Genomic DNA, 144,179 nt, shown 5'->3' on the forward strand with positions numbered 1-144,179 from the left:
AGTCCACGATCAGCTCCTTGGTCTTGTGGATGTTGAAGGAGAGGTTGTTACTCCGGCAACACATTGTCATGTCACTGACCTCCTACCTGTAGGCTGAGTCATCGTCACCGGTGATCAGGCCTACCACCGTCACGTTGTCAGCGAACTTGATAATGGTGCTGGAGATGTGCGTGGCCACAAAGTCATGGGTGAACAGGGAGTACAGGAAAGAACTAAGCACAGACCCCTGTTGGGCCCCTGTGTTAAAAGTCAGCATATGGGAGGTGATGTTGCCTACCCTCACCACCAGGGTTCAGTCGCCAGGAAGTCCTGTTGCAGAGGGAGTTGTTCAGAGTCCTAAGCTTGGTGACAAGCTTGGAGGGGAAAATGGTGTTGAACGCTGAGCTGTAGTCTTCGAACAACATTCTCACATAGGTATACCTATTATCTAGGTGGGTGAGGTCAGTGTGGAGAGCAATTGAGATTGCGTCATCTATGATTCTGTTTGGGTGGTATGCAAATTGGAGTGGGTCTAGGGTGAACCCTCACCATGGGTACAACGTCGCCGATGCCTTTTCTAATGAAGCCAGTGACGGAGGTGGTAAGCTCGTCGACGTTATCGGCAGAGTCTCAAAACATATTCCACTCAGCGCTAGCAAAGCAGTTCTGAAGCATACCCTCTGATTCTGGTGACCATTTCTCAACAGAGTGAATCACGGTAACTTCCTGTTTCAGCTTCTGCTTGTAAACAGGAAGCAAGAGTACGGAGTCATGATCTGACTTGCTGAATGGTGGATGAGGGAGGGCCTTGTATGCTTGCTTGTGGGTAGAATAGCAGTGGTCTAGGACTTTATCGCCCCCTAGTGGCATTGGAGACGTGTTGATTGAATTTGGGCATCACGTGTCTTAGTGACGGCAAAATAAAATAGCCGGCAACCAGAAAGGCGGACTCTGGGTGTAGGGTTTCCTGTTTGTACATTCGCCAGTAGAATGGAGGGAAGAGCTGGCCGGTTTTCCCTTCGCCTTATTAATCTCACCAGGATCCCCCCTCTTTTGCCTCTGTAACGCCGGCGTTTCCTCTTGGGTAGCCCGAAGATTGGGTTGGAATTACAGAGAGAGCCCAGGGCAGTTGAGTCGAAGTAGAAGCCGGAATTGGGGTAAGTAATTGCCGATCTGATGTTCAAGAGTTCTAGTCGGTTGTAAGAAATAATAGCAGACACATTACGTGAAAATAGACAACAATAAACAAAAAAAGAATGACAAAATAGTTGGGTCGGAGATTGCAAAACGGCGGCCATCCAGTACGGTGTCATCATAGATCATCTAATAAGGGAGTCAGAGAGTACATCATATTTTGGGTTATAGACCCTCCACTAATTCTCTGTGTTGCACAGACAAAGTGAATTTTCACTATTCTACTATACATCTCATATTCAGAAAATAGAGAGAACCACAAAGCACTGAAAGCATAGAAGTGAAATCTGATGCATGATGGAATTAAAAGGAAAAAGACAAATGCACATGCACACACACACAGTCTCACACACACATGCATGTGGAGTAAGAATTGTGAGATGACCATAAAGTTAGAGAGTTATAGCTAGATGACAAGAATGAAAACCTCCCCTGTCACATGACGGAGGTGATGCTCACTGTACAGCACAAACTCATATCACGATGGACAGAGAAAAGGAACAGAAAACTCTCTAGTCAGCCTGATGGCCGGGCGTCCATATTGAGTATTTCTTCCTGATGGACACAGCACATTAACTACCTCATTATCTCTTTCCCACCATATGGACTTGGGCTGGGGTGGGTCACCACCGCAATACCCTGGTCTGCTCTGCCTAATTATAACAACTATGCCATTTCCATCACTAGGGCCAGTTACACAAAATGGTGTCACGGCCTTCCGGAGATTGGTGTCACCGTGCCCACACTATGAGAGCTGGGGAGAGGTGCCCGGTGGCACTTGGTTGGCCCCTTGGAGCTCACAGAGCAATTACCCTGGGTGAGGGGAGAGGAAACGGAGCTGAGGGCAGAGGAGGGAGACAGCTAAACCAGGCTAGCCAGAGATTAGGGGATCTCTGCGTTAATGTCGGTGACTTTTAGAGATTAATCCCCTTGTCCTCCTCTAGAAAGTCAGAACTAAAGTGATGTTGCTGTGAACCGCACTGGTCTGCATGAGTAAGGCGACCTAGATAGACTAACTTCAGAGAAACAGCAGGCCATCAGAGATGAGAGTGCATATGAGTAGGCTGTAGATGTTTTCTGTAGTTTCATATGAGAGAATGTAGTAAAAACTAAACTTGCTTTGCAATAGCACAACAGAGAACCCGACAGATTATGCAACACCATGGTCATTCATATACAGTAGGCCTACACTCAAGCAAATAGTCTGAATTCTAGTTGGATACAAACTCTTTTATCCATTGATCTTCCATATGCAGCAGCAAATGCATTGGCTAGAGTTCCCCTTATCCTCTAAAGTAATATTTTTCCTCCTTTTTCCTCCAGCCCTCTCAGTGCTCAGCACTTGATGTTCTTTAGCAGAGTCCTTGAGTCTTAAATTAGGCCCTACGGGTGCCCACCGATCGATAGCCTCGCTGCAGGTGCGTGCCAACGGGAAGAAACTGCAGTTTTGCTCTGCTCTAAATAAAACAAACCAGGCTGAGAGCGGAAAGTGCTGGAGACTCCTTTGCCATCAAGTGCTCTGCACGTTAAACCACTCCTAGTACATTATGGAAGCATAATATTGACCAAGACATGTTGTAAAGCAAAACTGTGTTCAAGCTGTGCTACATCTCAGAGACCGCAAGACTGCAGTCCAAAAAACAACTGCAAATTGATCTGGGGGTAAACTAAACGAAACTGGGGGTTTCTTCAATTTCTTTATAAATAGATTGAAAGCAAATATTTACTGAATAAAGCCCTACTATAATGGTTATTGGTTACTGGCTGTTATACAAACCATGCTGGAACAACATCAGGGTCTCTAAGATAAAACCTGGGGCATTATGGGAACCGACAGGTTTGGAGCAAGGTTAGAGCCTGACAAGCAAAAAGGTTGTAGCTGACAAAAACGGATTGAGCTTATTGTTCCTCCATTGGGTCATTTTGATTAGGCCAGAGACACCTGGCAGCACTACGTTTTACACATCTTTGTGCATCTATTAAGTGCCAAAAGTTTAGCTTGAATTCAGTCTCTGTCTGTAGTCCTACAGGCCTCATCCCATGAGTCGAAAAGGTCTTGGCAATAGTTTTAGTCACACTGTACTTTTAAATCTAATTCTAAAGGCCTACTTCTAAAACGTGAGATTACAGTGAGATATTGTTATATTTGTATTGCTCCTGCTCAGTCTGTGCCACCAGATGTGTCACTATGTTGTACTCACCCAAAATTCAGGAAGAGTTTGTGGCTAGGTCTACTTGATGTAGCCTCAGTGATGCAACTGTTCAGGGTCCAAAAAGGTTACACTTTTTTTGCACTGAAATATGCAAAACATGCACTCTAGGGCAAATGCAGGTTTTACCTAATTAAACAGCAAATAATATGATCTACATGATCAGTCTCTCTGTGTAAAATAAAAAAGTGGTTAATGTGAATCCAACTCACAGCTAAAAAAATTTAAGTAAGCAATCCAATGTTATTTGTTGCCTTGACTTTACTGCAAATGACACTCAAGTCTTGAGAAAAAACTTTTGCAATTTGCAAAAACAATTTGCAAAAACAATTACAGTTAGCCATGACAGCCTTTTTAATGGAACGCGTGTGACCACATACATCTCAATATTGCACTTGGGAAAAATCATCTTAAAGTAGAAATAGAAATCTATTATAGTGGCCACTAAAGTAGACATCGATCAAATGCACAAGGCTACGATGCACAAGGCTACGATTCTGGTGTGAGTTATCTGGCCCAAATGTATTACCGTAATTTCCGGACTTTACGCACCCACTGAATTAAAAAAAATATATTATTTTGAACATAAATAAGTCGCACATGTCTATAAGCCGCAGGTGCCTACCAGTACATTGAAACAAATTAACTTTACACAGGCTTTAATGAAACACGGCTTGTAACAAAAATAAATAGGCTTTAACGAAACACAGCTTGTAACAAAAAATTTAAAATTAGCAGTAAGCTTTAGTTATCTTTTTGCACTGAGTCAATTCCTCACGCTGCTGTTTCCAACATCTTATCATCGACTCATTAAGACCAAGCTCCCGTGCAGCAGCTCTATTTCCTTTTCCAACAGCCAGATCAATCGACTTCAACTTGAATGCTGCATCATATGCATTTCTCCGTGTCTTTGCCATGATGAGGGTGACAAAATGACTACCGTAATTAGAATGATGGGAAGTTTGAGAGCACTCGATTTAATCTCATTAGTCTAATGAAAGCTTCATGCCGCAAAAAAACTGAGCATGCCACCAAAAAAAAATGTAAAGCGGGAAAATCCATATATTAGCCGCATCATTGTTTAAGCCGCGAGGATCAAAGCTGGGAGAAAAGTTGCGGCTTATAGTCCGGAATTTACGGTACTTGATGCTCGGGCCGATTGTGGCTACTATCTGGCTGATGGTTACACGGGCTGCTTTATATAATTAACATTTCATTATTTATTAATTTTTCCATATTTTCTCATTGTTTCTGTGATCAAAAAATGTAATTAACATTTAAATTAAATCCTTTAAGAGTCCTGTTTAAGTAATATTGTCACGTCCTGACCAGCAGAGGGAGGTATTGTATCAGTTTTGGTCAGGATGTGGCAGGTTTTTTGTATGTTAAGGGTTTGTGTTGGGGATTGGACTCCCAATTGAAAGCAGGTGTGTTGAGTTGCCTTTGATTGGGAGTCCTATATAGAAGGGTGTGTTTTTCTTTGGGATTGTGGGTAGTTGTCCTTGCACTACGTTGTATGTGCCTGCAAGACTGTTGCTGTCGTCTTTATTGTTTTTGTCCAGTGGATACTTTACTCCTTTTTTTAAATTAAAAAACATGAGTATCCACATACCTGCTGCACCTTGGTCCATTCTTGAAGACAGCTGTTACAGAACTACCCACAACCAAAGGACCAAGCAGCGGAAGAGGAGGAAGCCACAGGAGAACAGGGTGGATGAATGGACATGGTAGGACGTCCTGGACCTCAAGGGAATCTACACTTGGGAAGAGATCCTGGCCGGAAGGGATCGCCTCCCATGGGAACAGGTGGAGGCACTCAGGAGAGTGGAGGCAGCTGGACAGAGGAACCAATGCGAACGTTATGCTGGAACACGGCTGGCGAGGAAGCCGGAGAGGCACCCCCAATAAATATTTTTTGGGGGGCACACGGGTAGTTTGGCCAGGCCAAGGAAGAGCCGTAAGCCAGCTACCCGTGATTACAGGGAGGGGCATATGAGGTGGAGGGCGCCATGTTCCGCTGAGGTACGCACCATCTCGCCTATACGGACGCACAGGCCAGTCCGCCCTGTCCCAGCGCCCCGCATGTGCCAGGGTGAGGGGAGCATCGAGCCAGAAGGGGTGATGCCAACCCTGCGCTCAAGACCGCCAGTGCGCCTCGACGGTCCGGTGTTTCCCGCTATACGCACTAGCATGGAGGTGCGTGTCTCCAGGCTGGCACGTCCAGTACCAGCCCCACGCATCAGGCGTCTAGTGTGTCAGCCCAGCCTCACCAGTCAAGAGTCGCTAAAGCTGCCCGCCAGTCAAGAGTCACCAGAGCTACAAGCCAGTCAAGAGTCACCAGAGCTGCCCGCCAGTCAAGAGTCGCCAGAGCCGCCCACCAGTCAGGAGCCGCCAGAGTGGCCCGACTGCCCGGAGCCGCCAGAGTGGCCCGACTGCAAGGAGCCGCCAGAGTGGCCCGACTGCCCGGAGCCGCCAGAGTGGCCCGACTGCCCGGAGCCGCCAGAGTGGCCCGACTGCCCGGAACTGCCAGAGTGGCCCGACTGCCCGGCCCAGCCCGAGTGTCCCGACTGTCCTCCGGCCCGAGTGGCCCGCCTGTCCTCCGGCCCAGCCCGAGTGGCCCGCCTGTCCTCCGGGCCAGCCCGAGTGGCCCGCCTGTCCTCCGGGCCAGCCCGAGTGGCCTGCCTGTCCTCCGGTCCAGCCAGAGTGGTCCGTCTGCCAGGGTCAGCCCGAGTGGCCCGTCTGCCCGGCGCAGCTATCGGCGCCACCGAAGTGGGCGACGCCGAAGGTGGAGCGAGGTCCACGTCCTGCACCTGAGCCACCTCCTGGAGAGGTGGGTTGGGGAGGGAGGGTGTAGCACAGTGCCGTCATTGAAGGCAGCCACCCTCCCTTCCCTCCCTTATTGTTTAGGGGGATATTTTTGTTTGTTTGGGGGTTTGTCTTTTCTTTTAGGTGCATTCCGGGGTTTGCACCGTGAGGGGGGGGGTACTGTCACGTCCTGACCAGCAGAGGGAGGTATTGTATCAGTTTTGGTTAGGATGTGGCAGGTTTTTTGTATGTTAAGGGTTTGTGTTGGGGATTGGACTCCCAATTGAAGGCAGGTGTGTTGAGTTGCCTTTGATTGGGAGTCCTATATAGAAGGGTGTGTTTTTCTTTGGGATTGTGGGTAGTTGTCCTTGCACTGCGTTGTATGTGCCTGCAAGACTGTTGCTGTCGTCTTTATTGTTTTTGTCCAGTGGATACTTTACTCCTTTTTTGAAATTAAAAAACATGAGTATCCACATACCTGATGCGCCTTGGTCCATTCTTGAAGACAGCTGTGACAAATATATTAGTATTTTGATACTTTGTGCAAGGCAATTGATAAAAAACTTTGTGGATTTGGCCACCCGAATGGCACAGCGGTCTAAGACATTGCAGTGCAAACTGCGTTGCTACAGATGCTGGTTCGATAAGGAGACCCATGAATCGACGAACAATTGGCCCAGCGTCATCCAAGTTAGGGGAGGGTGTGGCCGGCCGGGATGTCCTTGTCCAATTGCGCTGTAGCCTGAGGCGGGCCAGGCGCATGCTCGCTGACATGATCACCAGGTGTACGATGTTTCCTCTGACACGTTGCTGCTCTCAACCTTCACCTCTCCCGAGGCCGTACGGGAGTTGCAGTGATGGGACATGACAGTTGGATATGACAAAAATAGGGTCAAAATAGATAAATACAATTATTGAAAAAAATTGTGGATGGGTATAATTTGTATGTATAAATGTATAATAATCATATTTAAAATTACTAAATCGGGTCATTTTGTATACATTTATATAAATGTATAATAATCATATTTAAAATTACTAAATGGGGTCATTTTGTATACATTTATTTAAAATTGCATCGAGCCGCTTTCTGGGTGGATTCTGGTAAGATGCCGGCTGAATTCCGGTAGACGAAAATGGCAGTCATTCATTTTGATTTTGGGCCGAGCCCAACACCCGATTCCTGGCCAATTCAATCAGTTCCGGCCGATTCCTCGTTGCTTGGTTGGGTGACTGGAGTCTTAGACATTTTTTTGGGCTTTCCTCTGACACCGCCTAGTGTATAGGTCCTGGATGGCCGTACGCAGTTACCATACCAGGCGGTGATGCAACCTGTCAGGATGCTCTCGATGGGGCAGCTGTATAACTTTTTGAGGATCTGGGGACCCATGACAAATCTTTTCATTCACATGAGGAGTAAAAGTTGTTGTCGTGCCCTCTTCACGACTGTCTTGCTGTGTCTGACAATATATGCCTGTTGTAGCGCCACCATATGGTCAATCTGAATGTGCTTGCATATGTTGAATCTTGACAGGGTTTGGAACATGTGTACCAAGTTTGGTTACAATACAAATATCCATGTCTGATTTATATGCATTTATGTGCCTGATCAAGTCCACAGGAATGTTTATTGGTCAGTTTTTGACATAAAAAAATTGCGTTGAAAGACCTTGATCCATTTGGGGCGGCAGGTAGCCTAGTGTTGGGCCAGTAACCAAAATGTTGTTGGATCAAATCCCCGAGCTGACAAGGTAAAAATCTGTCATTCTGCCCCTGAAGAAGGCACTGTTCCCCGGTGGGCCGTCATTGTAAATAAGAATTTGTTCTTAACTGACTTGCCTGGTTAAATAAAGGTTAAATAAAAAAAATAAAAATAGATGTCATTTCAAGTTTCATACAGATCGGTGGAAAATCCATCATGGCAGACCTTCTGGGTCCTTGAGGCAAATTTGTTCCTTGTGAGAAGAGGGGCCTATGCAAAGAATATCAGGACTCTAGGTCAGGGATGGGCAACTGGCAGCCTGCGGGCCGCAAAGGCCTCGAATCAATGTCTCTCTGAAAATATAAATTGTCTTTGATCTATTGTCATGCTATGTCATAATAGTATTGTAATTTCTAATTCTATGGCCAGGCCACTGTCTGTCTTTCACACCAGTCTCTCTTATCTTGTGTCCCCTGTCCAGTATTCATGGATACAGCTCTCTGATGATAAACATATGATCTGTGCAATTCAGAATCCTTTGGATGTCCCTACTCCATTGAAGTTGACATTTAAAATGTTTAAGGCTAGGTAAGGGATTTGGATATGTGTAAGGTTAAGCTAAGGGTTATGGTTTAGGGTAGGAAGTACCAAGGATTCCAGATAGCACTGACCATACACATGTAGGAGCTATGGATGCAAGGACAGGCCATTTACAGTTTTAATCATGTTTTGAGGCTATAAAATGTTTGTTTTCAGTTAAACAGGCCTATGTTTGGTTCTGATGGGGAAGAACAGTTCAACTAAGCTCAACAAGCATTTATAACTTATTTTCTTCAATAATCAATGGGTATACAGTGCCTAGTGAAAGTCTACACACATTGAACAGTTAGAATATTTGAGATTGACTCATTTACTGTCCAACCACACCATCTCCGGATCAGGTTGCCAGCCTTCAGATTGACATTTTGAGCATTTGGCGCACGATGGTGGAAGGTGGAGACAGTTTAAGGGTGGAGAGACAGAGTCTGCTGGTAGGGAGACAAACAAGAAGACATGTATTGTAGAGCACATCCCTTTACATGAGGTTCAAGTGAGGAATGGGGTCAGCTGGAAACACTCATCATTCAGCCTATACAATGTTGTTTTACTTCATACATATAGTTATTATCAGTGGGAAGTTCAAATGTATTGTAAACCAAAATGGATGGATTGTAGTTGTTAAACAAATAATACATTATTATGAATGTTAACTGTTGTGTCACACATACGTTTCTGGCTGTGAACAGTCAAGTATTTGGCGCATGGTGGTGGAAGGTGGAGACAGTCCGTCGGAGAGGCTGAGGGTGGAGAGACCGTCCACTGGCATGAAGAAATGTATTATCGAGCACATCACTTTACATGAGGTTCAAGTGAGGAATGGGATCAGCTGGAAACACTAATTATTCAATCTGGAGAATGTTGAATTAAATTATACTTATAGTTTATTAAATATTTTAATAGATTTGCTTTTCCATGAAAGAAGACAGCAGCTGATTGACCAACTGACTGTATAGGGTCAACCATGAATAGTTTCGCAAAACTATTAATTTTTTTATGGTCAGCCACTAACAGTAGCTAGATCCAAATAATTCAGGTAGCTAACGTTACACAGAAGCACCATATATAAATCAATATTGTATGTGTTACTGAAATTCAGCTTTTAGTTGCCATTATACACATGAAACAAACCATTATCATAATCATTATTGAATCTTGGAGCGCTTGTAGTCAGGCGAGTCATTTCTGACTCACTGGACAAAGCTTGCTACCTAACGTTAGCTAGATAGTGTAGCTACGTGTGACTGTTAGCTAGCTAGCTATGTTAACCGTGTGCTGTCTTGCCTGTCTTATATAGACTACCAATGTTTAACAAACAAAAACGTGCTAGCTCAATTAGCTACCTAATATCACATAGGCAAGACCCTAAACGTATTGACTTAGCTAGCTACCTAGTCTCTAACAGTTAGCTAAGATAGCTAGCTAACATTGATGTTAGCTGATGTTACTGGAGAAACTTTAGCAACAACCATGATCAGTCCAGAAATTAAGCTAGCTACAATGTCACAAACTAATTAGCGACTGCAATGAAATACACTAATACAAATAAAATTACCTATTTTGAACTTTTTGGTATCTTATCCGGCTGGGCTCGACTGTTAACAAACTGATTGACTGTCATAACGACCCGTTGCAAAGTCAGGCGCCGAGGCCGGCTCGAGCTTCAATGCAGACTTCTCGAGCAGCAGAGGCAACCGCTGCTGTGTTTTTGGTTCCTTTAGAGGTAATGATAGCTCCCTATTAAGGTTAACAGTACTTCAGCAAGCATTGATGTTGGCAATTGACGATGCATGTATGCTGCTATTTGCTATGTTGAAAATTACAAGCACAGATTTATAAAAAGACAGGAAATAGTAGCCTATTGTTGACTTGGTGATCTGAGATCTCAAATCTTCAGCAAACATTTAGCATGCAACCTTGTGTTATGACAAAGAAACACTATGACAAAGTTACACAGTTGGTGATACAATTCATAACTTACCTGGTTTAAATAGCTGTTTTATTTTCTTCCGTCTTCTCAGAATGTGCAGGCAGCCCATAGCTACTGTCAAAATTTCCATGAAGGAAAATGTTCTCACAAATATGAGGTGTGCAAACATATTAAATGTGACATTAAGCACACACTTGTATCCAAAGCGACAGTATGCACGCATTCATTTTCCGTTCGTGGCCTGGGAGTCGAACCCACAATCATGACGTTTCGGGTGATTTTCTTTCCATTGACTGTCATGATCATTATTTCTTTTGGTGTTTTAAGATGCTATAGACTACATTTGTAATAGCTTAATAGGCTATTGCTATTATTCAACATTCATGGTAGCCTGCGTCACTCCTTCAGCCTAGGTAGCTCTGCGGTCGCCAAGCACGCTCCACTATTGATATCATTAGGCGTACGTATTTATAAAATACAATTATTGTACCTTCTAGGCTACAACAACACAGTGCAATGAGGAATTTATTATTTTTACTACAAAAACATTGTCTAGGCTGTAAACTGTAGTGATGTAGGTTCATTTGAATTACCGCTCAAACGTTCTTTGGGGTTTCATGCCGAAATAAAGCCCTGATTATAAAATCATTTATATAGCCTATTGGCGGTCAGTGCCATGACAGTGGCGGTCAGTGCCGTTTCAGATGGACAATTATACATTTTTTTGTGAGCATGGCCTTATTTCTATTACAGCATATTTGATTACTGTCATTCATATTCCATTCGCTGAGTTCCATGTTACATCAATAGGTTTAGGCTACTACATGATACTCTAATTTTACATATACCCATCATGAGGTTGCTACAACATAGCCTATGAATGAAAGTTAACAACGTAGGTGCACAGGTTTAGAGAAAATGACACATTAAATACCACCGTGCACAATCTTGCCTGCGTCTAGCTGATTTAGGGTGTGATCATTAGTCCAACAGTTGCAAACTAGAGTTTCTATTGGACAAATTCAGGTAGGTTTATCCCCATTTCGTTCTGTTTGCTTCCTTTTAAGAAACGTTTTTCAACTGAATCGTCAGAATGAATACACCCCTCATTACACGCAAACAGTTCACTTTCATAGCCACATACAAACAGCTCATTGCATTCCTTCTCGCATCTACACACTCTCCTCTCACCTTTTCCCTTCGCTTGTGAACTTCAGTGAACACATCAGCTGTCTGTGACCAGGCAAAAAAAATTCCAGGCCAATCCTTCATATCGTAACCGCTACACATACCCTACATCGTCTCCATATTAGCTAAAGTAATGTCATAGTCAACATAGCTAATAGAACTAACGCGTTAGTAAAGGCACTACAGAGGGTAGTGCGTACAGCCCAGTACATCACTGGGGCCAAGCTTCCTGCCATCCAGGACCTATATACCAGGCGGTGTCAGAGGAAGACCCAAACAATTGTCAAATACTCCAGTCACCCAAGTCATAGACTATTCTCTCTGCTACCACATGGCAAGTGGTACTGGAGTGCCAAGTCTAGGTCCAAAAGGCACCTTGACAGCTTCTACCCCCAAGCCATAAGACTGCTGAACAATTAATCAAAATGGCCACCAAGACTATTTGCATTGACCACCCCCTTTGTTTTTACACTGCTGCTACTCACTGTTTATTATCTTTGCATAGTCACTTCACCCCTACATACATGTACAAATTACCTCTACTAACCTGTACCCCTGCACATTGACTCCTCTACTAACCTGTACCGGTACTTCCTGTATATAGCCTCATTATTCTTACTTTATTGTATTTTTTACCTAAGTTTATTTTGTAAATATTTTCTTAACTCTATTTTCTTAAAACTGCATGGTTGTTGGTTGTCTTGAAAGTAAGCATTTCATGGTAAGGTTTATACCTGTTGTATTCGGCTCATGTGACAAATAACATTTGATTTGATTTAAACCGCTATAATCGTGCAGTACAGTCAATAAGCAGTTTAGCAGTTACACAGGCGGGCCCCGGTGACAATACATTTGTATAACCAAAAGCTTATCTTGTCTTGGAAGAGTTCCAGTGTTGGATTGTCATAGCCAGCTAGCTAACATAGTTCTCTGTTTGAGCCGGGTGTTTGAGTAGGCTAAACTAGCTAGCTACATTTGCTACCTAAGTAAGTGAAAGTATATATTTTTTACTTAGCTCTCTCTCTCTCTCCGCCCCTCTCTCTCTCTCTCTCACTTGCTACCTCCATTTTTGAATCAATTTGTTCAAAACTGTCCAACTATTGTATTTCTTTCTCTTTGAGTCAAATACTCCCCACATTTTATGCACTACAGTGCTAGCAAGCTGTAGCTTATGCTTTCATTACTAGATTTATTCTCTGATCATTTGATTGGGTGGACAACATGTCAGTTCATGCTGTAAGAGTTCTGATAGGTTGGAGGATGTCCTCTGGAAGTTGTCATAATTACTGTGCAAGTCTATGGAAGGGGGTGATAACCATGAGCCTCCTAGGTTTTATAAGTCAATGTATGCAGAGTATGACGGAAGCTAGCCCCACCTGTTTACAGTCCCACCTGTTTAGCTAAAAAAATATATATATATCAGTTTGCAAACAATGTAAAAAAGTATATATATTTGAGTTAGTAAAAGCCGCATACAAAATTGTTTTGCTCCAAAAATGCAGGTGTTTCAGCATAGCTCAGTGCTTTCTATGGTGGTGGGGCAGCCAGTGGAAAATACGGAGCGTAGGGGTAGATAATGTTCTCTAGTCTGCTATTCACTGGACAGGGTGTGTGGTCGAAGTCTGAGTTTAAGGGTCTCTTTTCCAAGCTTAAAAGGATAAACATTCACTCGTAACACACCATGGGCCAGAAAAGGTTGAATCCATTGGCCATGGTGTCAATGCAGCTTGGCTTCTGCCGCATTTAAAACAACTGGAACTTGGAACTGGGAAATCTCAGACTTAGGTGATTTCAAGACAACTGGGAACTCCAACCGGGAAAATATGTTTTGATCCGTCATCCAACTTGTAATTCCAAGTCAGGAACTTGGGCCTCTTTCTAGAGTTTCCAGTTGTCTTGAAAGCACCATAAATCCAGAGAAGTCCAGACTTTGATGACAAAGTTTGATGACAACTTTTGCCAACAAGAAGAATTTGCTCACCTTAATAATTTGGTCCCTTTCTCCCTCATAACTTGGTATTTGGTATTTTATTAGGATCCCCATTCGTTGTTGCAAAAGCAGCAGCTACTCTTCCTGGGGTCCACACAAAACATGAAACATAATACAGAATTACATAATACAGAACATCAATAGACAAGAACAGCTCAAGGGAAGAACTACATTTTTTTAAAGGCACACGTAGCCTACATATCAATGCATACACACAAACTATGTAGATCAAATAGGGGAGAGGCATTGTACCGCAAGGTGTTGCTTAATCTGTTTTTTGAAACCAGGTTTGCTGTTTATTTGAGCAATATGAGATGGAAGGAAGTTCCATGCAATAAGGGCTCTATATAATACTGTACGCTTTCTTGAATTTGTTCTGGATTTGGGGACTGTAAAAAGACCCCTGGTGGCATGTCTGCTGGGATAAGTGTGTGTGTAAATTGACTATTTAAACAATTTGGGATTGTCAACACGTTAATGTTTCTTATTAAAAGAAGTGATGCAGTCTGTCTCTCCTCAACTCTTAGCCAAGAGAGACTGGCATGCATAGTATTTATATCAGCCCTCTGATTACAATTATGAGCAAAACGTGCCGCTCTGTTCTGGGCCAGCTGCATCTTAACTAGGTCTTTCCTTGCAGCACTGGACCACACGACTAGACAATAATCAAGATTAGACAAACATAGAGCCTGCAGAACTTGCTTTAAGGAATGTGGTGTCAAAAAAGCAGAGCATCCCTTTATTACGGCCAGACCTCTCCCCATCTTTACAGCCATTGAATCTATATGTTTTGACCATGACAGTTTACAATCTAAGGTAACACCAAGTTATTTAGTCTCCTCAACTTGTTCAACAGCCACACCATTCATTACCAGATTCAGCTGAGGTCTAGAACTTAAGGAATGATTTGTACCAAATGTACAATGCTCTTAGTTTTAGAGATGTTCAGGACCAGTTTATTACTGGCCACCCATTCCAAAACAGACTGCAACTCTTTGTTAAGGGTTTCAGTGACTTCATTAGCTGTGGTTGCTGATGCATATATGGTTGATTCATCAGCATACATGGACACACATACTTTGTTTAATGCCAGTGGCAGGTCATTGCTAAAAATAGAAAATAGTAGAGAGCCTAAAGAGCAGCCCTGCGGTACACCACACTTTACATGTTTGACATTAGAGAAGCTTCCATTAACTTCTTATGGGCGGTAGCATCCCACCTGACAAACATCCAGTGAAATTGCAGAGCGCAAAATTCAAACTACAGAATTATCAATATTTAACTTTGATAAAATCACAAGTGTAATACATCAAAATAAAGCTTAACTTCTTGTTCATCCAGCCGCTGTGTCAGATTTCACAAAGGCTTTACGGCGAAAGCACACCATGCGATTATCTGAGGACAGCACCCCGCATACAAAACCATGAAAAACATATTTCAACCAGGCAGGTGCGACACATAAGTCAGAAATAGCGATATAAAAAATGCATTACCTTTGATGATCTTTTTATGTTGGCACTCCAAAAGGTCCCAGTTACATCACAAATTGTCCTTTTGTTCGATAATGTCCTACTTTATATCCATAAAAACTCAGTTTAGCTGGTGCGCTTCAGTCAATAATCCACCCAGTTTCCCTCCATCAAAATGCATACAAAATGAATCCCAAACATTACTAATAAACTTTTCCAAACAAGTCAAACAACGTTTATAATCAAACCTTAGGTACCCTAATACGTAAATAAACAATAAAATTTAAGACAGAGAATCGTTATTGTCTTTCCCGGAGAAAAATACCAAAGAACGTGCTCTCATTCACGCGCTTGGAAACACTACAGCCAAAATGGGAGCCACCTATAAAAACTACAATTTCTGGCTCATTTTTCCAAAAACCAGCATGAAACTCTTTCTAAAGACTGTTGACAACTAGTGGAAGCCCCAGGAACTACAATCTGAGAGGACTTCAGCTTATAATAAAAGTGACAGCCATTGAAAATAGTGGTAGGCTGAATTATTTATTTTTTGGATGGTTTGTCCTCGGGGTTTCACCTGCCATATCACTTCTGTTATACTCACAGACATATTTTAACAGTTTTAGAAACTTTAGAGTGTTTTCTATCCAAATCTACCATTATATGCATATCCTAGCTTCTGGGCCTGAGTAACAGGCATTTTACTTTGGGCATGCTTTTCATATGGACGTGAAAATACTGCCCCCTACCCAAGAGAGGTTAAAGAAAACTCTCTGAGTTCTATTACATAGATAGCTCTGAATCCTTAGCCTACTGTTCTGACTTGGTGGTGCACATGTAGCCTATATCCTGTTTTAGAGAAATGTAATAGTGCAAATCAATTTATAACATTTTTGACATGTGTTTTTCAGGATTTTTTTGTTGTTATTCTGTCTCTCACTGTTCAAATAAACCTAACATTAAAATTATAGACTGATCATTTCTTTGTCAAAGGGCAAACGTACAAAATCAGCAGGGGATCAAATACTTTTTTCCCTCACTGTGTATATATATATATATATATATATATATATATATTACATTTGCAAAAATGTCTAAAAACCTGTTTTTCTTTGTCATTACGGGGTATTGTGTGTAGATGAGGGAAAAAACTATTTAATACATTTTAGAATAAGGCTGTAAAGTAACAACATTTTGAAAAAGTCAAGGTGTCTGAATACTTCCCGATTTCACTGTGCATGCTAAAATCTCCACTGCCTACAGAGTGCTGTTGAGGCTACTGTAGACCTTCATTGCAAAACATTGTATTTTAATAAATTATTTGAATGTGTTTAGGTTAGTTTTATCTAAAAATTATAACGTATAGTTATTTCAAATTATAAATGTTTAACTATTTTGTTTTTATGAAATACACTGAAGAGGATGGTCCTCCCATACCGAATAAAAACCTTATGTAACCCTACTTCTGAAAAAAGTTTCAGGCCAGATATGCTGAAGTGGACTGGGCCCGAGTACCATTAGCTGGAACCCAAAGTAATATGATTCTCCGGACTTGGGAAGAGCTCGGGCCCTCATGAAGTCCCCCCGAGTCCAAGTCAATACCGAGTCCCCTAAGTCTCAAACGTAATAGGCCCGAACCCACCGTGTTGACTGGGAGGTCTCTTTCTTACAAATCACTCAAATTGATACAATTCCCTGGCCTAATCTAAATGACAGAGCGTTTCTGTTCTACACAGTTTTGCCAGAACGTTCTGTAATGTTGCACCCATATGGTTGAATCCACGGAAAGCACCCCAGGCCAGATGTTTGAGGATGACTGAAAGTAATATAAACCTGTCATATGGATCTTGCTGTTGCAGTCATTGGTGGGTGAATATCCAGAGCCATTGCTTCCTAGATTTCATTGGTTGATTTTTTGCCTATCACACAGCGGGAGGAACAAAGTTTAAGGAAATCAAACAGTTTTGATAGCAGCTGTCGAAGAACCAGATGGAGTAGATTTTTCTTGGGGGAGAGCAACCTAGCTAGCTTGCTAACTTTGGACACAACATTTGTTTATTGATCATATCTAGTACCGGTAGCTCTAAACCTAGCTAAATATATGGTCGAGAAAAAAAGCTTGCTTTCTGCCTCAACTAGTCGAGATGGTGTGTTAGCTTGTAGTAGCTCGGCTAATCTGCTGGCCAATTTCCATATTTTGCTGGCTTCCAGTTTTGTTTCAGGTCTATGGCCTCTCATCTCAGCTCATACTTTGCAGGCTAGTTGGGTAGCTATAGCTGCATCCATTGACATGTCAATACACTGTAACCATATTATTGCCACTATTAGTGGCCAACTAACTTGACTCTCTGTAATGTTAACTGCAAAATAGATTGCTTTTGCTAGCTATCTCCATGGACCCTCCCAGGAAGTGAGTATTGCCTGCACCCCTACCAGACAGTTTTACACAGAGTAGAAGCAATGGAGACTGGGCAGAATAATTGGTCAAGGAGGCTTTGGATTGTTATACCTAGGTAGGTAACCAGACTAGTATGTCAATCCATCAAGTTATCACTGATTCTCAACCCCCCCTCCCTCCCCAACACAGACAGACAGACACACCCCCACACACACACACACACACACATACACACACACCCACACACACACACACACACCTCCCTCTTTGAATGACAAGAGTGGTGACCCCAATTTATGGAGCAAAACGCATGACCAGCAATCACAGATTTGTGTTTTGGGTGTAAACACATCACCAACAGACCACAAAAACTGGGGTACATCTGATTGCTTCGAAATTACTGTCATGTTTATCACGGTTTATTTATCACTGTGTCCCTCTGTTTTTCTTCATCTCTCTCGCCCCTCTATTTTGCTCTCCCCTTTCTCTCTTACACCCTATCTCTCTCCCTCTTTTTCTCCATCTGTTACATTTTCTCTCTCTCCCTTCTTCCCTCTCTCCCTTCAGCTACGCAGGAAGTGGACACACCTGTTGGGGAGGACTCTAATTTTGTGATTAAAGTGTTGAATACAGGAATGGCTGATGGTGTTGTGTGAGTCAAGGCATTAACATCTATGTGTAGGCATTGTCATTTGATCAGAGATAACCGAGAGATGATGACAGTTTGACTTAACCACAATCATTTAATGTTAGGCTCTGTTGCTCTTTCACTTTGTATTTCTCTCTTGCTTGCTCTCCTCACTGGGTTTTCTTGGATATGGAAAGTGACAGTGAGGAACTGCTGGCTTTATATGCTTATAAAACAGCACATACAACAGCTTTCAGCATCTCTATTTTTGAAATATTGTCTGCCTAGGCTATTTCCATATTCCTCTTATTTGACCCTCTTATTTCATTGTGTCTGCAGGATTACCATGTGAATAGGCCTCTGTTTTCTGAGCTCAAGTTCTATCTGAGGGAAACTAAACCTGAGAACAGTGAGTATCAACAACTTCAATCATTCAACATAATGATGCAGTAGACATATGGTCAAGAATTCATAGCCTTTATCCCACATAGACTACATACTGTTTGGTTACAACAAAACCTGTTTAAGGCTACCTCTTATATGAGCAGCCAGGCCCAGTGCAGCAAGAGTGTACTTGGCTGATGAAGAGGCCATAGACATGAAGACTGCTGCCTGGTGTAATTAATAAGCCAAAGCAAACATGCACCTCAGTGGCAGTTAGCCCCGTCCCTGCTTGTTTGAGTTCTAATTCATAGAGAGGGACCCAATCACACATAATGATGCCTGCTCCTCCACTGGGCCCCTGACCACCTGCCAGTCTGGTGGAGAGCCAGTCAGGCCAGCCACCACTCCAAGACAGGCCTCATGTTCACTGTGTGTGTGCCTGCCTGTCTGTCTGTCTGTCTGTCTGTTTCTCTCTCTGTATGTCAGTGTGGGTTTTTGGCTATGATTAGAAGTGCATGCTTGTGTGTCTGGCTTAGACATACCTTTCCATATTTCCTCTGTCTGGTCATATGTGTTTTGCAAACAGTTCGGACAGAGTCAACCTGAATCCACAGGAATTAAATTCACATCACTTCCCAATTTGTTGTATAACTTTTAAGATCAAAGGCTCAAGCCCCCTAGGATTGTATTTTGGGCACTTGGCCGTATTTGCTCAGCACTAGCATCATAAAACAAAATAAAAAAGGTAAATAATGAATGCAACAAGTAATGAATAAAACAATAAGGCAAAGAGCAAATATGTACAGTGTTCTTTTTTTGAACTTTTTTTGTGTCCGGTATTCCTCTAGAAAAAAATAGGTGCTCACTTTGCACTGGTGAAAATACATTAAATATGTTGTAAATATTTCATGTATATGTAAGACCCAATACATGTTTGATTTTTGTCCCTCGTAATTCTGTCCTGCTGTTGTTTCAGTGCTGATGTGGAAGAGGAGCAAGAAGCTGGACTTCCTGGGGAGCCCTGCAAACTGGGGATCAGGACTAGCAGAACACAACAGACGCAGGTACTACTGACCATGGTCCTGATGATGATGATGATGATGGTACTTGGTTAATAATCCCTCACATTGGGGTTGGGAAGTGTGTTTGAGATTATTTTACCCCTTCTCCTTGACCTTTGCCCTGCCCAGGCGATGGACCGCCTGGGCAGTGACCTTCAGAAAGTGTGTGAGAGAAATGGTGACAAGCTAAAGAAACACACAGTGCTACAGCTAGGACGTGTCCTGGTGAGACTCGTACTCTACTATCCTCTCCATCATCCATTGCTGCATATCACAAGGATTTCACTTACTCCTTGTCCTCCTACAGCATGACAACGAGTATGTCCATGCAGACGTAAAGAAGGCCAACCTAATGCTTGGTCACACAGACCCAGACAAGGTTAGCACTAGCGCTGTCTAAGTACAGTAGGCATGTGTATTGAAGGCATTTCTTGTACTGTGTACAAAACATACATAGACAACCGTTTCAAGTTATTTTAATATGGAGCATTGTGTTAAGCTTCTACTTGTAAGTTATCTACACATACTGTCTGTTTATTATCTGTTGTACATGTGTACCTGGCCTGTCTAACAGGTACAGCCCAGACAGAGAGCACAAGGAGAACAAAGAAACAACGGAACCGTAGAGTACACCAGCATAGATGCTCAAAATGGAGTCGGTAAAGTGTCATTTCATTGTTATGAACATTCATAGTTTCAGGTGCCAAAAAAAGCTATTGTGTTATGAAAGGTTTCTGGGTAAACATACATGGATTTGTGGACAGTAGAGTTCTCTTGTATTGACTGTATGGCCAAGGATCTTTCACGGATGTATCTTGCTGTATACTAACTGCATTACTGTGTCTTTCAGTTGGCAAGGTACTTGTTTATCAATGCATAATGTAAAGTGAACCCCCCTTTGTCCCTTGCTTTAAAACCTCCCTCAGTAGTTATCGGAAACACATTAGCTGGAAAATTGCATACATGGTCCTTTTTATTGGACATTGATTCTCCCTGGCCCACATTCCCCCTACGCGGACTCCATTTAACAATTCCCTAATTAGCTAAAGTCATAACCTGCATTGTGTATTCATCCCCCATTAATTAAGGCTTTGATGTTTGGTTAGAGAGGGACTGGCCACTGATAACCTCTCTGCTTGCTCAGAGCAGAGGAAGGCGTTAAGGTTCGATACACTGAACGAGTGTGGCTAGACTCCCTAATCGCCGTGCCACTGTTTCTATCGATGTTGTCAATATGGACCAAAACAGACAAGATGTTCATGCAGCGATATTGATAAAGGCAAGCGTCCTTTTTAATATGCTTTAGAGAGAGAGAGAGAGAGAGAGAGAGGAGGGTGGGGGGTATGCTGAACTTGTGTTTTTCTGTTGGATGTTCTCTGAATGAAAAGGTGGATGTTGGGCCCATGTATTGTAATCATTGGTTCCCCTATATACATTTTGCAGATGCACACAGCCACAAAATAAAATACTACTCAGAAAATAAAAAATAAAAAAATGTATTTCTCTTTTTTTGGAAGAAAACATTTTGGGGATGGGAAAACATTTTCAGTGTAAACTTAAATGGCTAAAACCATATACTGTATAAATGATGTAGAAAATATACTGGATAGCAGAAGAAAATGGCATAAGCCATGACAAAATGTGCATCATTTAAGGACATTTTCCTTTAAACTGAAAATGTTTTCTTGGCCCCATGGCAAAATGTGTAGAATTGCAGGAAATTAGTTTTAATGTGGCAACATTTTGTCTCTCTAAAACCATGGCCACCGTCACCACTGCTGAAAAAAACACTGATTGAACTTCACAGTTCCAAACAAGCCCATATCTTGCAGGCAGAACTTACTTCAACATATTCTCAGTTGTTCGTCTATGGTTGTTCTCATTGTCTATTCGATGTAATAAGAGTTTAGATAGGAATGACGCTTAAATCACAGGACTGGTTCAAATACAGGTCTGTTCTTTTACATTGAAGTACACTTACTCACACCTAGCACAATTTGTTCTCATGTCACATACAGGCAGTTGCACATGGTCCTCATTCCAACCCTTCAGTCTAGCCTAAACAGTAAAAGCTGTTGTACAGGTGAATTATTCATTTGCTTCTATGGCCCAGGGGTCATGAATCTTCTACAAACCAAAGTAGGTAGAGAGTATAAGATGAAAATATGTGCTTATGCATTGATCTTCTTCTAACCACTATTTTTATATATCTAACGCTGTCTTTAGGTCTACAGTACATCACTATTGGAATTGGTCAATCAAGAGGCCATTTGGTAAAGTTTCCCATTTTTAACTACAGTTGATAAACAAACCGAAAACAATGTTAATCCAGGCGGATAAATTGTACATGATAGCTGCTCGTACTTGACCTCCATGTTGTAAGGCAGTTTCTGAGTTTCTTTGGGTCAAATGGCAATTGAGATGCATGCAGATTTTGACGAGGAGCAAGACTACTTTTTGCTCAACATCCTGTCCTCCCTTCTCACCTCTCATCAACCTCACCAGGTAGATGTTGATAGGTTGCCATGACGAGGGTGGAGATTGAACACAGAGTGATGCACCACTGAACTCTGAGCTAATTATCACCTATTGGAGCGGGATGCTTCAGAACACAGAAATTCTAACGGAGAGGGTTAAGAGTGTGACACCATGCTTTAGGAAATCTGAATAACAGTAGGAGATGACAACCCACTACATTGTCACCTAACTCCTCTATGACAAGCCTGGAGTGTGAAGGGCCCTGAGGTTCACCTTCTAAACTGTGTGTGTGTGTTTGCGCGTTCACATGCATGTGTGCATTTATTGTGTCTCTGCCAGGGTTTCCGTTAGCAGGCACTTGCCGGCCTTTGGCCCCCCAAAAATGTATTAAAAGCCGATTAAATAAAACTTGCCAACCAAAATGACCGGGAGAAAAAAATATCCATTGCAAAATAATGCCTTTTTTTCATTGATGGAAATGCCAGTTGATGTAAATGCATTTGACTGTCATTTGCATAATTTAGTGGAATTAAACTGGCCTGTGTGTATTTTCATTAGTCATCATGTGTCTTATTTATCCAACACAACTATCACACGCGCATAGCATTCAGAGCCTTTTTTGCGGGATTTCTCCTGCAGCTCCTCAGCTGGTTGCTGCTGGAATAAAACATGCTTTTATAAGCCCATTCGTTGCAAGAATTCTAAATGCCATCAAATGTTAACAACAGTTTTGGTGCACAATTAAAAATACCTACTATTTGTATTTCTCAACTGGTAATTGAAGCGAGCCTCCCATTCACCATCCAAGTGCAGGCAACAGGCTATCATCTCGTCACCCATCACTTCATAATCAGAGCTGGAGGCAGTATGCATTTTGAAAACATATTTAATTGTTTGAAACCTAAATATTTTATTTCATATTAGGAGACATGTCTTACCTTGCTTCAAAGTAGCCTATTGGCAAAATCCGACCATGGAAACGTGGAGGCAATTTTTTCATAAAGACTTCATAGGTGGCACTTGAGTTTCAAGTTTGAGGAAGTTTACAATTTATCATTTATCCTACCATTTCTACCAATCCTACCATTTTTACCGTTCACTGAACAGTTTCATTTCAATAATAACGTTTTCTTTTCTCAAAATCATTGTCATGTGGTTTATCATAAAAATGTGAATAAAAATGATAATCTAAATGTTAAAAGTCAACTAATGCGAGATCACCAGCCTCTGCCATATGGACACATTGATACACCGTGATACATTGGTGGCTAAGGAAATGAACGCATGTAACTCATAGCCTATAGGCCAATGCAGCAGTAGGCCTAAAACTTCCCATGCTCTTTCACACTGAGGATTTGTGATTATTGAGGGGGAGACTGTTGGAAAGATTTTTCAAATGCTCCCTCGACATTATCAGGACAGAGAAACCAGACACATGCTCATTGCTCACGTGGAGCACTCCCAACAAAATACAATGAAAACATTGGCAAATATCGTAAATGATGGTTATGAAATAAACCAAAACTTGTTTCTCACAAGTGTAGCAGGTTGTGAACTTTGCAAACAAAGTTTCCACTCCGATAATGAGAACGGTAAATTACTAATTAATACATGTTTTACATAATCCCTGTCATTTGGTTACATTAATTTAACGGTATATTTACTCTGGTGAAGTATGTAATGGGGAATCATAAAAATAATAATCAAAGGGCAAACAATTCACACAATTAAATACGCAAGAATTGGCAGGAGACAGCTGAGCCATTCTGGAGAGATTTGACTATATCTTCGCCACACTCCTTCCCTTCTTGTCTCAACATTTAAAATGATACTCAAGACACCTTATCTTCACACACATTTTAGATGCTTTTCACCGACAGCCGCAAATCAGTAATCAACTAGGTCTATTGCCATGTGTAACCGATGTGAAATGGCTAACTAGTTAGCGGGGTGCGTGCTAATAGCGTTTCAATCTGTGACGTCACTCGCTCTGAGACCTTGAAGTAGTTGTTCCCCTTGCTCTGCAAGGGCTGTGGCTTTTGTGGAGCGATGGGTAACAATGCTTCAAGGGTGGCTGTTGTCAATGTGTGCAGAGGGTCCCTGGTTCGAGCCCAAATAGGGGCGAGGAGAGGGACAGAAGCTATACTGTTACACATGCGCGCTGCCCAAATTGAAGGCTTCCCAAATAGGCATGAGCTTCTGATTTGAAAAGCATCCTTTTTTTTTTAAAGATGCTAATGATCCTCGATTCCTCAGTGGCTAAGTCATGCTTTAGCTGAAGTATTTTAAATTATTTTATTTATTTCTGTGTAGACAGGAGTAATTATATAATTATGGCAAATGTAATTTCATTTACTTCCCTATTTGACCCACTGCTATGATATTTCTCTCCTGTTCTGTTGGTTTTCATATCAACTTTATTTTGTTGTCCAGAAACCAAAGGCACAATCCTAGTCATATTAGCAACCCATCCTAGTTGTTGCGTCTTTAGATTCACCCTCTTTCTACATTTCTGACAGATATTTTCATGTCTGCCACATAAAGAACCGCTATCAGGTGCGCTATTTAGAATAGCGTTTTCCCACATGTAGTGTTTAGAATGGTGTTTTCCCACGTGTAGTGTTTAGAATGGTGTTTTCCCACATGTAGTGTTTAGAATGGTGTTTTCCCACGTGTAATGTTTAGAATGGTGTTTTCCCACGTGTAGTGTTTAGAATGGTGTTTTCCCACGTGTAGTGTTTAGAATGGTGTTTTCCCACGTGTAGTGTTTAGAATGGTGTTTTCCCACGTGTAGTGTTTATAATGGTGTTTTCCCACGTGTAGTGTTTAGAATGGTGTTTTCCCACGTGTAGTGTTTAGAATGGTGTTTTCCCACGTGTAGTGTTTAGAATGGCGTTTTCCCACGTGTAGTGTTTAGAATGGTGTTTTCCCACGTGTAGTGTTTAGAATGGCGTTTTCCCACGTGTAGTGTTTAGAATGGTGTTTTCCCACGTGTAGTGTTTAGAATGGTGTTTTCCCACGTGTAGTGTTTAGAATGGTGTTTTCCCACGTGTAGTGTTTAGAATGGTGTTTTCCCACGTGTAGTGTTTAGAATGGTATTTTCTTGCAAATTGCATTTTGGCAAATGTTTGAAAATGATGTTTTATTGGCTGCTTCATTACATGAGTTGCGTGTTCTGTTAAAACGCATTACCATAATCTTAATGTGATTTCTGTCATTCTGAGCATGGCGGGTGGACGCTTATGCACCCAATGAATTTTTGTCCGGTAAATTTCTGAAATGGCTGTAAATTAAAATCTTCCTGGCCACATTGTCCAGGCGCCACGTTTCCCTAACTGAAAAACCATGGTCTGTGCATCTATTGTGTGTGTGTGTATGTGTGAGAGAGCTGTGTGTATCCTGCCCCCTCTCTCGTTAGGGAAAGATGCATAAATACACTACCAAACAGCAAAGTGAATGGCATTGTGAACAGGGACAATATGTCCAAAGAACACACACAGGCAGGCTTAAAATTGTTATAATTGTTAATCTATTATGTGGTTGTTGGAGTTTGAGTGCTGGTGTCACTGGCTCTCAGTATCAATGAGGCTTTATATAATTGTTTACAACAATGGCTTGATTAGATGTGGCAGCAACAAATATACTGTAATGTTGACCTATGCACTTAAGTACTTAACATCTTGCACTCTTAAGATAATGTATTCAATAAATTATTTAAACAATCGGTTTAATCACAGAAATGAAGGCAACAGAGGCAGCAGCAGTGGCAACAAACAACCAACATCTAACTACAACCAACAACACCAACCAACTAACAACCAACACCTGCAATGTCCGTCTCAATGCTAGCCAGTAGTGCTGGCCTGCTGGGTGCTGCTGCCTGGCGGACACTCTTGTAGCACTGGCTGGGATCAATGCTATCCATGGATCTGGCTCAAGATTTCTCCCTCTGATGAAGCCAGTCGATAGGTAATTTCTCCAGAGATGCGAGGCCGTTACAGTATTGAGTTGCAAAAACTCCTCGGGCTCGACCCCTCACATGGACTCATTTCAGACATATTGATGAACTCAACACAGTTTTTCATAAAGACACTGGCTCAGTGCAGGGTTTGTCCACTTCTTCATTCAAACTAGATGGAAGGCATTGTTTACAATGAAGTCCAGAGATTAATGTCTAGTCTAGCCATCAGAATTTAGATGACTCCCCAGTGCACAGCACCCTGTCGACTTCTGTAACATGTGGTAGTGATTTTGGCTCAGACATCTCGGTGTATGTGTTTTACTGCCTGAGAGAGGGATCGAGTGTGTGAGTCTATTTTTAGGCAATGCAGCGGGCATCTGGATCATGTCAGAAGCCACAAGGATCCAGTTTCCTGGAACGGGCCAGAACGGGAGTAAACTGACCAAAAAAGTCAGCCCTCCTCCCCTCAGAAAGCCCTGTTTGTCTGCGGAGCATGCTGCCGAAGGCTTCCGCCGAAACGTGTCCGTACGTTCTGACCTCTGCGTCTAAGAAAAGACATTAAAATGTAAAGAATATTCCAGTGAGTGCAGGTTTTGTCTTTCTTTAAGTATATGGCTTTTGAACCCCGCACCCAAATACTTTTTGTTGCTACAAACATTTGAGCTGAGCACACCAATTTCCCTTTCTATGTCTTCAGAGCAGGACATAGATCAAGGAAAATGTAAAGACTAAAACCAGCTGCGAAAATAAACAAACCTCTGTCATCATCATACCCTCCCTTTTTCATATTGTGTTTTTTCCTCTGAACACATCCCGTCAATCAAAGCTGTTTTTATCCTCCTAGACCAGGTTCTGAACTTATACTACCTCTCTCCCCTCTCTTTTTGGCTCTCTCTCTCCCCCTCTCAGTAACTCCATCTAGACGTGGGAACCTGGAGGTGTTGGGCTTCTGTTTGCTCCACTGGCTGTGTTGGGAGGCCAAGACCAGGTACTAAGCAAACACTCTCCCCTCTCTCTGGTTCCTTCTCCTCCATCTCCCTATTAAACCATTGTTTCCCCTCTCTCCCTCTGTATTTCATGCCTGTTTTTCTCTCTCTTTCCAGACTCATGGGTAATCTACCTGGCTCGGTGCAGCAGCTGTCTGTGGGTGGAGCTTCCACAGGTGAGTGAGAAGGCCTACAGTGGCTTGCGAAAGTATTCACCCACCTTGGCATTTTTCCTATTTTGTTGCCTTACAACCTGGAATTAAAATATAAATTTTTTGTGGGTCTGTATCATTTGATTTACACAACATGCCTACCACTTTGAATATGCAAAATATTTTTTATTGTGGAAGAAACAAGAAATAAGACTAAAAAACAGAAAACTTGAGTGTGCATAACTATTCAACCCCCCCATGGTCAAAACTTTGTAGAGACACATTTTGCAGCAATTACAGCTGCAAGTCTCTTGGGGTATGTCTCTATAAGCTTGGCACATCTTGCCACTGGGATTTTTGCCCATTCTTCAAGGCAAAACTGCTTTAGCACCTTCAAGTGTGATGGGTTCCGCTGGTGTACAGCAATCTTTAAGTCATACCACAGAATCTCAATTGGATTTAGGTCTGGGCCATTCCAAGACATTTAAATGTTTCTCCATAAACCACTTGAGTGTTGCTTTAACAGTATGCTTAGGGTTATTGTCCTGCTGGAAGGTGAACCTCCGTCCCAGTCTCAAATCTCTGGAAGACTGAAACAGGTTTACCTCATTAATTTCCCTGTATTTAGCGCCATCCATCATTCCTTCAATTCTGACCAGTTTCCCAGTCCCTGCCGATGAAAAACATCCCCACAGGATGATGCTGCCACCACCATGCTTCACTGCGGGGATGGTATTCTCGAGGTGATGAGAGGTGTTGGGTTTGCACCAGACATAGCATTATCCTTGATGGCCAAAAAGCTACATTTCAGTCTCATTTGACCAGAGTACCTTCTTCCATGTGTTTGGGGAGTCTCCCACATGCCTTTTGGCGAACATCAGACGTGTTTGCTTATTGTTTTCTGGCCACTCTTCCATAAAGCCCAGCTCTGTGGAGTGTACGGCTTAAAGTGGTCCTATCTGTCATATTCCAATCTCTGATGTGGAGCATTGGAGCTCCTTCAGGGTTATCTTTGGTACTTTGTTTCCTCTCTGATTAATGCCCTCCTTGCCTGGTCTGTGAGTTTTGGTGGCCCTCTCTTGGCAGGTTTGTTGTGGTGCCATATTCTTTCAATTTTTTAATAATGGATTTAATGGTGCTCCGTGGGATGTTCAAAGTTTCGGATAATTTTTTATAACCCAACCCTGATCGGTACTTCTCCACAACTTTGTCCCTGACCTGTTTGGAGAGCTCCTTGGTCTTCATGGTACCGCTTGCTTGGTGGTGCCCCTTGCTTAGTGGTGTTGCAGACTCTAGGGCCTTTCAGAACAGGTGTATATATACTGAGATCATGTGACAGATCATGTGACACTTAGATTGCACACATGTAGACTTTATTTAACAAATTATGTGACTTCTGAAGGTAATTGGTTGCACCAGATCTTATTTAAGGGCTCCAAAGCAAAGGGGGTGAATACATATGCATGCACCACTTTTCAGTTTATATCTTTTTGAATATTTTTGAATATTTTTTTTTCTCATTTTACTTCACCAATTTGGACTATTTTGTGTATAACAAAATAGGAAAAACGCCAATGGAGATGAATACTTTTGCAAGGCACTGTACGTACCAGTCAGTCAGTATGTGTCCAGAGTCCAGTAGTCAGACACCTCTGGGTGAGTCAGACACCAGTCACACCACAGTTTCCCACTCTTGATCAGTTTTTCAAAACCCCATCCTAGAAATCGATTCCTACAACTCCAGGATCCATCCCAGAGAGAGTTCTTTGAGACTCGGGTGTTCTGGTGTCTGTTATCTCTGGTCCTGTAAAGAGAGGTCACGTCTCAATGAAGTGATGTCTCTGTGTGATGTGATATGTTGGTAACTGTCTGACTGAGCTGATTCTCTGCAACTCCTCCAGAGGCAGGGCCCAGCTGGCCGCCACAGATAAGGCTCAGGACATGCATCAACCCTATTATATGGTGTGATACACACTCACCACTGTGTGTGTACACTCTAGGTAGCAGGACATGTTACAGTAAGGGGTGAAAGTCATCAGATTGTTCCTGTGTACTGAAACACACATCACCTGGGGTGTGTCTGTGTGTTTGGTAGTTATAGCCAGTGTTTATCAAAAATCTATGATAAGAGACACTGAGTGGGACTGTGAAACATATTGTTAATTTTTTTCTTCCTCTCTCCTCTTCCCCGATCCCTCTCAGATGAGTTGACCAGGTTCTTGCTCCATGTCAAAGTTATGGGGTATAAGGAACGTCCGGATTACCAGAAGCTGAGAAAGCTGCTGTCCGAGGGGGGACAGAGAGCGAGCAGAGGCCAGAGAAGGCTGGACCGGTCTGGGCTACGAGGATAGGTGTCACAGGGTTTCTCCACCAGAGGGTCTGATGGCCCAGCCACGGGCAAGGTGAGAGAACCTGAGAGATTACCTAAACACTTGCATTGAAGTTGTTTATGTAGACCTAATCAATCAATCATTGACATGCATATCCAGATCTACACCCAAATGTAAGTGGTCTATGGCTTAAAGTTTGAAAATCAGGTCGCAAACATACCCGTATGAAGTAAAGTATGAGGACCTAACATATATATATATATATATATATATATATATACTGCTCAAAAAAATAAAGGGAACACTTAAACAACACAATGTAACTCCAAGTCAATCACACTTCTGTGAAATCAAACTGTCCACTTAGGAAGCAACACTGATTGACAATAGATTTCACATGCTGTTGTGCAAATGGTAGACAACAGGTGGAAATTATAGGCAATAAGCAAGACACCCCCAATAAAGGAGTGGTTCTGCAGGTGGAGACCACAAACCACTTCTCAGTTCCTATGCTTCCTGGCTGATGTTTTGGTCACTTTTGAATGCTGGCGGTGCTTTCACTCTAGTGGTAGCATGAGATGGAGTCAACAACCCACACAAGTGGCTCAGGTAGTGCAGCTCATCCAGGATGGCACATCAATGCGAGCTGTGGCAAGAAGGTTTGCTGTGTCTGTCAGCGTAGTGTCCAGAGCATGGAGGCGCTACCAGGAGACAGGCCAGTACATCAGGAGACGTGGAGGAGGCCGTAGGAGGGCAACAACCCAGCAGCAGGACCGCTACCTCCGCCTTTGTGCAAGGAGGAGCAGGAGGAGCACTGCCAGAGCCCTGCAAAATGACCTCCAGCAGGCCACAAATGTGCATGTGTCTGCTCCAACGGTCAGAAACAGACTCCATGAGGGTGGTATGAGGGCCCGACGTCCACAGGTGGGGGTTGTGCTTACTGCCCAACACCGTGCAGGACGTTTGGCATTTGCCAGAGAACACCAAGATTGGCAAATTCGCCACTGGCGCCCTGTGCTCTTCACAGATGAAAGCAGGTTCACACTGAGCACGTGACAGACGTGACAGAGTCTGGAGACGCCGTGGAGAACGTTCTGCTGCCTGCAACATCCTCCAGCATGGCCAGTTTGGCGGTGGGTCAGTCATGGTGTGGGGTGGCATTTCTTTGGGGGGCTGCACAGCCCTCCATGTGCTCGCCAGAGGTAGCCTGGCTGCCATTAGGTACCGAGATGAGATCCTCAGACCCCTTGTGAGACCATATGCTGGTGCGGTTGGCCCTGGGTTCCTCCTAATGCAAGACAATGCTAGACCTCATGTGGCTGGAGTGTGTCAGCAGTTCCTGCAAGAGGAAGGCATTGATGCTATGGACTGGCCCGCCCGTTCCCCAGACCTGAATCCAATTGAGCACATCTGGGACATCATGTCTCGCTCCATCCACCAACGCCACGTTGCACCACAGACTGTCCAGGAGTTGGCGGATGCTTTAGTCCAGGTCAGGGAGGAGATCCCTCAGGAGACCATCCACCACCTCATCAGGAGCATGCCCAGGCGTTGTACAGAGGTCATACAGGCACGTGGAGGCCACACACACTACTGAGCCTCATTTTGACTTGTTTTAAGGACATTACATCAAAGTTGGATCAGCCTGTAGTGTGGTTTTCCACTTTAATTTTGAGTGTGACTCCAAATCCAGACCTCCATGGGTTGATAATTTGGATTTCCATTGATTAATTTTGTGTGATTTTGTTGTCAGCACATTCAACTATGTAAAGATAAAAGTATTTAATAAGATTATTTCATTCATTCAGATCTAGGATGTGTTATTTTAGTGTTCCCTTTATTTTTTTGAGCAGTGTATATATATATATACGTACCCGTCAGTCAGTATGTGTCCAGAGTCAGAGTCCAGTCGTCAGACTGGACTATATATATACAGTTGAAGTCAATTGGAGGTGTACCTGTGGATGTATTTCAAGGCCTACCTTCAAACTCAGTGCCTCTTTGCTTGACATCATGGGAAAATCAAAAGAAATCAGCCAAGACCTCGGAAAAACAATTGTAGTCCTCCACAAGTCTGGTTCATCCTTGGGAGCAATTTACAAACGCCTGAAGGTACCACGCCCATCTGTACAAACAACAGTACGCAGGTATAAACACCATGGGACCACGCAGCCGTCATACGGCTCAGGAAGGAGACACGTTCTGTCTCATAGAGATGAACGTGCTTTGGTGCGAAGTGCAAATCAATCCCAGAACAAAAGCAAAGGACCTTGTGAAGATGCTGGAGGAAACAGGTACAAAAGTATCTATATCCACAGTAAAATGAGTCCTATATTTACATCACCTGAAAGGCTGCTCAGCAAGGAAGAAGCCACTGCTCCAAAACCGCCATAAAAAATCCAGATTACGGTTTGCAACTGCACATGTGGACAAAGATCATACTTTTTGGATAAATGTCCTCCGGTCTGTTGAAACATAAATAGAACTGTTTGGCCATAATGACCATCTTTATGTTTGGAGGAAAAAGGGGAAGGCTTGCAAGCCAAAGAACACCATCCCAACCGTGAAGCATGGGGGTGGCAGCATCATGTTGAGGGGGTGTTTTGCTGCAGGAGGGAATGGTGCACTTCACAAAATAGATGGCATCATGAGGGAAGAATATTATGTGAATATATTAAAGCAAAATCTCAAGACATCAGTCAGGAAGTCAAAGCTTGGTCGCAAATGGGTCTTCCAAATGGACAATACCCCAAGAATTCTTCCAAAGTTGTGGAAAAATGGCTTAAGGACAACAAAGTCCAGGTATTGGAGTGGCCATCACAAAGCCCTGACCTCAATCCCATAGAAAATTTGTGTGCAGAACTGAAAAAGCGTGTGAGAGCAAGTAGGCCTACAAACCTGACTCAGTTACACCAGCTCGTGTCAGGAGGAATGGGCCAAAATTAACCCAACTTATTGTGGGAAGCTTGTGGAGGGCTACCCGAAACATTTGACCCAAGTTAAACAATTTAAAGTCAATGTAACCAAATACTAACTGAGTGTATGTAAACATCTGACCCATTGGGAATGTGATGAAAAAAATAAAAGCTGAAATAAATCATTCTCTCTACTATTATTCTGACATGACACATTCTTAAAAGAAAGTGGTGATCCTAACTGACCTAAAACAGGGACTTTTTCCTCGGATTAAATGTCAGGAATTGTGAAAAACTGAGTTTAAATGTATTTGGCTAAGGTGTATGTAAACCTCTGACTTCAACTGTATATATATATATATATATATATATATATAAAAAAAAAAAATATATATATACACACACTGTATACTGTATATCTGATTACGTGTATCTAATATATCGTGAGAGGGTAGGTCAGGGGAGTGTAATGGAGACCAGATGGCCTGACTAACTTCATGGGATGTGTTGATTGTGTATACTGTGATTTATATCTGTCTGGGAGAGGAGTGAGGTGTCTGTGTGTGAGTCTGTCATGAGCCCCAGTGCAGTGTGGGAGATTTACACACTGATGACAGCCTCAGCCTCAGACCCCATCCAATTACAGGTCTATATTTACAACATGCACGCATACACACGTACATGCGCTGCAGAAATTATTTCAAATTAAATAGGTGCATTTCAATTGGACATCTAACTATACCAAATCTGTCAAATCTCTCTTGCTCTAGCTCTTTGCATAGCGGTGTAGAGAGGAAAATCACATTTTGTTCTCCAAATACCTGGTGGGGAATCTTGATCACAGTAAAGGAGGTCAACTTGCCTCTGACCCCAATGGTGGGACACCTTGTCCCCCTCAAGAGGGACTGGAGTGGAGAGGGTTGTGATTCTCTGGAATTTACCGGAATCACAATGGTGGCTAACTTGACCCACAGACGTCCAATTTGAGGCGATTGATGACACACACTTCACAGGGGCAGAGGATCAGCAGCCACAATTATACTCCTTTTCCCCCTCTCTCTTTCCTTCTCCTCTCCATGCTGAACTGCTGGGCAGTTTGATCCGTAGTCAAACAAAAGAGTACATTTCTGGAGGCTTGGAAAAAGAGAGCGTAAATGTCAGTCGAGGTAATAGTGTTCATGGAAAGGCTGCCTTAAGTGTATCCTACTCCTCGGCATCATAATTTCTCTTCATCATTCAAAGACTGAAATTAATAATTCAGTGAACATTGCTAGTCTTCAACACAGTAGGTGGCTTTCTTCAATCCAGACTCAGCCTACTCCTGGTCAAAAAGCATGTTTAATGGAGTATAAGAGCAAGTTTCAATGTAGCAAGTATGCACAGAAATAGAAATAGTAGCATGCTAGCCTCTTACTAAGTCCCTCACTCTCTTTTACGTTTTCCTAAAGAAAGCGAGCCGAGCTAGAGGCTTGTCCAAACCAAAGTCTGTATATGTGGAGGATGAGGAGGAGAGACCCAGACCTGTGCTGTCTCAATACATCAAAGGTCCACCCATATCCAAGCCCCAGCCAGGACAGGTGATGAGGCCAAGGCTGCTTGTACTGTAATATTGACAGGATTCACTACATTTGACTATAATGCTGTTACAAACTGGTTTTACAAGAATGGACAAAATGACCAGAACATTTACTGTGACTCCCAAGTGGTATTGAATACTGGAGTTGTATCAAAGAAAGGTTAAGTTCAAAGAAAAGTCAAACTCCAAAGAAAAATCACAAGAATATATTTGTATTGCCAAATAAAGAAAATGTATAATAATCACAACATTCAATCGCTGCTACAGGAGTTCAGGGCAATGGCAGAAACTGGAGCAAATGTTTGAATTATCCCCTAATAGAAAACATCAACACAAACCAAACGGCGCGTGAGGAAAATGGTTGTTGTCAATGGCGTAGCTGTGACCTCAACAAGACCACAAATCAACCATAGACCGTCCTACCCGAGAGAAAGTAGAACCCCTACAAAAAGCAAACTGGGTGAAACACATAATGACCATTGGGAAGACCACGGCAGGTGGCCTAGTGGGGCGTCAGGTAGCCTAGTGGTTAGAGCGTTGGGCCAGTGTCATGACATGATCCTTTCTGGGTGTAAATCGTGGCTTCCCCCTCTCTCTCACTCTCTCCTACACCCATGTTCTGTTATCTCAGGCCATCAATTCCAAAGTTATTATCGGTAACGAAAACAACTGTGACTGCGATGCAGGCAACAGACGGGAAATGTGAACACGTGTGTGCAGGATGGGAGATGAGCAAATGTTTGCAGACTTGAACTGAACAAGCAATTGGGAAGTGTTTGGGGAATTTTGTCCGGGTCAGAAATGTCTGAAAAACATATTGGTCCGCAAAAGTAAAAATGACTACTTTTATGTGAATGAATGAGGCGGAACACACCTCAATTCAAAATGTTCTTAGAAAAAAAAAATTGTTAGAAAATAATTTGAAATTGACAAGATGAAAACAGTCTATAAATAAAAACAGGCTGTGTGCCTTGGTTTGAGGGCAACTCGGATTAAATGTCCTGTTGTGTATTATTCAAAAAAGTGTTAAGAATCACATTCTGGAATGGAAAGAATGTTTTAACATCACGTGCATAAAAAAACTCACGCTAGGCGACCGTTAGAGATATTTGGAACTCATGCATGAAAGGGTTAACAAACGGGTGCGCTCAACTTGATAACATGCATGCAGTTTTGTTGAACATTACTCAAAGTAACAATGTTCTACTCAACATGCTGCAGACCAAAGACGATCAGTTACTGAACACAATGACTAAGTTGGATGACAGGTCAGCAGAACTCATTGAAGTCACTGACCAAATTAATGATGAGAGAACTCTATCTGCAAACCATGACAGATAAGTTTGAGACCGAAAGGAGCAAGTGTGACTCTCCCGTGTCCAACATCAGTACTCTAAGTGCTTAGGTGGACTCTGCTATGCAGCAGAATATCACCCTTAGATACAGTCTGGTGGAATTCCAGAACGATCACGTGCTACAGCATGACTACCCAACCAAGCAACCGGAGCCCGTCACTCAAAGGAGTGAAGACGATAGGTTTCAGACTTTGCCTCCCTCCTGTGTCCCTCAGTCTTCTCCTCTTGGCCATTCGGCACTGAGTAATATGGTGCCTCTTCGCCAACAAAGCCAAAGCTTGGCTTCTCCTCTTGGCCTTTCGGCCCCAATTTCCCCACAGGATGAAGCCAACCCTCTCCGCTCGCTTGGCGCAGAATACCTTCACACACTCATCAAGAATTTCCCCACCTTCGACCCCATTCCAGGTCAGCCAAACGATACTGAGATGTCCCTAGCTGACATAGAGGACGCATTGGATGGCTACCCGAACACTACAGGTTCTGACAGGGTTTACCTGTTGACGCGAACGTCGAATAGACACGTGACGAGGTTAATTCGTCTACAACAGAAACACATGCTAAATGACTACGCTAAACTTCCCATGCTTTGAAATTAGAATTCAGTGGTTCTGCGACTCGCAAACACGATAGCTCACTGGCTAACACTGTCAAACAAGCTCCGAATGAACACCCACAAGCTTATTGTCATAGGCTTCGTTCATCTTACTTTGGTCTACTCATTGAAACAGGAATGGAAGAGCTGTTATCATTCCAGCAAATGTTTCTGTCAAACATGTATCCCACCTTCATTACCTACTTGGGCCCTACAGCCTACGTTGGCTTGCCTATCTTACAACTCAGAGAGCTTGCAAGCACAGCTTTTGAGGTATCAAAAGCTCACAACGCTAAGAGCCCCGACCACTCGGTTTTGAAGTTTGACCAGGAGCACTCACTCCAGTTAGAGGGTGCATTATCAGGTATTGGAGTATTGAGAGATGACGCATCCCCTATGAGAACAGTGAGGAGCAGACAGGCCCCTAGACGGGGATAATCTTAGAACACATCTAAGATATTACTAAGGTGTACCACACTGGTCGTAGAAGAAGTCCAGTGGACTTCCACTTCAAACAAATGGCAAAAATAGTCATGCCTTGCCATGTGTAGGTTCAACTACAATACAACTAGTAAAATGCTCTATCATGTAGGATAATTCTTCAGAGTAAATTGGTAGGATAACTGGTCTCCTTGAGTACCAGTACCAATTCCAGCAACAGTCAGACCAGCTACAACCAGTAAGAAGGTTAGAGACCTAACAAATCAATTTGCCCTTGACAACAGCGACAGAGTAGTTAGGAGTCACTCAGAGTGCAACATGGGGAAGGGAATCTCCAGAGCACTCTTCCAATGGTTAACACACATGCCACTAATAAATAGAACCCTCCATGCAGGAGGAAAGTTATTAGAATTCATGAACATTGATCACACCACGTACGACTGGTCCAGCACTTAAAGAATACTTCCGTCGTGAGGTTAGCTCCTCCGTGAATAACATAGCTATGAAATAGACTTCTTCATACCAATCAACAATACAATAGTGGAAGACAAAGTGGCTCGTAGTAAAACCACTACAGACTCCCTCGACACCAATTATGACTGACCTCCAGATATTGACCTGGAAATTACCCGATTACGTCAGACTCATTCTGAACAAGTTGTAGTCTGCCAGGATACTTGGTTTTCTTCCCTTGACATGCGCACTTGTGTACAATGGAATATCCAATTAGGATTTATGCAAGGATCACTTAAGTGTTCAAGCAAAATACCAGCCTTAGTAAAGTTGAATATTTACTCTGAGACCTTTGACTCTACAGCTACAGCACTCACCAGTTTCTCCACAGAGGTCCATAGGTCATCCCTGTAGACTGTCCGAAGCTGGTGCCTTACAGCTGTTGACTAATCATGTAGTTATCAACTTAGGATAGTGCCCTAAGCAATACACCGTAAATTAGGAATGCCCTAGATATGACATTAGACAATGCCATGATAGGGTCATTTTGCCAGAAACTTGGGTGTATATAGAATACAGTCCGATTAGATAATTTTTTTGTGTGATAACTCTATTTGGTATATCTTTTGTTGATGCTTTCATTCCTTATCGGTTCAGTTCCTTTGACACTGATAGAGCCATTAACAAAATCCCCATACAACCATCACTTAGTGCCACAACGCAGCTCATTGGGGAATTAATGTAATTATATATTTCATGAGTGTGTGTGCGTTGTTAACATCTGCCTATGTTACTGCCCAGATCTTCTAGTCTGGACGACCAGACGACAGGTCCGGAACGGTGATCCCAATCCGGACATCCACTGCCCATCCTTGTGGTGGACTGCCCCATTGTCGGAGAGCCTACCCGGGTAAACCACCAGAGGGGGGGACCACAATGGCGATCACCAACCAGGACATCCCCTGGCCATTCTTGTGGTACTTTGAAGCTTCCAGGAAACCTATCAAGGTAAACCACCAGAGTGGAACCGCAACAGCGATCACCAACCGGACATCCACTCCCATCCTTGAGGTGGACTGCTCACCTTTCAGAGAGCCTACCATGGTCAACCACCAGAGGGGGGACCGCAACGATGATCCACAAACAGGAAATCACGTGGTCATTATTTTTATGTTGATTTGCAGGATAATCACAAGATCCAAAGCATCGGGGAGGACTGTCATGACTTGACCCATTCTGGGTGTAGATCGTGGCTCCCCCTCCCTCTCCCTCTCTCCTACACCCAGGTTCTGTTATCTCAGGCCATAAATTCCTGGCGGAGACTCTCTTCCCCTGGTCATGCAGAGAGAGAGACAACAGAGTGAACAAAGGAATTCACTTGACCGAACTCCTACAGTGAGGGAAAAAAGTATTTGATCCCCTGCTGATTTTGTACATTTGCCCACCGACAAAGAAATGATCAGTCTATCATTTTAATGGTAGGTTTATTTAAACAGTGAGAGACAGAATAACAACAAACAAATCCAGAAAAATGCATGTAAAAAATGTTATAAATTGATTTGCATTTTAATGAGGGAAATAAGTATTTCACCCCTCTGCAAAACATGACTTAGTACTTGGTGGCAAAACCCTTGTTGGCAATCACAGAGGTCAGACATTTCTTGTAGTTGGCCACCAGGTTTGCACACATCTCAGAAGGGATGTTGTCCCACTCCTCTTTGCAGATCTTCTCCAAGTCATTAAGGTTTCGAGGCTGACGTTTGGCAACTCGAACCTTCAGCTCCCACCACAGATTTTCTATGGGATTAAGGTCTGGAGACTGGCTAGGCCACTCCAGGACCTTAATGTGCTTCTTCTTGAGCCACTCCTTTGTTGCTGAGGGAAGGAGGTTCTCACCCAAGAACTGACGGTACATGGCCCCGTCCATCGTCCCTTTGATGCGGTGAAGTTGTCCTGTCCCCTTAGCAGAAAAACACCCCCAAAGCATAATGTTTCCACCTCCATGTTTGACGGTGGGGATGGTGTTTTGGGGTCATAGGCAGCATTCATCCTTCTCCAAACACGGCGAGTTGAGTTGATGCCAAAGAGCTCCATTTTGGTCTCATCTGACCACAACACTTTCACCCAGTTGTCCTCTGAATCATTCAGATGTTCATTGGCAAACTTCAGATGGGCATGTATATGTGCTTTCTTGAGCAGGGGGACCTTGCGGGCGCTGCAGGATTTCAGTCCTTCACGGCGTAGTTTGTTACCAATTGTTTTCTTGGTGACTATGGTCCCAGCTGCCTTGAGATCATTGACAAGATCCTCCCGTGTAGTTCTTGGCTGATTCCTCACCGTTCTCATGATCATTGCAACTCCACAAGGTGAGATCTTGCATGGAGCCCCAGGCCGAGGTAGATTGACAGTTCTTTTGTGTTTCTTCCATTTGCAAATAATCGCACCAACTGTTGTCACCTTCTCACCAAGCTGCTTGGCGATGGTCTTGTAGCCCATTCCAGCCTTGTGTAGGTCTGCAATCTTGTCCCTGATGTCCTTGGAGAGCTCTTTGGTCTTGGCCATGGTGGAGAGTTTGGAATCTGATTGATTGATTGCTTCTGTGGACAGGTGTCTTTTATACAGGTAACAAACTGAGATTAGGAGCACTCCCTTTAAGAGTGTGCTCCTAATCTCAGCTCGTTACCTGTATAAAAGACACCTGGGAGCCAGAAATCTTTCTGATTGAGAGGGGGTCAAATACTTATTTCCCTCATTAAAATGCAAAAGAATTTATAACATTTTTGACATGCGTTTTTCTAGATGTTTTTGTTCTATTCTGTCTCTCACTGTTCAAATAAACCTACCATCTTTGTCAGTGGGCAAATGTACAAAATCAGCAGGGGATCAAATACTTTTTTCACCTCACTGTAAATCACCAGAATTTGAGAATGGAACAATATTCCTATTTTGGAGAATGTTTAAATAGCCGGTGGAGAAGTAAGCTATGACCCGGTCCGTTTTGTTTCATGTTTCTGACCTCATGAAAGACAATACAGCCACATTACCCTAACTCTGTTTATACAGGTGCCTCATTTATGAGGTTTGCATATAATTCTTGTGTAAAATGAATGAGTAAAGATTAAACTATTTGTGAAATTATCCAACGTGATGTTAATCTTTTATTTGAGAGAATTGTATTCCCTGTAAAATTCACCTTTAATGATACTAAAAGACAAGACACCAGTAACCGAAACGTTGCTGGATCGAATCCCCCAGCTGACAAGGTTAAAATCTGTCGTTCTGCCCCTGAACAAGGCAGTTAACCCACTGTTCCTAGGCCATCATTGTAAATAAGAATTTGTTCTTAACTGACATGCCTAGTTAAATAAAGGTTAAATAAAAAGATAAAATAAAAATAAAACCCACAGTCGGGCACACTTGGGAAAAACATCTGTTCAATGAGGTTGATGGTTTGGAGAACTTCAACTACAACCGTAAGTGTAAGTAAGAGTCAGAAGCACGGTCCCCCGGACTCGAACCACTAGGAAAATCGCAAACACATATTTGTCTGTGGTGAGTGGGAGGAATGTGGCTACAAAGACCACGACCAAAGAGCAAAGCCTTATTCTAAACAGAAGCATGGCTGGGATGTCACACTATTGCAGTGCAATAGTTGTCTTCCCATTCCGGTCTCTGGCCTTTCTATTCACACTGACTGGCGGTCCTGATTGATGACTTGATACTCTCTGACTCTTTTTCTTTACGTTTCTTACCCATCATACCTATTTTATGCATGCATAATCACCAACTACTGCTATGGCAAGTAGGTAGGCAGCAGGTAGCCTTGCGGTTAGAGTAATAACCGAAAGGTTGCTGGTTCGAAAACCCGAGGGGTGCCATACTACTATGGATGACCCTGTAAAAAACACATTTCACTGCATCTCTTACATTTACATTTTAGTCATTTAGCAGACGCTCTTATCGAGAGCGACTTACAGTAGTGAATACATACATTTCATTTCATTTCATGCATTGTTTATTTTTGTACTGGCCCCCCGTGGGAATCGAACCCACCTATCCGGTGTATGTGAAAATATGTACAGTTGAAGTCGGAAGTTTAAATACACCTTAGCCAAATATATTTAAACTCAGTTATTCACAATTCCTGACAATTCCTGGCAATTCCTGACATTTAATCAGTCAGTTAGGATCACCATTTTATTTTAAGAATGTGAAATGTCAGAATAATAGTAGAGAGAATTATTTATTTCAGCTTTTATTTCTTTCATCACATTCCCAGTGGGTCAAAAGTTTACATACACTCAATTAGTATTTAGTAGCATTGCCTTTAAATTGTTTAACTTGGGTCAAACATTTCAGGTAGCCTTCCACAAGCTTCCCACAATAAGTTGGGTGAATTTTGGCCCATTACTTCTGACAGAGCTGGTGTAACTGAGTTCTGCACACAAATTTTCTATGGGATTGAGGTCAGGGCTTTGTGATGGCCACTCCAATACCTTGACTGTGTTGTCCTTAAGCCATTTTGCCACAAGTTTGAAAGTATGCTTGGGGTCATTGTCAATTTTGAAGACCCATTTGCGACCAAGCTTTCACTTCCTGACTGATGTCTTGAGATGTTGCTTCAATATGTCCACATAATTTTCCTTCCTCATGATGCCAACTATTTTGTGAAGTGCACCAGTCCCTCCTGCAGCAAAACACCCCCACAACATGATGCTGCCACCCCCGTGCTTCACGGTCGGGATGGTGTTCTTCTGCTTGCAAGCCTCCCCTTTTTCCTCCAAACATAATGATGGTCATTATGGCCAAACAGTTCTATTTTTGTTTCTTCAGTCCATAGGATATTTCTCCAAAAAGTACAATCTTTGTCCCCATGTGCAGTTGCAAACCGTAGTCTGTCTTTTTTATGGCGGTTTTGGAGCAGTGGCTTTTTCCTTGCTGAGCAGCCTTTCAGATTATGTCGATATAGGACTCGTTTTACTGTGGACATTGATACTTTGTACCTGTTTCCTACAGCACCTTCACAAGGTCCTTTGCTGTTGTTCTGGGATTGATTTGCACTTCGCACCAAAGTAAAAAACCCGTCTCCTTCCTGAGTGATATGACGGCTGTTTGGTACCAAGGTGTTAAAACCTCTTGAGACTCTCATCCCGTTAGCGGGATCATTTTCCAGCGAAAAACTTCTAGCGACATTAGCATAACGAAATTCAATATTTTTTTTTTTCAAATATAGGACAGTCTCATATCGTTTTATAGATACACCTCTCTTGAATCGACCCTCGTTGTCCGATTTCAAAAAGGTTTTACAGGAAAAGCACAATATTAGATTATGTTAGAGGAGTACATGGTAAAAGTAGCATCATATGAATTTTCCGACCAAGCACATGCATCACATATAACCAAAAAACAGCTAAATGCAGCACTAACCTTTTACAAACTTCATCAGATGACACACCTAGGACATCATGTTACACACAGCATGCAATCTTTTGTTCAATAAAGGTCATATTTCTATATAAAAACAGCATTTTACATCGGCACCTGACGTTGACTAACTATTTTCCCATAAAATGCGTCCCGGGAAACAGTGCTACAATTTTATAAATTACTATTCGAAAACGATTTTTTTTTTTATATTGTCAATCTAAGATTTATAGATGAATATCTCTTGAAAACACCCGTCATAACAGATTTTAAATTAACTTTACAGGGTAATCACACTTTGAGATAAAAGGGGATGCGATACTCAGAAAATGAGCTAGAAAGCCTAGCTCGTCGCCATCTTGGAACAATCGCACATCACATCTGATCTTGTATAATATTGCCAATAATCCCTCACCTTTAGTTGTCTTCATCAGAAAGCACTTCCAGGTATCCCAGGTCCACGACAAATGTATTTTCGGTCGAAAAAGTCCATCCTTTATGTTCCATTAGCTTGCTGTTGTTAGCGCGTCCTAAGGCTGTAACCAAATGTTGATCCGTGCGCGGCACTTGGCTAACGAAAAATGACTATTTTCCCTCCGTTAGGTTCGTTCAAACATGTCAAACGTTGTATAACATTAATCTTCAGGGCCTGTTTCAACAAGAGAGCCAATAAGATTCGAGTGGGACGATTTCATTGTGTTTCAAAACGTTTCCAAAGGTGGGGGCAGACACGGCCGCCGACGTCACAATGCTGATGGCCCTCCTACTGTGACCAATTGCCACATCGTCTCCTACACTGAGTTTCGACTGTAGAAGCCTCAAAACACTTTGTAAAGACTGGGGACATCTAGTGGATGCACTGGAAAGTGCTCAATTATCATTTTGTCACGTTGTGAATTACAGGGAAGGCTGTGAAGTCGAGTCCACAATTCAGAATCCCACTTCCTGGTTCAATCGGTCTCGGGGTTTTGACTGCCATACGAGTTCTGTTATACTCACAGACACCATTCAAACAGTTTCAGAAACTTTAGGGTGTTTTCTATCCATATAAAATAAGTATATGCATTTCCTAGCTTCTGAGTTTGATTAGTAGGCCGTTGAAAATGGGAACAATTTTTTTCCAAAATGCGCTGTGGCGCCCCCAGTGGTAGGATATACGCAAGAGGTTAATACTAATTTGAAGGTAGTCCTTGAAATACATCCACAGGTACACCTCTAATTGACTCAAATTATGTCAATTAGCCTATCAGAAGCTTCTAAAGCCATGGCATCATTTTCTGGAATTTTCTAAGCTGTTTAACGGCACAGTCAACTTAGTGTATGTAAACTTCTGACCCACTGAAATTGTGATGCAGTGAATTATAAGTGAAATAATCTGTCTGTAAACAATTGTTGGAAAAATGACTTGTGTCATGCACAAAGTAGATTGGCTGCAGTGATGGTCATTGCACACACCTGATCAGGAATGGCCAACTCTAGACGGTAGGAGTAACAGATCCCACACTCTACATTGAAACTCTACAAGACACACCACAGAGTCACTGATCAAGTCACAGAATTCACAGATATCCCCCACTCTCTCCTGTCTCTCCTTTTCTCTCTCTATCTATCACCCCTCTTCACTTCCTCTATCCCACTACACAACACTTTCTCTTTTCTACCAGTCTATCCACCTCCCCTACACTCTCTCTCTTTTTGCATACTGCTTTTTGTGTAATGAGAAACCCCTTTTTTCACTCCAAGTGATCCATTAAAAAGAGGATGGCAGGTAAAATGTCAACATCTGGTCAAGTAAACTTTTCACTCTTCTGAATGTTAATGATGCTGAGGCATTAATCACTGCGGCGACAGCGGATAAACACGGCGCCCTTTCAACCCATCCGCCGGCAAGTAAAAAAAGAAAAAGATAAATGGATAAATGTGTGATTAAAGCAATCTTGATAGTGGCAAGGATTCTGCCATCTTTGTTATTCAAATGATTTTTTTCTGCAAACAACCCAATTAAAGGGGATGCACACCCACCTCCAGCAAACATAAAAAAGAATAACAGACAGAAAAATATATATCTGTCCACCACACACATGATTGCTCGGTAGAGGTAATTGTGAGGGCTTGGTGTTTGAAACAGGGAAATACAACGTACAGATTTTTCGTGGGTGGCAGGTGACAGGAATTCTATCTTCAAAACATCACTGAGGTTCTGCAAGCCGCTGCAGTCCGGGCTCCTGAAAGACACGAGAAACAGCTCCTTCACACACTAATTAAAGACATGCAAATGAGGGAGAGACAGGGGGAAGAGGAGTTTACAATTATGACCAATATGTCCTGTATTTCTCTCCCTGCTCGGAAATGTTGAAGACTGAGGCTATCACGATTATATGGCATAGGAGACTTGGTTCATGTTCAGACTTTGTTCTTAGTTCAGATTTTTTGAGGGAGGCAGGTGACGGGAATTCTATCTCCAAAACATCACAGAGGTTCTGCAAGGCGCTGCAGTCCAGGCTCCTGAAAGACACGAGAAACAGCTCCTTCACACACTAATTAAAGCCATGCAAATGAGGGAGAGACAGGGGGAAGAGGAGTTTACAATTGTTGAATGTTGAAGACCAAGGCCATTATATGGAATAGGGTACTTCGTTCATGTGGAATGTTTCCAACACTATAAATCAGGAAATACCATCGTATGGGACATATAACATAAGATAATACCAATAAATAAATGTTTGATTACCTAACTTAACATAAATGCATGTTGGCATTGAGCTTGTTCCTCAAAGGTGTTACCACTGCAAGGGAAAATAATTCACACAATGAATTGGTGAATTACAAATGGACATAGAGAGATAAATCCCTCTCGATGGTTTAGAGATAAATCCTTCTGCTAGTATTGTGTAATACAGCCATTTTTTTGTGCATTTTAGAAAACATCACCCTAAATCTAATTTGTTTCTAGTGCTGTCAAGGGGTTTCCTGGATGCAGCACACAGGCTCTTATTGTCATGTGTCTGTGTGCAGCGGGTAGGACGGAGTCAGGCGGAGGACACAGAACTGAGTAAAAACGTACTTTACTCTAAATAAAACACAAACTAATTCCATACAGGGAATACAATCCAGCTCTACACAAAAGAGCGACCACTTAACAAAGAACAAACACGCACAAAACCATGTGGGAACCAGTGGTTCACTAATAAGGAATAAATTATAATGTAATGGAAACCAGGTGTGATCAATCAAGACAAAACAAATGGACAAAGAAAGTTTTCGGTGGCAGCTAGAAAGCCGGTGACGTTGACCGCCGAAAGCCGCCCAAACAAGGAGAGGCACCAACTTCGGCGGAAGTCGTGACACTTACAAACAGCTATTCATATTTGACCACAGAGAGCCAGGCAAAGAGGAAATATTCGAATAACTTCGACAAACGCTCTGCTCTTGTCTGTTCCACCCCATCAGCCTCATCTTTGTGTACAGCCTTCATTGCATTCTGTTTGTTATTCTTAAATGCAAAAAGCAATATTTCTGCGTAACCCCTTCAATTTGAGGGTCACTGCCTGCTTCAGTCTTGGCAACAGGAATGTGTGTGTTTTAATATATTTTAGTAGCATTGCTAGGCAACCAACAATGAGTTCTGTGTGGTACCATTTGGCCAAGCATGACCTTGGATTTAAAGAAACAATTGGCAACAATTGTTGGGACTTAAAACAAACTCGACCTTGTTTGGTCCTCGCAAAGTCTTACCAAATCATTATGTTATAAAATGTTTATTTTGAGTAGTCTACGTTCAACAGGACAAATAATGTGCCCCCCAAAATAATCCATCTTTCCTTTCGTCTCCCCCAAATATTTTTTTACATTTTTTATTTTCAAGTCTACAGAAAATACTCATGTCAAAGAGGAAGAAAAATTCCAACATAAAAAAACAGATGAAAAAAGGACAAAGGAAACACTAATATTCTGTGTAAGTCTCTAAGAGCATTGCACACCTGGATTGTACAATATTTGCACATTACTCTTTTTTAAATTCTTCAAGCTCGGTCAAGTTGGCTGTTGATCATTGCTAGACACCCATTTCCATGTCTTGCTATAGATTTTCAAGCCGATTTAAGTAAGATCTGTAACTAGGCCACTCAAGAAAATCAATGTCGTCTTGGTAAACAACTCTAGTGTATATTTGGCCTTGTGTTTTAGGTTATTGTAATGTTGAAAGGTGAATGTCTCCCAGTGTATGTTGGAAAGCAGACAACTAGGTTTTGCTCTGGGATTTTGCATGTGCTTAGCTCTATTCAGTTTATTTTTATCATAAACTCCCTAGTCTTTGCCCATGACAAGCATACCCACAACATGACGCAGCCGCCACCATGCTTAAATATGAAGAGTGGTACTCAGTGATGTTGTGTTGGATTTGCCCCAAACATAACACTTTTTATTCAGGACAAAGTTATGTTCTTGACACATTTTTTGCAGTTTTATTTTAGTGCCTTATTGCAAACAGAATGCATGTTTTGGAATAGTTGTATTCTGTACAGACAGTATTGAGTTACTATTGTGGAGTAACTACAATGTTGTTGATCCATCCTTCTTCTCATCCATTTTCTCCCTTCTCTGTAACTGTTTTAAAGTCACCATTTGGCTCATGGTGAAATCCCTGAGTGGTTCCCTTTTCTCCGGCAAAGGAGTTAGGAAGGACGCCAATATCTTTAGTAGTGACTAGGTGTATTGATACACCATCCAAAGTTAATTATTAACTTCACTATTCTCAAATGGATATTCAATGTCTGCTTTTTTCCCCCATCTACCTATAGGTGCCATTCTTTGCGAGGCATTGGAAAACCTCCCTGGTCTTGTTGAATCTGTGTTTGAAATTCAGTTATCGACTGAGGGACCTTCAAATAAAATCAAAGTTTATTTGTCACGTGCGCCGAATACAACAAATGTACACCTTACAGTGAAATGCTTACTTACAGGCTCTAACCAATAGTGCAAAAAGGGCAGTAGGTGAACAATAGGTAAGTAAAGAAATAAAAACAACAGTGAAAAGACAGTGAAAAATAACAGTAACGAGGCTATATACAGTAGCGAGGCAAAAATGTAGCGAGGCTACATACAGACACTGGTTAGTCAGGCTGATTGAGGTGGTATGTACATGTAGATATGTTTAAAGTGACTATGCATATATGATGGACAGAGAGTAGCAGTAGAGGGGTTGGTGGGTGGTGGGTGGCGGGTGGCGAGACACAATGCAAATAGCCCGGTTAGCCAATGTGCGGGAGCACTGGTTGGTCAGGCCAATTGAAGTAGTATGTACATGAATGTATAGTTAAAGTGACTATGCATATATGATAAACAGAGAGTAGCAGCAGCGTAAAAGAGGGGTTGGTGGGGACACACACAAAGCAAATAGTCCGGGTAGCCATTTGATTACCTGTTCAGGAGTCTTATGGCTTGGGGGTAAAAACTGTTGAGAAGCCTTTTTGTCCTAGACTTGGCACTCCGGTACCGCTTGCCATGCGGTAGTAGAGAGAACAGTCTATGACTGGGGTGGCAGGGGTCTTTGGCAATTTTTAGGTCCTTCCTCTGACCTCGCCTGGTGTAGAGGTCCTGGATGGCTGGCAGCTTAGCCCCAGTGATGTACTGGGCCGTACACACTACCCTCTGTAGTGCTTTGCGGTCGGAGGCCGAGGAATTGCCGTACCAGGCAGTGATGCAACCAGTCAGGATGCTGTCGATGTTGCAGCTGTAGAACCTTTTGAGGATCTCAGGACCCATAGTTTCCTAAGGGGGAATAGGTTTTGTCGTTCCCTCTTCACGACCGTCTTGTAGTGTTTGGACCATTCTAGTTTGTTGGTGATGTGGACACCAAGGAACTTGAAGCTATCAACCTGCTCCACTACAGCGCTGTTGATGAGAATGGGTGTGCTCAGTCTTTATTTTCCTGTAGTCCACAATCATCTCCTTAGTCTTGGTTCCGTTGAGGGATAGGTTGTTACTCTGGCACCACCCGGCCAGGTCTCTGACCTCCTCCCTATAGGCTGTCTCGTCGATGTCAGTGATCAGGCCTACCATTGTCGTCTGCAAACTTAATGATGGTGTTGGAGTCGTGCCTGGCCATGCAGTAGTGGGTGAACAGGGAGTACAGGAGGGGACTGAGCACACACCCCTGGGGGGCCCCAGTGTTGAGGATCAGCGTGACAAATGTGTTCCTACCTACCCTCACCACTTGGGGGCGGCACATCAGGAAGTCCAGGATCCAGTTGCAGAGGGAGGTGTTTAGTCCCAGGTTCCTTAGCTTAGTGATGAGCTTCGAGGGTACTATGGTGTTGAACGCTGAGTTGTAGTCAATGAATAGCATTCTCACATAAGTGTTCATTTTGTCCAGGTGGGAAAGGGCACAGGGACTATGGTGGTCTGCTTGACACATGTTGGTATTACAGACTCAATCAGGGACATGTTGAATATGTCAGTGAAGACACCTGCCAGTTGGTCAGCACATGTCCGGAGCCCATGTCCTGGTAATCCGTTTGGCCCCGCAGCCTTGTGTATGTTGACCTGTTTAAAGGTCTTTCTCACGTTGGCTACGGAGAGTGTGATCACACAGTCGTCCAGAACAGCTGATGCTCTCATGCATGCCTCAGTGTTGCTTGCCTCAAAGTGAACATAGAAGCGATTTAGCTCATCTGGTAGGCTCGTGTCACTGGGCAGCTCACAGCTGTGCTTCCCGTTGTAGTCTGTAATAGTTTGCAAGCCCTGCCACATAAGACGAGCGTTGGAGTCGGTGTAGTATGATTCAATCTTAGCCCTGTACTGATGCTTTGCCTGTTTGATGGTTCGTCGCAGAGCATAGCAGGATTTCTTGTAAGCGGCAGCTCTACCCTTTAGCTCAGTGCGAATGTTGCCTGTAATCCATGGCTTCTGGTTTGGGTATGTACGTACAGTCACTGTGGGGACGACGTCCTCGATGCGCTTATTGATAAAGCCACTGACTGATGTGGTGTACTCCTCAATGCCATCGGAAGAATCCCGGAACATGGTTTAGCATCTGCTTCATCTGACCACTTTTTTATAGGCCGAGTCACTGGTGCTTCCTGCTTTAATTTTTGCTTGTAAGCAGGAATCAGGAGGATAGAGTTGTGGTCGGATTTACCAAATGAAAAAAATTAATTAATTAAAAAACATAATTCCAGTCTGACGTTAATTGGGTATTGTGTGTAGGCCAGTGCCAAAATCATCTACATTTCATACATTTTAAATTCAGGCTGTAACACAACAAAATGTGGAAAAAGTCAAGGGGTGAGAATACTTTCTGAAGGCACTGTACATATTTCCTTTGTCTGTGATCACAGACATGACAGAATATGGTAGGTGGAAGCCAAGTTTCCTCAATACTCTGTGTTTGCTTATCAAATTGAGTCAGATCAGTTGATAGACTGAGCAACAGACGGGTTACAGTTATTCAACTGACAGTCCAGTACAACATCGGTGCCCAAAGACCAATAAAAAAATGCACAACTTGTCGTACTTTAACACGAATGGGGTATGGCAGCCAACGACCTTAGAGTTCCACTTCTTTCAGTAGAAAACAAGAAACTTTGGTTGCAGTGGGCTAAGGAACGAAAACACCAGAGAAATTGAAAAACTGCCTGGTCTGATGGCTGTTTCAGACTGATGGGAGGACTAGTGTATGGAGAAAAACACATGAGTACTTGGATCCATCATGCCGTGTGTCAACATTGCAGGCTGGTGGTGGTTGTGTGATGGTGTGCGGTGTGTTTTCATGGCAAACATTGTGCCCCTTGATAAAAGTGGAGCAGCGTTTGAATGCCACAGGATATCTGAACCATAGGAGTTTTGGCGAGAACAGGCTTGTGGTAATGACGAGCAGAATTAGTGGAAGGGTAACAAATACATCAAACACATGGTTTCCAGGTGTTTTATGCCATTCCATTTGCTCTGTTCTGGCCATTATTATTAGCCGTTCTCTCCTCAGCATCCTCCTGTGATCTGAACATCATTGCCAATCATGTGAATCCCTTCATGGCAGCAGTGTTTCCGTCTGCAAATTGAGGTTTTCAGCAGGATAATGCCACAAGGCTTGGATTTCCCAAGAATGGGTCCACGAACATGAAAGTGAATTCAGCTTACTGCAGTGGCCTGCCGAGTGACCAGATCTCAATCCAATTGAGCATCTGTGGGATAAGATGGAACGAGCTATTTGGAGTAGAGATTCACTACCAGCCAATTTGACACATCTCTGGGGAGCATTGGAGTCAACATGGGACAGAATCCCTGTGAAACGCTTTTGACAGCTTGTAGAGGTCATGCCCCGATGAATTTAGGATGTTTTGAAGGCTAAAGGGGGTTCAACTCAATATTCGGAAGTTGTTCATTGTTTTTGTCAACATTTCTCAAGCTCAGTAAATTTGGTTGGCAATCATTGATGGACAGAAATATTTAAACCTTGTCTCAGATTTTCAGCCAGTTTTAAGTCAGGACTGGGCCACTCAACACCTCTTTAAAAGCCATTCTGGTCTGTCTTTGGCTTTAAAATGTGTGTATTTGTCCCGGTAAAAAATACAATTCTATCCCAATGTTTGGTATTCAGGAGACTCCTTTCATATTTGTTTTGATCCTGACAAATTCTCCAGTCCCTGCCGGTGACAAGCATACCCAGAACATGATATTGACACCACAATACTTGACAAAACAGAGGGTTTCACTCTATACTGTGTTGTATTGGATTTTGCCCAAATCTTACATATTTTATTTTTTATTTAGGCCACAAAGATCAGGCTACCTCCTTTTCACTTTGTTATACTGGCTGGTGATGTGGAGTGAATGCAATGTTGTTAATCCATCCATTACAAGGCAATACTGACATAAACAAAGCATTATTCTTGTCATATAGATTCTGAGGTTAACTTACAAGGCAAAGCATGGACAAAGAGATGCTTACTAGGCCAGAAGCCTAGAAGCCTAGGCAATTAGAATTGATCATACAACCTTCCTCCGTGGACCTGATACAGGATAAGAGAGAAAACAAAGGCATTTAATTCCATTTATAACATCTGAAGGTGTAACCTTTCAACCATAAAACCAACCACCTTTGACCAATCATACCAAGTTTACAGTGTAACCTGACCACCAAGGCCCAATCTCCACAGGGTGTCACAGCATTTAAAAGTGTGTGTGGGAGATGAGACCAATGTAAATGTGATAGAATTCCTGAGAGGACAATAAAAATCCTTTGCATAATGGAGTAATTCAGAGTTTACCCTGTACAAGTTACCGCAGAGATAATACATCCATGTAGGTAGCATCAGATTTATCCTATGTGAACATGTTTCAGATAGATACCAAACATGGATACTATATCATTATTATATCACTCATTCAATAGTCAGTCCTCTGGACACTGTAACAGAGAGATACATTTTGGCCCCTCAGAGGGGGAAGGGCTGACTAGTTCTTGGGAATTGTCCATTCCCCGTGTTCCTGGACGAGCCTACACTAGAACACAGGTATTTTCTTAAATCTCATCTATAACCGCCCAAAACTCATCCAGAGACTCTAGAAGCAGCAGGAACTGAGTGTGAACGTTGCCCAGAGAACTCTGTGTGAGGAACAGAACACAACGGGTATGACAACCTAAACCAGATTTCAAATGTGTGGGTGGATACTTATCAATAAAGAAATGAATTGTCCTAATTGAGAATAATAATAATTAATTAATATAATTATGCCCGTACAAATTAGATAGTCATGATTTGCAGAAAGGTTTGCATCTATAGAAAGGTCTGGTCTTGGAGATAATTACTCTACATGTTGACTAATCATTTTCTCTGTATTAAATTTACCACAATTATAACTACAAACAACTAGCTGTCTCAACCATGTAAGTTGTATCTCATGGTTGGGAAAATCTTTTTGCCTAAATTTGTAAGGTGAAGATGACATATCAGAATATAGACTACCATGAGATAGTATCACATAGACAAACATGATTTAGAAAATGATTCTACTCTTTATTAAGTTTTTAATGAAGGCAGAGGCTCAACAAATCTAATTCCCTTGAACAAATTACTTGATTAGACTAGCTCTCTCCCCCACCACCACGACACACTAAAGAGGGAAACCCGACAGAAGTGAGAAGGAGAGAGAAAAAAGAAAGAGAGAGAAATGAACCAAAATTATGGGTCATTGTGCCAGCACAGTGCACACAATTTAGCATCGCACAGGTGCAGAGACTCCGCAATTACTGGCCAATTAATGCCACTGGCGTGATTATGGTTATGGCTCCATAGAAATACAGTGGACCCAGTAAAAGGGGGCTAGGTAACTGAATTCCTGCTGGATTTGAGTGGCAGGATGTAAGAGTGTCTGTGGAAAGCTTAGATTCGCTCAGTGCTCCTTGAGTGCCTTAATTAAGCCTCTTCATCTAGCACTGAGTAAAGACAGATCTATCCTCACTACATGCTAAACTACTGAGGAAACGGGAGTATAACTGTACCTACTAAAACACCGCTAATAAAAGCAATCATCTAGCAGGTTTTAAATGGAGTAATTCAGTACGAATGGATACCTAAAGCCTTTATAATGATGGCTTGTGTAGACATTGAGGGAACAGTGACGTATGTGCCTGGGTTTTCTTCTCCTGGCTGACGACAGGTATGATTCTAACCCTGTACTCTAATCCTTTATGACTGGTAGGTCCGTGTGTACACGCACGGACTCACACACACAGACTGCTGGCAAAGGTTGTTCATGCTGTGCCACACCTGCAGTGGTGGGTCTGGTGCCCATCGATGGTCCTGCCCACCCGTAGTCTGATACAGACAACAATCACCACACGCTGTTTTGAAAAGACACAAAACAGGTATGTAGTATGTACGTATTCACATGCATTGTCTGTCTCTTGTTCTCTCTATAATGTGCACACAAACTACAGTCTTTCTGTCCCTCATTCTTTCGCACAAACACGCAGTGTGGCACAACTTGGCCCTGCAACAGAGCAGGCAATAATTACTCATTTAAATGAACATGTCAGGACAGAAGACAGACAAGCCCTTCCCCCACAACACACACACACCAGATACTCTTTTCGCAGCACAGGAGTGATCCATCAGTTGCCCAGCAGGCAGACAGGCTCCATACGGCAGAGCTGTACTGAGCTGGTCGTCTCTGTATGGCTTGCCATGTATCAAACACACATCAATAAAATACACACACCCACACACACGTGTAGAGGCTCACATACAGCACACAGAACAAGAACAGCTGTCAGTGTCTAAGGCTCAATAGTACTGTCTGACTGAGAATGTGTGTGTGTGTTGTACCTGTGGTGTCCAGGTCATTGCCGGTGGAACAGTTAGCTCTGCGAAGCACTCTGGGGCCTCTACATAGTGTTGTGAATTGGAGGGAAACATGCCTTAACACCCCTCCCTGGGTACCTGTTAGCAATACTGTACAGTACACTCTAAATATAGCCTACTGGTATAGTTCTTTTTTGCTATTTTTCCTGTTGCTTTCTCATGACCATTTGTCAGAAGTTAAACCATGCCCTGTCCTTAAACATCTCTTTCTTAATTTCTCTCCATATCATCCTTTCCCAGCCTGCCTGCCCCCCCACCTCACCCCACCCCCCGACCCCACCCCACCCACATCTCTGCATGCCAACCCCTACCTTCTATCCTCTGACTGTGCCCCTGTGTAGGGTGACTTGGATAGGGGAGAGAGGCGGGCGAGGAAGCTGGGCCACAGGGGGAATTTTTACTCAGAGATGGGGGCTGGCTGGTGGGCACGCGGGTATTTGGGCACAGGGTGAAACCAACCACCTCCTCTGGATATCATCAGGGCCAGCTACCACCAAGCTGTGATGATGCCATCTGTCTCAGCACTCTCTAACCCAGCACTGCCACCCTGCTATACCAAGCATATGGCCGCTATAGCCAACCAAGATGTGCTCAAAGTGATCTAGATGTTGTACCTCCTCCATGCCCTTCTTAATCATTTTAAGAGGACCACAGAGATGTATTTCTACTAGATATGCCCACATGGTCTTATCTCACTCCTCTCCTCTGGTTTTGGAGGGTTGTATCATACCACTGAGTGTCTAAAGTGGATATCTCTACACTCCCATCTCACAGCGTGTTGGCACCTCTCACACAGACTTCCCCAAAGTATGTTTGCCCTAGATATGTCTTTTAACACAAGTACTTTATTTTAATACATGGATATTTGACTGTAATGTGTAAGAGTATGTCTTGTTTTTTTTTATATTGACTGTTAACTTACAATGTGTGTGTTTTCTCAATTCAGGCTTTAGTTAGTTTAACTGTAAGTGTACATGTGTGTGAGAATAGACTATCATAGCATACAATGAGTGTACAAAACAATAGGAACAACTTCCTAATATTGAGTTGCACCCTCCCTTTTTGCCCTCAGAACAGCCTCAATTTGTTGGGACAAGGACTCTTCAAGGTGTCAGAAGCGTTACACAGGGATGCTGGCCCATGTTGTATCCAATGCTTCCCACAGTTGTGTCAAGTTGGCTGGATGCCCTTGGGGGGGTGGAAAATTCTTGATACACACAGGAAACTTGTGAGCGTGAAAAACCTAGCAGCGTTGCAGTTCTTGACACACTCAAATCGGTGCGCCTGGCAGCTACTACCATACCACGTTCAAAGGCCCCGTTCAAAGGGGGTGCAACTTTGAAATTTGTGTGCGTTGTTGTGAATTTGTTAGATACTACTTCACTGTTGGAGCTAGGAACACAGGCATTTCTCTACAGTGAGGGAAAAAAGTATTTGATCCCCTGCTGATTTTGTACATTTGCCCACCGACAAAGAAATGATCAGTCTATAATTTTAATGGTAGGTTTATTTGAACAGTGAGAGACAGAATAACAACAAAAAAATCCAGAAAAACGCATGTCAAAAATGTTATACAATTATTTGCATTTTAATGAGGGAAATAAGTATTTGACCCCAAAACATGACTTAGTACTTGGTGGCAAAACCCTTGTTGGCAATCACAGAGGTCAGACGTTACTTGTAGTTGGCCACCAGGTTTGCACACATCTCAGGAGGGATTTTGTCCCACTCCTCTTTGCAGATCTTCTCCAAGTCATTAAGGTTTTGAGGCTGACGTTTGGCAACTCAAACCTTCAGCTCCCTCCACAGATTTTCTATGGGACTAAGGTCTGGAGACTGGCTAGGCCACTCCAGGACCTTAATGTGCCTCTTCTTGAGCCACTCCTTTGTTGCCTTGGCCGTGTGTTTTGGGTCATTGTCATGCTGGAATACACATTTCCAATGCCCTGGCTGAGGGAAGGAGGTTCTCACCCAAGAATTGACGCTACATGGCCCCGTCCATTGTCCCTTTGATGTGGTGAAGTTGTCCTGTCCCCTTAGCAGAAAAACACCCCCAAGGCATAATGTTTCCACCTCCATGCTTGACGGTGGGGATGGTGTTCTTGGGGTCATAGCCAGCGTTCATCCTCCTCCAAACACGGCGAGTTGAGTTGATGCCAAAGAGCTCCATTTTGGTCTCATCTGACCACAGCACTTTCACCCAGTTGTCCTCTGAATCATTCAGATGTTCATTGGCAAACTTCAGATGGGCATGTATATGTGCTTTCTTGAGCAGGGGGACCTTGCGGGCGCTGCAGGATTTCAGTCATTCACGACGTAGTGTGTTACCAATTGTTTTCTTGGTGACTATGGTCCCAGCTGCCTTGAGATCATTGACAAGATCCTCCCGTGTAGTTCTGGGCTGATTCCTCACCATTCTCATGATCATTGCAACTCCATGTGGTGAGATCTTGCATGGAGCCCCAGGCTGATGGAGATTGACAGTTCTTTTGTGTTTCTTCCATTTGCGAATAATCGCACCAAGTGTTGTCACCTTCTCACCAAGCTGCTTGGCGATGGTCTTGTAGCCCATTCCAGCCTTGTGTAGGTCTACAATCTTGTCCCTGACATCCTTGGAGAGCTCTTTGGTCTTGGCCATGGTGGAGAGTTTGGAATCTGATTGATTGATTCACCTGGTCAGTCTATGCCATGGAAAGGGCAGGTGTTCCTAGTGTTTTGTACACAATGTACGTGTGTTCTCTTACCTTGGGCTTCAATTTGACGGTGACGACATGCTGTCGTCCTGAGGAGTTCTCAGCCCTAAGTCTCAGTGTCAATGAACACCAGCGTGGGAACACACCGATATCCGTCACTCAGTTGGTCAGACACATACTGCATACAGAGGTGATGCATTCTCACATGCAGGCCGAGTCAGAGGGGTTTAGTTTAGTAGAGGGAATGCACATTGCTCCCATCATAGCCTATTAATCACTCCCCGAGAGAGGGAGTGGAACATCTACATTAGCGCTGTCCCTGTTCTGCCTCAGATCTCCCCTGATTTAGTGCACCATGTAGAAATCCCCTGTAGGTACTGATCTAGGACCAGCTTACCTTTCCCTAATTCTAACCTTAACCATTAGCGGAGGTAACGTCAAACTGACCTATGACCAGTGTCTAGACTCTGGGGACTAGTTTGTTTTATATTTACAGTGCAGTAATGGCACTGTTTCTGACTGACGCAACTATGATGCTTAAAAACTGCCACATACACGTACACTGACACGTACTGTACTCAAATATAGAAATCAGTGGCGACATACAGACACACACACCGTGATCCAACACAGCACTTCACTCCCCTTTAACCTAGTAATATACGCACAGAATTTATTAACTCACTCTTCATGTCCCTCTCAATCAATTCATCTCCCCTTTCCTCATTCTATTTTATTAGTGGTAATCTAAATTTAAAAAAAATCTGCATATCAATATCACAGCTCCATTGTTGCATCACAGTCCCATCTCTACTCTGCATTCACATGGGGCCTCCCGCCCCACATTAGCAGGGGCTGGCTGGCACTTGGCGTGATGGACATCGCGTGACAGTGCGATGCCCCTCTGTGAAGACTGATGAGAGGCGAGCATATGTAAAATATGACACTTAAATCACATCAATCAAAAACAACAGGAGCAGAGCTGCTTCGAAAACAGGAACAGATGACACGTGTATCTAAATGAGCAGTATATGGATGGAGCTAGCTTTAAACAGTGGTGAAACTGCCATTTGTTACAGTAATGATGAGAACTGAGGTGCTCCAGCTGCAATTCAAAAGTATTTGACATCTATGTAGAAAGCCATAGACAGTCAATTCTACTCACATGTGAGTTCATTCACATACTATTTCACCAGCAAGTACTTCATGTTTGGATAAACTATCAAATGTATAGAACATGTCTCTGGTGTACTTATCCTGGAGGGAGGCTTGAGATTAAGTGAAGCCATAAAAAACTCCTCATACTTTAGGAAGGTGTGACAACCTATACCAATTACCATAAAAGCCAAATAGATGTATGACCATTTGGGGTAAAGACAATCTGTACGGTTTTAGGGAAACTTAAAGACAGATTGAAGAGCAATGATGTATGACCATTTGGGGTAAAGGCAATGTATACGGTTTTAGGGAAACATAAAGACAGATTGAAGAGCAATGCACAAAGGTGCACACAAACACACATCTCTTATTTCAACAATGACACACACAAGAAACATTTATTTGCCATGAAAACTGGTGAATATGGAATCAAGCTATGTCTATTTAATGATGCCCAACAGTTATAAAAGCTGTGTTTAGGGCAGGGGTATTCAACCGGGAGGTACAGTGCATTCAGAAAGTATTCATCACACCCCCTTACTTTCTCCACATGTTGTTGTGTTACAACCTGAATTTAAAATGGAGTAAATTGAGATGCTTTGTCACTGGCCTACACATAATACCACATATTGTCAAAAAGGAATTGTTTTTCTAAATTCTTATATTTTAAAATTAATTTAAAATGAAAAGCTGAAATGTCTTGAGTCAATAATTATTCAACCCCTTTGTTATGACAAGCCTAAATAAGTTCAGGAGTAAAAATGTGCTTAACAAGTCACATAATAAGTCAGATGGACTCACTCTGTGTGCAATAATAGTGTATAACATGATTTTTGAATGACTACCTCATCTATGCACCGCATACATACAATTATCTGTAAGGTCCCTCAGTCGAGTAGTGAATTCCAAACACAGATACAACAACAAAGACCAGGGAGGTTTTCCAATGCCTCGCAAAGAATGACACCTATTGGTAGATGGGTTAAAAAAAATCAGACACTGAATATCCTTTGAGCATGGTGAAGTTATTACACTATGGATGGTGTATCAATACACCCAGTCATTACAATTCCAGGTGTCCTTCCTAACCTCAGTTGCTGGAGAAGAAGTAAACTACTCAGAGATTTTATCATGAGGCCAATGGTGACTTTAAAATAGTTAGAGATTTAAATGGCTGTGATAGGCGAAAACTGAGGATGGATCAACAACATTATATTTACTCCACAATATTAACCGAATTGACAGACTGAAAAGAAGGAAGCCTATACAGAATATTCCAAAACATGCATCCTGTTTGCAACAAGGCACCAAACTAATACTGCAATTGTGGAAAAGCAATTCACTTTTGTCCTGAAAACAAAGTGTTATGTTTGGGGCAAATCCAATACAACATATTACTGAGTACCACTCTCCATATTTTCAAGCAAAGTGGTAGCTGCATTATATTATGGGTACACTTGTAATTGTTAAGGACTGAGGATTTTTTCAGGATAAAAAAAGAAATGGAATGGAGCTAAGCACAGGCAAAATCCTAGAGGAAAACCTGGTTCAGTCTGCTTTCCACCAGACACTGGCAGATGAATTCACCTTTCAGCAGGACAATAACCTAAAACACAAGGCCAAATCTACACTGGAGTGGCTTACCAAGAAGACAAGGAATATTCCTGGGGGCAGAGTTACAGTTTTCACTTAAATCTATTTGAAAATATATGGCAAGACCGAAATAATGGGTAAATGTTGCACAATCCAGTTGTGGAAAGCTCTGAAAGACTTCATAGTAGTTTTCATACCCCTTGACTTATTCCACATTTAGTTGTGTTACAGCGTGAATTCAAAATGGATAAAAAAAAATGCTATCCCATATGTACACACAATACCCCATAACGACAAAGTGAAAACATGTAAAAAAAAATGTACCACAATTTTTGGAAAATGAAATACAGAAATATCTCATTCACATAAGTATTCACACCCCTGATTCAATACTTTGTAGAAGCATCTTTGGCGGCAATTACAGCTTTGAGTTGTCTTGGGTATGTCTGTATCATCTTTTAACATCTGGATTTGGGGATTTTCTCCAATTATTCCTTGCAGATTTTCTCAAGCACTAGATGGTGAGTGGTGGAAAATATCAAACTAGTCTTTCCACAGATTTTCAATGGGATTCAAGTGTGGGCTTTGGCTGGGCCACTCAAGGACATTCATATTCTTGTTCTGAAATCATTCCAGTGTTGCTTTGGCTGTATGCTTGGGGTTATTGTGTTGTTGGAGTGTAACTCTTTGCCCCCAGTCTATGGTCTTTTGCACTCTGAAGCAGGTTCTCATCAAGGATTTAACAGTATTTGGCTCCCTCTATCCTTACCATCTCCCAGTCACTGATGCTAAAAATCATCCTCACAGCATGATCCTGCCACCACCATGCTTCAAGGTAGGGATGGTGTTAGACAGGTGATGAGCTGTGCTTGTTTTTTTCGACATATCGCTTTGCATTCAGGCCAAAGAGTTACATTTTTGTCTCATCAGACCACAAGATCTATTACTCCAGACGTGCTGTCATGTGCCTTTTCTCAGGAGTGGCTTTCGTCTCCCATAAAGACCAGATTGGTGAGTTGCTGTAGAGACTGTTGTCCTTCTGACAGAACTTTGTAGTTCTGTCAGAGTGGTCACTGGGTTCTTGGTCACCTCCTTGACCAAGGTCCTTCTTGCCTGGTTGCTCATGTAACCGATGTGAAATGGCTAGTTAGTTAGCGGTGGTGCGCGCTAATAGGATTTCAATCAGTGACGTCACTCGCTCTGAGCCTTAAAGTAGGGTTTCCCCTTGCATTGCAAGGGCAGCGGCTTTTGTGGCGCGATGGGTAACGATGCTTCGTGGGGTGTCAGTTGTTGATGTGTGCAAGGGTCCCTGGTTCGAGCCCAGGTTGGGGCAAAGAGAGGGACGGAACCTACACTGTTACACTCAGTTTGGTTGGACAGCCAGCTCTAGGCAGAGTCTGGGTAATTCCATATTTTTTTCCATTTCCCACTGTGCTCTTGGAAACTTTCAACACTCTAGAAATTGTTTTATACCCTTTCCCAGATATGTGCCTCATCACAATTTTGGAGATCTACGGACAATTCCTTGGACTTGGTATAGTTTCTGCTCTGACATGCACTGTCAACTGTGGGACCTTATATAGACAGGTGTGTTTCTTTCTAAATCATGTCCAAACAATTGAATTGGCCACAGGTGGACTCCAATCAAGTTGTAGTGACATCTCAAGGATGATCAAAGGAAATCGAGTGTCCCTGGGCTCAGTTTGGAGTGTCATAGCAAAGGGGTGTGAATACTTACTGAATGTAAATGAGATATTTCGGTATTTAATTTTCAATAAATTTGCTAACATTTCTAAAAACATGTTTTCACTTTGTCATTATATGGTAGTGTGTACAGATGGCTGAAATCCATTTTGATTTCAGGCTGTAACACATGTCAAGTGGTATGAATACTTTATGAAGGCACTGTACCTACAGTAGAAAATAGGATATATTTTTTTATTTGACCAGGCAAGTCAGTTAAGAACAAATTCTTATTTACAATGACTACCTATCCCAGACAACGCTGGGCAAGTTGCGCACCACCCTATGGGACTCCCAGCTGATTGTGATCCAGCCTAGATTTGAACCAGGGCCTGCAGTGATACCTCTTGCACTGAGATGCACTGCCGTAGATCGCTGCGCCACTCAGGAGCCCATATATTTTCCCTGGGTTGCCAGTTTTCCTGCGAGGGGGTTCCTGAGCAAGAAAAGTTTGAAGATCCCTGGTTTAGGGCATAGAGGGGGCTAGAGTAGAGATACTTGACTCCATATTCCCATTCATTAACTCATGACACACCTTCTCAAGACAAAACAAAAACCTCAAGCCCATTCAAATGACCAGGCACATAGAAAGCCTCTCTTAACTGCACCAATCAGCGGACAGAGCTAGTGAAAACTCTGGGCTATTAACGCTGCTGCCAATTAAGACACTAAACAAATCTCAAGTGCTTTGAGATACGTTCGCTGCTTCTAATGCCCACTGCTTCTAATGCCCACTGCTTCTAACGGTAATACAACATTGAAATTACGTTAACCTCATTTACACATAACTTCACCCCCCTCCCTTCCCCCGATTAATCCTAAGAGAAAGGTCTTCAATCTAACCAATTTAACATGCATAGCGCTTACACAAATTAATGATGAATAGCTGAGGGAAATTGATGATAAAAAAGATTGTGGGGGCTGTTTCGTTAGACTTCAGAGGGGCTTTTGACATCATAGTCTGCTGCTGGAAAAATGTATGTGTTCTGGCTTTACACCCCCTGCTATGTTGTGGATAAAGATTTACCTGTCTAACAGAACACAGAGGGTATTTTTTAATGGAATCCTCTCCAACATAATCCAGGTATAATCAGGAATTCCGCAGGGCAGCTGTCTAGGCCCCTTATGTTTTTCAATTTTTACTAACGACATGCCACTGGCTTTGAGTAAAGCTAATGTGTCTATGTATGCCGATGACTCAACACTATACATGTCAGCTACTACATCGACTGAAAGGACTGCAACACTTAGCATTGAGCTATGGTTAGTTTCAGAATGAGTGGCAAGGAATAAGGTAGTCCTAAATATTTCAAAAACTAAAAGCATTGAATTTGGGACAAATTATTCACTAAACCTTAAACCTCAACTAAATGTTGCAATGAATAATATGGAAATTGAGCAAGTTGAGGTGACTAAACTGCTTGGAGTAACCCTGGTTTTAAACTGTAATGGTTAAAGCATGTTGATACAACAGTAGCTAAGAAAAGGAAAAGTCTGTCTATAATAAAGCGTTGCTCTGCCTTCTTAAAACCTGTTGAGGCCAGGGGGCAGGATCTTATCCCGGTATTGGGATTCATTGTCATGTGACCATGGCGGGGAATTCAAAACTGCAAGAGTAATCATTTCAAATACTCAAATAATCAACTATTTTCCTCCATTTGAAAGATATATCTCCTAAATCTAACCACGCTGTCCGATTTTCAGAGGCTTTACGGAGAATGCGTAAAGTTAGGTTATGTTAGGAGAGTACATTGACAATAGCTGTGTGTAATGTTTAGCCAATTCAAAGAAGGCCATCAACAGACAGAAAACTAGCTAGAATTATGCACTTACCTTTGACAATCTGCATCAGCTATCGATGTGATGTTTGGCGGCGCCTAATCAGTCAGTTCTGTACCTGCCTGGCTGAGTGGTAGTGTGGGTGGAATGAGCGAGCTCACCTGGCAACCAGAGCGCAAAACACGTGAGGAAATGAAACCTCGGTAGTCTGCCTGGAAATGGGATAAGTATGGAAATTAATTTGTAAGACATACATTTTTCATTTTAACATATTTGATCATTTTCTGTTCTCCTCTTTTCAAGGACCAACTTCAGAAAATGTCTGATTTTCAAGGTATTCCAGTACTTGAATTTTAGAGTGCCAAATTCAAGTACTTTAAGCACCTCAAAAGCACCTTATGCAAACCCTGAGTCAGTTTTTAATATAGTACAATATTGTCCAAAGCCTTTCTTTATTCTGATGGTAGGGTAGGGTAGGGTAGGGTAGCTGTAAGGTAATAATTTGTCACTGGCTGGTCTAATAGACCTCACTAGGAAATACTCCAGGTTGTAGTTGTAGACTGTGACTAGTGACCAGAGTTGTTCCTGGTCAGGTCATGTAGTAAAGAAAAACTCCTGTCCCTAGTCCTACTTGCTCCAGTACATACTTATCCCAACCCTAGGTCCTCCATCTCAGTGATGAGCTGAGAGTAGTACTGTGGAGGGGGTATGGAGTGACACTCCAGCCTGCTCTTCAGGGCCACTTCCTGGAAAATAGAACACTTCCTGTTTACATTCAGTCACCAGCATTTCAGTACTGTATGTATTATTATGACATTTAGGAATATGTCAATATCAATCTGAGGCAACAACAGATGCTCTTACCAGGACAGTCTTCAGCTCCAAAACAAAGTTGACTAGATCAGGTGAGTGATGTCATCTCTGTGAAAAGACAAAAACAATGAGAAAAGAGACATCCCTAAATAGCTAGAAAATTAAGTGATACTCTAGTGTCTTCTTTCAAACCAACTTGAAGGAGCCGTTTAAATCAAGGCCAAGGTTTTGATTAATGGAGCCTGTCACTAGGTTTAATAATTAATAATAGCTTAAAGCCTGTGAACATAATGAACTTTACAGCCCAGGGTGAAATATCAATCTAATCCCAACAACCAAGAGGGGACCACATAACAAATAGGGACATTTCTAAGGCAATGTTAATTAAGCAGTGGAAACTACTTTTTTAAACAAGCAAGTCAAACACAGCAATGTACAGTCAACTAACCACTGAACAGTCCAGTCCACCTACTTGTGAAAACATCTTCATCTGAAAAAATTTGGTCTCTCAATTGGTTAGAGTTAAAGTGATAGTGTAGATTGCCCTGTTTGTCTTACCTATTTTACTTTGTGCACATATCCACACAATACCTGTTTCAGCTGCCAGCAGCATTGAAGCCTGCAATGCAGAATGATATGTAATAAATCATTGATTCCATTTTATCCAGGGGACTAGAGTACAATATAATTCATTCAGGGTACCAACGAAGACAAGCAACATGTATCATTAAGTTTGACACCACCATTCCTCTGCGCCAGTCTGTCAGAGATAGAGACAGAGACAGACAAACAAAGACAGACAGACAGACAGACAGGAGGGACTGACACCGACAGACCATTCCTTGTTGTGTCTGTCTCTCTCTGACACACACAAAATAGAATGAAAGGGACTTGTACTCAGATAGGTTAAGTTGATGATCTGGTGGAAGCAGTATTCTCGTTCTGAAGTCTCTCACCTAAAATAAAATAGCAACAGAAGTAGATAAAATAGGCCATCAGATCATCTTCAAAAGAAACACATTACCATGAGATCTGTTAACAAAATGGTTTGTTATTCTGGCAACGTGGCATGTGATTAACTTAACCACAAATTCGCTGATGCTGTCTACATAAACAGCTGACTGTCCAAGAATCAATGCAAGGGCACGTGGCTACTACACAGCCAACACTACAAAATTATATCAAAGATACAAGATCTCTTGGCTTGATTGTAGAGAAGTAGCAAGCTCAGAAGCCATAACATGTTTGTCCCACCTGAACCATGACAAATCCATCAGACAGTTTCCTCCTTGTTGAGTAGTAACAACAGCGGTCTCTCTTTCACAATCAAACTCTCCGTCCTTGACAGTTCGAAGTCAGCTGTGTGGTGGTCTAATGTTAACAACATAGTGAGCTGACCATGCTAGCATGTAAAAACCGTTCAAGTGTGCAGCTGCATACTCACGTTCCTACCACTTGAACGTGTCTACACTTCAAGAACATTAACTAAGAAAGCAAACATTGCGTTTGAGGCAAAGGTATTTCGGAAATACATGCATTGCTTTTGTGTCACAAGCTGAAAACCATCTTAATTTTGGTTGAGTAGCTAGCCAGCTGATTGTTTTTCTAGCAAAATAATAGTGTAACACGTCATAAGGCTATGGTTTGAATTGCAAAACTTGATTAGCCAGTAGCCAACTAAGCAGTGTTTCGAGTACTATTTGAAGTAGCCTAATTTGAAACTTTGACTGCAAATGCAGGGCTGCCAACTTCTGAAGATGGCTTGGAGTGAGATGTACTATGTTGAATGTCATTGGCTCCACCACCCCTAGCCGGGGGGTGTGTTTTTTATTTTATTTGTATGCTAATTTCCTGAAATTCTTGACATGGCTTTAGAAGGCCTATAACCGGGGTGAAAGAAAATTAAGAAAAAAATACACTGGTCAGGTGTATTCAGGATGCCTTGAACATTAAATTAACACTCAAAGTTTGACAACTTTGTTACTTTGAGATTTTGGGGGGATGAAATTTAAAGTATGCTAATATTTTTGGGGACATATTTTTTTAGGTGGTTAAACACTATTCAGACAGTAATGAAATTAGATGGGGAGACAGAAAAATGGGAAAGTTGGAAGCAGGGAATGATCCCTGGTCTCAGGTGGAAAGTTGTATGTGACATGAGTCGGGGAGTATAATCATTACACCAAGGCTCTGCACAGGAAATATTAATGGCTGATGGCAGTGGGTTATCAAATCATAGATTGCAGTCTTTTTGACCATAGACTGCTTTCTAGGGGAGAACACAAACATTTTGTATTTTGTCTATAAAATAGGACTGGAAGAAAATCCTGCTTGCTCTCCAGGAGAGTTGGTCACCCCTGATCTATGTTTCCCAAGTGCCGAGTGTTTGAAAATGTTCTTGTTATAACAAAGATTTTCTCAACATCACCCAACCTTCAAGAAAAATGTAATGAATATCAATATTCAGGTGGTTTATGCCTACTAGTTGAAGATCCTTGCCATCATCACACTCAACATAAACAAAATGTGATGCGTTTATGAGCTGTGATAAACAATACTAAAATGTCAAAAATTATATTTGAGGCTTGGAGCATTTAATATCCAATGCTTATTTGTATGACTTATGCAAAAACGGTCTAAGAATGGCAGTAATAATATATAGCCTCATATAATAAATTTTCAAAGACATATCAGTAGGCTTCTCAGATTTCAAATAAGTGATTACAGTCGCAAAATTGGGAAGGAGTGGAATATTAAATGTTTGGGGAATAACAGTAGGTTTTTTGCTGACAAGCACAATTGTTACCCCATATTTTAGCCCATTGTTAAGAATAAGAATTGCTCCACTGATCAGACTAAATGAAGTAAATAGCTAATAAAATCTCCTGAAGACAAGATGACCTAAATCTTTACAAAGTATTGAATCTAGTCTAAAATCAGATGTAGATGTAAGAGTAACGCAATGTCGATACCCATCTCAAAGGAAAACACGCTATGTACTCTCGTTGGGTGCTGTTAGTGTTTATATTTAGGTGCAGGAGCTCCACAATACTTTTGAGCTAATATTCTATAAGAGGAACAGGAGCTCAAGCAGTAGAACATTTGCTTGACTTAGCTCCTGACTTAGCTCCTGCCCAAGTCAAGCACTGACGTTATCTGAGGTTGGGAGTTGGGACTCAAGGTGGGGAGCATCAGGGGCCAACTGCAGATGTTGCTGACTAGATAGCCTTCCCTGTAATGTTCTTAGGTTGGCCTCAAATTAACCCTTCCGAAAAAATGTCCTTCATATATAGAGCACACAGGTAATGGCTAGCTTTTTATGTACAAAAAACATGAATTTCATGGTCCAAGAATGTATCAAAGTAGTAGCTAAGGACCTTTTGGAAGGCAGACCTAGTCAATGTAGGCTAAGCAAAATGTGTGGAGGTATTTACAGTGGATATTCCTTTTTTATTCATTAAAAAGACAATATGGAAGGTACAGGGATGACATGGTAACATACAAGTATTGCTGATCATTTTGTAAATATATGTTTCTACATTTTTTTCTATTCTGTTCTATTCTATACTATTTTACAGGTAACATCTGCAGTTGGCCCCTGATGCTCCCCACCTTGAGTCCCAACTCCCAACCTCAGATAACGTGACTTGACTTGGGCAGGAGCTAAGTCCCGGCACCTCAAATGTTCTACTGCTTGAGCTCCTGTTCCTCTTATAGAATAGTAGCTCAAAAGTATTGTGGAGCTCCTGCACCTAAATATAAACACTAACAGCACCCAACGAGAGTACATAGCGTGTTTTCCTTTGAGATGGGTATCGACATTGCGTTACTCTTACATCTACATCTGATTTTAGACTAGACTACATTGACAACTAAACAATCGCACTGTCACATAATTATTCTACCAGTATCATTCATATTCATATAATATGAAATCCATCAGCCAATAAAACACCTGTCTCTGTATCAATTTACATATGCATTGTCACAACATGTGGCATGAATCCCCTGTACTGTATTCCTATTCAAATTCAATCAAACCATGATTACTACAAAAGCCACCTTATTGCCGTGCTGCTATATGCAGGTTTGTGGCTTAGCTCCCTTTAAGCAAATATTTATCCCTCCAGCCAAGATGACTGTATTGCAGTTTGTGATTATATATGGGCTTGTGAGAGGAGTGTGTCAACTGTGCATGATACACAATGTGCCTGGAGAGATTGATATTTTGTCATCCACCTGCTTCAAAGCTGTAAAACCCAGCAGCAGCAGCAAACGGAGAGACCTACCGAGGCTGGAAAACCCAAACAAAGAGAGACCTTACTGGTGCTGTTTACACATCTTTGTGGAGGAGTATGTGGGCTTGTGTGTTTTGATGCCACGCTCAAATGGCTGAAGGGTTCCTGTCTCAGTGAAACGGGTGAGTGTTAAATGTCTTTATTGTTTGGGGGAATGCGAGGGAACAATTTAAGGCGATTTCAGCAAAGAGGCTTTTCAGGAGAAGCCCTGGCACACACACTCGGTGCTGAAGGAAGCGATATTCTCCCTCTCTCTCTCTCTCCATCATGCGCAAAGTGCAGCAGTCATGCAACACGGCTGGCTTAATAGCATTCAAAAAGAAAAAAAGCTTAAACAATTGAGCACTGGAGAATAGCCGGAGCCTGTGCGTAGACAGTGCTGTCTCACTCTCGCTCTCTCTCGTTCCGTCCTTCCTTCCGCAGCCTCCAGCGCAGGGTTCCAGCTCCGAGATAAATGATCTATTGTGCTTTGTTTATTGCTGGCCATGGTCACTTCTCTGGAATGTAATTGGCTGGAACTACAGCGAGTGGGTCCTGCACCCAGCTTTTTTTGCCCCCTCCTCTCTCTCTATCTCTCTCTCTCTCGGTTTCTCTTGCTCGTTTGTACAGATCCCTTTGAGGCAAGACATGAGCAGGGGTGCCTGGTCCAACACACTCTCTCTCCTCTTTATTTCTCTCTTTCTCTGTGTTCTGAATGATAATATATAGGACATATTATTGTGCAAGAGCTGAAATGGGCATAACTACTATAAATGTAAACAAAAGTTACTGTCTAAAATGTAGGTTGCATTTGGTTTGCTCTATTTTAGTTATTTTTTTGAATGCTGGTGTGATTACTGGTATAACCTGTTTATCGTTTATTTTACCACTTATCACATATGTCATTTATACTTTCCTCTCACATATCACATGTTTGTTGCCATTGTATGTCAGCTCTTTGGGTGGTTTGTCCTGAATGCTGATTGGCTGACAGCCGTGGTATATCAGACGTTTATCATACCATGGGTATGACCAAATTTTTTTTTTACTGCTCTAATTACGTTGGTAATAGCAATAAGGCCCCTCTGGGGTTTGTGGTATATGGCCACTATACCACGGCGTAGGGCTGCATCCAGGTACTCCACGTTGTGACGTGCATAAGTACAGCCCTTAGCTGGGGTACATTGGCCATTTACCACACACCTTCGGGCCTTATTGCTTAATTATAAACTGGGCGGTTTGAGACCTGAATGCTGATTGGCTGAAAGCAGTGGCATGTCAGACTGTTATATCATGGGTTTGAAAAAAAATATGATTTACTATTCTAATTACATTGGTAACCAGTTTATAATAGCGATAAGGCACCTCGGGGGTTTGTGGTACATGGCCAGTATATCATGGCTAATGACTGTATCCAGGCACTCCGCATTGCGTCGTGCACAACAACAGCCCTTAGCCATGGTATATTGGCCTTATACCACACCTACTCTGGCCTTATTTCTTAATTATATTATGGGACCCCCCCCATCCAGCTACCCTGGTCTTTCAGCTTCTTTTTTTTGTGCTAAGATGTGTTCTGCTGTAAAGGCTTTTTATACATCCATGCTAGACAATTACACTTAGTAATTTAGCCTTGATCCATATGGTCTGAGTTACTAAACATTTGCATCAGTGCAAAGTGTGAACCTGTTATTTTCAAGAGAGAATACAGTATACTAGATAGAATGAAAGATGCACGAAGATATGAGGAGTTACCTATGAAGTGGGAAAAACACAGGCAGGTCACTTGTGATATAAGTCAGTATTTGACGTCCATCCATGTCTGAGGATGTTGGTAGATGACATAGACACTGGCCATTAGGGGCAACAGTGAGCGCTGTTACCTTCAAGTAGGTTTCGGTTTTGCTCGGGTAATGTGGACCGGATGGCCTCTGATTCCAAAGGTTGCATGCTCGAATCCAGCGATAGAAAGTTGTTTTTGAAAATTTTGTTTAAGCCTATTCCAAACCTTAACCCTAACCTTAAAAATTCAGAGTTAATACCTACATTTGACATTTGGAACAACTTCGAAATGTGATGTTTGAGAAACATGGATGAAAGTCTAATTCTGACGTGATACTGTGAGAGCTTGTAGGGAAAACAGTCCCTTACCTCAGAAAAGAGAGACTGTACTACAGGGTTCCCCTACTGGTTCCCCGCGGGTCGAATTTTGCCTGCGGGTGATTTTACTTGGCCCCGCTAAGTTTTCTGAGCAAACACCAGCAAATCAGCTCCAAGTGATTTTGATTTTGGAGATCTGTTCCAAAGTATTCCCACACGTAATAGAGAGATGCTGAACATATACAAAGGTAAGCAAGGTTTGAAATTATAATGTTTTAGTCAAAGATCTGTTTGGCCTTCTTGCAGTCAATTTGCAGTCTACAAATTATTTGTAATTATGTTTCGGCCCCCTGACCATCCGCTCAAGTAAAAATCAGCACGCGGCTGAATCTAGTTCAATATCCCTGCTGTACTTTATTTGAGTGGTCCCACACCGGGGCATTAGTTCCATATTGTAAGTAATGAAGTGAGACAGACCCAGCCTCAGTACTGACCAGGCAAATGCAGGGTGCCAGAGTCTGACCCTGGTGCATACGTCTTATTAAGCCCCCTTTATGAGAGTCTTACATGGGGCACATGAACGAACACATACACACATACACACACTTCCTCTTGATTTACTGTGAGCACTGACAGGACTGGGCAACAGTCTGATAGATGTGTTGAGCATCACTAAACTGCTCTCTGGACCCAACTTTAAGCCAAAGAGTCAGATGTCATATGCTGCAGGAGGGCCGGCTGCCAAGTACTATAATATGAGTTCTGATTATCTGACATATCAAATGACATGGCTGTTTTTAAAAGCTCTTTTTTAGTTCTTACCTTGCAAGAATCTCAATAAATAATTAGAAAGACTTTCTGTGTGGTTTCATGCTTTTTCTGTTGCTTGTTCTAGCCTTGTTCTAGCCACTGCGCTCCACAGTGGCACAGCTGTCTACGGCACTGCATATCAGTGCTTAAGGCGTTACTACAGATACCCTGGTTCGATTCCAGGTTGTATCACAAATGGATGTGATTGGTAGTCCCATAGGCAGTGGCCCAGCGTCGTCCAGGTTTGGTTGGTTTAGGCCATCATTGTAAATAATAATTTGTTCTTTACTGACTTGCCTAGTTAAATAAAGGTTAAATAAAAAAAACAAATAAATTATTTTGCCATTCACACTGAAGTTTAGAAACTAAGTGAATGTATGTTCTTGTCTGTTTGTTTGACTGTGCACAAGTCTGTTTGTGTGGGTGTGTGTGTTTCCATGTTTTCATGTGCATTTATTCCATGTTTACATGTGCGTTTATTACCGTGCGTCTGTATGTGTTTACTCTAATTTGCTGTATCACCGATGTGTGGTGAGCTGAGGTGGAGCGGCGTGGAGTGTGAAGTCTTAGCCTGGATTACAGGGCTCAGAGATAGGGCTGAATCCAGCCAGCTGTCTGACATGAATTGATCGGATTAGAAAGTGTGGGTTCCTTTCCCCCACGGGGAGACCAAGCACGATGTGTATAATTGACTTTTCTCCCTGGATGTCATGTGGGCTAGGGAGGCCTGTATGGTTGGGAGGAGGTTATCCCTGGGAGGGTAAATATCAGAGGGGAACGGAGGGCTTGATCAGCCTGGTGGAGGCTTAGGAACAAATCGATATCACCAGTGTTTAGTTGCAGCAGGGAACCTACACTACCTAAAAAACGTTAGGAGAGAAATCAGGGTTGTGTGTATCTGTTTAAATAAGTGTGTTTCAACAGGGAAAGAAACAGTGAGAGAGGATGGTGTGTGCGTGTGTGTGTGTGTGTGTGTGTGTGTGTGAGAGAGTGTGTGAGTGTGTGAGTGTGTCTGTGCGAGTGTCACGTGCATGCATGTGTGTGTGCATATCTTTAATCTACTGTATCAATCAAACTGCAGTCTTGACTGTGAATGATTTCTGACTCTGGTTTAATGTAAAAGGTTTTGCGTTTAAAAAAAAAATCTCTTTATTGGTCTTTAGTGCACTGTTGTTTAAAGCCCACTGCTCACAGCTGACTGATGGACGTACAGTAGGAGGGTGGTTAGTGTTTAGTGGTTATCTGTACAGAAACGTGGAGCAATATGTTAACTTCTCTGATATCAAACAGGGCAATTGGCACCACTACAGCAAACTAAAGTAGCTTGTCACAGAGCCTGTGACAACATTATATGGATTATGGATGGATTCACATGACAAACAATCTATGGTAAAACCATTTCCCAGCAGTCAGCGTTTCTCTTTCTCAATATGTGCTTTAAAGGCTAAGATGTTCACATCCCCCAAAACATACAGCAGATTTAATAACTATTAATATCAATACAATTAAATAATCAAGAGGTACCCATATGAAAAGGTGAGAAAATGCAGGGTGTAGATATAGAAAGTCCACTTGATTTGATGAGTGAAGTGTGCTTGTTATACACACTGTGAAGTGTTCTTGTTATGTATCCTCCACCCCTCATTGTTGATTACAGTCATCTAGCCAGTAGGCTACGCTAGGTTTGTGTACAGTGATGGTGTACAGTCATCTAGCCAGTAGGCTACGCTAGGTTTGTGTACAGTGATGGTGTACAGTCATCTAGCCAGTAGGCTACGCTAGGTTTGTGTACAGTGATGGTGTACAGTCATCTAGCCAGTAGGCTACGCTAGGTTTGTGTACAGTGATGGTGTACAGTCATCTAGCCAGTAGGCTACGCTAGGTTTGTGTACAGTGATGGTGTACAGTCATCTAGCCAGTAGGCTACGCTAGGTTTGTGTACAGTGATGGTGTACAGTCATCTAGCCAGTAGGCTACGCTAGGTTTGTGTACAGTGATGGTGTACAGTCATCTAGCCAGTAGGCTACGCTAGGTTTGTGTACAGTGATGGTGTACAGTCATCTAGCCAGTAGGCTACGCTAGGTTTGTGTACAGTGATGGTGTACAGTCATCTAGCCAGTAGGCTACGCTAGGTTTGTGTACAGTGATGGTGTACAGTCATCTAGCCAGTAGGCTACGCTAGGTTTGTGTACAGTGATGGTGTACAGTCATCTAGCCAGTAGGCTACGCTAGGTTTGTGTACAGTGATGGTGTACAGTCATCTAGCCAGTAGGCTACGCTAGGTTTGTGTACAGTGATGGTGTACAGTCATCTAGCCAGTAGGCTACGCTAGGTTTGCCATGCCCAGTGATACAGTAGCGTAGCACTTATCTTCAGCACTACTGACTAAGGAAAACAATGTGTCAGGATTCTTTGTCTTTTGAAATATTAGGTTACAACGTAACAATAACCAGGAAGCCATCATGTAAACATGAACTATGCTGTGTAAGTTAATAAATCCATCAAAGTGTAATTCCATGACATTTCAGCGAGCCACAGATTGTTCTGAAATATTTCTGAACTTAGAAATAGATAAGATTAGCATGCAATCAATTAACTTCATTTCTCAGAGATCAAATTATATTTCAATGACATAATCTCGCAGGAATGCTAATCTTATCTGTTTCTAACAACGGAAACGATTTCAGAACAGTTTGAAATGGTGGGTGTCGAAATCCTGTTTCTTGTGCTTTTTGTGGTGGAATGACGTCAAATGCCTTATTTCCAATGTAATTTTCCACATGTCTTGTAAATAGCTACACCGGGGAGAGATGGCCTTTAGACGTACTTCAAACAGATTCATAATTTATTTTCAAGTTCAATCTGCATGGTATCCCTTTGTATTTCACCTTCGTAAACATCAACTTCAAGTTATCCAAGGGAAGATATTGGTCTATAAACTATTTTAGGAAAGTAATGAGTGTGCTTAATTTCCAATAAACTGTCATTAATCTGTCTCTCAGTAAAAATATAGTGATTCTCCGCGTATAGCCACGTGAAGAGTGGAACAACCTCTCCTATTCTGGCACAGACGAAGGCTCACTTTAATGGATAAATTATTTTATTATTAAAGCCGGTCTCTGTAGTGCAGACTAATACATTCTGCATTGATCCCCCTCAAAACCATTATTGCCATTTCTCCAGTGAGTCTCGCATTTAAAAGATATGTTCACTAGAATAAAGATTTTACAAAGTGACTGGAGGATAAATAAGGCTATAAACTGAAGTATTCACATTTTCATCGAAAGAAAAGAAAAGAGAGAAAGTGTCGTTGCCAGCAGGCATTTTGAATATCATTACCACGTTTTGCTAAAATTGAAATCATAGCAGAAGGATGGTACCTGATAATTAAAACTGTCTTGGTTGGCCCGGGCTTTGATACTTACTCAAACGTGTGTGTGTGTGTGTGTGTGTGTGTGTGCGTGCGTGCGTGCGTGCTTGCGTGAGTGAGTGAGTGTGGCGTGCGTGCGTGTGTGTGTGTGCCTGTGCACACCTTCCAATAGCTTTCACAGTCTATATTAAATCAGAGGCCATTCTTCCAGAATAGGAATGCGCATGCATTTTACTTTGTGTGTCTGTTTTGTGGATTTGTCTCTGTAGTATGCTATGGTTTAACCATAGGCCTGATAGAGTAGTGAAAAGTTTTAGCTCTATGTAGTCACCTATCAGACATATTTTTTGTTGCGTGAAACTGAGTGCCCTGTTCAATCAGAAACGGTAACCAGGAAATCCAGTTAATCCAAGTTTAAAAAAAAAATGTATTCATAATGCCAGGTATTACTCATTGAAATCAGATGCTGTCTTGTTGCATAAAAGCAATGTTACTTCTGAGTTACCTAGGAAGTCATACACACTGTAATGGTTTCGATTGAACAGGGCCTTCAGACAGAGCTGAGAACAGTGTGGAGTCATCGCGATAACGGAGCCTGAAGCTTGCCAGACCATTATTGACCAAATCTGTGTGAATGAACCCAGCAGTTGAGGACATAATGATCTAGACTCACTAGGGTCTGTGCACTGGGCCCATGGGCTAGCTGCTCGATCACTGATCAATAGCTTTTTATTAAAATAGTTTGCAAGGAAATACAAATCCATATAGGTTTTTTTTGTCAGAGAGCGGCATTGTGAAAAATGTTGATATATTTATATATTTTTCCAGATGAATGCAGAAAATGATTGGTTGATATGCATGAGGAAACCACAGGGCAGTGGTTGGGAATCGGAATATTCACTTGGAATTGATTTTCATAAGAGATGCATTTGTGATGATCTTATTTTCCCTCTCTTCAATAGGGGTTGAATTACATATCATATTATCCTCATATTAAGACAAAATTAATAACATAAGTAATTATAATACTTATGCCAATAATGATATGCTGTGAGAGGCTTATCGTTTCAGCCTGTGAGGCATCTGGACTAAATGACTTGGAGGTTTGCCTATTGGCAATCTCTGCGACTCACTTCGATTCTGTGTTAGTATGTTGAATTGTACGAGCCAGAAAATGAATTCCAAGTCTTTTTAAACAACTTAGCATGAGGCATTGGAATACTCAACAGGGAAACCTGTCACCAAACAAGCTTTGTCTTGTTTCCCTATCTCACTACTGTATGCTGCTTAAATCACATTCACAGATAATCGTTTCACTGCACCAGACTATCTAACATGTAATGGAATTTGAAGAGCATCTTTATTTAGATCTGCAGTTGGGGGAGATTACCAAATAAACTGCCCATCTCTCCACTTCTCCTTACTGGGTGGAAGAAAAGGAAGGAAGCAGGGGAGTCAAACAGACAGATAGGTGTGGCGAGAGTGTGAAAGGATACAGAGAGACTTACGGTTCGGGTTTATGTTTCTTTTTGCAGAAGATGGAGAGGAGATGGATGCTGGAGAGTGAGTGAGGGACCCCTGGACGGAGGGATCTGCAGAAGGAGAGGAAAGAGGGATGTGAGTTGGAAAAGTAATGTGGAGAGAGACTGGGAGGGGGGTTAGGAAAGTAGAGACAGAGAAAAGAGAGAGAGCAGGAGGAAATTGAGGAATTTAAACCGTGTGTGTTATCTTAAGTGTTATAGTGTTATAGTTCCGGGAGAGGCTTGAATTCCTACTGAAAGAGGGCATGCTGTCTCTGTAGTGTAGCGTAGATGACTGAGATGTCTTTGATCACTTTGGTAACCCTCTCCCAATATGACTGCTGCTGGTGAATTGTTTCTGATCTCAGATCAGAATTTGGCTGGTCTGACTGTATAGTTTATTGCCTACTGGATGTGGTCATGGCTGCTTGGAGGTCAGTTCATTAGCACTCAGTCTGTCCTCAAGCACAAATGGATAGAGAGACGTGTGAATATAAGCAGGAGTTTCCAAAGCAAGGTTACATGAATTAGTTTGTTTCTGGGATTGGTAGAAGAAAATGCTTCCCATAGTTGTGTTTATGGTCCATTTTCAGATGAACAAAATCATATCATTTGTTGGTGTATTATCAGTGAGCTATCTAAAAACGTTGAAAGTTGTACTTTTATTTTAATTTTACTCTATAATGATTTTTTTTTAAATGATTTGTCACTTGCTTTAGTTAATTCTATAATACATTTTTATTGGCATCTAATCTTGAATGTTGAGGTAAGGGACATGTTTCAGTTAGATTCTCAGAGCTTCCATGAACAACAATGGTAAAGATAATGATACAAATATTAAATATGAACATCACAAAACCTGAAACTCAGACTAGAAGAGAAATAAAAGTAAGACAATATAAGGTGGTTCCTTTCACATCCAGACGTCCTTGGCTGAGGCCCAGCCAGGCAGCCGCGATGGTTTCAGGAGGAAGAGAGTTGCAGTTGCACATGCCGACCAAAAGAGGGCAACATGATGTCAGAATTCCTGTTCTGGGTCCTCAATGGGATTGTAGGTGTCAGGTTAAACGTGTAAGTAACAATAATTTACATTTACGCTTGGAACGGCTTCCCCCGCGCTGTCAGTCTGCAGTTCAAAGCGCCTTCCATCCTCCTGGCAACAAAGCATCGCATTGTCACATGGCGGAGATAGCAAGCTTGGGATGAAGTTCTTCACAGTCCAGGTGTCATTATGAAAGACCTTGCCTTGCCGTGGAAGTGAATCAAAACAAAGGGGAAATTAAATGTGCTACTCTCTTCCTCCTGAAACCATCGCGGCTGCCTGGCTGGGCCTCAGCCAAGGACGTCTGGATGTGAAAGGAACCACCTTATATTGTCTTACTTTTATTTCTCTTCTAGTCTGAGTTTCAGGTTTTGTGATGTTCATATTTAATATTTGTATCATTATCTTTACCATTGTTGTTCATGGAAGCTCTGAGAAATTGGAGAAATCTCTAAGTCTTCTCCAAAATCTCTGCTTTTACAAAACACAACACATTCAGATTAGAGGAGTCCAGTTGATGTGATCTTTGATTGGTACAGTTGTGGTCTGATTGCTAAAGAATGTTAGGATATAATGGTGAGAATAGTTTTATTGATGTCCATAAACACGCCCCCTTAGTGAAGTTGTTTTTCGCAGTCCATTCTTCTGAGGGGACCACCATCCTCATCTCCACTACTATCCCTCTATATCATGAAACCTCTTACCCTAGTGGTTAGAGCGTTGGACCAGTAAACAAAAGGTTGCTGGATTGAATCCTCGAGCTGACAAGGTAAAAATCTGTCCTTCTACCCCTGAGCAAGGCAGTTAACCCACTGTTCCCCAGGTGCCGAAGACTTCGATGTAGATTAAGGCAGCCCCCCGCACCTCTCTGATTCAGAGGGGTTGGGTTAAATGTGGAAGCCACATTTCAGTTGAATGCATTCAGTTGTACAACTGACTAGGTCTTTCCCTTCTTCCCCCCTCCTTGGGGGAGAGTGATAGCCCTCTTTGTCACAGTGCTTTGCCTTTGTTCCCTAGCAGGGGCTGCCTGCTGGAAACACGGTGTCAGGGTCAGTGGTAGTTCAATATCTGGCCAGAAGAGGGCAAGGTGCCCTGGCATGGGGAGGTACAATAGTTCAAGAGAGAAATGGTACAGTAGTGGTATGGCATTTTACAAACCACAGGCATGTCCTGACTAGAACATGCAAAGAAAACATCAGGCAACATGTACAATATATATATTTTTAAATTACGTTCCTTATTATGGTTATAATTATGATTATTAAAGGTATTAGGAAGCAGTAAGTCAATATATCTAATCAGTATTATTACTTATACTAAATATTATTACTACTACTGATAATATACAGTGCTACTAATTACAAACTAATAGAAAGATAACTACTGTATTACCACAGACAATAAACTAATACTGGCACCAGTGGAAATGCTTAACAGTACTGCACATGTAGAACAATTCAATTACGTTGGTCATGCTGTACCATTAGACTTTCCTGTTACGGAATTGAATTGTAAATTACTTGCATGTTTGATGGGACATTTGCAAGTATGCAGGGATCATTCCATGTGTCTCTCAATGCATTCTCTCCAGGATCATGAAGGTACTGTAGAACTAAAAAGATGTATCACTCTTATCAAACTGTGCTCAAATGATATATATTGACAACTATTTAGGCTACTGTATGGAAAGATAACTATAGATTGCACACAAAAATAGATTGATACAGGATGTCAAAGTCTGCCAATATAGTGTATTAGCCTTAAAAACTTCTTCAGGATTGGTGGGTCCCCTGCGGGACGGTTGAGCTAACGTAGGCTAATGCGATTAGCATGAGGTTGTATGTAACAAGAACATTTCTTAGGACATAAACATATCTGATAATGGCAGAAAGCTTAAATTCTTGTTATTAATCTAACTGCACTGTCCAATTTACAGTAGCTATTACAGTGAAATAATACCATGCTATTGTTTGAGGAGAGTGCACAGTTTTGAACATGAAAAGTTATTAATAAACAAATTAGGCACATTTGGGCAGTCTTGATACAACATTTTGAACAGAAATGCAATAGTTCATTAGATCAGTCTGAAACTTTGCACATACACTGCTGCCATTTAGCGGCCAAAATCTAAATTGTACCTGGGCTGGAATAATACATTATGGCCTTTCTCTTGCATTTGAAAGATGATGGTACAACAAAATACAGAACATTTTTTGTTTTTTTCTTTGTATTATCTTTTACCAGATCTAATGTGTTAAAGTCTCCTACATTCCTTTCACTTTTCAACAAACGCCAAAGTGTTTCCTTTCAAATGGTACCAAGAAAATACATATCCTTGCATCAGGGCCTGAGCTACGTTAGATTTGTGTATGTCATTTTAGGCGAAAATATAGGGGGCCAATCCTTTGTCAAAATATTTTTACTGAAATGTTTCTGATTGTCAATATATCCTTTTGCTTTCTGACACACATTTATGTGGCAAGCTCATTTTCACCAATGTGTGTTTAGAAACAACACAAGCCTTACCAGGTGCATTTAGACACCATGTTTCCATTCTGTAAAACAAGCTCTTTGTACTGTCAAACAACCCTCAAAACTAACTCATTACAAATATATCTCCTGTTTCCCTCTTTGTTTTTGGTCTCATCTGGGCTAATGTGGAATGCATATTCAGAGCCGAAAGAGTTTTGCTGAAGTATACATTTTGTTTTCTTCTCAAACACCAAACGGCCAAAAAGCAGCTTGGTTTTTGTCTAACATTTAGCTAATTGATTATCACATGCCTCTGCCTTATCAGCAAACCGTTATTTTGTAAATGAATATGCAGGCTCGATCTGCCTTTGTAGTACATTATTTGTTGACAAAATATGCAGACAGAGAGGAACACAAGTAGGTTTTCTGTTGCAGTGTCTAATTACATTTGCTCGCACCTATACAAAGACGGGAGTATTTATAGCTGAAATGTATTCACACTCCCCCGGTGAAATTGCATGCCAGGCATCTGTTTATGAAGTGACTCTTTAACTCCCAACATTCTGGAACGCTCTACAACGACCACGGAAAACGAAGGCATAATCGCTCCTGTCTTTCTGATCCGCCAACTGATCTCTATGTGATCACTTTGACTTGTTTATTTGGTTTCTGCAGGATTTCTTATCGCCGCCACCATATTTCGAGGAGAAATAGATTGTGAGGAAGGGATAGAGGGAGATGGACGGAAAAATGGAAGAGAATGAAAGGTCATCAGAAAATGAAGGATGGAGAGAGGGAGGAAAAGACAGAGGGAGAGAGACATCATTTATCTGCTTCACCTCTATGTAGATTTGTTTGGAGTTGCAGTCCACTTGCCTTTTAACATAGCATACAGACTGACAGGCAGACAGACAGTCAGTGACTAACACTCAGCAGCAGCAGTAACTCACTGCGCACAGATAGTCTGATGTGTCTAATCGGCCCTGGCAGAACATTCTCTGCTTAATTTTAGGCATAATGACGGTGAGGGGGAAATGATACTTTAAAGAGCAGGGGAGAAAGAAGGGAAGGAGAATAAGAGAAAAAAGCTGTGGAAGGTGATTAGTTGTTCTGGCGGATCTTGGCAGTGGAGGAGGCTGGAACACTAATCCGTGCTTTGGTTGGAGACATTTTCGCGCAGTAGGTCCCTCTTTCCGCCCCCTCTCAATTTTAAGCCCCGTGTCAAGCTCAAGCTCCTCTCCAGCGCTCGCTGCTCTCATTTCCTCTGCCTTCTGGCGAGCCCAGCTATTTATAAGAAATAATTTTTCTTCCTCTCTTTTATTTAATTCTTTCCCAGCGTGTTTGATTTTCTGCCCTGCTTAGGAAGGTGCCCAGATGAGTGGCAGGTGGCCAGAGGTTCTCTCTCCTCCTCCTTCTCCTCCTCTTCCTCTCCTCGCATGTCTTTTTCACTCCAAGAATTCTCAGCTGAGACGTGGCCTAGCTGCCTGACACTACCTGAGGAGATGTGTAATCACACACACGCACACACATGCACATGCACTCTCTCACACACACACAGCACAAAATGTGTCAATGGCAAAGGTGTTATTTCTACCAGAAATATGTAGACTTATTTAAACTATTTAGCATAACAAGTGTAGCAATGTGTTTGTGCATTGGCACCATGCCCAGACAATAAGCCTTAGATTTTGTATGATGGCATATTTATCCAGTGCATTATTTGATTGTTTTGGCTGGTTGGTTTAATTGATCGCAGAACTATTTTTTTATCCATCAGCATCAGCATTCTATCTCATTTTAAAGCAGACCTACAGTTATTTGGAATCTAAGTCACTGTATATCATTGCTTTGTGTACATATTCCTATTGCAGTACAATAAGGCTTTGTCTGTGTTTTAATCACTGCTGTGTGTACAGTTGCTCTTTTTACACATTCTGGCCCATTGTTCAGCTGAGTTCAGCAGTATGCCTCAGATCAGAGGAGGGTATTTAAAAATGCCATCACCCAAAAACAAAAAAATGTATTTCCTATTCTTCCCCGATGCACCCGCACTAGATGCGTCTTCAAGCATATGTTTCAGGTCCTTTGTAGTGGGAGACATACGTTGGGCTTGTATTCATACGCTACACAAAATGTGTTCCTCTTTGGCCCTTAGACAGCTTATACATTTTATTATCATCCAAAAGGCCATGATTGGTTTGTCTTTTGACCCTTCTGACTTGTGTGCAGTGAAACACACTTTCTTCTTCTTATTGGCATGATCTTTCTAATTCATATTTACAGAGGCTTAAATATCATAACCCCCTAAAATGCTAACCTCCATTATTATTGTAATGGTGAGGGGTTAGCATGTCTTGGGGCTATGATATTTGTGTATCTGTAACTTTCACACTCATCATTATTCACGATTATTCACGATTCATTCAGGACTATCCGGAATCAGGGTAGCATCTACATTCATGTAAAAGTGTTTAGAAACATATTATATTCTTATTTACTATAAAAATAACTCCAAAATGACACAATACATTATTTACCATTTATTCCTAATAAAATGGGATTTTCTCCCTCCAAAATTACCTGTGAAATTGTCTCAGGTTCACCAGCAAATTTTATTTTTCTGGAAAATGATATTCAAGCTGATTTTTCCACAAAACATTGATTTGAAATAGAGCATTCAAATTAATAGGAATTCCATTTTCAAAGGCCTTTGGTTTGACAAGGGTATTAATGTTGTATGTGATTTGTTAGACAACACTGGAGAGTTTTTGCCGTTTGATGAGTTAATTGGTAAATTTCAGGTTAATATTACTCAGAGAGAATATATGACGGTTTGCAAAGCAATTCCACTTCCTTTACTTGGACTTATTAAGAACACTTTTTTATATTATGAGGTTGTTCCTACTTTTCCAAGTTTACAAATTACTGACTCAAATCTTTTGGATAAAAAAATTCAACAATAAGTGGATACGATTGGCAGTTAATGAAGTAATAAGGGTGATTGTAATTCAATATATTGCTATGGAAGTGACCAACCCATGCTATGGCCAAAAGCGACTACCTTTTACCTTAATTGTCCAGTTATCCCAAAAGTTGAATGAACAATTTTTTTTTATTTTATTCCATCTACCCTGTTAATGATTTCTTGCACAAATGATTCAATTTTGACAAAATGCCTTGTGTTTTTTCTTCCTCTGATTCATAACCTATACAGCATTTATTTTTCTCCTGCCGCCATTCTAGTAAACTATGGATTGAAATTCATGAATGCCTTATCCTTGTAATTCCGATCATAACTATTTTATTAACATTATTATTCTCTTGGACAAATATTATATTCACAAATGTAAATGGGGTGGAAAAATTCCTTATTTTGTAGTTTTTTTATTGAACTGTTACAATTTTATAAATCCCTCAAACTTGTGAAACTTCTAAAGTTGGAAAAATTATTAGAAGTCATGTCTCTGAATGTCTGTTATAATATCTCATTGCCTTGTCACATATAAATGATGAATTCACAGGAATATCCCTGTATTGATGTGTAATATTGTTATTATTGTTGCAATAAAAATAATAATAATAAAAAATACAAAAATAAATAATAAATAATACAAATATTTTAAAAAACATATATATTTACCATTTATTTTTAATGGGTACAAAATAATCTGAAACACAAGCAAAACAAACAGCACATGCATTCAATAAGTTTGTAGCGTCACAAGCTTGGTATAATCATTGCGAGCTTGGAATATTGAACCGAATGCTTCAATACACACATGAGTGAATTTGCATCCCTTTACTTTTGGTCCCCCAAAATGGGGGAACTATGTACCAAAAGTGCTGTAATTTCTAAAAGGTTCACCAGATATGGATGAAAATATCCTCAAAGCTGACAGTACGCACTTTAACCTCATTGTTATGGTATCATTTCAAATCCAAAGTGCTGGAGTACAGAGTCAAAAAAACAAACAAATTGTCACTGTCCCAATACTTTTCAAACTCACTGTAAATGACCCAAACACATAGAATGTAGTACATTTAACATATTATTTACTTAAATTTAGATCTCATTACATGTATGAACAGCGAATTAAATAAAGTAAATCTAGTGTAGTGATGAATATTTAACTTATATGAAATGCATCAACTGGTGAAATACTTGAAGTTGAAAAAAGAGGTTCAAGTTACATGATTTTGACTGTGTTTGCAATATTTCTTTCTCAATCTCTCAGTTTAAATTTTTCTACGTCTTCCCTCCTCAACAGTGAGTAAAATTTATTTCCCTGACCTTTGCATTGTCTGAGCACCAGGGGTCAAATTCCAGCGTCCATTACGCTGCCATTTAGTTTCATTATAAAATATGTTCTACAGAATAACGAGAGCTTGGGGAATCCACCTATAGATTTGAATTTTGTGGCTGAAAAAAAGGGAAAAAATGTGGTCACCTGGTCAGAGGGGGACTGAACCGGGAAACGATTGAACTTTAAGTCCTACTTTTCTCTTCTCTAAAGTAAAGGAAGTCACTCAAGCTGATGACCCAGAGAGCTAAAAGTGGAACAGACATGAACAGAAAGTAGAAGCTGGGTGGTGGATAGCATTTCTTATAGGGGGATCATAGGGGAACATCCACAAGGTAACAGCACCAGGTGTGTCTGTCCTATACGTAAACAGACATGTAAGGATGCTAATTGTGCCACTTAGGGCCCCAGACTGTGTGCGTTTACCTGGAAATAACATTTAGAGGCATCAACCCCCGTACACAACAGCTGCCACTTTAGAGGTGTCAGGCTTTTTCAACTTCTCTGTCTATCTGATGAAAGCTATTAGGGTACAACCACTATACATTCATTCAGATATGGGCAGTAACTACACTGCCAACATTGTTCAAAGGCCTTAACCATAACGACCCATTAGACTCTGTCAGAATGTCAGTTCTGATACTGTAATGCACTGTGAATCGGTGTCCAATACTATGTGATGGATGCCCCACTTAGTTCTTTCTCCAGAACTGCAAACTGTCCCTTTTTAAAGAAACTTTGCAAAAGCATAGTCTTTCTTAATCCCCTCACCTTTGTCCAGTTGGTAAAGGTGCAGAGTGAATAATGTGCCTTGCTTCCACTAAAAGTAGTCATCTGATCCATGTTTCTCAGGACGTGATCTCTTAAAGCCGCTGCCACCGGTGTCCTTGCCAGCCTCTGTCTCCATCAATCGCCTGGCTATGGGTGGAACAGAGGAAGAGGGGGGCGATAAATGGACTGAAAACTTTTAGAGGTGTGAGCTGTGTTGGCGGCCGGCTGGGGCGAGGGGGAAGAGTTGCTCTGTCTTCTCTAATGGGAGTGGGGCGCTGATAGATATTGATAGAGATTTTAATGAATGTTCGGGAGGGATGGCACCATAAGCACTCCTCTGGTAATGCAGTGTGACAGTGTATTTGTACTAATAACCCCTAAAAGTGGTGATAAAATACTGTGGGCTCCTACTGGAGCTGTGATGGATGTGGTGGGAGTAATTAAACTCCATTAGGCTGGGGGTTCACTTACCCAGGGACGAGTGTGTGTGTGTGTCTGTCTGGGCCGGACATTCAGGCAGCCGGGAGGTGGACGGATGCATTAAAGCAGCATTATTCCCAGCCAGGCCATCCCAGGGAAAAGGGCATAAATGTGTGTGTAAGTCTGTGTGTGAAGGACTCATGAGTGCAATTTGTCTCTATGACCTATCAGATATTTGGCTCATTTGTACTCCCATGTTTCATCGCTGATCACAAAATAATGTGTTTACGTGTGTGTGTGTGTGTGTGTGTGTGTGTGTGTGTGTGTGTGTGTGTGTGTGCGCTTGATAGTGTCAGTGTGTACAGTATACATGCCGAAGGATGCAGAGGAGGCATCTTCACACATACAATAAGGGTTTTTGTGTTGGCAAGTATGGACCTTTCAGTCTGCTTTCACCATGCTGAATGTCCCCCTGTTGGACCACTGCAGTGTTTAAATGCCAGGAGAGGAGCCCAGGGCTATACTTTCTACCACACTCACTGGGAATACACTGCACCACCATGTTTTACTCTCTCTCCTCTTCACCCTCTCTCTCTCTCTCTCTCTCTCTCTCTCTCCCTCGTGCACACACACATCTCAGGCGCTGGTCACAGCAGCATTGCATTCCCCTCCCCTGCTGTTTTAGTGAGCGTCGATTCCAGAGGACTGGCATCATGGCTGGCACCAAGGCCTGGGCTCTGGCCTCTGCAAATGGCTGCGGTAATGACCCTCCTGGGAGGGCCCTGGTTGGACGGCTGAGCGAATGTGTCCAGGTGCTGCAACATAAGCATTTCATTAAATATTAAGCCACCATTTGCAAGCTCCTAGCAGCTCTAGCGGTGAGAAAAAAATGCCTTTTGGCATCGGTCCAAAAGTGACTAAATGTATGTGAGATATTTTTTTCAAACTTTTTTTTCCAGACTCTCTCTCTCTCTCTCTCTCTCTCTCTAATCACACCTTGCATTTACTTGACCTTTCTTCTGCTAATTAGTTGCCTTGTTGAAAAGCATTGTAGGGGATATATTTGGGGCAATGCTGCTCTCATCTCCATGTGTGTGACGGTGATGGCTTGCAAATGTGCGGATGATTTGTTCAGGGGAGCCTTTTTCTTCTGATTCCAAAATACACAAACCGTAAAGCACCATAACCTCACTACTCAAAACAGGGGAAAAGGACAGAGTTCTGTGTGGTTTGGGACACATTGACGTTGCAATGTGCCTATACACATCTGAGAGGTCTCTCTATTCCTCTATTGAAATGCACAGTTCTGAAGCATACACATACATCGATGGATTTGATTGGTGATGTTGATTTTATTAATGCAATACTAAATGTTAATCTAAAATCCATGTTGTTTTACTCTGCTCAGAGTGAGTAATGAGTGACTGAATAAATGAGGGAGTGAGTAATGAATGACTGAATGAATGAGGGAGGCTGGATAGAGAGTGGATACATAATTAGTCTCGAAAGCCCGACCCTAGGCAACAGCCGTAACTAGGGTCTGGTTTGAATGATGGACTCTCTAAGCAACTTCAATAAGGAAAAGACAACTCTCCCAACAAATCACGAGGCAGACATGCCAGGACATTGTGATTATAAAACAAAGTTTGCAGGCAAAACCTTTGCAGTGGTTTTAGGGAAGTTAGTTGATGCAAACTATCCACTTGCGAAATGCACTCATTAAAAATAACCTCTGTGATCTCCATCTTGCTAGCTACTCTTTATTTTTTTCAAGCGGATAAGGTTGTGATGTAGGCCGTGATGTAGTTCCTCGATGCAGTGGCGATTTAAAAATAGTAAAAATAATTGTGGGATGCATGCCTGCAAAGCCACTACACAACACAACACCAAACAATAAATTAATTGCACTTTGATGGTGACAAACGGTGCCCACAAACTATTAGGGCCTACATAAAGCAGTCCCAACAGCAGAGTCCCAACAGCAGCCCCAACACCTTACCACTGCTACACCTGCCTATCAGCAGAGGCTTGTCTGGCAGCGAAACAGTTCAATCAGCCTCATTTACTGCCTTTAAAAAAAAACAGCTGATATGGCTGACTTGCTTAAACAAATATGGTTTCTACTGACAATTGAGATGTACAAACTATGGCATAAGGAGACGACAAGCGGATAAGGGGAAATCTGTAATTTTGATTAAAACATTAATAAGCGAGTTAGGACGGACGTAGTCAATATAACTATTTGTTCAGCACTTTTGAAATGTACAGCAACAGAATTCAGAACATGGGTCATTCTTACAGTGTTCTCCCTGTACACCAAGTCCGAACTGTATGATAAATAAAGGGGGCATATTAGCAGACAATGAAAGCTCTTACAATATTCAATCATTACATTTCTCAAAAACAAGTTATAGGCTACATGTGCACCACCAAGTCAGAACAGTAGGCAAAAGTAGGAGGTGAAAATAGACCAAATCATTAGGGTGAGGCACATGGGCTACTAACAGCTTACTACACAAAGTATAATTAGTATTACTTTCTTAGCTACAGTATACATATCTCCCTGGCATATCAGATCATTTATGCAGCAGCATAGAAGACATTTTTGGACAACCTTGTTGTGCTGTGCTCACTTGAATAGGAAGGTGGCACGGCGGTCCTTCGTGGGCAACTTTTGTCATCAAACTTTGTCATCAAATCTAGCATTCTCTGGATTTATGGTGCTTTCAAGACAAATGGGAACTAAACAACAAAACAAGTTGAATCATGATGACATCAGTGATCTTCAGGTCGTAGCTCTAGAAAGAGACCCGAGTTCCGAGCATACAATTCCGAGTTGGATGAAAGTTCAAAACTTATTTTCCCAGTCATAGCTCATTTTTCCCAATTTCCCAGTTGTATTGAACTCACTAAAGTCAGATTTTGAAGTTCCGAGTTAACAGTTGTTTTGAGCGTGGCGTAAATCATGCTTTATTGACACCATGTCCAATGTTGAATGTTTAAAATTGTATACTAGGAAAAGAGACCCTTAATCTTAGACCACACAACCACTCCACTGAATAGCAGGCTAAAGATTGATTTGCGATGCTTGCAGTTAGTCACATTGATTCCTTCCAAACCACTCATTGTTGAATTTGCGATTTCCAACTAGTTGTGTAATGTTTATGTCCAATGGCCGATGAGCATCGATACATTTTATCTATAATTTCTCTTCATTGTTTTTCTTCATATGACAAGTATTAAAAAGGATTTGCCAGTAGATTGTCGACTTGATTCATGATGATGACTGCTAGCTAAGATTTTGAAAGTATGATGTTGACAGTCCAATTAAAGATACTGTAGATATAATGTGATTTGAAATCATTTTATCTGTGGCCAATGACCTTGAGCCGTTTTCATTGGGCACTTCAGATGTTACTCTTAGGCAGCACCCAAAGGGCTTGAATTTTCTAGCTCTACCCTTAGACTTGGAGGTGATATAGTGTCCCCATGAGTGACCGGACACAGAGCCAATCATGGCGCAACGCTCCGTATTTCCTGCTGGCTTGCCCCAACACCACAGAAAGCACTGAGCTAGGCTGAAACACCTGCATTTTGGAGCTGCCTTACTCAAGAAAACAAAAATTAGACCATGTTTGTATGTGGCTTTATTAACTCAATTATATATACATTGTTTGCAAACTGATATGTGACACGTATTAAAGCCAAAATAACATGCAAAACAGGACAGGCCCTCCCCTATAAAAAATGGTACGGGTCACCACTGCCTCTATGTCAACTCACATTCCATTAGGTACATTTGAAAATTGTGAGAGGCAGATTCCTAGAGATACTGAAAAACAATAGGCCTATTAAATATTGTATTTGAGTTAAAAACAGTATATTTGACATAGACAGTATGTTGTTTCAAGGTTCACATTTTATTAGTCGTATGTACAGTATACACCGTCCAACAAAGTGCTTACTTGCAGGTGCCTTCTAGACAATGCAACAACAATAAGAAATAATAAAATAGAAGAATTTGAACATTAAGTAAATGGCTCAGTAGAATGGAATAAACATTTTACCGTAAGTATAATACAGTTAGGCACAATTAATAGTCCAATATTTACACGTGTTTTGGGGATGGGGGATTAGGGGCCAGTGTGTGTGTGTGTGTGTGTGTGTGTGTGTGTGTGTGTGTGTGTGTGTGTAAACAGCTGGATGTTACTCAGGCCCTTGGCTGATGGCAACTCTTGGGACTGTGTTGATGCGTGCCTTGAGGTGCATACTGCTCTCCATTTCACGCATAACAGAGTTACCTCAGACACACACATGGACAAGGAGAACAGGTGTGTGTGTTTGCCTGTGTGTGTGAATCACTACAAGGACTTTCTGTGTGCGTAGCTTCAGTGTTTCAAAGCCTTCAGTCATGTTAATGCAAATCGAGCTCCAACTCCAGTGGATTACGCGCTGTTCAGGCATTATATCCTATGAAAATGATGCACTATTTTTTGCAGGCAAAGAATGGGCTCCAAATTTGCATCGCCAAATTCATGAAAACGTATTTGACTTCCAAGAAGAAGCATAAAGCCGAAAAGTTACACACATTAACTACAACTCCCACCACGTGTATATGACTATCTTTCGACAGTTTGCCGGTCTACATGCTAACAATTATGCAGGAGATTTAATTAGACTTTTCAAACTTTCTGCAATGTGTCTTAATTCTTGAGTGTCAAATATTTAAAATATTTTATAAGAGGCACCAGGTATGAGTGAATCGAATTTTATATATATACAGTGGTTTGCGAAAGTATTCACCCTTGGCATTTTTCCAATTTTGTTGCCATACAACCTGGAATTAAAATGGATTTTTGGGGGGTATGTATCATTTGATTTACACAACATGCCTACCACTCTGAAGATGCAAAATATTTTTATTGTGAAACAAACAAGAAATAAGACTAAAAAACAGAAAACTTGAGCGTAAATAACTATTCAACTCCCCAAAGTCAATACTTTGTAGAGCAATTACAGCTGCAAGTCTCTTGGGGTATGTCTCTATAAGCTTGGCACATCTAGCCACTGGGATTTGTGCCCATTCTTCAAGGCAAAACTGCTCCAGCTCCTTCAAGTTGGATTGGGTCCGCGGGTATACAGCAATCTTTAAGTTATACCACAGATTCTCAATTGGATTGAGGTCTTGGCATTGACTAGGCCATTCCAAGACATGTGAATGTTTCCCCTTAAATCACTTGAGTGTTGCTTTAGCAGTATGCTAAGGGTCATTGTCCTGCTGATAGGTGAACCTCCGTCCCAGTCTCAAATCTCTGGAAGACTGAAACAGGTTTCCCTGAAGAATTTCCCTGTATTTAGCGCCATCCATCATTCCTTCAATTCTGACCAGTTTCCCAGTCCCTGCCGATGAAAAACATCCCCACAGCATGATGCTGCCACCACCATGCTTCACTGTGGGGATGGTGTTCTCGTGGTGATGAGAGGTGTTGGGTTTGTGCCTGACATAGTGTTTTCCTAGATGGCCAAAAAGCTCAATATTAGTCTCATCTGACCAGAGTACCTTCTTCCATATGTTTGGGGAGTCTCCCACATGCCTTTTGACAAACACCAAATGTGTTTGCTTATTTCTTTCTTTAATTAAGCAATGGCTTTTTATGGCCACTCTTCCGTAAAGCCCAGCTCTGTGGAGTGTACGGCTTAAAGTGGTCCTATGGACAGATCTCCGCTGCGGAGCTTTGCAGCTCCTTCAGGGTTATCTTTGGTCTCTTTGTTGCCTCTCTGATTAATGCCTTCCTTGCCTGGTCCGGGAGTTTTGATGGGCGGCCCTCTCTTGGCAGGTTTGTTGAGGTGCCATATTCTTTCCATTTTTTAATAATGGATTTAATGGTGCTCCGTGGGATGCTCAAAGTTTCTGATATTGTTTTATAACCTAAACCTGATCTGTACTTCTCCACAACTTTGTCCCTGACCTGTTTGGAGAGCTCCTTGGTTTTCATGATGCTGCTTGCTTGGTGGTGCTGTAGACTCTGGGGCCTTTCAGAACAGGTGTATATATACTGAGATCATGTGACAGATCATGTGACACTTAGATTGCACACATGTGGACTTTATTTAACTAATTACGTGACTTATGAAAGTAATTGGTTGCACCAGATGTTTTTTAGGGGCTTCTTAGCAAAGGGTGTAAATTGATATGCACGCACCACTTTTTCATTTAGAATATTTTAGAATTTTTTGAAACAAGTAATTTTTTTAATTTCACTTCACCACGAAATCCAAATGAAAATCCATTTAAGTTACAGGTTGTAATGCAACTAAATAGGAAAACGCCAAGGGGGATGAATACTTTTGCGAGATACTGTATAAACTACCGGTCAAAAGTTTTATAACACATTCTCTTCAAGGGTTTTCTTTATTTTTACTATTTTCTCCATTGTAGAATAATAGTGAAGACGTCAAAACTATGAAATAACTGATATGGAATCATGTATTAACCAAGAAAGTGTTAAACAAAATCAAAAATCTAAATATATTTTACATTTGAGATTCTTCAAAGTAGCCACCCTTTGCCTTGATGACAGCTTTGCACAGAGCTCGTGTAACTGATGGCCAATACCTTGACTATGATGTCCTTAATCCGTTTTGCCACAACTTTGGAAGTATGCTTGGGGTTATTGTGCATTTGGAAGACCAATTTGTGACCAAGCTTTAACTTCCTGACTGATGTCTTGAGATGTTGCTTCAATATATCCACATCATTTTCCTACCTCATGATGCCATCTATTTTGTGAAGTGCACCAGTCCCTCCTGCAGCAAAGCACCCCGACAACATGAAGCTGCCACCCACGTGCTTCATGGTTGGAATGGTATTCTTTGGCTTGCAAGCCTTCCCCTTTTTCCTCCAAACATAACGATGGTCATTATGGCCAAACAGTTCTATTTTTGTTTCATCAGACCAGAGGACATTTCTACAAAAAGTACGATCTTTGTCCCCATGTGCAGTTGCAAACCATAATCTGGCTTTTTTTAAGACAGTTTTGGAGCAGTGGCTTCTTCCTTGCTGAGCACCCTTTCAGGTGAAGTTAATATAGGACTCGTTTTACTGTGGATTCACAAGGTCCTTTGCTGTTGTTCTGGGATTGATTTGCACTTTTGGCACCAAAGTACGTTCATCTCTAGGTGACAGAAGACATCTCCTTCCTGAGCGGTATGGCGGCTGCGTGGTCCCAAGGTTTTTATACTTGCGTACTATTATTTGTGCAGATGAATGTGGTACCTTCAGTCACATGAATTGACGCTGGAGAGACGAAGCAGGTACGGGGAGTCAAATATTTAATAAGGAACGGACGTGGAACGAGACAGGAACAGCATCAGCACAAGGGTAACAAAGATAAAAACAATGAATGCAGCAGCAGTGAACAGAGCAAGGGAACTGACAAATATAGGGGAGGAAATAAACAGGTTATGACTGAGTCCAGGTGAGACCAATATCGCTGATGCGCGTGATGAGGGAAGGCAGGTGTGCGTAATAGATGGCAGGAGTGCGTGATGCAGGGTAGCCTAACGCCCTCAAGCGCAAGAGGGGGGAAGAGCGGGAGCAGATGTGACACTTTCAGGCATTTGGAAATAGCTCCCAAGAATGAACCAGACTTGTGGAGGTCTACAATTATTTTTCTGAGGTCTTGGCTGATTTCTTTTGATTTTCTCATGATGTCAAGCAAAGAGGCACTGAGGTGAAGATAGGCCTTGAAATACATCCACAGGTGCACCTCCAATTGACTCAAATTATGTCAGTTAGCCTATCAGAAGCTTCTAAAGCCATGACATCATTTTCTGGAATTGTCCAAGCTGTTTTAAAGGCACAGTCATCTTAGTGTATGTACACTTCTGACCCAATGGAATTGTGATATAGTGTTATAAGTTAAATAATCTGTCTGTAAACAATTGCTGGAAAAATTACTTGTGTCATGCACAAAGTAGATGTCCTAAACCACTTGCCAAAACTATAGTTTGTTAGCAAGAAATTTGTGGAGAGTTTTAATGACTGCAACCTGTGTATGTAAACTTCCGACTTCAACTGTATATATATATATATATATATATATATATATATATATATATATATATATTCAATGACTGTGTTTTCATGAACTTGATGATACAATCTTGAAGCCCATTCAAAAGACCCATCACATGGGATATAACATGACGTCACTTTCACAAGGTATTAGAAGGGTGGAGTTAGGGGATGGTTTGGCCTTTTATTTCCATGGCAATTGCTAACCGTCCACTGGGGCCAATGTGAGTACCTGTTACCGTCTAGTAGGCTCACGTCTCAGAACTTTGTGGGTTCAATCCCAGTGCTAGACACTCTTTTTGTAATTTTCTTTTAGTTTTAACCCTAATCCAAACCCTAACCTTAACCAGTCTGAATGAACGCCTACATGTAATCCTATTTCCTACATTTAACCAAAATCTCGGAATTATGTCAAAATTTAACATTGAGCTTTGTTTCTTTTGCACAGTTTGACTAACAGCTAGACTACAACACGGTCTCTAAAACTTTGTAATTAAAAGGGAAGCATATTCCGTAATCTCTGTTGCCTACAGTAACAACAACTGTCTCTATTTTCATTGAGCAAATTATAGCTACCTTTAGGCTAGTGCTTTAGATAAATCCTTGATTTGATAAAAACAAAGGTATGACATTATACAGTGATTACTTGATACAAACACGTCAATGAGAATCTTCTATTTTGTTTGTGTGTGTGTGTGTGTGTGTGTGTGTGTGTGTGTGTGTGTGTGTGTGTGTGTGTGTGTGTGTGTGTGTGTGTGTGTGTGTGTGTGTGTGTGTGTGTGTCAATCACTCCAAGGAGTTTTGGGGGCTAATCTTCAGTTTTTCAATGGCTTCATTCATGTCATTGCAAATCATAGCTACTTCTATACTACTGCTTTAGATAATTCCTTGATTTCATAAAACAAAGGTTTGACATTATACAGTTATTGCTTTATATAAAGATGTTCATGAACATCTGGAAGATTGAAAATGATGATAAGCACTTCATTCTTATGTGGGTGGTGTTAATTTACATGAGCAATTTAGAATATTCTGTGAAATTACTCATATTTATTATAATACACATTTTCGTAAACCCCTCAACCATCAACTGTATTTAAATCACTTCTGATTATGATTGACATTGCATTATTTTATTTTTGTTCTTATTGATTGGCATCCTTTTTCATTTTCAAAATATAGAGTAATAATGCTGCATCATATATTTAATTGATTTGATTTATGTTTGGGGTAAACCCCTATGAAGATGTTAATTGGTGGAGTTATAAATCACAGATTTATTTTGCAGTGTTTTGTAAGTACTACTCATAGTCAAATGATATATATATATATATATATATATGTATATATATTGTATAGGCAATCATGTTCATTCATTCCTCAGAAGGGAACAACAAATCCTGACTTTTGAGTGATACTAATGTTATAAACGGTATGTTCATTCTGTTAACATTATGCCCCTCTATAATACAAAGGATATTTTGAGGCATCCATCAAACAACAAATTGAAGTTAACTTTATTTTTCTCCAGACCAGGTAATATGCACTATCTCCATAAAATATGCATCAATCAAGTATGATGTAAAGAGAAAGGACAATGTATTGCTCTAAGGATTTATTCAATTTGACTCTGTAATTGCTTGTAATTCATATGCTCATTATATTACGATTTAGTGCATTTAACAGCAGCTGGTCTGCAGATAATGGTAGGGCTATAGGGGGGTACCGCTGGTCCCAAACGGGTCCTCTCAAGGTGGAACTCTACAAATAATTACATTTTGTTGTGATCAATTGCAAAATTCCCGAGTATTAAAATTAATAATAAGAATGTAGAAGATAATGATGAATTGGGTTGTTTGCTGATGACAAGGTTGGATATTTTCCCTCTGAAGATAAATGTTGATCCTAGACCAAACTTAGATCTCTGACCTTATAGTAAGTCATTCTGAATTTGTGATAAAGCCTTGTATGAACAATATAACTGACATTGTATTCATGCCAACACTAAGAAATGAAAAGTGTCTGTAGGCATGCCAGTTTTATAGTGGGGTCCAAAATTTCTGCAAAATCACTTGCAGCCATCAGAGTAAGGCTTTGAAGGTCGCATAGCCATTCACTAGCTACATATAATGGCCTTTGTGTTTTTATGACTTTTGGCTAAGCCTTTACTTCTTTCTTCACTGTACCTACTCTACAGTACATACAGTACCAGTCAAAGTTTGGACACACCTGCTCATTCAATGGTTTGTCTTTATTTTTACTATTTCTCTCTATGCAGCACTAACCTTTGATGATCTTCATCAGATGACACTCCTAGGACATTATGTTATACAATACATGCATGTTTTGTTCAATCAAGTTTATATTTATATCAAAAACAGCTTTTTACATTAGCATGTGACGTTCAGAACTAGCATTCCCACCGAACACTTCCGGTGAATTTACTAAATTACTCACGATAAACGTTCACAAAAAACATAACAATTATTTTAAGAATTATAGATACAGAACTCCTTTATGCAATCGCGGTGTCCGATTTTAAAATAGCTTTTCGGTGAAAGCACATTTTGCAATATTCTGAGTAGATAGCCCGGCCATCACAGGCTAGCTATTTTGACACCCACCAAGTTTGGCCCTCACCAAACTCAGATTTACTATAAGAAAAATTGGATTACCTTTGCTGTTCTTCGTCAGAATGCACTCCCAGGACTTCTACTTCAACAACAAATGTTGAGTTGGTTCCAAATAATCCATAGTTATATCCAAATAGTGGCGTTTTGTTCGTGCGTTCAAGACACTATCCGAAGGGTAACGAACGGCCTGCCAAATGAGCTCTGTTATACTCACAGGCACCATTCAAACAGTTTTAGAAACTTTGGAGTGTTTTCTATCCAAAGCTACTAATTATATGCATATTCTAGTTTCTGGGCAGGAGTAATAACCAGATTAAATCGGGTACGTTTTTTATCCGGCCGTGAAAATACTGCCCCCTATCCATAACAAGATAACTTCGTACAGTATTCTTCCGTGAAACCCACCCAGTGCACCATGTCCTATGACGCCGTAGCTAACTAGCATGCTAGCATGCAATAACACACGGTTAGCACCAATACTTGGTTACAACAAACTACCAATGGATCATTCGTGTCCGTGTCCAGTTCCTTTCATAACGCAGAAGTAATTAAACGTTGGCTAGCTAACACAAAGTCAGTACTGCTAGCTACAGAAGTGGACTACACAACTCGAAAGTTCAGAAAGTTAAGCTTACGTTGCAAAAATCTTATTGACTAAAAATGATACAGTACTGCTAGCTGCTAGAGTTGGCTAGCTAGCAGGGGCTGCGTTTACCTTTCTTGGCCCAAACAAGTGTCTTTTTCTCATTGCTGTCCTTTAGTAGTTGTTTCTTTGCAGCAATTTGACCATGAAGGCCTGATTCACGCAGTCTCCTCTGAACAGTTGATGTTGAGATGTGTCTGTTACTTGAACACTGTGAAGCATTTATTTGGGCTGCAATCTGAGGTGCAGGTAATTACAGATATCTGAGGCTGGTAACTCTAATGAATTTACCCTCTACAGCAGAGGTAACTCTGGGTCTTCCTTTCCTGTGGCGGTCCTCATGAGAGCCAGGTTCATCATAGCGCTTAATGTTTTTGCGACTGCATTTGAAGACACTTTCAAAGTTCTTGAAACTTTCTGAATTGACTGACCTTCATTTCTTCAAGTAATGATGGACTGTCATTTATCATTGCTTATTTGAGCTGTTCTTGCCATAATATGGACTTGGTATTTTACCAAATAGGGCTATCTTCTGTATACCACCCCTACCGTGCCACAACACAACTGATTGGCTCAAACGTATTAAGAAGGAATACAATTCCACAAATGAACTTTTAACAAGGCACACCTGTTAATTGAAAAGCATTCCAGGTGACTACCTCATGAAGCTGGTTGAGAGAATGCCAAGAGTGTGCAAAGCTGTCATCAAGACAAAGGGTGTCTGCTTTGAAGAATCTCAAATCTAAAATATATTTTGATTTGTTTAACACTTTTTTGGTTACCACATGATTCCACATGTGTTATTTCATAGTTTTTATGTCTTCACTATTATTTTACAATGTAGAAAATAGTTTAAAAAAAGAAAAACCCTTGAATGAGTAGGTGTGTCCAAACTTTTGACTGGTACTGTACGTGAATGCGTTTTTTTGTCTATTTGGTGATCGTAATACATTTTATTTTGAGTTTGGGCATGGAAGGTCATATCCCAAAACAATAATACAACTGTGAGTTCTTTGACGTTGCATGGCCAATAGTACTCCTCTCGACAAGTGAGAGTGTCACTGGATAGTTACTTTAAATGTGTCCTGTTTCCCATTCTATCTCTATGAAGTAACAAGTTCTAGTGTGAGAAGGGGCTGATTCCGGAGAAGGTTCCTCCTACTCTCTCTTCCTTTCATTCTTCCTCTTCCTCCCCCTATGTCTGACTCGTATAACTGACTGTTTACCGAGTGCTTTCCTTTTTACCTGTGGTGTCCCCTCTCCTTCCTGCTGTAAGTATACAATTTTAATTAGGAACGTTGACAGGTCCAGCATGTGATCCACAGCCGTGCATCCGTCACCAGAGAGAAAGAGAGCTGCTGAGTTGTAGATCTGTAGCCCCTCTCCCTCCATCCTCCCTCTCTCTATCCTCTCCTGACGCGTGAGCCGGAGTTGAGCAGCAGGTGCCATATTACTGTGTACAGAAAAGCAATTAGGAAGCACATTGGATGAATGAGGAGTGCATTAATATTAGCAAGTGCGTTTGTCTGTTGGTTTGATGCAAGTCCTTTTCGTTTCTTTCTGCAACATTAAGATTGTGGCGCTCATGAATTCTCTGCTTAAACCACCATCTGCTCCCCTGTCAGGCCACACCGACACACTGAGGGGAAGGAGAGGGAGAGAAAATGCATTTGTTCTCTTCTTTTTTCTCTCCCTTTCTTTCACACAGAATGACTCAGTATTAGGATTTATGGAGATGTAGGGCACAGACCTAGAGACAGTGTTCCTAAATCTAGCTCACTTCTTTTGTCCATATCCTTAACTTATGTTACTGACACATGCGCAGAGGCATTGCACTTCATTGTCTTTAGCATAGACATATATCTAGCACCTGTACTGTACCTAGTCAATCAGGAAGTGACAATAACTCATAATATGTTAGGGGGTTGGTTGAATCATGACTTAGAGTGCTTAGAACACTGTTCTGGAATGGCGCACCACCATCATCCACCTCTCTACCCATCTCAGCCCATTGTCTATCATTTGGCTGTTAATGTGATAGGGGCTGCGGCTACAGCATTGCACTGCATAAACCAATTATGAGATGCATTGTGTGATAGTATTTTTAGCCCGGGATGGTTTCTCTCCTCCTGGCTGGCTGGCTCCTACATTACGGCCATCCTCTTCAGGGCAATCTTCTCAGTGTCATGGAGGCGGCTTAATGACAACGCATCCAAACTGTTACCGCAAGATTACTGTCACCGCTGTCACTGTGATGATGCCCCGCGGGCAATGTGGGGGTGGGATCTAGGGTCGAGAAGGAAAAGGGAGTGGGGGATGAGAGCACCCCCACACCCCTAGCGATTAGCTAGCCTGCAGTGAGCGCTAAGCAGTCTAATCTACCACTGATGAGGGTTGGGCAACCTGGAAGTAAGGCACAGTGGAGGCTCACAGACCTGTTCTTTGTTTCATTTTCTATATCAGTCCCTGCAGTCTGACTGAAATCGCAGATCCAAATTGAATTCTGTTCTCTCAGGGGCTGATCCAAAATTAATCCTCGTCAGATTCTATTCTCTCAGGGGCTGATCCAAAATTAATCCTCCTCAGATTCTATTCTCTCAGGGGCTGGTCCAAAATGAATCCTCCTCAGATTCTATTCTCTCAGGGGCTGATCCAAAATTAATCCTCGTCAGATTCTATTCTCTCAGGGGCTGGTCCAAAATTAATCCTCCTCAGATTCTATTCTCTCAGGGGCTGATCCAAAATGAATCCTCGTCAGATTCTATTCTCTCAGGGGCTGAACCAAAATTAATCCTCCTCAGATTCTATTCTCTCAGGGGCTGATCCAAAATGAATCCTTGTCAGATTATATTCTCCCAGGGGCTGGTCCAAAATTAATCCTCCTCAGATTCTATTCTCTCAGGGGCTGGTCCAAAATTAATCCTCCTCAGATTCTATTCTCTCAGGGGTTGATCCAAAATGAATCCTCCTCAGATTCTATTCTCTCAGGGGCTGGTCCAAAATGAATCCTCCTCAGATTCTATTCTCTCAGGGGCTGATCCAAAATTAATCCTCCTCAGATTCTATTCTCTCAGGGGCTGGTCCAAAATGAATCCTCCTCAGATTCTATTCTCTCAGGGGCTGATCCAAAATTAATCCTCGTCAGATTCTATTCTCTCAGGGGCTGATCCAAAATTAATCCTCGTCAGATTCTATTCTCTCAGGGGCTGATCCAAAATTAATCCTCGTCAGATTCTATTCTCTCAGGGGCTGATCCAAAATTAATCCTCGTCAGATTCTATTCTCTCAGGGGCTGATCCAAAATTAATCCTCCTCAGATTCTATTCTCTCAGGGGCTGGTCCAAAATGAATCCTCCTCAGATTCTATTCTCTCAGGGGCTGATCCAAAATGAATCCTCGTCAGATTCTATTCTCTCAGGGGCTGATCCAAAATTAATCCTTGTCAGATTCTATTCTCTCAGGGGCTGATCCAAAATTAATCCTCGTCAGATTCTATTCTCTCAGGGGCTGATCCAAAATGAATCCTTGTCAGATTATATTCTCCCAGGGGCTGGTCCAAAATGAATCCTCCTCAGATTCTATTCTCTCAGGGGCTGGTCCAAAATGGATCAACACTGCAGTTCCAGTAGTTGCTCTGGAAGCCACTCATCTGGATGTCATCACAGGCATATGGGCACCGTATTGTGTATGCATGTACTGTGTCTATTGTGACTGGTGCTGTGTGGTTTGACAGTTTGGAGCCGTGGCTCTGAAGTGTTATGAAATCAACACTTTCACACTGAGAAACCATCGGCTCTGAGACTCCCCTTGGAGCACATACTGTTAACACCCACTCTCTCAAACACACACACACACGCAACCCCCCCAAACACACACACACACACACACACACACACACACACACACACACACACACACACACACACACACACACACACACACACACACACACACACACACACACACACACACACACACACACACACTTCAACACCTAATATAAGTGCCACACTCTCGTCTGCATTCCTACCTCCTATCCAATACATTGCTCTCCTGCATGGAAAACATGGCATTCCAAACCGGCACACTGAGTCCGTTGTGGATCCCAAGATTTTCCTCAGGCCTTTTACATGATTGGGCCCATTAAACAGGTCCCAACGCTGGTCTCCCGTTCCGGCTCTTCCCCCATTACTCTTCATCTGTGCAGCCCTTTGGAGGATCGTTCCTAAGCATCTCCAGTGTCAGGTTTGTCAGCCAGCAGAGATTTAACGACCTTGTCAGTAGCTGCTGTAGTCACGACTTCCGCCGAAGTAGGTCCCTCTACATGTTCGGGTGGCGTTCGGCGGTCAACGTCACCGGCCTTCTAGCCATCGTCGATCCACTTTTCATTTTCCATTTGTTTTGTCTTTGTCTTACACACCTGGTCTGAATTCCCCAATTACTTGTTCATTATTTAACCCTCTGTTCCCCCATGTTTGTTTGTGAGTAATTGTTTATTGTATTGCGGTCCGTATTTGTGGCCTTGTATTTATACGACGTGTATTGTTATATTATTTGAGTAAAATGTCTTTCATTACTCATTCTGCTGTCCTGCGCCTGACTCATCTCACCAGCTACACACAGACGCATTACAGCTGTCCTAATCTGTCTAGCATACTCTGGACCCCCAGATTAAAGATCAGGACATTTGAAGTAGGCAGGGAGAGCGAGAGAAGAAAGGAAAAAAAGAGAAGTTGGAGTCCTTGTGCCAAAATTCCTTTATAAATAAGCATGTTTAATGTGGCTAGTCCCTAAGCAGACCTCCCCGCTAGATGTTTATGGCTGGAAAGCTGCAGCGGCAGTTCCTTTGAAAGGGGAAGGCAGACTTGGCACATTCTGCACCTAGTGTTCTGAATTAGCCAGTGCCTTTCTCTCCCTCCTCGCTTTTCTTTTTATTTGTTCTTTTTTGGGGGCTAATAGCGTCTTGCCTTAAAGTAGGCTCATTTATGAAAGCTTTACAGTGCAGCCGTGTTCTTTTGTGAACGTGTGTGTGTGTGTGTGTGTGTGTGTTTGTCCCTGTGTGTGTGTGTGTATTTGTCCCTGTGTGTATGTATGCATGTTTTTGTTTATATTCGGGTGTGTTGGAGAGAGACAGGCACAGGTTAAAATGATGTGCTTCTGCTTGTGTGGGTGCTTTCTGCATTTGATTGTGATCCATTGGGGGTGTATGTAGTGTATGTATGTTTGCACTGTTCTTTCCTCACAGTCACTATAACCTAGACGTTTTCTTCCATCATTCAACAGGTTAGAAGCTGATACACCAGACTGTATTTTACTGTGTAATCCTGTCTCATTGTTATTCCAGACTGCTAGCAGAGCTGAGTGTTTTCCCCCGTAGCTCCAGTCATTAACAACTCTAGAAGCTCTCTTAAGAGCACTTGCTAATTGCTCTCACTCACAACTATCCGATGGGCTCGGCTATTATGCCTGATCTTAGGGGCCAGGCAATAATAATCTACAACCGATTCGCTCTAACACTGTGAAGATATCACACAACCAACGGGGGGCGCTCTAAGCTGTTAATACCTTGAAATACCAGTGCTCTTCTCTAGATATAGACATACAGAAGTAAAACAAGGGCTTGCAGTGACCTGAGATTGAATTCTCCCACAATACATCCAACATTTAATATTCTATCTGGGTTCCATCTCGGTTCCTCCTTTTTTGTACTCTGGATCCTATTACAGACCCAAATGACATGCAGGGGACTAGATGGACAGTGTGGTGTAGTTTGGGTGACAATGGATCAGTAAACCAGCGCAAAGCAGGGAGCTGCTATTATACATATGGGAGTAGAATAGTGGGCTTCTGCAGGTGAAGGTAGTTTGTATTTTTTCTTCTTCACCCAATTGGTAGTATGATGACAAAAACACTTGCACACACATGCATACAATAACCTGAGAAAGGCATCTCATTCCAAGGTCACAGCTCTCACTTTTCTCTAATCTTTCTTTCTTTCTTTCTTTCTTTCTTTCTTTCTTTCTTTCTTTCTTTCTTTCTTTCTTTCTTTCTTTCTCTCTGTCTCTGTCTCTGTCTCTGTCTCTGTCTCTGTCCGTCTCGTTCTCTCTCACAGGCATACACGGACACCCAGCCTTGCCGGCTTGTGAGCCATCAAATATATAATTTTCTTCAAATGCACCTTTTGGACTAGTTTGTCTATATCCAATATGAGCCGGAGACTCTCCCTGTCGCTCCGACGTTCTCCGTCTTTCACAAATCACATGGCAGCAGGGCTGCGATCTGAGAAGGACAATTTGCCAGCGGTATGCATGAGTAAGCAGGGAATTCACCATCCATTAGATTGACCAGAGAGAGGGAGAGAGAAGAGAGATGGATGTACAGAGTAAAGGAGAGAGAGCATCACATGGCTACCTGCTTTCTTGCTTTTGACAACCCACTACCATTTTATGCAAAAGAAAAAAAAGACCACACAAATATCCATGATTCCTGTGAGCCTGCTGTATGTGTATGAGTTTATATGTGAGGCCTGTTCAATCCCATTTCCCTCTCACCTCTCTCATTGATAGAAGGACTGTATTCCTGTGTGTGCTGGAACTCTTTCAATGTGAAGGTCATTTTCTTCCTGGCCCATGAGCTCAGAGTGGTGTAGCAGACAGGTTTTTACACATCTGTGTTTCTGCTAGGTGTGGTGTGTGGTGTGTGGTGTGTGGTGTGTGTTGTGTGTGTGCGCACATATATTTGAGAGAGACATAAATAGTTGTCTTTTGAGAAAGATAGTGAAAGAGAGAGAGATTCCTACAGCAGACAGATTTGGCATTGCTGAGTTGAGTTTTGCAGAACACATGAAGCCCCTGAGTGGTCCCACTTCCTCAATGAAGGAGAGTGTAAATTCTTCTTCTCTCCCTTTATAACTCACACCTGACCAAAGCAGTCTACTCATAGCACTACAGCGCTACAGGCCAACGTGATTAATAGTTATCACTACCTGCTGTGTTCCAATAGTCTTTGAAATCCATCTTTCCTCGTCTCCTCTCCTTAATTATGACTGAGCTGCCTGCTCATTACAGAACCATGATATTACAGTATACTGTGTTCTCTCTCTTTATCAGTCCACCCCACCAACCTGCCTCAGCCTGTGATATTTCCCTTTTTAGCAGTATTATTTCAATCTAATAGACACCAACTGGAGTTACTAGCGGATATCCTTAAGCCATGGTATTCACACACACACGTAGAAATACACTTACACAAGAAACACACACAGAAGCGTGAACACGTTTGCCACATGCACACAGACACAGGCATACTGTTAGCGATATGTAGATATATTACATTGACACGTGCACACACACACACGCACACCTAGTAGAGTGTTGCTCTTATGCCCCTCAGGCACAGCCCTGTTGGGAGGGATCCGTTTTCCACTAAACTAACCTTGATCAATACCTTGCCATGGACCCTGCAAACCCCACTGTTCCCTCTGCCTCTGGATTTCAGTATCACACCTCTTTGAATGCTGTAGCCACAGGCTAATAGTGTGTTTGTGTGTGTGTAGGTGGCTGGCTGTGGGGTCCAGCATATGCAGGTCTAACTTGCCCTCTGAACTCAGTCTGTGAAGAAAAATGAGAGCCACTGGGCATATGCAGAGGACGCCATGTCATTTACCTGGGTTTTGTATTTTGTATGTTTAGTTAGGCAAGAGGGACTTCAACATACGCACGCACACACACACACACACACACACACACACACATACACACACACACACACACACACACCCTGACAAGCCAACTCACTATTGCCTCAAACACACACCTTTGCTCCCTCGTCTCAAACACACTTCAAAGGTTTCACATTTTTGGAAGCGATTTACCGGCGATAGTATTCCCCTGTTTCAAATGCCTAATCGTTCTCTTCATGTGCCCTTTCATGCCTCCTGCCTCTATGTAGGCCCCTCTGTGCTTCAAACCCACCAGTTAACATCCAGCAGAACACTACCAAAACAACCTTTGGCTCTCAAAGGCATCTACTTTACACAGTACTCTTTACATATGCTGTGTATTTAGGCTTTTTCTGGAGCTCTGCCATTGAAACAAAGCTTTTGAAAAATGCTACAGGGATGCGTTCAACTTCAATTCTAATCACAGACTGTCTTCATCTTGATTAACTAGAGTCAGTTATGTATGGAATCTTCTTCTTGTGACAACACTTTATATGTGTTGTGTGTCTATGAATGTCTGTATGTGGGCTTGTACTGTCTGTATGTGCTTATACTGCATGTTCCTGTTTCCTGTATGTGAATTTGTGTTTTGGTCCTGTACGGATAAGCATTTGTATGCATAAGCGTGTGTATGTGTATGTGGGTGAGTGTGAGGAGGTGATCAGCTGATCCAGATGTGTTTAAGTGGGTCAGGGGAAGCCCACAGCCCCACGCAGGAGTTATGGGTAGACGGCGGGGCACTGTGGGGGAGGGTGTGTGTGTCGAGGAGGACAGTGCCCTGATTACACTCCGATTGGGAGTGGGAATTCAGCCCTCCGCTCTGTCTGCCCTCTCCCATCCCTCCTCTCCTCCCTCTCTACCTCCCAGCGTTATGCTTCTACTACCATGATGTTTAATCACCACTCCACTGTTTACTACACACTTTGACCTTTACCATAACAAGGGTGCTAACACAGCATCACAGCATTCTATATTTTGCATATCCTTATGTCATCATCATTGTTTTTGTGTGGTAATGTCTTTGTAGGATATCCCCATCATAGAATGAACATGGCTGACTATTAAAGTATAACTCATTCAAATGAACAGTCTTGCATGATTTTTTGAAGCAGGATGATGAAATACTCTCCCCTACTCTTTGTGTCTCTTCCCAGTGTAGGCTGGACTGGGCCACAGCACCTGAGCTGGGAGGACTGGGAGAAGAGATGGTAGAGGGCAGCTCCACAGACTGGAGGAGTGCAAACTGGTCTCAAATAAGTAGGGAGCCGTGCCAAGTCTCTGTGCCAGTGTCTGTCGTGCCCGCTGACGTTCATCGTCTGCTGGCTTCCAGCTGGGCCTCTCTCTCGCTCTCTGATCTGAAATGAAGATGATTCCATTGGGCCTCTGGTAAAGGGTGGGCAGGCCCATTAGGAAAAATGCCCATCAGATCTCGAATTAGGGTGGCTAGGAGTGGACTGGAGTGTTACGTGTGGTTAGCGAGTGGCCGCAGCGGTCTCACATCTGCACTGGAATGTTGTTTGTAATTAGGTTAAAAGATTGGTGTGTGTCTGTGCATGAGTTTGCATGTGTGTATATGCATTTTTTCAACTCCCCTACTCTCCTCCCTTTGGTTATTGAATTGTGATACAATAATGGATCTATGATTTTAGTTTGTCTTTGGTCCAAATTAGTTTTGGTGTAAACATACACACACACACGCAAGTGTTTAAACTGAAATTACAGGAGCTCAAATATAATCTCCCGAACTCTGGAGGGTAAAAGCTGTAGATCACACCTGGCCTATACACTACAGTATATGCAGTCTACACTGACTGTACAAAACATTAAGAACACCTGCACTTTCCATGACATAGAATCCAGGTGAAAGCTATGATCCCTTTTTGATGTTACATCCACTTCAATCAGTGTAGATGAAGGGGAGGAGGGAGGTTAAAGAAGGATTTTTAAGCCTTGAGATAATTTAGACATGGATTGTGTATGTGTGCCATTCAGAATGGGCAAGACACAAGATTTAATGGGGTATGGTAGAAGATGCCAGGCACACCTATTTGTGTCAAGAACTGCAACGCTACTGGGTTTTTCACGCTCAACAGTTTCCCCCACTAAAGGACATCCAGCCAGCATGACAACTATGGGAAGCATTGGAGTCATCATGGGCCAGCATCCCTGTGGAACGCTTTTGACACCTTGTAGTGTCCATGCCCCGATGAATTGAGGCTGTTCTGAGGGCAAAAATAGTAGGAAGGTGTTCTTAATGTTTTGTACACTCAGTGATTATGCTTTGCAAATAGATATGGGGCGGGTAGGAGTACCAAGTATTTGTAGAGGACAAAGGGATATGATACCTAGCTGGGAAACTGAGAGGGACACGTAGTAAGTAGCAGGCCTAAGGGACTGACTGAAATGAATTCTGTCTAGGAGACAAATCAAGAAAGATTGGTAGGCCTAGTAGGAGACGAAGTGAGAAGGACAAATACAGTAGCTGGCTATGGACCGGCTGAAAGAGACAGGTAGCTACTGTATCTGTCTCGGGGACTGAGAGGATGAGTTACAGTAAGGTAACTGGTCTCATGCCTTTAAACATGGCTGTCTTGCCAAACAGCCCAGCAGCTACAGACTGTAGTGTGTGTACGGCCCAGCCTCGCCAAGCTGTTTCCACGGCCCAGAGGTCAAAGGACATGCTCAGAGTGGGCGCCAGGCAGAGACCAGCCAGACAGCCAACCTGGCCACACACACTCACACACACAGCCGGCCAGGGCTGAGCCTGCCAAGTCCAACATGCCGATGGCCAGACGGTGGGCATGAAGAGGTTAGCCCTGGCATGGCCGCCAAACACTGTCCGAGGAGGGAAGATTTGGCATGGGGCTGTGCCCAAACATCCTCAGGCTGAGGTTAACTGGACTGAAACAGAACATAAGTGAGTGTGTGTGTGTGATTGTGTCTGTATACAGATAGGGCCTGGATTTGTTTACCCAGGGGTCTATGGGGTTTATACTGGCTGTCTGTTTGCTAGCTAGCGGTTGGCTAACCATTGTTATAGCCATTGCCTGTTGGTTATCTCTTCCCAGCGGACCCCCTTTTTGATCCACTGACCCCCCTCTGACCACATGGCTATCATCACCCATGCCAACCACCCCGGCACTCCCCTGTTCCACTTTGGTGCCAGCCCAGGGCCCTGAGGTAAGATGGCAAGTGCTGAGGTTGGTAGAGTGACGGCCAGCGTGTGGCGTGCTACCACTCAGGACACACAGGCGCTGTGTCCAGGGGCTGGGTTACACCCCCCCCCCCACACACACACACACACACACACATCACACACAGACCCTTTCCAGGCCAAACATAAGCTACAGCCAAACACAATCAAAGGCCTTGTGATAAACACACACTATAGCCAAACACTAACTATAGCCAAGTGCATCTGCTATACCACTATGTGGCCCAAAGCATCTGCAGTACAATACCACTTCAGGGGATCCCATCCCCGATTTCACTGGAAAATCCATTGGGAAAAACAAGTTGGACAATCAAATATTACACAGTGCTTAACACCTCCTTTTCAATCGCTAGCCTTTCAATTCTCCGTGAATTCTAATTGCAACTGTAGCACCATAACACCACTGGTCTTTTTAAATGACTTCTGCTACGGATTGAAACGTAAGAAATCCACGGCGGAGCTGAAATGACTTCACGAAGGTTCCTATTAAATAACAGCTAGCTAATTGCTTTGTCCTCCCTTTTGTCCTGCCGCTGTGCATGCTATCCCAACCCGCCTCTTTCATATGTCTTACAGTAATGAGTAAAGCAAAGCCCAGCACCTGCAGACTGTAATTAAACATATAAATTCTCCCCATGTGGAATTATTTGTGGTCACCCATTGATTTATAAGGCTCCCTAAATTGCAATGTGGAGCTTATTTTTGTTTGCCTCTGAAAGGACTAAAAGGGAAAGTCATTCATCAGAGGTCTTGGCCAAAGGAAAGCTCCTCTAAAACTTGGCCTGGTCGAAAGTGGAGTTCTCATTTCTTTCCATCCATGCTGCTGTCCTGTTAAATCTCAAAAACGTCTCTAGTTGGATTGGTCCACTAAAGGTTGGCTAGGTAAGGCAGTGAAGTTGGAAACGATCAAAATTCTGATGTCTTTAAAGCCCCAATACTGTCAAAATTCATTTTTTTCCTGTGTTTTGTTTCATATTGTTCATCAGCTGATGAAACTAACACTGTAAAAGTATGAACATACTTGAAATCAATGTTATTTCTTAGTTGCTGGTTGCTGGTTGAAAATACAGTCGACACAGGACGTTCTACTCAGCAGGTTTGCATGGGCAGGAGTTTCGGTTTTCCATGGTGACATCACCATGCAACAACTTGGCTGATAGACTAAAACCAAAGAAAGTTTCAAACCTCTCTGCCAATAAGAGCTTAGTTTTCAGTTTTCCACTCCTCACTCAGGTGTCCCCGACAGTCTTTAACAAAATACTTGCTTGAGAAAGTTTTTGGCTAAAAAGCAATTTGTGCCTGTTTTAATAGACATTTATTACAGTAAGGTACTTAATTGTCACCCAGCAATGATTTGATATTGATTTAAAAAAAATGCTGCATTGGGCCTTCAAGTCAACGTTAATCAGAGTGATGGACTGTAAATTCCAACACTTCATTGAAATGTTATAATGTTTAGTTACACACTCATCCCAATCAGTCAAATACAGAAGACGTTGGAATTGATCATTCAGTCATTTGTTGTAATATTCTTATTCGCTTCCAAATAAATACTGTACAGACCACACAAGTTTTATTTTAATAACTGGTGTGTCTTTTAGGATTATTTGCTTGGTCACTTTGGGGTCATTGGCTTTGGTCCATATTTCTGAAGGGTAGGACCCACAGTGTTGAGTGATGAGGTGGCTGTGATAATGCCTGAACAACCCTCTCACCTGGGAGGGCATCTTAATGTCACTCATCGAGCTGTTTATAATTTATTACACTGGTGGGATTATTAAATGATACAATCTTAATGATACAGGGTAACAGTGGGGAGTTGGCTGAATGTGTGTGTGTGTTTGTGTGTATATGTGTGTGTGCTTGCATGAGCGTGCATGTGTCAGGGCCCTGTATAATTAAATTGAAATTAGACATTAGCATTTTGGATATTTTCTTTGTTAATTGTGCAGTTCAGTCACCATGATGTCAGTGATCAAATCAGAAAACCCTGTTGACCTGAAGCTTCCAGGCGTACACATACAATGTACTTTCCTCTCTCTCTCTCTCTCTCTCCCTCTCCCTCTCTCTCTCTCTCTCTCTCTCTCTCTCTCTCTCTCTCTCTCTCCCGCTCCCTCTCACTTTCTCTTACTCTCGTTTTCTTGTCCCTCGTTCTCTCTCTCTAATCTCTGCTCTCACTCCTCGTTCTCTTACTCTCCTTCTCTCTCCTTCTCTCCCCCCTCGCTCTCTCTCTCTCTCCCTCTCTCAAATGTTTTTCTTCGATTGAGATTACATTTATTTATTTATTTCATTCAGTTAAATGTTTCTATTTCTTTTTTCTTTTTCTTTTTTCATTTGGTGGAGTCCTGCTGCTTTTAGAGCATTCCTGAGACTTTTGTTAATAAATCATTGCAAAGTTAATGAAAACGGCATTCAGGCATATCCAAAATGATTGTGTTCTTTGTCATGCTAATAAAGGGAATGATGTTGGTCCAATGGGTGAAAGCCTGCCCATTACCAGCAAGTTTTTGATGTGTGCCTGTTGCACCACGACTTTTCTCTTTTTTCTTCTTCATTTTCACTCATAATTTTTTTCTCTAGTCAGAGAGATTTGTTTTTATATTTGTCTTGGGAGGTTATCGACATGAAACAAATAGGTTCCGTAGCAAATGTTCCTGTTGCCGTAAATTGCATTGCCGAAAATAGAGAGGGTCATGCTTGTGTGTGTCTCTCTCTCTCTGACATAGACATACACATATACATTTTCAGGACTTTTTGGGGAGTAAAAAACTATTCCCATTCAAAATCCAATTTTCCCTAACCCCTAACCCTTAACCTACACCTAATCCTAACCTTAACCCTAACCCCAAACCCCCAACCCCTAACCCCAAACCCAAAACCTTTAACCTACCTTGTCAAGACATTGTGTTCTTGATAATGTACACACACACACACACACACACACAGACACACACACACAACCGAACACACACACACACACAGTACTCAGGTGTAGTGTCTGAATCAATTGCTTATAGTAGAGAACGACCGATATGGTTATACATTTATTTTAATGGTAAATCTATTGATAAATAAATAAAGTAAATAACGGTTAGGCATACACAATACAGGTGAATGCATAATCAATAGGAGTGTGTGCATGCATTGAGCTATTGAGCTTGTTTTGGCTGATTTCAGTGCAGTTTATGGTGCAACAGACGACAATCTGTTTGGGACTTGTATTAGTCTACTGATCAATAACATTTGCGTAGAAGCATCACTCCAGCATGTCATGCCTGTCAGAAGTCACATAATTAGTTAAATAAAGTCCACCTGTGTGCAATCTAAGTGTCACATGATCTGTCACATGATCTCAGTATATATACACCTGTCTGAAAGGCCCCAGAGTCTGCAACACCACTAAGCAAGGGGCACCACCAAGCAAGTGGCATCATGAATACCAAGGAGCTCTCCAAACAGGTCAGGGACAAAGTTGTGGAGAAGTACAGATCAGGTTTGGGTTATACAAAAATATCAGAAACTTTGAACATCCCACAGAGCACCATTAAATCAATAATTTTTTTAAGAATATGGCACCACAACAAACCTGCCAAGAGAGGGCCACCCACCAAAACTCATGGACCAGGCAAGGAGGGCATTATTCAGAGAGGCAACAAAGAGACCAAAGATAACCCTGAAGGAGCTGCAAAGGTCAACAGCGGAGATTGGAGTATCTGTCCATAGTACCACTTTAAGCCGTACTCTCCACAGAGCTGGGCATTACGGAAGAGCGGCCATAAAAAAGCCATTGCTTAAAGAAAGAAATAAGCAAACACATTTGGTGTTTGCCAAAAGGCGTGTGGGAGACTCCCCAAACATATGGAAGAAGGTTCTCTGATCAGATGAGACTGAAATTGAGCTTTTTGGCCATCTAGGAAAATGCGATGTCTGGTGCAAACCCAACACCTCTCATCACCCCAAGAATACCATCCCCGCTGTGAAGCATGGTGGTGGCAGCATCATGCTGTGGGGATGTTGTTCACCGGCTGGGACTGGGAAACTGGTCAGAATTGAAGGAATGATGGATGGTGCTAAATACATGGAAATTCTTGAAGGAAACCTGTTTCAGTCTTCCAGAGATTTGAGACTGGGACAGAGGTTCACCTATCAGCAGGACAATGACCCTAAGCATACTGGTAAAGCAACACTCAAATGGTATAAGGGGAAACATTTAAATGTCTTGGAATGGCCTAGTCAAAGCCCAGACCTCAATCCAAATGAGAATATGTGGTATGACTTAAAGATTGCTGTACACCAGCGGAACCCATCCAACTTGAAGGAGCTGGAGCAGTTTTGCCTTGAAGAATGGGCAAAAATCCCAGTGGCGAGATGTGCCAAGCTTAAAGGGACATACCCCAATAGACTTGCAGCTGTAATTTCTGCAAAAGTTAAAAAGGTGGCTCGACATAGTATTTGCTTTGGGGGGGGGGTGAATAGTTATGCATGCTCAAGTTTTCAGTTTTTTTTGTCTTATTTCTTGTTTGTTTCTGTCACGACTTCCGCCAAAGTCGGTTCCTCTCCTTGTTCGGGCGGCGCTCGCCGGTCGACGTCGCCGGTCTTCTAGCCATCGCCGATCCACTTTTCATTTTCCATTGGTTTTGTCTTTGTTTCCCACACACCTGGTTTTCATTTCCCAATTACTGGTCATGTATTTAACCCTCTGTTTCCCCCATGTCTTTGCGTGTGATTGTTTATTGTTAAGGTCGGTACGTTTCTGGCAGTTTTTTTCCGGGTGCTGTTTTCACCCGTGTTTTGTGGCAACCGTTATTGTTCGCACCTTGGTATTATTACTTTGTGCTGTTTTCTCAAGTAAAGTGCGTTGTTCACTCATCTCTGCTCTCCTGCGCCTGAGTTCATGCACCAGCTACACCCACCACCTGACAGTTTCACAATAAAAAATATGTTTAATCTTCAAAGTGGTAGGCATGTTGTGTAAATCCAATGATAACCCCCCCCCCCACAAAAAAAATATATTTTAATTCCAGGTTGTAAAGCAACAAAATAGGAAAAATGCCAAGGGGGGGTGAATACTTTTGCAAGCCACTGTAACTCCGTCCCTTTCACATACACTTACATGTTTTGCTCAGATCACTTCTTGCTGCCTACTACTACTATGATAAGTAGCTCAACGTAGCAAGCCATCAATCTACATATCTAACAAGCGGAGCGAAGGTAGGAAACAATATCAAGTCTGCCAGTAGAGAAGTGAACATGCGCACACGCAGTCTGCAGCTTTCTTGGTCGAAACATGCAGAGAGATGCTTAGGTAAACCTATTGCCAATCATTATTCACAGTTGAAGTTGGAAGTTTACATACACTTAGGTTGGAGTCATTAAAACTTGTTTTTCAACCACTCCACAAATTTCTTGTAAGCAAACTATAGTTTTGGCAAATCGATTAGGACATCTCCTTTGTGCATGACACAAGTCATTTTTCCAACAATTGTTAACAGACAGATGATTTAACTTATAATTCACTATATCACAATTCCAGTGGGTCAGAAGTTTACATTAAGTTGACTGTGCCTTTCAACAGCCTGTAAAATTCCAGAAAATGATGTCATGGTTTTAGAAGCTTCTGGAAGGCTAATTGACATAATTTGAGTCAATTGGAGGTGTACCTATGGATGTATTTCAAGGCCTACCTTCAAACTCAGTGCCTCTTTGCTTGACATATTCAACAACAAAAAATCACAAAATAAATCTCCCAAGACCTCAGAAAAAAAATGTAGACCTCCGCAATTCTGGTTCATCCTTGGGAGCAATTTCCAAACGCCTGAAGGTACCACATTCATCTCTACAAACAATAGTACGCTAGTATAAACACCATGGGACCACACGTACTTTGGTGAGAAAAGTGCAAATCAATCCCAGAACAACAGCAAATGATCTTGTGAAGATGCCGTAGGAAACAGGTACAAAAGTATCTATATCCACAGTAAAACGAGTCCAATAACGACATAACTTGAAATGCCGCTCAGCAAGGAAGAAGCCACTGCTCCAAATCCACCATAAAAATGCCAGACTATGGTTTGCAACTGCACATGGGGACAAGGATTGTACTTTTTGGAGAAATGTCCTCTGGTCTCATGAAACAAAAATGGAACTGTTTTGCCATAATGACCATTGTTACGTTTGGAGGAAAAAGGGGGAGGCTTGCAAGCCCGAAGAACACCATCCCAACCATGAAGCACAGTGGTGGCAGCATCATGTTGTGGGGGTGATTTGCTGCAGGAGAGACTGGTGCACTTCACAAAATAGATGGCATCATGAGGGAGGAAAATGATGTGGATATATTGAAGCAACATCTCAAGACGGCTTAAGGACAACAAAGTCAAGGTATTGGAGTGGCCATCACAAAGCCCTGACCTCAATCCTGTAGAAAATGTGTGGGCAGAACTGAAAAAGCATGTGCGAGCAAGGAAGCCTTAAAACCTGAATCAGTTACTCCAGCTCTGTCAGGAGGAATGGGCCAAAATTCACCAAACTTATTGTTGGAAGCTTGTGGAAGGCACCCAAAACGTTTGACCCAAGTGAAACAACTTGAAGGCAATGCTACCAAATACTAATTGAGGGCATGTAAACGTCTGACCCACTGTAAATGTGATGAAAGAAATAAAAGCTGAAATAAATCATTCTCTCTACTATTATTCTGACATTTCACATTCTTAAAATAAAGTGGCGATGCTAACCCCTTTTTCCTCCAAACATAACGATGGTCATTATGGCCAAACAGTTCTATTTTTGTTTCATCAGACCAGAGGACATTTCTCCAAAAAGTACCATCTTTGTCCCATGTGCAGTTGCAAACCGTAGTCTGGCTTTTTTATGGCGGTTTTGGAGCAGTGGCTTCTTCCTTGCTGAGCGGCCTTTCAGGTTATGTCGATATAGGACACGTTTTACTGTGGATATAGATAATTTGTATCTGTTTCCTCCAGCATCTTCACAAGGTCCTTTTCTGTTGTTCTGGGATTGATTTGCACTTTACGTACCAAAGTACATTCATCTCTAGGAGACAGAACGCTGTTCCTTCCTGAGCGGTATGACGGCTGCGTGGTCCCATGATGTTTATACTTGCGTACTATTGTTTGTACAGATGAATGTGGTACCTTCAGGCATTTGGAAATTGCTCCCAAGGATGAACCAGACTTGTGGAGGTCTACAAATTATTTTCTGTGGTCTTGGCTGGTTTCTTTAGATTTTCCCATGATATCAAGCAAAGAGGCACTGAGTTTGAAGGTAAGCCTTGAAATACATCCAGAGGTGCACCTCAAATTGACTCAAATTATGTCAATTAGCTTATCTGAAGCTTATAAAACCATGGCATAATTTTCTGGAATTGTCCAAGCTGTTTAAAGGCACAGTCAATTTAGTGAATGTAATCTTCCGACCCACTGGAATTATGATAAAGTGAATTATAAGTGAACTAATCTGTCTGTAATCAATTGTTGGAAAAATTATTTTGTCATGCACAAAGTAGATGTCCCAATCAACTTGCCAAAACTATAGTTTGTTTACAAGAAATGTACGGAGTGTTTGAAAAACAAGTTAATGACTCCAACCTAAGTGTATGTAAACTTCCGACTTCAACTGTAGCTAGCTTACTTACTGCATGCATGTCTGGTTACCTTGACACAAGCCTTATAATTTGTGAATTAAACTAAACTAATATTTGCAAGAAGAATTTGATTTTGGTCAGTGTCAGTGTCAATTCTTCTGTTTCTCAGTACTGCACCTTTCTGTTGGAGAATGAGGAAGCTAGCTTGCTGCTGCTGATTTCCCCAACAAGACATTCCTCAGCATCATTGTGCAGTGTTCCTGGCTCAGGCGTTGAGTGACGGCTGGCACAACTGCAGGAGTCGACACTAGAGGGTGCACTTGGATTTGCTACGTAGAGGGAATATCGGCAATGCCGACGGAGAAGGACTGATAGACTAGGAAACGACAATATCTGCTCGATATATCGGCTCTGCTGATTATCGATCTTTCTCTAGCCTATAGGCCCTACATTTATATTTGTATTGACATTTTTTGTATATTTCTTTCAGTACGACTGTAAATCAGTTTTGAATTACACCCAAAAATAATTGATATATTTCCATGCTGTAAAGTCTTGTAAGGCCAGAGAAATGTATCAATTATCTTTGATAAAATATCCTCCCTCTCCTTCTTTCTCTCTCTACCTTCCTGCTGATCTGTCTGCACAGTTTGTTCTATTGACTCTCTAGATTGCATAGTACCTCTCCAGTAAATGTAGGCAGTGAGTATGCTGATTTGATAAACCAAAATGTAAAAAAAGAAATGGAATATTTGAAAGCCTCCTATAATGGGCCTGAAATCTCTGTCATTATCTCGTATCAGACGTCCTTTTTTAAAAGCATCAGGAGTTACTGACGTTTTACATGAATTTCAGCTCTGGGCCGCTATTGAGAGTGGAATACATTTGCTAGGTCGGTATGCCCGGGCCCCCATACCTGCCTTTTCTTTCACAAACACTTTGCATAGCTCCGAACAAAAACCCTGCCATCGTCAAGTCCACACACATCGAGAGTGGAATAGAACAGAAAGAGAGAGAGAGTATTTGATAAAGAGTAGTTTGATGAAGAGCTTTAGTAATAACACATTGGTTACCACACTCTTACTACATTTTGGCTCCAAACATGAATTTACATACAATTCTGTTATTAAAATGCATGTATGGTTTATACATATATGGCAGCAAAACCAGTTATTATGTGTGTTGACGCCGCATTGTCCTGTCTTACGGTGTAGGCTTTTTAGGAGCCTCAGTCAGTTGCATCAGATTTGATTAGACGCTTTAATGATTTATTAGAGAGGAGAGCTCAAAGATAATGAAAGAGCTCTTTGGGGGGGGGCATAGCCACAAACACACCAGAGCCCCAATGGCAGCACTGGCAGACTGGGTTTCCTCCAGGTCCCATGTTGGACCACGAAGCTGTGGCAGGGTGGGGGCATCCAGACAAGCCACAAAGAAAACAACAACACCTCAACAAGGCCTAATTAGAGCGGTGCAAGGGACAATGGCTCTGCAATATGTTGTTCATAAGTTACCACTGTTACTCACACTGCATTATGGGATGTTTGGCCTACACAGGGCTCACGTTTGAAGTTTTAAAATGATCCTAGGTCTGTGGCTAAAGGCAACTTCTAGCACCCTCCTTTTGTTCAACACTCCTATGTTTAGTCACTATGGTAGAAAACAGGAGGGTAGCGCCCTGTGCAAAGAGTTGAGCAAATAGGTTTCCAAACTCCTGCTAACTATCTATAGTAGGTAGAGTTGCCTCCAAACCACTGATCCAGGGTTAGAAATTGTTCATCCCCCTGGTTAAGGTTGGGTTTGGGGGTTGGATAATCTGATCCTAGATCTGTGGTTAAGGGCAACGTCTACCTCGAGCACTAGCCAAGCAGCCCACCGTGGCCAGGATGAAACGGAGTAATGGGAGGGAAAGGAAGTGAACTGTACAGGCTGGCGATATTGATGTTGGAGAAAATGAGCTCCTTTAGAGCAAGAAGAACCCTGACTCCTCCATCGATCCGAGCACGAAAAATGTAGAAATAGACACGGTAAATCTGGTGCCCATCTTTTTTTATGTAAACCGGGCCAATATTCCCACATTGATGTTTTCTAGAGGGCAGTAACGCCTTTGAAAGCTATTTGAAAGTTTTGTTGCTTTCTATTTGGGTGAGTGATAGTGTTCTTTAGAGATCGATACTCCCAGGAGAGTTTTTGTTACAGTTATTGATATTAGTAAAAGTGCCATGGTCATAGTTGGCTAATGGCAATAGTGTAGTTATAACAGTTGTGTTACTTGTCTTGATAGCAGTAGTTTAGCAGGTAGGTTGGTAGATGTACAGTTGTAGTCCAGTGCAGTTTTCAAAATCTTCACCAGAGTACGCGCATTGATAGCAGAGCACATATTTATTATGAACAGAGTTCCAGCTGAGATTCAGTTGTTTCCTTGCATTATTTGAACAATCAGGTCATCCCTCCGCACTGCCACTAGTACTGAGACGACCATAACAATAACATACTGTATGGGTCCTGGGCTATGCCTATGTGAATGTGTCTGCGTGAATGTGTGTGTGAGTGTCTGAAGACTGTCAAAACCCATAGACCTGCTTTATCATTGGGGATCCAGCACACCTTCCATACTTCCATCTTAATGCAGCCAATTGATGTTCAGAGAGTGTGTATGCGAGGTGACCCTGTCTGTGAATCTGCATGCAGGGCTCAGAAAAGAAGCGAGGAGAGAGAGGGGAGATAGATGAAGGAGAGAGGGGTAGAGACAGGGGGAGCAAGGCAGAAAGGAAGAGCGAGAGAGACAGAGGTGGAGGAGAGGAGACTGACACTTGGCTTCATCTCCTGTGAGACATGCCTTGGGGGTAGTAACAGGAATTTTAAAGGAATATAAAAACACATGGGGACATGACAGCAAAAGAAAAACAATCAGGCCTGGTTTGATTGGCAGGACCCCTTAGGGCTGTTCCACCTGGGAATAGAGCTAATTGATGAGGGGTCACATGGTCCTTATTGCCCCTCTATAGTTCCACCTGCCCACCTACTGGGACTTGTGGACAAGGGCAAAAGGTGGTTCAGGGTAGGAACAGGGTTAAGGGATATGAATTGAAGAACAGGCTTAGAGGAGGAAAGTTAAAGGAGAGGTAGAGGGAAGGAAACAATAATACCATATGATCATTGAGGTTTTTTGAGAGTGTATGTAGTTGGTGAGTCGCAAGCAAGGTACTGAATGAGGCAGAGGTAAGGATTGTAGTAGAGGAAACAAAGAAGGAGGGAGACAAGTGTGTCATTTGAGTGTGCCATTTGAAAGTGTATCCTTAGGGTTAAGGCTTAGTTATCGGATGATAGCAGACAATAGGCCTACCTGTTCATCAGGGATGAACTTCGACATGCGTGCACAACACACACCTAGCCTTTCATTGGGAAGCCTTGTGTGAGTAGACGACCGTACCGAATTCAAAATGATGTCCAATGTTGAAGGAAAGTGGAATAAGAGAAATTAGGAAATGGAGATATACACTGTAGACGTAAGTGAAATGTAACAGTAATTAGAAGAGGACCTGATATTAGAGATTCCCAAAGGAACAGCTGAGTCACCTGCTGAGTGTGTGTGCTTGTGTGCGTGCGTGTGTGTGTGTGTGTGTGTGTGTGTGTGTGTGTGTGTGCGTGCGTGCGTGTGTGCGTGCGTGCATGTGTGCGTGTGCTTGTGTGTTAGTGAGTTATTATGTGTGTGTGTGTCAGTGCATCTGTGCTCCTGGCTTAGTTTACCTGGAACCACCAGGGACTCTTGGCTTAACTATGAGATGTACCTGTCTCCACACTCCAGGCTGAAGAGGCTGGTTAGCATATGCATGGCCATGTGTGTGTTTACCCTATCTCTCTCAGAGAGTGTGTGTGTGTGTGTGTGTGTGTGTGTGTGTGTGTGTGTGTGTGTGCCTCTCTGTCCTCAGTGTCTCACCGGAGACTTGTTTTCTAAGATTAATGAAGGTCACTGTAATCCTCGGAAGAATTCCGATAATTAAGGCTTTGTTTATCAAAAACAAGTTATATTAAGAGCAAAAAGATTCATGGTAATTATTCATAATCTTAACAATTCAAGTGTAGCCACCTCATTTGTGCCTTTAATTCTTCTTGTTAATGTTTTGCATAAATCTGCATAATTACTTGAGATGCCTGTTGTAATTTTGACAGCTACTCAGTTCGTGTGCACTAAAGGGTATCGAAGGCAGTGCATGCTGCATACTCATAAACGTACGTATGGTCTTAGCATAATGTTTCCACAAACATATTTCACCCTCCTCACTGGCTGTAATAGCACTAATGCTGCGAGAGAATGGCTGTTTCTATCAAATTGATGAAATTAATGTTTCTGCCACTGTGGGGGACAGGCGCTGGAACGAGCGTTTTTACAAGCGAGGCATTCCCCAAATCACAAGACCAAAACAAATGTGTGTATCCGTTTATAAATCCTCCCATAAATCAGTGTTTCCCAACCCTGGCCTTGAGTACCCCCAACAGTACACATTTGTGTTGTAGCCCTGGTCAAACACACCTCATTCAAATCAGGTGTGCTTGTCCAGGGTTACAATACAATACAATGTGTACTGTTGGGGGTACTCGATGACCAGGGTTGGGAAACACTGACCTAAGTGACCAGCCTGCAGTCGCTCAGTTCGTGTGTGTGTGTGTTTGTGTGTGTGTTTTCACGGACGAGGCCCACCAAACACCGCTTCTAATAACAGCATAACTCTTATGCAATAATCACATGTAAATGACCAGCGCATGGAAATCCTGCTCCCTTAGTTTACATAATCTTGTAATGACCCCTTGTGTTACACTGTCTGTGGTATTGCCTATAATAGATTGTTCTTGCGCCAGCTTTTTTGTCGTTGTTTTTTCTTTCATTTTTGATGTGTAACACTGGCCTCAGAAATTACATTTTAAGTGAGGCTGGGCCTATTAGCACTTTGACATGAGTGATTTAATCCTCCTCTCTCTCTCTCGCTCTCTCTCTCTCTCTCTCTGTTTCACTCTCTCCATACATACATCTCTCTCTGTTTCTCTCTCTCTCTCTGTTTCACTCTCTCCATACCTCTCTCTCTCTCTCTCTCTCCATACCTCTCTCTCTCTCTCTCTCTCTCTCTCTCTCTACCCGTCTCTCTCACCATCTCTCTCTTGCTTATTTAGTATTCGTCCAGCATTCATAATAATGTGTGTATGATTGGCCTGGGCTGGGGATGCTTTTACACATGCACGCTGTAGTCACAGGTCAATTGTGTTTGAATTCATCAGCTCAACAGCAGTCAGGTTGATAACAGAATACAGAACACAGACCACTGAAGGTGTGTGTGTCTCAGATGAACACACACACACACACACACTTGAGAATGTGCACACACACGCACAGGCACACACACACTCTCAATTGTGTGGTTTGAAATGGATAATAGGATAGGTTGTGTGTGTGCTATTTTAATTGACTTGGGAAAAGTATTCAGACCCCTTCACTTTTTCCACATTTTGTTACGTTACAGCCTTATTCTAAAATGGATTAAATGGGTTTTTTTACTCATCAATCTACACACAATAGCCCATAATGATGAATCAAAAACAGGTTTTTAGAAATGTAGGAAAATGTATTAAAAATAAAAACAGAAATACCATATTTACATAAGTATTAAGACCTTTTGCTATGAGCCTTGAAATTGAGCTCAGGTGCATCCTGTTTCCACTGATCATCCTTGTGATGTTTCTACAACTTGATTGGAGTCCACCTGTTGTAAATTCAATTGATTGGACATGATTTGGAAATGCACACAACTGTTTATATAAGATCCCACAGTTGACAGTGCATGTCAGAGCAAAAACCAAGCTATTGAAGGTGAAGGAATTGTCCGTAGAGCTCCGAGACAGGATGTCAAGGCGCAGATCTGGGGAAGGGTACCAAAAAATGTCTGCAGCATTGAAGGTCCCCAAGAACACAGCGGCCTCCATCAAATTCTTAAATGGAAGAAGTTTGGAACCACCAAGACTCTTCCTAGAGCTGGCCACCTGGCCAAACTGAGCAATCGGGAGAGAAGGGTCTTGGTCAGGGAGGTGACCAAGAGCTCGATGGTCACTTTGACAGAGCTCCAAAGTTCCTCTGTGGAGATGGGAGAACCTTCTTGAAGGACAACCATCTCTGCAGCACTCCACCAATCAGGCCTATATGGTAGAGTGGCCAGACAGAAGACACTCTTCAGTAAAATGCACATGACAGCCCACTTGAAGTTTGCCAAAAAGCACCTAAAGGACTCTCAGACCATGAGAAACGAGATACTCTGGTCTGATCAAACCAAGATTGAACTCTTTGGCCCGAAAGTGTAACGTCTGGAAGAAACCTGGCACCATCCCTATGGTGAAGCATATTGGTGGCAGCATCATGCTGTGGAGATGTTTTTCAGCGGCAGAGAGTGGGAGACTAGTCAGTATCGAGGGAAAGATGAACAGGAGCAAAGTACAGAGAGATCCTTGATTAAAACCTGCTCCAGAGCGCTCAAGACCTCAGACTGGGGCAAAGGTTCACCTTCCAACAGGACAATGAGTCTAAGCACACAGCCAAGACAACGCAGGAGTGGCTTCGGGACAAGTCTCTGAATGTCCTTGAGTGGCCCAGCCAGAGCCCGGACTTCAACCCGATCAAACATTTCTGGAGAGATCTGAAAATAGCTGTGCAGCGATGCTCCCCATCCAACCTGACAGAGCTTGAGAGGATCTGCAGAGAAGAATGGGAGAAACTCCCCAAATACAGGTGTGCCAAGCTTGTAGCGTCATACCCCAAGAAGACTCGAGGCTGTAATCGCTGCCAAAGGTGCTTCAACAAAGTACTGAGTAACGGGTCCGAATACTTATGTAAATGTGATATTTCAGTTTATCATTTTTTTTTATATGCAAAAAAAATGAAAAACCTGTTTTTGCTTTGTCATTATGGGGTATTGTGTGTAGATTGATGAGGGGAAAAAAACTATTTAATCAATTTGATTTATGTATTTATTTTATTTCACTTTTATTTAACCAGGTAGGCCAGTTGAGAACAAGTTCTCATTTACAACTGCGACCTGGCCAAGATATAGCAAAGCAGTGCGACAAAAACAACAACACAGAGTTACACATAAACAAACGTACGGTCAATAACACAATAGAAAAATCTGTGTACAGTGTGTGAAAATGTAGAAGAGTAGGGAGCTAGGCAATAAATAGGCCATGGAGGCGAAATAATTACAATTTAGCATTAACAGTAGAGTGATAGACATGCAGATGATGATGTGCAAGTAGAGATACTGGGGTTCAAAAGAGCAAGAGGGTAAATAATAATATGGAGATGAGGTAGTTGGGTGTGCTATTTACAGATTGGCTGTGTACAGGTACAGTGATCGGTAAGCTGCTCTGACAGCTGATGCTTAAAGTTAGAGAGGTACTGTAGATATAAGACTCCAGCTTCAGTGATTTTTGCAGTTTGTTCCAGTCATTGGCAGCAGAGAACTGGAAGGAAAGGCGGCCAAAGCAAGTGTTGGCTTTGGGGATGACCAGTGAAATATACCTGCTGGGTGCTATGGGTGGGTGTTGCTACGGTGACCAGTGAGCTGAGATAAGGCGGGGCTTTACTTAGCAGAGACTTAAATATAACCTGGAGGCAGTGGGTTTGGTGACGAATATGTAGTGAGGGCCAGCCAACGAGTGCCTACAGGTCACAGTGGTGAGTAGTATTTGGGAATTTGGTGACAAAGCGGATGGCACTGTGATAGACTACATTCAATTTGCTGAGTAGAGTGTTGGAGGCTATTTTGTAAATGACGTCGCCGAAGTCAAGGATCAGTAGGATAGTCAGTTTTACGAGGATATGTTTGGCAGCATGAGTGAAGGAGACTTTGTTGCGAAATTGGAAGCCATTTCTAGATTTAACTTTGGATTGGAGATGCTTAATGTGAGTCTGTAAGGAGAGTTTACAGTCTAACCAGACACCTAGGTATTTGTAGTTGTCCACATATTCTATGTCAGAACCGTCCAGAGTAGTGATGCTAGTCGGGAGGGAAGGTGCAGGCAGCAATTGGGTGAAGAGCATGCACTTAGTTTTATTAGGATTTAAAAGCAGTTGGAGGCCACGGAAGGAGTGTTGTATGGCGTTGAAGCTCGTTTGGAGGTTTGTTAGCACAGTGTCCAAAGAAGGGCTAGATGTATACAGAATGGTGTTGTCTGCGTAGAGGTGGATCAGAGAATCACCAGCAGCAAGAGCAACATCATTGATATATACAGAGAAAAGTGTCGGCCCGAGAATTGAACCCTGTGGCACCCCCATAGAGACTGCCAGAGGTCTGGACAACAGGCCCTCCAATTTGACACACTGAACTCTATCTGAGATGTAGCTCGTGAACCAGGTGAGGCAGTCATTTGAGAAGCCAAGGCTTTGAGTCTGCCGATAAGAATGCGGTGATTGACAGAGTCGAAAGCCTTGGCCAGGTTGATGAAGACGGCTGCACCATACTGTCTTTTATTGATGATAGTAGGACCTTGAGAGTGGTTGAGGTGCACCCATGACCAACTCGGAAAACAGATTGCATAGTGGAGAAGGTACGGTGGGATACGAAATTGTCGGTGATCTGTTTGTTAACTTGGCTTTCGAAGATTTTAGAAAAGCAGGGCAGGACGGATATAGGTCTTTAACAGTTTGGGTCTAGGGTGTCTCCCCCTTTGAAAAGGGGGATGACCACGCCAGCTTTCCAATCCTTGGGGATCTCAGACGATACTAAAGAGAGGTTGAATAGGCTAGTAATAGGGGTTGCAACAATTTCGGCAGATAATTTTAGAAAGAGAGAGTCCAGATTGTCTAGCCCAGCTGATTTGAAGGGATTCAGATTTTGCAGCTCTTTCAGAACATCAGCTGTCTGCATTTGGGTGAAGGAGAAGAGGGAGGGCTTGGGTAAGTTGCTGAGAGGGGTGCTGAGATGTTGGCTGGGGTAGGGGTAGCCAGGAGGAGAGCATGGCCAACCGCAGAAAAATGCTATTTGAAATGATCGATTATCGCAGATTTATCGGTCGTGACAGTGTTTCCTATCCTCAGTGCAGTGGGCAGGAGGTGCTCTTATTCTCCATGGACTTTACAGTATCCCAGAACTTTTTGGAATTAGTGCTACAGGAAACAAATTTCTGTTTGAAAAAGCTAGACTTAGCTTTCCTAACTGACTGACTATATTGGTTCCTGACGTCCCTGAAAAGTTTCATATCCCGGGGGCTATTCGATGCTAATGCAGAATGCCAGAGGTGATGCTAGTCGGGCGTGATGTCGGGCAGGATGTTTTTGTGCTGGTCAAGGGCAGTCAAGTCTGGGGTGAACCAAGGGCTATATCTGTTCTTAGTTAAGCATGTCCCAGTTTCGGTCACTTAACAGTACGAACTCTGAAGATAGATGGGGGCAATCAATTCACATATGGTGTCCAGGGCACAGCTAGGGGCTGAGGGGGGTCTATAGCAAGCGGCAATGGTGAGAGACTTGTTTCTCGAAAGGTGGAAGCTCAAAATGTTTTGGCACAGACCTGGATACTATGACAGAACTCTGCAGGCTATCTCTGCAGCAGATTGTAACTCCGCCTCCTTTGGCAGTTCTATCTTGTCAGAAAATGTTATAGTTAGGGATGGACATTTCTGGAGTTTTGTTGGCCTTCCTAATTCAGGATTCAGACACGGCTAGGACATCCGGGTTGGCGGCGTGTGCTAAAGCAGTGAATAAAACAAAGTTAGGGATGAGGCTTCTAATGTTAACATGCATGAAACCAAGGCTTTTGCGGTTACAGAAGACAACAAATGAGAGTGCCTGGGGAATGAGAGTGATGCTGGGGGCTGCACAGCCTGGGTTAACTTCTACATCACCAGAGGAACAGAGGAGGAGTAGGATAAGGGTATGGCTAAAGGCTATAAGAACTGGTTGTCTAGTGTGTTTGGAACAGAGAGTTAAAGGAGCATATTTCTGGGCACGGAAGAATAGATTCAAGGCATAATGTACAGACAAGGGTATGGTAAGATGTGAGTACAGTGGAGGTAAACCTAGGCATCGAGGTTTTGTCTCCAGAGGCACCATTTAAGCAGGGTGAAGTCACCGCATGAGTGGGGGGTGGAACAAAAGGGCTAGCTAAGGCAGATTGAGCAGTGCTGGAGGCTCTACAGTGAAATAAAACAATAATCACTAACCAAAACAGCAATAAACAAGGCATATTGACATTAGGAAGAGGCATGTGTAGCCGAATGATCATAGGGTCCAGTGAGTAGCTAGGCGAGCTGGAGACACGGCGATTCAGACAGCTAGCAGGCCGGGGCGAGCAGGCGGGCCTCAGCCTATTGAATCCCCCTCGAATGGCTACGTCGGCAGACCAGTTGTGAAGGATCGGTGGGGCTCCATGTCGGCAGCAAAGGATCCAGGCCAATTGGTAAAAGAGGTATTGAAGCTCAGGAAATGTCTGATGGATCGCTTCGGCCAGCCAGGAGATGGGCCTAGCTCGAGGCTAGCTCCAGGCTAACTGGTGCTTGCTTTGGGACAGACACGTAAGCCAGGAGTAGCCACAGAGACATTAGCGAGGAGTAGCCATTTTAGAATAAGGTTGTAAGGTAAAAAAATGTGGAAAAAGTAAATGGGTCATGAATACTTTCCGAATGCGCTGTGTGTGTCTATGTGTGTGTGTGTGTGTGTGTACGCATGTGTTCACCTGAGTCAGGAGACCATTTCTTCACTTCACGGTCCTGTGCGTAGTCACAGAACTGTGGAGGCCTGTCGCGCTGGATGGGGGAACATGTGGCTCTGGTGTTAATTGAAAGTTGTCTAATGAACTAAACTTATGGAGGAGAGAGGAGGGGATGAGGAGAAATGAAAGGTGGGGGGTGAAGACAAAGGGAGGGCAAGGGAAAAAACTAAACTTTCTTTAATTATGTTTACACAACAGGCTTTGCTTCCTAATTTAAATAGCATAAACATCTGGACTGGCACGGCAGTAGAATGGTAGTAGTAGTCAAGCAAATCTTGTGGAAAATAATGAAATTAGATCCCTGGTGCTGTGACAGTGGCAGGGCAGGAGACATCAGCTCTATGTTAATAAAATTGCCATGAATGACTGAATACAATTAAGAAATTGTCAGTGGCGGCTGTGAACTTTAGTAACTCGTGGATGTTTGCATCATTTGATTATGCTTGCAATTTAAACTTGTTTATTAGTGTCTGTATTTGGAGTATTAATCATGACCTCTTGTGATTGACCGCGATTAAACTAGTCACTTGTAAAGTGATGGTGTCAGATAGTGGGTTGATGTTTGTGTATGTGTTTGTCTTCTTTTCTATGTGTGCGTGCATGTGTTCGCATGCACTGCATGTGTGACTGAGCGATATGACATAGTGTGACCAGAGGACCAACTCCAGTCCTCAAGTACCCCTAAAGGCACATATATTTGTTGTAGCCCCAGACAAACTCACCTGATTCAACTCATTGTGGGCTTGATGATTAGCTGACTACAAGATGGCGCCGGTAGACATAGTCGCCCTGCTCGTGGCTCCAAAACAACTTTGTAGTATTTAGCTATTTTTTTGTGTTATTTCTCATCTTATTAGCTCAGAACGTCCTTTGCATTATTACATAGATCTGGAAATAACTTTTGGATACTAGAGTGGTGGTAAATCATCAGCATTTCGACCAGAGTATCTAAATGACTATTTCCCCGTAACACTCACTTCTGTCATCATGAAGTGCTTTGAGAGGCTAGTTAAGGATCATATCAGCTCCACCTTACCCGATAGGCTATACCCAATGCAAATTGCATACCGCCCCAATAGATACACGGATGATGCAATCGCCATCGCACTGCACACTGCCCTATCCCATCTGGACAAGAGGAATATCTATGTAAGAATGCTGTTCATTGACTCCAGCTCATCCTTCAACACCATAGTATCCTCCAAGCCCATCATTAAGTTCGGGGCCCTGGGTCTGAATCCCGTCCTGTGCAACTGGGTCCTGGACTTCCTGACGTGCCGCCCCAAGGTGGAGAATGTAGGCAACAACAATTCCACTACTCTGATTCTCAACACAGGGGCCCCACAAGGGTGCATACTCAGCTCCCCCTAACATCTACAACACCCAGTGTCACAGGAAGGCCAGGAAGATCATCAAGGACCTCAGCCACCTTTAGTCACCGGCCCCCTGAATTTTAGTCACCGTCACTAGACAGCTACCACCCGGGCACTCTACCATGCACCTTAGAGGCTGCTGCCCTATGTACATAGTCATGGAACACTGGTCACTTTAAATGTTTACATACTGTTTTACCCACTTCATATGTATATTCTGTATTCTAGTCAAGGCCTATCTAGTTTAACTATTGCTGTACATATACTATTCTTCAGATATACTTCATATTCTATCCATATACTGTCCGTATTGTCTATACATCCCATCCGATATACTGTATATACAGTTGAAGTTGGAAGTTTACATACACTTAGGTTGGAGTCATTAAAAATCGTTTTTCAACTACTCCACAAATTTCTTGTTAACAAACTATAGTTTTTGCAAGTCGGTTAGGACATCTATTTTGTGCATGAAACAAGTCATTTTTTCAACAATTGTTTACATACAGATTATTTCACTTGTAATTCACTGTATCACAATTCCAGTTGGTGAGAAGTTTACATACACTAAGTTGAAAATTCCAGAAAATTATGTAATGGCTTTAGAAGCTTCTGATAGGCTAATTGATATGAATTGAGTCAATTGGAGGTGTATCTGTGGATGTATTTAAGGCATACCTTCAAACTCAGTGCATCTTTGGTTAACATCATGGGAAAATCAAAATAATTTCAAAACGCCTGAAGGTAGCACGCTCATCTGTACAAACAATAGTACGCCAGTATAAACACCAGCCGTCATACCGCTCAGGAAGGAGACTCGTTCTGTCTTCTAGAGATTAATGTACGTTGGTGCGAAAAGTGCAAATCAATTCCAGAACAACAGCAAAGGACCTTGTGAAGATGCTGGAGGAAACAGGTAATGACCATTGTTATGTTTGGAGGAAAAAGAGGGAGGCTTGCAATCCGAAGAACACCATCCCATCCGTGAAGCACGGGGGTGGCAGCATCATATTGTGGGGGTGCTTTGCTGCAGGACAGACTGGTGCACTTCACAAAATTGATGGCATCATGAGGCAGGAAAATTATGTGGATATATTGAAGCAACATCTCAAGACATTAGTCAGGAAGTTCAAGCTTGGTCACAAATGGGTCTTCCAAATGCACAATTACCCCAATAATTCTTCCAAAGTTGTGGGAAAATGGCTTAAGGACAACAAAGTCAAGGTATTGGAGTGGCCATCACAAAGCCCTAACCTCAATCCTATAGAAAATTTGTGGGCAGAACTGAAAAAGCGTGTTCGAGCAAGGAGGCCTACAAAACTGATTCAGTTACACCAGCTCTGTCAGGAGGAATGGGCCAAAATTCTCCCAACTTAATTTGGGAAGCTTGTGGAAGGCTAACCGAAACCTTTGACCCAAGTTAAACAATTTAAAGGCAATGCTACCAAATACTAATTGAGTGTATGTAAACTTCTGACCCACTGGGAATGTGATGAAAGAAATAAAAGCTGAAATAAATCATTCTCTCTACTATTATTCTGACATTTCACATTCTTAAAATAAAGTGGTGATCCTAACTGGCCTAAGACAGGGAATTTTTACTGGAATTAAATGTCAGGAATTGTGAAAAACTGATTTTAAATGTATTTGGCTAAGGTGTATGGAAACTTCCGACTTCAACTGTATATTCAAATTTTTGCCGGAGCAATAATATTCAATATCATAGCAATAAATCCACCTCCCCAGTAAATCGCCTTCTTCTGTATGTATAAAAGTACAGAGAGTGGTAGCTTTATGATCAGATTCAATCTGGAGGCTATCATGTAAATAGCTGGCCATCTTGGAAAGGTGATATGCAAAGTTTAAATGTATTTGGCTAAGGTGTATGTAAACTTCCGACTTCAACTGTATTTACTTGCTTGGGCCATATGTGGGAACTCCTTCAAGACTGTTGGAAAAGCATTCCAGGTGAAGCTGGTTTAGAGAATGCCAAGAGTGTGCGTAGCTGATATCAAGGCAAAGGGTGGCTACTTTGAAGAATCTCAAATATAAAATATATTTTGATTTGTTTAACACTTTTTTGGTTACTACACGATTCCATATGTGTTATTTCATAGTGTTGATGTCTTTGCTATTATTCTACAATGTAGAAAATAATCCACACTTTTGACTGGTGCTGTATATTTATACTCTGGACTCCGACATTGCCCGTCCTAATATTTCTTAATTCTATTCTTAGATTTGTGTGTATTGTTCGATATAACTGCACTGGAACTCAAACATTTCGCTACACCCACAATAACATCAGCTAAATATGTGTATGCGACCAATCCCATTTGATTTGATTTGATTTGATGTAAGATCAGTTGTGCTTGTTCGGAGCCACAATACATATAGTACTGTCGGTGATACGCGATGACCGGAGCTGGGAAACACCTAGCCTGTATGTAAATCCGGTATGGAGCTGAAGGCAGACATATTGACTCTAATTATTTCTCTGATTTATAACTATGCTATCACTCATTCCCACTCCCAATGTATTACAGGCTGGACACATGCACTTAGGTTTGTATACATTATCCATTAAACTGACATACACAGTACAGTTCCTACACACCTGTGTCTAGCTGTTTATGTGCATATGTCAGGTACTCAAATAAAGGATGTGTCATGATTCTCAGTTTCATTTGACATAGTTATGTCGTCAGTTTAGATTGTTGGATTTCCTGCCCTTTTCTTTTTCTTCTCCATTATTTTGGTATTAAGATTCTGAATGCGGACCTCTTACAAATTGCAATATGAACCTGTGCCTCGCTCTCTGCCTCACTCCACTCTTCTGTTTATTTTATAACCCCACACAGTGGAGAGATGAGGGGATTATTTTTCAGGGAATTATTTGTCAGTATAGGACACGTGTCAAACTCATTCCACGGAGGGCAGAGTGTCTGCAGGTTTTTGCTCCTCTCTTGTACTTGATTGATGAATCAAGGTCACTAATTAGTAAATAACTCCCATCACCTGGTTGTCTAGGTCTTAATTGAAAGGAAAAAACTAGTACCTGCAGATACTAGGCCCTCCATGGAATGAGTTTGACACCCCTGGTTTAGGAGGTAATAATGGATTTGTACTGAAAGCTAAATAAACAGAACTATCTTACTGATGAAGAGGAGAGAAGAGAAGTGAGGAAAGGAGAGGAAAGAAGAGGAGAAAGTTTGATCATGTTTTTGGCATGGACATACTCTACGCTCCATTGTTCTCTGCCAATGAAAATAGACGTTCTTGGTTCTCCAGTGAACCACTCATTTTCACCCATGACCTATTTAGTATAATAACGTTTCTTATAAAGTCACTCAACACCAGGGGTGATTCCAACACTGGCACTTGTGTTATTTCATTGTCTTAAAATACCAGCATACTGTAGCAGCCCTGTAAATACACCGGCTGGGTTAGAATGCATCTACAACGTAATGTTTTAAGTAAAATAAAATAGATACAACTTTTGTTGTTATCACAGTTTCCATAATTAGAATCTAAATAACTAAATGGTTTTACTTAAAATTGTATACAGCTATGTTGCTTTCATTTATGCCAAACGTGATATTGTAAATCTCAGAACACTTGTAGATGACAGAATTAGCTAATGTGATTATAAAAAGTACATATTATCTAAAGGACTTTGTACTAGGCATTAAATTTTTATTGTCACACCTGAAGTTTTCTTTCAGAAAAGCAAAGTTATTATATATATATTAATACCCCCCCTCCCTTATTTTGCAAAATGACACTGACACCTGAGTTGATTACAGGTCATACTGTTACAGACTCTTTTACAGGCTTGGCATGTACTGTGTGATGGTGACGGAATCATTGTAAAAGCATGTGATTGTATTAAACGTGTATTAAATTATCAGTGGCAGATGCAAGGCATGGCTTCTAGATTATATGATTTGCTATGTCTTCTAAAGGCCACACACAGGACCCATCAGACCGTACATATTTTATACATTCATCTACAGACCACCTTTTAAACATTCTATCTTGTGAATATCAAACGGTGCACTTGCTCGTTCAGACACACACACACACACACACACTGGGCATTGGACAGCATTGGAAGAGTTTTCCTTGAAAGTGGTGACCTCTCCCTCAGAGGTTTGTGTGTGTGTGGGGTGTGTGGTGAGAGAGAGAGAGAGAGAGAGAGAGAGAGAGAGAGAGAGAGAGAGAGAGAGAGAGAGAGAGAGATTGTATGTGCCCGGAGACAGATGGGTAATAGCCCTATGCTAAATGCAGGCCCTGCGTAACGCATAGCCCTGATTGCAGACCTGATTACCTGCCATATGCTAGCTAAAGGGTTGAGGGTGGAAAATGGAGATGGTATGCAGACGTTAAAGCAGCCGTTTTTATAGCACAGTCATTATGCCAACGTGCGGCTTTCACAAATGAAAACGAGCGTCGCAGGGAAGGAAAATAATGAAGTCATAAAACGGACGGGTCACGGTGCCTAGTCTCTACTACCTCCACACTGAAGCCCATTGGTTAAGAGGGAGAAGGGGTGTGCACAAGCCTAGGTGGCACGATGGGAGACATTGGTTCTATCAAAATGGATATTTGGAAGTTTCCAGGTTAAGACTGAACAATGTAAGCCTACTTGTGCCTCAGCTTGTGAAGATTTGGATAACAGTTTTCATTGAATAGCACCGTAGGTTGGTGTCATTGAAGATGGAAATTGATTTCTAAGTGTGTGTGTGTCCATATTCATGTATATGATTATGTTCAGCATTAGCTTTTGCTTTTCCAATTATACATGCAGTGACGTAATGGTAAAAAAGTTGGGTAAACTTTAAACTCCAGTGGCTGATCAAGATAAGACAAACAACCACCGATATAAACCAAAACATATTACATTTTTAGAACTGTGTTGTTTGATTGCAATGTCATACAGGTCTATAGGGAAGGCCTAATGTAATATACTTTAGTAAAAAATTACAAAAAATTACATAGTTAATATGGACTGAACACAACAAAAGTCCAGATAGGATGTGGATATGTTTTATCTTTTTAATTCACGATCATGTTCTTTGTATTTCATGTGAGCTGCACTGCAATTCAGTTTTCATATTGTAAACTGCTAAAGTGCACCAGTGTAAAATGACCTTAGTTGACTCTAAAATATTGTTGTCTATACCCATTTTTGGAGAAACAAGTTATTATTGTGTTTGATAAGATTACAGATTCTCTCATGGGTCCCTATTTCAATTTCAGGATCCCCGACCCCAAGTTTGGAGACCACTGTATTACTAACCTCTTTCTCTGCTTGCCTCCTCTCACTGTCTCCCTGTCTCCTCCTGCATTGCAGCTTGCCTCACCACTGTCTGCCTCACCACTGTCTGTCTCACTACTCTCTGTAAAGCAGTTTTAAAAATAGATGTGTATATACATGAGAATAATATAAAATTGTCTTTGTATTTAAATTGTCTTTATGTTTCACTAAACGTTAGGTTCCACAGGTTGTCCCAACACATAATGACATGAACGTGCATTCTAACAGTGTAAAAGGCCCTTAGTTGACTCTAAAATGTTGTATTCCATACCCATTTGAAGAGAAACAAGTTATTAATCTGTTTGATAAGATGAAAAACTCTCTCAGGGGACCCCACATGGTTCCCCAACCCCAACTTTGGGAACCACTGTACTACTAACCTCAATTTCTGCTTGCTTCCCTTCTCTGTGTGTCTCCTTTGCCTGCATTGCAAACTGCCTCACCATTGTCTGTCTCACTACTCTGTGTAAAGCAAAGTTATTTTGTTACGAGAATTTATAGTAGCCTATCTTTTGGTTGGATTGTAGTTTAATTTCAGTCAACTGCTCATGCTGAGGTCAGGCTCCCTTTTAACATTAGCTTCTAATTTCATCCTTCTAGCCAGCTAGTTTTAGCTAGTTATATAGCTAAAAGTAGCTAGAGCACTTGAGCTAGCTACTGTAGCTAGCCATCTGACTGAAATATCAGCAACCATTTACCAGTTGTACACTCATTCTCAGAGACTCTGTTTTTTGTTTTGTTTGGAGGATGTCTGTTGACACGGCAGGAGTTGAGAGACGTAAAATAATTGCAAGGCCACTGTCAGCAGTGTCTCTCTATACTTGCCAGTTTCCAGCGTTGGTCTCGGCTGAGGTAGTTAGTTTCATGTCTTGGCTTGTGCCTTGGGTGGAGTTTGCCGTTGGACAGAGTGGTGAATGCGCTGCTAACAAGACAAATCCTGGGGGAGCAGGTGAACATAACGAGCATACCTGAATCATGATTCCACTCATTTTCAGAGAGGCAGGGGTGATTACAACTCAGATCAAGAAGATTACCATTCTGAGCTTTAATCAACACCGGGAACGCAATAATAAGTGGGTAAATGATAATTAACTAAATAAAAATGTGAGTAAATGCGATTTCACAAAGGCGCATAACTGGTGTTTATATGCATTTACTCTCCTCTACATCCCTGTATACATATAATAAACAAGGCAAAACTGTAAACCTTGCTGGTTTTAAAGATGCTGGTCAACTCTCTGAGGCTTATACTTTTTATCATCATTAACCATTATTGACAACCATTCCAATAATAACTTGCTCACTAGCTTTTGGTCCCAGAAATGAAGCACTCCCTACCTGTATCATACAGTGCCTTCAGAAAGTATTCATGCCCCTTGACTTTTTTCACATTTTGTTGTGTTAAATCCTGAACTTAAAATGTATTACATTTTGATTTTGTTTGTCACTGGTCTACACACAATAGCCCATAATGTCAAAGTGGAATTATGTTTTCTAAATGTTTACAAAATTATTAGAAATGAAAAGCTGAAATGTCTTGAGTCATTAAAACTTTTCATCCCACCTGGCCAACATCCGGTGAAATTGCAGAGCGCGAAATTTAAACTACAGAATTATAAATATTTAACTTTCATGAAATCACAAGTGTAATACATCAAAATAAAGCTTAACTTCTTGTTAATCCAGCCGCTGTGTCAGATTTCAAAAAGGCTTTACGGCGAAAGCACACCATGCAATTATCTGAGGACAGCGCCCCGCATACAAAGCATAAAAAACATATTTCAACCAGGCAGTTGCGCCACAAAAGTCAGAAATAGCGATATAATAAATGCCTTACCTTTCATGATCTTCTTCTGTTGGCACTCTAAAAGGTCCCAGATACATCACAAATGTTTAGCTGGCACACTTCAGTCAATAATCCACCCAGTTTCCCTCCATCAAAATGCATACAAAATGAATCCCAAACGTTACTAATAAACTTTTCCAAACAAGTCAAATAACGTTTATAATCAAACCTTAGGTACCCTAATACGTAAATAAATGATACAATTTAAGACGGAGAATTGTTATGGTCTTTACTGGAGAAAAATACCAAAGAACGTGTTCTCTTCCACGCGCTTGGAAACACTACAGCCAAAATGGGAGCCACCTAAAAAAACTACAATTTCTGGCTCATTTTTCCAAAACCAGCATGAAACTCTTTCTAAAGACTGTTGACATCTAGTGGAAGCCCTAGGAACTGCAATCTGGGAGGATTTCACATTATAATAAAAGCGACAGCCATTGAAAACAGTAGTAGGCTGATTTTTTTTGGGGGGGAGGGATGGTTTGTCCTCGGGGCTTCGCCTGCCATATCAGTTCTGTTATACTCACAGACATATTTAACAGTTTTAGAAACTTTAGAGTGTGTTTTCTATCCAAATCTACCAATTATATGCATATCATAGCTTCTGGGCCTGAGTAACAGGCAGTTTACTTTGGGCACGCTTTTCATCCGGACGTGAAAATTCTGCCCCCTACCCAAGAGAGGTTAAGTATTCAACCCCTTTGTTATGGCAGACCTAAATAAGTTCAGGGGTAAGAATTTCCTTAGCAAATCCCACAATACGTTTCATGGACTCACTCTGTGTGCAATAATAGTGTTTTTTTAATGACTACCTCACCTCTCTACCCCACACTTACAATTATCTGTAAGGTCCCTCAGTCAAGCAGTGAATTCCAAAGACAGACTCAACCACAAAAACCAGGGAGGTTTACCAATGCCTCACAAAGAAGGGCACCTATTGGTAGATTAGTAAAAAGAAAAAAAGCAGACATAGAATATCCCTTAGAGAATGGTGAAGTTATTAATTACACGTTGGATGGTGTATCAATACACCCAGTCACTACAAAGATACAGGCACCCTTCCTAACTCAGTTGCCGGAGAGGAAGGTAACCGCTCAGGGATTTTACCATGAGGCCAATAGTGATTTTAAAACAGCTAGAGTTTAATGACTGTGATAGGAGAAAACTGAGGATGGATCAACAACATTGTAGTTATTACCCAATACTAACCTAATTGACAGAGTGAAAAGAAGGAAGCTTGTACCGAATAACAATATTCCAACACCTGTTTGCAAAAAAGCCCTACACCTGTTTGCAACAATGCACTAAAGTAATACTGCAAAAAGTGTGGCAAAGTAATTCACTTTTTATCCTGAATACAAAGTGTTATATTTGGGGCAAATCCAACACAACACATTACTGAGTACAACTGTCCATATTTTAAAGCATAGTGGTGGCTGCATCATGTTATGTGTATGCTTGTGTAAGCGATGTGAAATGGCTAGTTGACCCGGATCATTGGTTGCTGCGGAAAAGGAGGAGGTCAAAAGGGGGTGAGTGTAACCGATGTGAAATGGCTAGTTAGTTAGCGGTGGTGCGCGCTGATAGTGTTTCAATCAGTGACGTCACTCGCTCTGAGACCTGAAGTGGTTGTTCCCCTTGCGTTGCAAGGGCCGCAGCTTTTGTGGTGCGATGGGTAACGATGCTTCGTGGGTGTCAGTTGTTGATGTGCGCAGAGGGTCCCTGGTTCGAGCCCAGGTTGGGGCGAGGAGAGGGACGGAAGCTATACTGTTACACTTGTAATCATTAAGGACTGGGGAGTTTCTCAGGATAAAATATAAATGGAATGGAGCTAAGTATAGGCAAAGTCCTAGAGGAAAACCTGGCATTCTACCAGACACTGGGAGATTAATTCACCTTTCAGCACGACAATAACCTACAACATAAGGCCAAATGTACACTGGAGTTGCTTACCAAGAAAATAATGTATGTTCTTGAGTGGCTGAGTTACAGTTTTGACTTAAATCTACTTGGAAATCTACGGCAAAACTTGAAAATGGTTGTTTAGCAATGATCAACAACCAATTTGACAGAGCTTTAAGAATTTTGAAAAGAATAATGGGCAAATAGTGTACAATCCAGGTGTGCAAAGCTCTTGGAGACTAACCCAGAAAGACTCCCAGCTGTTTTTTATTAAAAAAAAATTTTTATTTCACCTTTATTTAACAAGGTAAGCTAGTTGAGAACAAGTTCTCAAATACAACTGCGACCTGGCCAAGATAAAGCAAAGCAGTGCGACAGAAACAACAACACAGAGTAATCGCTGCCAAAGGTGATTCTAACATGTATTGACTCAGGGGTGTCATTACCTATGTAAATTAGATATTGCTGCATTTAATTTGCAATAAATGTTCTAATATTTTTATAAACATGCTTTGACTTTGTCATTACTGAATATTGCGTGTATGGGGGGTGAGAAAAAACATATATTTAATACATTTTTGAATTCAGGCTGTAACAACAACAGTTCCGAAATTCCCCAAAATTCCATTTCATTGAAGGAGAGTCAATTCAATAATTAAATATAGCTTTTTAAATCATTGAATAAACTTTTCCATTCACATCTTGAATTAAATGATTTCAAATTAACTTGTCCCCAACTCTTACTGTATTTCTAATAAAATTCCCAACATCCATTATTACACACCAACACTATCAAAGCGGGATTCTTCTTCCAAGCAGGAATTCCCCCCCTTCCCGGTGTATAGGTTCAAATAGATTTTTTTAACATAATCTTGAAGGGCCCTTATGGCCTACTTAGTGCAACATGATTCCTTGTGGTCCTGGGAATATATTTGGGTCAGCTTCATTCAAATTCTCTTTCATTTGGTCTCTCCTCTGACACTGCGGCCCATCATTAGCTTAGATATAGGTCAGCACCGGCTTTGTGGAGCTGCACACTTATTTCCATATTTGATTAAGACGTGTTAGTTGGACAGAGATTACTGGAGGTAGGTGGAGCCTTATTAGTCATACTGTTCACTCCCCCAGTATTCTGAGGAGGTGATAGGACTTCCCAGGTCAGGTGGTATGTTAGCCTACTTGTTACGTCCAGGAGGGCTCAATGTTAGAGTGTTTGGATGGAACTGTGTTTTGTAGAACAGGCACGCCTCTCATATGGAGAATATGTAGCTCATAAAAGATGGCGCTGCAGTGCATAGTAGCCGTCTTACAAGCTCCTGATTAATTCTGCTATTTTGTGTGTTTTTTACGCTAATCCTAAAAAAAAAATTACATAATGTTTCCGCTATCATTTCCTATGACTGAAAACAGCTTCTGGACACCAGAACAGCGATCACACTGCAGCACTGGACATTCTGCCTACTCTGGGCCCTCAGATCCAATTGACCCAGCGTTGTCAGGATTTGGCCGGTGTAGGCCGTCATTGTAAATAAGAATTTGTTCTTAACTGACTTGCCTAGTTAAATAAAGGTTAAATTAAATAAAATAAAAAATACTCAATAAGTTCTACAGCTGCACCATTGAGAGCATCTTAACTGGCTGCATCACCACTTGGTACGGCAACTGCTAGGCACACGACCACAAGGCACTACAGAGGGTAGTAAGTACTGCCCAGTACCCACTGGGGCCGAGCTACCTGTCATCCAGGATATTTATTCCAGGCGGTGTCGGAGGAAGGCCCAAAAAAATGTGTCAAACACTCCAGCCACCCAAGCCATAGACTGTTGTCTCTGCTACCACACGGCAAGCGGTACCAGTGAACCAAGTCTGAAACCAACAGGACCCTGAACAGCTTGTACCCCCAAACCATAAGACTGCTAAACAAGACCATTAAATAGCTCATCAAATGGCTATCCATTTGATGAGCATCCTTTGGCCTGTCTTTTTCAAATACTTAAATTCCATACAACATATATCATACATGTTTTAACCCTTACATAAAATAACCGACTCCTGATATTTCTACAAAGCAAGTGTTATAATGCATCATGATGACCGCATCAACTAACCTTGCTCTATCATAGCAGGCCTCTGAGGCCTGCGTTTAGTATGCACAGGCAACAAGACTTATTGACATATTTTTTTCCCTCAGCAAATTACATGTTTCCATCTTAATTGTTATTGGAGATTTTATCAGGAGTTTGATGCAGCCCTCACTTGAACCTATTAACTGCTGACAATGGTGTGAAGGGGGCAGAGGAAAGGAAGTATGCAAAATAACCCTGTTGTATAATTAATGACCCTTAGAATGGAGGAAGGACTATTTCTCTCTTTTTTTCTCTCCTCTTTAGGATGGACAGCTGGTGCTATCATGTATCTTTGACCTCTGCAGGGTGTTGTGTTAAATAGAGATACAGTGTGGTGAATTGGAGAATGTGCATAATGCATGCAAAAACTACACACACACACACACACACACACACACACACACACACACACACACACACACACACACACACACACACAATGATGTCTGAAGTTCAGTCAGTCTTTTTAAGTTACTGTACTCGCTATCTTTCCATTGATTCATCTAAATGGACTTAGATTATCTCTGCCTTATGCAAAAAGCCTTAGCTGGAGTCACATACTCCCTAAAGATAGCAGGGGAGACAACTTTGCCGCTACTCTCCCGTCCCTTAATTCCTAATGGGCCACCTTTTTTAACACTGCACCCCTTATCTTCAGTCTGGGGGCTTTGATGTTCTAACTGTAATCAACCAGCCCAGACGATGGATGTGCCACTGATGTCGGGCAATCAGCAGAATCTAAATCGTTACATCTCGCCTGACATTAATGTGGCATTTTTGGCGTGGTGAGGTAAAAAGTGATGCACAGTTCAGGAAGCCATAATTCTTTCAGCCTGAAAATGGCATATTCATATTAGCTGGGAATTAGCTCCTTTAGATGTGAAGAAAATCCAGTGAGGAGGGAAAGTGTGAGAGTCCGCTCTTATCTGCACACGTCTAGGCACAATGTGTCAGGGCCGCTGGTCTCTATTCACACAGACAGCTATCTACCTAATTCTTTTTGACATTTCAGATAAGCATCTGAATGGAAGCACACAACTACTGCAGACAGGGTTTGTCAAATAATGAAGGAATTTTCCATGTTTACTACAAAAATATCATCCTTTTAAATGGGCGTTTGGAAAAATGTTTATCAGTCAATCTATGCCCCTCACTACATTTCCCAGTGTATGTGTCTGAGGTTGACCGTGTTAGGGACATGTAGTTGAGGGGTGTGTGTGTGTGTGTGTGTGTTTGTGCGTGTGTGCGTGTGTGTGTGTGTGCACAAATGTGTGTGTGGAAGAGTTACTGTATAATGATTCACCATCTCTGTCCTTTTTAATATGCCAATATTTTTGGAAGAATTATCTAGGGAAACTGTTTCGTATGCTAATACCTTGTACGCAGGGTAAACAGAATATTGACCGCTTCGTTGCTACATGTACTGAAGCTCATTGGACAGATTAGGCATCTGTCATTAACTTTTTGTGTTATGCTGTGGCTGGGATTAAACACCGCAAACAAATTATCCTTGGATTAAGACCATTGATGTAAGAGGATAGAAATAGCAACGCTATTACTGGAAAGACTTACCAGCAGTATGGAAGCAGGTGAAGAAAAACCTACTTCTAGGAGAAAGTGGAAAAAAAATACATGATAAACAGTGTATTAATATTTCTATGAGTATTCATAGATTCATGAAGTCAATCAGAGATAGTGTTTGGTAGTGATTTAATGATGGCACAAGGGTAAAACTAGTGGGTGAAAACTAGGGCCAGAGTCATAAATACACAGAATTTTCGTGGTGCACCATTTTAGTAAGAAGGAGGATTAAGCAAGTTCAGTACTTCGGGGGGAGAATGGGACTTGGGTAAACCTGATGCACTATGAGAGTAATGAGGGTAAAACTGATGCATTGTGGGTATAATAGTCCCTAGTCCAAACAGAACGAGCGATAAAAGGGAGGAACACAGTGATCTGGCTCAACCCTGTTCACTGAGGGAGAGAGTGTGTGTGTGTGTCTGACAGTCTTTCAGATTACATATCCCGAGTTCTGGTCTAAAAAGGCCAGCTTGCCTTATCTGTGCCTAGAAAGCCCGCCGCACCTTGTGTGTGTGACCGAGTGTGACTGCGTGTGCCACCGTGGTGTGCATGTAAATATCCACCCCTTTGTGTCGCACACACACCATCCGTCTCGCTCATGCAGTGAGGAACGCACAGGCCAAATCATAGCATATTTAGTGTTACTGTATTTTTTTTCTGTATAATTAATTGTTTCAATAATTGTTCCCAATATAAAAAATGTGTCATTTAATAAGGATAAATGTCATGCCATCACAGAAGAACAGGTTTACAAGTTGACCTAGTGATATGACAAAGCTGGCCTCTGGAAAACCGGTTTCAAATAACATAACATAATGGGAATGCAACAATCATCGTGCAACACACTCCTGAGAAAGCGTTCCATGTACGTCAATGTGATATAGGGCTGTGACCAGTCAGCCACGTAATAGAACAATCACTCTGTCACTCATTCTCTCCTCTCATCTCCTACTCTCCTCTTTTTCTGTCACTTTTGTGTCATCTGACAGTGCTGCAGTACTGTACTGCATGCGTATCTGCTACGTTATATGGTATTGTCACCTTGTGAAAATCCTTCTGTTGGACATTTTTTGTTCACTTAAATACTTTTCTATTCTCATCTCTCGATGTGTATTTTATTTGAATGTTCTCTCTCCATATACCACAGCATGTGACTTAGTTGTGTTCAGTGAACTTGGGCTCCAGTAGGTCAGTGTATTTGCTGGGTGGGGTTGTTGACTGAACTGTGTTGACTCAACCATTTATTATCTTGCGCCTGGTTTAAATATGCATGGAGACTCCCACCACTCTTAATCATTCAGATTGAAAAAAACGTGATGGATGTAGTGTAAACATTCATCATTAACACCGGACAGGCAGTTGCTATGCCAGGGCCTCTCTCTCTTGTTCCCCTCTAAACCTTCACAACATCATTATACTATACAATACGCCCAGCCTATGTGTGCACCATGCATGTGTGCATATGAAATAACTGTCCTCCCTCCTCTTCGTTTTATTCCTTTATTTTTTTCAGATGTATTCTTACACACTCCTGTGGCATATTTTCAATCATTATTAGAATGCAGGCAGCTCAAGGCTCTGAGCCCTAACCCCCGGTATGTTTGGTGTGTGATAAAAGGCGAAAGCGCTATCAATCTTTATTGTCTGTCCGTGCACTGTAATTGCATTCAATAGTCCACTGATTCTCCTGTCTGCGCTAATGTCGGGGAGCAGTGAGAAGCCAGATGCTCGGACTAGATCACACACACTCATGCACACACACACACGCATACGTACACACACACACTATCTTACACACACACCACACACAGACACGCACCCACACCCATGGTCTACTCCTCCAAGCCTGGCATCAGTACTCGCTAGCTCGGCCCCGTTGATAAATTGTTGACAGTATAGATTGTGAGCAGCTGACTGTCTGGAGTGTATGTAGGAGAAGATTCATACATTGTCGGAGTGCCTTGCTACGGTGATGTCACAGAGAGGGCAGGTCATGTATTATTCAAATTCGGGCAAGGGGAACTGGAGGAATGCCGAGAACCGGATCTCAATGAATAAAGAGGGGGGGGGCATTGGTTTTCATACTTCTATTTAAACTAAACTATGACATGACATTTTAAAGTATATATCCGTGTCTGGGACTTGCTTTCACCTGTCAGGTGTGTGTGTTTGTGTCCGTGCATCATGCATGCGTACATGTGCAGGGTGTGTTTGTGTGTGTGTTTGTACTTGTGTGAGGGGATGATTCCTTATTGCCTTACCACACAATGCAAACTGCAGAGTGCATATTGCAGACTAGCTTCTATTGCTTTGCCTCTCACCTAGGTTGACCTGATGAGGCATATATGTATGTGAAGCTATAAGTAATATTATTGTGTTTGCTTTCATACACAGACAGACAGTGGATACAAAGCAACGGATCACAGAATATGAAAAACCTCGCCTTTCCAAGAACAGTATTATAGTTAGTGTGGGAATTTGTGTTGCGATGGTATTTGTGACATGTCTATGATATTGTGGTTCCTATGCTAGGATCCAGCAGGATTTGTAAGACATGATTTCTATTCCTACGTCATTTTAATGAGGTGTTTTCTTTTTTGTATCATCTTACATTGCATTCTCTTGCTTGTTCTGTGGGCTAATTATCATTAGCTTCATCATTGTTTATTTCAATGTGCTATTAAGTGGGCCAAGGCTAACTAACATCAAATCCCTGTTGAATGAATGAAACTGAGTTCAAATTATCAGGTGTTTGCTGCCATAAAACTACAAAAATAGCAGACAGTTTAAATGTATTTGAAGTTGGATATTTGCATGCATGTTTGTGTGCAAATATTCAACTTCAAACACATTTAAAGTGTGTGTGCACTCACGTACATGCACATTTATACACACATGTTGTTCTGTCCAGTATATAGATACATACTTATGTGGTAATACATCCCTGAAAATCAAAGGAAATTACCCTTCACTTTGGTAGGCAGAGCTTAGCATGTTTTTAACCAGCCGTATGGTTTTGTATTGAGATTCCCCTAGGGCCTGTACTGTCTCTCCTCGGAACATCGTGCCAGATAAGGGCAGTAATTCCCACTTTTAGGATTCCATTAATGTCATTGTTCCACGGTTCCTGACACAGAAGAGAGGGCTGTTTTGCATATCACCTTCCCAAGATGGCCGGCTATTTACATGATAGGCTCCAGATTGAATCTGATCATCAAGCTACCACTCTGTACTTTTATACATATAGAAGAAGGCGATTTACTGGGGGAGGTGGATTTATTGCTATGATAATGAATATTATTGCTCAGGCAAAAGGTGCTTTGCTGCAGGACGGACTGGTGCACTTCACAAAATACATGGCATCATGAGGTAGGAAAATGATGTGGATATATTGAAGCAACATCTCAAGACATTAGTCAGGAAGTTAAAGCTTGGTCGCAAATGGGTCTTCCAAATGGACAATGACCCCAAGCATACTTCCAAACTTGTGGCAAAATGGCTTAAGGACAACAAAGTCAAGGTATTGGAGTGGCCAACACAAAGCCCTAACCTCAACCCTATAGAAAATGTGTGGGCAGAACTGAAAAAGCGTGTTCGAGCAAGGAGGCCTACAAAACTGATTCAGTTACACCAGCTCTGTCAGGAGGAATGGGCCAAAATTCTCCCAACTTAATTTGGGAAGCTTGTGGAAGGCTAACCGAAACATTTGACCCAAGTTAAATAATTTAAAGGCAATGCTACCAAATACTAAATGAGTTTATGTAAACTTCTGACCCACAGGGAATGTGATGAAAGAAATAAAAGCTGAAATAAATAATTCTCTCTACTATTATTCTGACATTTCGCATCTTAAAATAAAGTGGTGATCCTAACTGACCTAAGACAGGGAATTTTTGCTAGGATTAAATGTCAGGAATTGTGAAAAACTGAGTTTAAATGTATTTGGCTAAGGTGTATGTAAACTTCCGACTTCAACTGTATGTTCATATAATATCCAAGCTACTTTTCATCCAAGTATTAGAAATATGTTCTGTACTGTATCTTGGATTATTAAATAGAACAGTCTTGTGAATAGAGCCAGTTGTTGATGACCAAATTGTCTTCATAGAGTGACGTGTGACAGAGAAGATATAAAGAAAGTACTATTCATCATTGCTCACTGATAGTTCATTTGAACAGTTCCATTTTCTCCACATTGTGGGTGGAAAAAAACATTACAAAAGAGTTGTCCATTTGAAACGCAAATCCCATGTAAATGTATCGGTAATGAACATTCTCATACAGGAGGCACATTATTCTTTTTCTGGTACATTTATTTCTGAATATCAAATGAACATGATGAATGTGAATGGGGGGGAGTTAAGTAATCTGAAGATGGAATAAGTCATATTTTTTATTACTATACCGTTGAGCAGCAGAAGTTAAAACTGTGTGAGGCTGGCGCGAGGAGGGGTGTCTTTCTATCGTTAAGCATCTTGGGCTCTTTCCTCATCGCCTTTACATTGTGTTTCTGTCTATGTAAGAGCGCGTCAAGCTGAGACACATTTCCAACACGTGTAAATCACAGCTGTGTACTAACACACAGGCAATGACAACGCTGGAGTCCTATATCTGCAGATGAATCACACTTTGATATTTCTGATTGAATATGGTTCTGAGGAGAAAAGAAAAACAAACCTCAAAAGTGACAAATCACCCCTAAAACCATGTTACTCCAGAATCCTTAGAATGATGATTGTCAGGTAATACAAGGTAAGGATCAAGAGAGCTAGACAAGGTGGTTGTTTGAATTTTTAGAGTTAGCCCTGAGCGCAGTACACCCCACAACAATTCAAATCCATACTATAATGCATTGCCATGCTATGCAGCTATGCTGCCATGCAGCTATTCTATTCATACACCACAATATACTATTGTTACACACACAGTTCAAGATCAAGTTTTTATTGTCACATGCACAAGTACACTGAAAT

This window comes from Salmo trutta, chromosome 18 (genome assembly GCF_901001165.1).
Source record: "Salmo trutta chromosome 18, fSalTru1.1, whole genome shotgun sequence".
Classification (NCBI taxonomy): Eukaryota; Metazoa; Chordata; class Actinopteri; order Salmoniformes; family Salmonidae; genus Salmo; species Salmo trutta.